Source organism: Psittacula echo (genome assembly GCF_963264785.1).
Source record: "Psittacula echo genome assembly, chromosome: 1".
Taxonomy (NCBI): Eukaryota; Metazoa; Chordata; class Aves; order Psittaciformes; family Psittacidae; genus Psittacula; species Psittacula echo.
The window spans coordinates 4,902,570-5,046,748 of NC_137735.1; positions in this window are offsets into that span (position 1 = coordinate 4,902,570).

Here is a 144,179-nt window from a genome sequence, read left to right on the forward strand (position 1 = left end):
ATGTAGCAAAGAGACCTTCAGAAGAAAATAGGGATGTTTCCATAGATAAATAATTTTTTATAGCATCTCTTAGCAAAGAGTGGAGACACTTCACATTTATGCTATAGATAGCAAAGATTTGAAGTAGTCACAAAATAGAAGTAAAACTGGAAGAGCAGCAAACTGGAGAGCTAAATAACCAGGACCATACATTAAGGAATTAAGAAAAGATGTGTTGAGTGACCTGGCTGAATTGCTTGTACAAGTTTGCAATGGTTCTCATTAGAGCCACATGACACGGTGATACTTTAAAAATGCACCAAAGAATGGAGCCTACATTCTTCATTCCTCTCTTGGAATCTCCATGGTAAGGGTTATGACAGCTTGAGGCATAAACTTTTTTTGTGATTCCATGTTAACTTTTCATTTGACATAAGTGTCCCATTCTAGCCCTTACTCTCTCTACTATGCTTTGAAAAGGACAAATATTGCGTACTATCTAAATTGAGTAACTGTATAGGAGTTTGTTATATTTAGATCACAAATATCATTACTTAGGATTCATAGAATTCCACTGAGTAGATTAGGTTGTCAACAAAAGCAGACCTCTCAGGTAGATATTGTAAATACCAGATCTTGCTGCATGTGAAGAACAGTCACAACATTTTAAGTTTCTACACGGGCTTGCTAAATGGTCTTGCACAGATTTGCCAGTGTGTTCCAGTCATCCATATAAGAAGACTGTTCCCTGCTTTAGTTTCAATATTGTCTTATACATACAGAAATACTGTTCATTTTGACAATATGGAATGAATTTCTTGTGTTGCTATCAGCTTTTCTGAAAACATGTCAGTCTTGGTGATTAGGAAATAAATATGTTGCTCTCTCTTTAGCTCCAGAGCCTTCACAGTAAAATAAGTATTGCCATTACATAAAAATGACCAAAATTCATTCTACATCTTGCCTGTGAAAGCCTCATGTTCCAGGAGATGAGAGCTTCAGAAAAGGCCCGACTAATTGTTTTCAAAATAGGTCAGTATTCTGAAAGTAGAGTTTACTTTTTCCTCACTTGGTGCTGGTTTATTTCTTGGATCACATTGTAGTGAATTCCTAGTCAGTCTTCAGTGGAGTTGCATTCTTATTTTAGCTGAAAATATGCCTCCTTCTTCCTCAATGCCATTCAAGGATCCATATTTCTTACCTCAGATAAGCATGAGGTGGAATTCCATGGCTGATCGGTTTAATCTTGTCTTTCAGTGTTTCTCTACTATAAGAGGTCATAACCATAAGAATACCTTCATAAAGATGGTTTTCTAAGGGTAAAGCAGTAATAAAACTCTCACTTCAGTTGTGCTGAGGAGACCTTATTTTTATTAATTCAATTAAAATTAGAGGACTCTTTCCAATGTGTAGCTGCAGGATACTGATGCCCATCTACAAACACTGTCAATGATGACAGAAATAAGGTGAGACAACTTCCTGGGAGGCTAGTGTGTTGGACAGTACTGCAGGGGAGTGAATGCCTGCAATAAGGAGCTTGAGGTCCAACCTTCCTCCCTGCTTCTATATTCTCAGAGTTTTCACATCAGATTTCTAGATGACTAAATTAACCTAGGCAAGATACTATGGAGTTGCACGCAGTGGTGTTCCTATGGCTTTAATAAAACTTGACACATGCAGTGACTTTTGGATACAATCAGACAGCTCAAAGGGAAAAGAAACTTTATCATTGTTAGTGCAAAATAGTCTCCTCCTCAATAAAACACAACAAGGTTCTATGCTAAAAAACTAACAAGGTTCTACGCTTTTTTTTCTAGGAAGCTGTTGCAGATGGGCAGGAAGTCTCATCATTCAGTGAGGAAGCTGAAATGAGATTGATTTCTGCGGAATGCTTAGAAACAGTGCCCTTGACAATTTTCATCTGGGATTTGGCTCACAAAACACAGCCCAGAAGTTGTTTCACATTATCTAAAGTGGATTTGTGAACTATATCTAACCTTTTCCTACCTCAGTATGAGAGGATTAAGCTGACCTATAGACCAACCCTCAGGATGAAATATCACAAAATATATACAGTTGCTGAGTACTTCATGATTTATTTGTGTGTTTGTCTACTTACTTTTGCCCTTTATTCCCAATCTTTGCCATCGGATCACAATTCCTTTGGTGGCATGCTTCATAAACAGCTTAAAAACATCCTCAGAACAATGTCCTGCATTTAATGAACACTGAATTTTTCTCTCATTTAAAAATTTATTGCACTCCTGAAGTAATTCAATACAACAAACCGCTGTTCAGAAGATAACAAGAAAGCACACATTCCTCTGTGAGGGTCATAAAAATGTGGAGAGAGTACCTTCTCTGTTTCTTTTGATTTTGTGGTGCCTGTAGCCTTTGTAAATTTGGATTTTATCAAACAGAAGAGAAAAACACACAGATGACACAAGTGTCCCAGTTTCTCAAATGCATGTTCCACCCATTCTATTTTGACATGAGTAGCTCCTGTATAGTGGAAATTTGACAGAGTGTATCTAAACATGCATGGCCAGCCTTAACAAAACCAAGCACTCAAGTTCACAGCAGAGGCTGTTCATCCCCATGATTAATAAATGTAGTGACCATCTGGAAAGTTCATTATACAATCTGCATCTTCAGCGCTGGAAAATCTCAACCTGTCTGATCCATATGTCTTACCTCAGATAAGCATGAGATTCATTGCTAATCAATTATCTTGTCTTTCTGTTGTGTTTCTTCACTATGAGAGGTCATAAGAACACCTTCTGAGGAAGAACAAGGTACTGAAAGAAAGGATCGCTCATAGTCTGCTTTTTTAAAGAAATAAAGTATTTATTTTTCCAGTCCATGTAATTTGAAGTGAAAAGAAGACCCATGCAAAATGTGTGCTCCAGTCTATAGATTACCTGAAAAAATGGTTCTGTGAAATGTGCCTGTCATTTTCCACAGTCTTTGAACTTTGCAATCAAGAAATGACTTAATTATATAAGCTTATGCTCAGGTTTCACACAATAGAGCTCTATTTTTAGATAGACTTAAGATGTCTTTGAGTTGACAGCATAGAATTGGTATACTATTCTCTAGACATTCTTCATTCCTAATACCAGTATTGGAGAAAAGATCTTCATTTTTTATTTCTAAGTCAACCATAAGCCAGAAAGTATTCACAAAGTGCTTTTTTCAAGATGGACTCTGACATAACATATGGATTTTTTCATGCTGTAATATATTTATTTGCTGATGAACAATAACACTCTCACAAACTTTCTTACAAAGTTTATTACAAATGATGCTATCATGATAGCTTTATAGACCTTGATACAGGACTTCCGCTAGCCAAGGTTTCCAATGAGAAATACCTTTCCTGACTGTGTTTTAATTTTTTGGAAGAGGAGGCTACATCTATGAAAATAACTGTCATGTTTCAGAATTTAAAGAAATTATGTTTGGCAATGTAAGAAAAACAGGAGATGCTAGAGTAGCTGTAAAAGAGTTTGGGGAAAGATCTGGAAAATTATACTTGTTATGATCACAAATTGTTCGTTGTGCTACAAATAACTCTCTAGTAATTTCATATTAATGTGTGACGGAAGTCTCAACAACTTCAGTGTACTGCAGACAACATCCCACCGATAAAAAGGTAGTAAAAGATATGAAAACCTAGGCAAAGGCTTTTCACACAAGTTCGTTGAGCTTTAATTAGTTTCTTCATTCAAATCTTTTAATGTACAGGTTAAATATTCATGCCACCTCATCAAACCCACTGTGTGGATGTCTAAGACATATCTACAGATGTTGTAGAGAAACCATGCAGATGCTCAGCTCCACTCACTCCACTCAGAAGTCACTCTTATCAAGTTTGTGGTCCTCCTCCTCATGGTGACTAATTTGGCAGAAGGTGAAATCATGAATAGTTGTCTCCTTTGAGTTCTTCAGCATTTTTGCTTCCAGCTGATAGCTACAAAATGTTGAAATTCTATCAAGAACAGGAGAATAAAAGAGTCATAGTGAATTAACTGATCTCCTAAAGTACCCGAGATGTGCAAACTGTGCAGGAATCCCATGAAAAATGCTTCATTCTTTTCTGGTAATAAATTCTATTTCTTAAAAAGCTGGAGAAGAGAAATGCAGTGAGAAACAAAATAGAACATAAGTTGTGAAATCCATTTCTTTCTTTCACTACTTCACGTCTTCAGTACTATATAGCTGACCATAGCTCAAGATGGCCAGCCATAATAGGTTTATATTACCATACACTCACTCAATGCATTAGATTCTGTCTTGGATTATGTATGACCAGAAATCAAATTCGTGAGACTAATCCGGATGTGAAATGGAATATATCTTTCTCAACCCCCTTGAACCAGTGTCAGACAAGACAATTTGGGAAGAGAAAAGCTTTATCTTCTCTTTCAATATTTGTGTCCTATAATAATATTGGATATAGCTATCTGCAGCTTCTTTTGTCGAGCCAGTGCTGTTCCTGTAGATATTACATCTGTTTTGGTGTTGGTTCCAGTCAGTCATTAGACAATAGAGACTCTTCAAGCTTAGCCATGGCTTTTCCTGGTTTGAACAAATATCTTCAATAAAGATGAAATTGATAAGACCTACATTATACAACACAGCTTATTTTATGAAGAAGGAATTTAAAAATCACAGATGTTAACAAATCATTTTTTGGTGTTGAATTGGTTACAAACTTGATTAAAAATTGCACAGTTCTTACTGAATAGAGAAGCATTATAGCACCCATGGAACATGGAATCTAGAAATGACACATTAATCTCCATAAACCCTGCACCTATGTGTGCTTGGCAATATAAGCCCAAGCTGTTCTGTTTAGGGCTTGACTGACTTTGATTTTCACAAAGACTTAGAACCATTTCAGAAGCTATCACATCTCTTTTCTGCTAGCTTGGCTAATGGAACTTTGTCCCCCTCTTCAGTTGAGTTGGGATTGGTACTATTTACCACAGGTAAACACTTGCAAAGTGTATCTTATTTCCATTTTGAACTAGAAGCCAATTGCATTGAAGAATGCTTACTTTAGTGTGAAATGTTCCTATCCTCAACTGTCATGATGGCCACGGGAACTGAGGCAGATTTTTTTCTCTTTTATTATTTTAGACTTGAGAATTCAATAGCATCTTCAGAATTAAAGAACAGGCAGCTGAGAAATACTTAAAACTAATTTATTGGTGAATGTATAAATCCACTCTTATATTACTGAAAGGAGATATGGAGGGTTTTGATTTGTTCAGGTCTAATGCTTACATTAGTATTAACTTTGAATCTATTTTGAATACAAGCTGTCTATTATATACAGGTGATATTGTGGAAGGCAATGACTAGTTGAATTGTCTCCAATATTAATAGTCGTACAATTAAAGCCAATGCTATTGATTCATCCATCTCTTCCCACTTTCTTTAAATACTTTCTATATCATGAAAGCCATGCCCTGCACCCCAACAAGCTTAGCTGAGAGAGGACTAAGACAAAAATCCCTTTGTCCAAATGCTTGCTCAGAGGGCACTGCAGAAGGCTTGGGCTAGAGAACATTGGTGCCAGTTTGCTTAGTAAGTGAAGAAAGTGAATATGTACTGAGTAAATCAGAAAGAATCTGAAGATTTTACTTAAAGCCTTGCAATCACTCAGTTCATGACAAAAAATCTTGGAGATGTAATTAGCAAGTAGTATTTATTTCTGATCCTTTCATGCAAGGGTATGATGTAGTTATAGAGGGTAATGTGATGACAAAGGACAATGACAAATCTGAACAAGGATCATTAGGTGAAAAACATTCATAATAGCTAAAAATAGAATGAGTTAAATTTCCATAGACCAGCTGTGATTCTGGTGATTTCTCACTGACATGGTCAGAGGTGGAATAGTCAAGTGTTGGCTTGACTTTTTTTATATTTGAAAGAGAAACCTTATTCATAAAGGAGTAATTGTCAAGAACAATGGATTTCTTCAAGAAATCAGTGAGAAGACTGTTACAGATGTTATGAATTGCACCTCCAAGCTCATCTAAGCCCGAATGAAAAGGCTATTGATATTGCTGTCAACTTTACCCCATCTTTGATAGAATAAGTCTCACAATTCCAGGACAAATTCATTCATTTTCTCTGTTATCTCTGCCTCTCCTGTCATCTATTCTTCCTGAGTCCAAGGGGAAATGTTTTTCCTGGCAGGTGAGAGTATGTTATTTAAACTCATCTCTGGTTGTCATAGCTGCTTCTCAAGGATCTTCTTACAGCAACCATGCATCCTTATGGATTGTCCTTAGCACCTATTATTACACTCAGAGCCACTCTTGAGTCATTCTATAACCAGTCTCACTTTTGTGCATCATACTATTTTCTCACTTAAGTTTTCTATTACTGCCATGACTTGTGAGTCTTCCCTTGACATCACACAAGTAGGTACCTTTGTTCAACTTGTCCTGAGTTTCCTGGTGACACTGCCAGTAGCTTGGTGATACTTTTGAGTCTTCTGCCTCCATAATCTGTCTTTAAAGACATTTCTACACTGCTATTCAGATAGATCTGAATCTATCAGATTTCCTGAGTATCTGAAACATAAAATAAAGTGATACCAATCACATGGCCCTGTACCCTGTGTAAGTTGCTTAGCATTTAGGAATTTTGCCTGAAGAAACTTCCAAGTTCTAGAACTGGATCTTGGAAGGAAGAATATGAAAATGTGTTTGATTGGAGGTTTGTCCGTTTCTGCTTTTTAGGTACTAAAATTTTTCAGTAGTCCAGACAGCAGCTGAATCACCATGACCCGTACAATAAATGGAAAACTAACTTTGCTTTTATATGTTTCTTTTGTAAGTGAAAGATAGCCCTACCAATTTGCCATCAACTATTAATTTGATTTGTTTTCTATGTTGTCATTTGGTAAACGACATATTGCTGGAAATAAAAGTTCAAGATGGATGTGCACATGAAACCTGCTAAACAATGAGAAGATTACCCCCAAAACCATAAAAGAGTAGAGATTTGAAATTATCCATCAGTGTGTGAAGTTCTTTGCTTTTTTCCTTGCATCTGCTTGCCTACAATGGTGTTCCTTTCACCAGGAGAGCTTGGTGGATATTCCTGAATTATAAGATTTTATTGCATTGTAATTGGCTATCTTGCTTTGGCAGCTTCTTGACACAGGTGTTTCAGTGAACCTGTGGTCTATGTATATTGGTGTAACAATTCTGAAACTACTCAGGCTTACATGAAAAATAGCAAGAAATCTTATCAGAATGTGGCCTGCCTCATAAAATTTAGTGTCGTTAAGACTGACAGGCAGAATGGGGTGTTAGAATGGTTAGAATGGGGTGTTATCTGCTGTAAATCCCTCAGTAGTTCCTGGGATAGTTGTGACTTAAATACAAACACCCCCTAAAAACGCTTTGGAAAAATCTGTTGCATTGATTTAGCTGATGTTTCCATGAGGTGTTCTTATTTCTGATTCAGTTTCACAGAGGAAAGGCTCAGGAGAATCCTTCAAATGCCTCATCTATCTTGAATACCAGTTTCTGTTTCTGGACATTTTGGAGGAAGAAGAGATGCGAGAAAAGATTGCTGCAGACAGATGGCTATAATGGAAAGGTTACTGACATCTGTCTTGTTTTCATCTTGTTTTCATCCTTGAGGAGACATGTACTACTTTTAGAACCTTTTACTTGCGGTAGAAATAGCATGGTGAAGATGTGCATCTCAAGGTGTTTGTCTAAGGAACAGGATGGGCATCTTATGGGCCAGATCTGAAAACGTTAGGAAGTGGAATTGAAGAGTAATACCCCTGAAAAGTGAATCCAGCTCCATGTGGTTGTGGCTATGCTGAATGTACACAGGTGTCCCTATCAATATTATTTTATTGAGATGTATATTGAAATCAGATTTAGTTGTATACAGTTTCCATATGATCATAGAATCATAGAATAGTTAGGGTTGGAAAGGACCTTAAGATGATCAAGTTCCAACTCCCCTGCCATGGACAAGCGACACCTCACATTAAATCATGTCACCCAAGGCTTCATCCAACCTGGCCTTGAACACCACCAGGGATGGAGCATTCACAACTTCCCTGGGCAACCCATTCCAGTGCCTCACTACCCTTGCAATAAAGAACTTCCTCCTTATATCCAATCTAAACTTCCCCTGTTTAAGTTTGAACCCGTTACCGCTTGTCCTATCACTACAGTCACTGGTGAAGAGTCCCTCCCCAGCATCCTTGTAGGCCCCCTTCAGATACTGGAAGGCTGCTATGAGGTCTCCACACAGTCTTCTCTTCTCCAGGCTGAACAGCCCCAACTTTCTCAGCCTCTCTTCATACAGTTGTTGTATCTTTCTCCTCTAGAGAATATCTACATGTTGTTGGTGATTTTAGCTGATATGTACTTATCTCATAAAGGCTTATTTGTTCTGTTTGGGGTCCAATCCTCAAAGTGTTTCAGGACAGGACCTTAGAGGTTTGAGGAGAAATAGGATGCTGTATTGCTAAGCCAGGAGCTCAGCTATGAACTTAGAGATGTATTTGTATAGTTTTAATTCAGGACAAATTAGATCAATTAGTGGTTGGATGTCTTTGCTGCTGCTTTTTTCCATTCCTTCACTAGTGCTCTATTTCTGTCAAATAAACCTATTCATTTTATTAAATATAGAATTAAATGCCATTATTCTTTTAAATAGATTGTCAGGGAATATTCTTCTCCATTGTAATAGTGAAAAGCCATGTTAGTGGCCGGGTAAGCCTCAGGCTTACACAATTGGAATCCCATTAAAAGCAAGAAGCTGCAAGGCATAAGGGATTTTCAGGAGTCCTCCACATAGACATGTTTGCTGAATGTGACAAGGAAATGTTTAATGTAATAAACCTCTGATTTCTTTCTTTTTTTTTTAGAGTATTCATGAGAGATTTTGTAGCTTTTAACTTGTTCATAGCTACTGCACACAGCATGCTCTATTAACTTGGTATGGCTGAGTGGTAGTTTAGCCATTTCCCTTGGGTTTTAGAGCCCTTCCCAGTGGGGAAACCCTCTGGAGGAAGGCTGAGACTTCCTCTTCCCAAACAAGCAACTGCCTACACTTGGAGGAGGAATTTTGGGGACTATAGAAGAGGGCACATGAACAGCAGGATATACACAACCTATAGCACAGCTGAGATCAGAAAATGGATGGAACTGACACATAACCAGGACTTTTGTAATAGAGGATATTTTTTCTCAGTGACTAGAGGTGACTTTTATTGCAGTTCAAGATTCCATTGAAAAGAGTTTGGACTGAGACGAAGCTTAACTGAAAAAAAATTTGCACCTGCAGACACAGTGCATAGGTGGAATTAATTCTTTGGTTTTGTTCCTTTCTTGAATTTCTTCCATTTCAGAAAGTCTTATACTTGTTTTTGCTCTTAAAATCTGTGCGGATTTTGTTTGCTTTAAACTCTGCTTGTGGTGTGTTTTATGCACTTTTTAAGAAGAGAACTTCTTAAAAATGCAGCTTTGCATCAGCGTCCTGGCAGTCTGAGGATCTAATAGAATAGAATATTTTGGCTGGAAAGGACCTGCAATGGTAATCTAATCCAACTGCTTGCCCACTTCAGAGATGACCAAAATTTAAAACATATTATTAAGAGCATTATCCAAGTGCCTCTTAAACACCGCGAGGCTTGGGGCTTCAATCTAATCTCTAGGAAGCATATTTGACCATCTTCTTGGTAAAGAAGTGTTTCCTAATGTCGAGTCTAAACCTCCCTTGGTGCAGCTTTGAACCATTCCTGCATGTCCTGCCACTGGATCCCAGGGAGAAGAGCTCAGCACCTCCCTCTCCACTTCCCCTACCCAACAAGCTGAAGAGAGCAATGAAGTCATCTCTCAGCATCCTTTTCCCCAGACTAGACAAACCTGAAGTCCTTAGCTGCTCTTCACAGAACATTCCTTCCAGCCCTGTCACCAGCTTTGTTGCCCTCCTCTGGACACATTCAAGGACCTTAGCATGCTTTAATGATAGGGCCCAGAACTGCCCCACAGAACTCAAGTTGAGGGTGAATACAGATAGATAATCCCCTCTCTTGACTGGCTGGTGATGCTGCTTGATGCACCCCAGGATGCAGTTTCCCTTTGGCTGCCAGGGTCCACTGCTGACTCCTGTTGACCCTCTGTCAACCAACACCCCCAGATCCCTTTCTGCAGGGCTGCTTTCCAGCCGCTCCTCTCCCAATTTATATTGTCTCGACCCTCTGTCAACCAACACCCCCAGATCCCTTTCTGCAGGGCTGCTTTCCAGCCGCTCCTCTCCCAATTTATATTGTCTCCAGTGACAGTATATATTCCATTTTGGCCTTATAGTGAATCTATAACTGATATAGATCTTTATTTTGCTAGAAAATTTTGGAAACTCTGCAGCTGTACAGGAGAAATCTGACTCTGAACTCGGTCAGATAGAATAACAGTCCATAACATCTATTCAATTACTGTTCTTCCCAGGGACAAAAATGCCCCACTTCTAGGTATCACTTTTTTTGTTGTTGTTCTCCTTTGACTTCTGTAGCATTATCTTGAGCAATTGATTACCCCTCAACTTTCTAATGTCTTCTGCCCTAAGGTTATGGATGTTCTGGAATCATACTGAGTAGTGGAGAATAAAAGAATCTGAAAACTCTTTTTCTTCCACGAAACACAGGCTTGTAAAGAAAGTCCATCACAAGAAGGATAGTTGCTTATTTTCCCTTTATTTTTCTTTTCTTATTCTATTTTGTTAGCGGGTTGTATGCAGTTTGTTATTCAGCACCTCAGCTTTTTTGACCATGCTGCAGTATAGTCTCTGCCTCCCACAGCTGAGAGTATGCTTCATTAGCTACATACAAGCTGAGAATCATCACCACACCAAGATCACATCACCAGGCAACTTCTGATCCATGTATATGTATTTTATATTACATATAGTCACGTAAATGTATGTTTCTTCCCCCCAGCGCCTTCTGCTGGCATTGCGGTGTGCTACTTGTACAATACTGTCACTGAAAGAAGGAACATGCTGTCATAAGAAGCTTCTGCTTACTATGGGCAATTTGGGAAGCCACAGACACTGCTGAGGCTTGTCTAGCAAAGTGCAACAGCACTGCACTTTGTTCATCTGCACCAGTATCAAGGGAGGCCTGGAGCAATTCAAGAGACACTCCAGAGCTCTAGGAGCAAAAGTGGAGGACACAGGAGCCTCGACTGGAATCCTAAATTGGACTTGCTATATGGGCCAGTCTTCAATGGATGCATAACAGGAGTTAGTACCTGGCTGTGTGGCTGGTCTTGCAGGCAGCCTCTTGGCTTTTGTAACCAAGTGTCCTTGTTTGGAACACAGAGCAAGAGACAGGATTTATCTAGAAATTATATAAGTACTTTCACCAACAGCTTTGTCAAGCAGATGAAGCTTTAAAGCTTCATCTTTAGTCAGGGTTTGCATTAACATCTTATGGCAAGATGAAGCAAACAATGGCAGGTAAGTGCATGAGATGGAGTAATAAAAGTCTTGGGAGGGGTAAAACTGATCAAAAGAGAGCACAGCAATATCCGTACAGAAATCCATACAGCCTGGGAAAAAAGATGGAGCTAGATCTCCTGTATGTGGATGCGGAGCTATAATGCCATTAGAATTGTCAGGATGGAGTGGGATGGCTTGCATGACTGAAGATCTGTGATGATGGATAGATAAAGGCCTCTTCAGGAAAGACAGGCAAGGAAGACAAAGAGTACCCCTCTATGAGAAATTGCTGCTCAGATGTGTGGAGCTTTTCTACAGCCTAAACAACAGGCTGATTGAGGGCTTTTAGGTCAGCATCAGAGAAGAGGCCACTGAGGGCGACATTGTGCAGGGGATGTTACCGGCTACCTGATTAGGGTTTACCTAATGAATGAATTACTCCAGATCATTGTGTTCCTATGGGACTGGAGATTCTGTCCTGCCACTTACTGAAAGGGCAATGTGGAGGGATGCAAGCAATTTAGGAGGCTTCTGGAGGGTAGCAGGGTTGGCTTTTTGACATGGATTAGCTCAGGTGCAGATGCCTGTGCAATACAGATACATGGTCAGGTGACTCCTAGTGCCTATGAATTCTCGGACTAAATGCAGTATGAGCATGATTATAACTTGCGCTGGTCATAAAGGAGATTCTAAAGTGATTGACTTCTCCTCAGAAAGATTGCTTCTTGAACCTTTGCATTATATATATAAAACATATGCTATATTTTGTAGATATTATCTTGTTGTTGCTTATATTTATTTAATTCCTTTTATTAAATATTATTAAATAAACATATCTTTTTATTTTAAGCAAATAATATTATAAAGGATTATAAACTGTCTTAAAGACAGTCTGTCATTCGGAGTAAAATCAGTGGATAGAGCTGAAGAATTAATATACTTCATTTTCTTTTCCTAACTATTGTATGAAAGATACATAATTTAAAAGAAAAAAAAAAAATACAACAAACAAAGCCAACAAAGTCAGATGCAAATGTTCACTACACCTTATCTGTGACTGTCCAATTCATGTTGCTTGTTTTTCTGAAACTTTAAATAATAACCCAGTACAAACATATAAACCATTGTGCAAGGTCAGTTGAAACAGTTCAGAAAGCACTAACAATAAGCACAGTTTATCAAACTGTATCTTTATGAATCAACAAATTATATCCAGATTAATAAAAGAATTATGCGGATGTTTTTGACATGATGATGTAGTCCATATGATTTGTGGTGTGACCAAGCACACTAAAAGGCTTCTAAAGGCAAAGCTTTGTTTTGGCTGGGGATATGATAGCAACTCTTGTATGCTACTAATTTTTAATTTTAGAAAGAAATAGTGCTCTCATGAAGTGTTCCTGTGTGACCTTTTTCTCACATTGTGGTTGTTCAAATATGGATACTTACGTTATTAGCCTGAAATACCCTCAGGAAAATGTCCTTGAGGTGAATGGAGTAGCTCATCCCTCCCCGAGAATCTCATATCTACACCTGCTATACTAAATTCATGATTCTGAGGGCCATCACTCAAATAAGCAGTGTGGAGATTGCTGTTTTAACCAAATAATTGTGACTGTAGACTACAGCATAATTCTAAGGTAGGATGAGTATTAACACCTATAATTTATTCCTGTGCCTTGATCACATGCTTTTCTTCTGTCCTTTAGCCTTGGAAAATGTGAGACAACATGCGTGTTCTCTCTCCCAGTGATTAGCAACTATAAATGTAATTCAGATATTTTGCTAGTGTTTAACATAGAAGACTATGGGTCATTATTGGTATATTTTATTAAAAGGAATAGAAAATCATATCCATCTCAACTTCTAGCCATGGCATTTGACTATGCCCACATGAAACCTCATTCAGCCATCAGCATAGCACTCCTTTCTGAAACTTATAAAATATGTGATAATTCTTATGAATGTTTATTGGTTGAATGTACATCTTTCTATTCTTTGGACATGTCTGGTGGTTAGTGTTGGAAATAAAATGAATCTTTACTGTTCTTTGCTAAAACTTTGAAAAGGAAGGAGTTGGATGGCCACTGTTGCTATCCTTCAGAAGAATACTCAGATCACTTCTCTAAAATATTTTGAACTAAAAATATGAGAAGATGGCTGTTCCTTCTACAAAATCAAGATCTTACCACTTATGCTTTAGCATCTTTGTGAAGGCTGATAAGAAGTAATCTGCCTGAAAGTATTTTTCTGTAATCTCCCTAATATGGAAAAGAAGCTGGATACGCATTTAACTAAAAAGATATTAGATTGGGAATATATGGACAACTTTGAGCAAAGAGACAGGATCACTGAGGAATGGAAAACATCCCACCTGGACCTGTAACAGAAATCACAGCACAAATAAGTGATGCTGTGACTTGCAATCTTTCTATTTAACTATTGCCTACTCACTTAAGAGAGTTTTCAGTTTTGTGAATGTATGGTGAACATCAGTGATGATGCAAAATCATATCCAAGGAAATTGCAGTCTCTACTGCTTACAGTCTTCTCTATGACTTCTCTGGAGAGTGGCTCATAATTTAACATGTCTGTAGCTGGACTCTCCCCATCAGCATCCCAAGAATTAATATTCTACCTTAATCTATAGGTTTTGCACAACATTCTCCTTCAGTTCTCCTGTTCAAGATATTTTGTATTGCAGCTGTTGTGCTTGCAGAACTTGCAGTATCATTTATTCACAATGTAGTTTGTCTTCCTGACTACAAAAATGTATTTAATCTGCATTTTCATTTGTTTTAAATTTAAAGGGAATGAAAATCAACTGTAATTATACCATAAGACCATATGGTAAAGTAAGATCCATAGATGTACATTAATTTATGTGATGTGCTTTACTTTTAGAAAGTAATGTTTGAACATGGTGAAGATGAAATACTGCCCAAATTAGGACAGCTGTGCCACATACTTAGATGTTATATCAGAATATCTTTGCTTAATCCAAATAAAAGTGCCAGAATTGGTGTTATTCTTATGAAATGTGAAGCAGGGGGACTTACAGTAAAACTTAACAATTCCCTGACTCTTCTACATGAAGTAAGAAAGAATATCTTTATGGATGATGATTAAATGAAGACATGCTTTTGGATTCAAAACAGTATAATGTTATGCTGGTCATTAAAGTGAACTGCTGTTTTCCTCTCACTTTTATGACAGAATTGAAGAGAAAAGCACTTGAAAAATACTGATCTTGTAGAATGAAAGAGTATAATATGATCCTCTGCAAGTGGCAATTTTCAGAAGTAAGTGCTGAGTTCATGGATGTTCAGGGAGAGGGATTTAATCTGATTTTAGACATCTGGAAAGAGATGTCTGCAAGTAAGCTAGCAACTTCCGTAGTCAATGGAGAAAAATAGACACTGTATGGAAATAGCCTCCGAGTTATTCTCTTCATATCTTCTATATTAGAAAATGAATGTCTTTTCAGAGAATTTGCTTTCTGCGCAAGCAAACACACAAATGGAGTCTGTGTTTGGGGGTCAGTGTGACTGTTTCAGTTTGGGAAGGGTAGCAGAATAGAACCATAGAAAGATTCAAATAAAAGAGACTTCCAATGAGCTATCTTTTTGGAGAGGGGCTAGTGAAGTTATATCGATTTGCTCATGGCTTATCCAGTCAAATTCTGACAGTTTTCAGTGCTAGAGATTTCACAACCTGTTGGGACAATTTAATCATTAACCGTCATTATAGCAAATACTTTTTTTCCTTATGTCTCACTAGAATTTCCCTTCCTGTAACTTTTCTGTTGCTAGAGTCTTCAGATTGTGGTCTCTCCTTAGCAGCAAGACTTCATCATATTTGTCCTATGCTAAATCTAGCAGGTGTCTGTCAACAAGATAGGCTTTGGCTCAACAGATATATAGGTTTGTTATTTGGTGCAGTCAGGATGCATTCATCTGTTTCCCTTTGGCCTTTTGGGAGCATGATAGCTTTCCTGTTTCCATCAGTGAGGACTGAGATTCATCTCTCGTGTGTGGTTTTTTTCCTTTCTCTCCAATTCTTATTCATAAGAAAGATACAAAAATGGAGAAAAATTAAGCACAAGTCAAATAAAGTGGGGGTACTTGTGCTTAGAAGATTTACTGTGTTCTTGTATTTTGTCTTTCAAGCTTCATTCAGGAACAGTTGTGTAGTGAGCAGATTGTAATAGTACTTGTGCTCACAGGCTTTGAAGCCAAATTACAAAGGTTCACACAAAGATGTGTGAATATTGGAGGTGAAATTTGCTTCTGTATATAGAGTTCCTTTCCAAAGCTGATGCTCCAGTGAGTTGGTCATTTGGTACTCTTGGTTTATCATTAAAAAATTACTGACCTTATGAGTAGCACTAATTTACTGAGGGCTGTATTCAGAGCTGTGGCTGAATCCTTTGATTTCTTGTTGCATTAGCTGACTTTTACCTTTGATCACTCCAAATAAGTTTTCACCTCATTATCCATGACGATGGGGTTTCTGTGATAGCCTTAATGAAAATGTGCTGTATGTGACTGAAGCAGCTGTTTACTTCAGTGTTTAAAATCCTTGTATGGTTACTGGAGGAATCTTAGTTTTCTGCTGACAGCAGATGAAATTTTCAGTGTTGAGAATATATGTTGTTATTCTCATGGCCAGAATCACAAAAAAATTATCACTTTTGCATTGAAACAGTTCCCAGCTTTAGACAATGTATCAAAACTTTCAGTTTTACAGAACCTGGGCGAAATATTGAGGGCCAGTATGAGGAGTATTCAGGCAGATGGATATTTGTTGTAGGTATAATGCATGAAAGTCTTGTGAAGATCAAATGTTTATATTCTATACAATCCATTTTCTCTAAGTGTGTGGTTGCTGTTTGACTACTTCAGTAGCAGTACTGTTTTTCCTACCCTTTTTTTTCCCCCCTGTTTTTTCTACTCTTTATTACTCTGAACCAGTAACTTTACTAAAAGAAAGTGAAATAAGTGTTACATACTTGATTATGATTCAGTTGTGATGAGTTGGCCCTTAAAATCAGATGGTACTAAAAGTTTACAAATGACATTTCCTGTGAGAGATGAGCACCAGCTGTATAGTTTGGACATGGATTTCAAGCCACAAAGATGCTCAAATCTGTGGGTTTAGTTTTCTTGTCTATCATCACTCTATATTTAGAGATGTATTTTAGAGATGCCTTTCTAAAGCATGTTTTCTCTTTTGTAAATTGCGTCCTATTTCTGTCCCCCTACGCCCCCCTCATTCTGTACAATTAACTGTATTTTAATCTAGCTGTATGATGCACTCTGTTCTGAACAGGGACCATCATTTATTATAGTCATTTTCTGCAGTGTCTGTAAATTAGATAATTATTCTCACCAAGCTTTCCAAAAGGAGAGAGTCAAGTTGGGTTTTGCTCAGCAATGTATGCATTCTGAGTAATTCAGCAGTATCCAAATAATTATCTCTCTTTAGAGTTCTGAGGCAGTAGAACAATAGCTAAAAGCAACAGTGAACTTCTTTTCCCAGGGGGAAAGAAGATGCAGTCTAAAAATCTTATGCTGTTCTCCTCCTAGATCTCACAAGCTAAGCAGGCTCTGGGTGCAAACCCAGGCTTCTAATTCTTTGAAAAACTTTGGAGTCATATATGAGGACCTGGCACTAACTCCTAAACTATTAGAAATCAGAACATAAGTTTGGGCATTTTGAACTGAATTGTTGCTGGAAATCCCACACTTTGGTTAAGAAAACATCGTTTATAACCAACAGTTATTTCTAAATTTGGTGTTAAACTTCAGTTCAGTTGATCATCTGCTCCTTAATTTTCCTGTTTTCAGTGTCAGCATCTCTATGCATGAATAATTCTAGCTAATTTTCTTTTTTAGCTAACTTCAAACTTAAACAGTGGAGATTTAGTTTAGATATTAGGAAGAAGTTCTTTACTGTGAGGGTGCTGAGGCGCTGGCATGGGGTGCCCAGGGAAGCTGTGTCTGCCCCCCCCCGGCAGTTTTCAAGGTCAGGGCTTGGATTAACCTGCTTTAGCGGAAGATGTCCCTGCACATAGCAGGGGGGTTGGAATTGGATGATCTTAAGGTCCTTTCCAACCCAAGCCATTCTATGATTCCAAGACTCCCTCACAAAAATTCATCCATACCACTTTTCCTGTGAGGAAAGAAGAATATCAGTGGGCTTTTCATTAGTTTCATTCTTATTTCTCTCTCTTTTGAATGGGTGGTATTACAATTACAGTGATTTTAATGTTGGCTAGTGACTGTGTGGCTTAGTTTAAGCATGACTTGAGATTTCATTTTCCACTGCTTGTGGTTACAAAAGGTCTACTATAGTGAAGAAGCCTGCATCTTTCTAACGTCTAACTGAATCAATTAAAAATAGCAGTCTGTTTAGGACTGTGAAGGTGTATTATATGACACATACTTAGCACAGTTATTTAGAAATAGAACTGCATTCTGGAAGCATCCATCTATTCATTTTTCTTAAACATTCTTCTTTTCCTCCCAGAATGTCTTTTCCATGTTTGTCTCAGTTGAGAAATGATGTCTTGACAAGAAGTCTGACCTTATTATTGCTCCATAGAGCTATGTCCGAGAAGGCAGGAGTTCAGAAATTAATGGCTTCATTTCTGATTGACCATTTTTTTTTCCAAGTCTTTGAAATATCAAACCACCAGCACTTTCTAACGTTGCTACTCCATATCTCAGGAAAAAACTTCAGCACTGTAGAAGGACAGGTATAAACCAGCACACTTTCATTTCTGAAGGAATCTATGCAAAAAATACTGTGGTGGAGGAATAAGCCAGTAAGACTGCTGTGTCCAACCTGACAGAAATCTCTATACTTCAATGGAAACAAAGCTGAACTCTTCTCTCACCTTGCTATTACACAGTTCATATCTGGTAGCTGACAGTAAACAAGTAGCACCTCAGATGATAAAGACATATTTCCAAGCTTACACATACTAGTATTAGTCTTTCTTTTTCCCTGCAAATATTAGACATCATGTAACAGAATAATGTATTAGTGTCCCATTCAGAAGATGCTTTCAGTCACATCTGTAGTAAAAAGCTGTCTTCAGACGTGACGTGAAGGCATATTTTCACTGGTTTCCTGAACTCTGATTAATTGGATGTCTCCACTTTGAGAATAAGGTGTACTCTGAAGATTTAAACTTGTTTACAACACACTGGTCAAAAAAAATCACGTTTTATTAACCAGAAGGCTTTTGAAGGCAAGTGCTTTTAGCTTGCATAAACCATTATGCTGTCCTGTAGACAGGGGATGATGCAACATGATGTCAAACATATCTGTTTGATTGGCTTCCAATTTACTTTTAGTACGAGTATGAAACCTTTACTCCTAAACCATAATACTTTCATGTTCCTTGCCATGAGTCCTGTTAGAACTTAGTGGCCAGTATAAATAGGTGATTTATTGTGGAGGTAGCATCCACTGAACAGCTCAGACCAATGCCTGCTGTGTTGACAAGTGTCAGTCTGCTTCTTGTACAGAAGCTTACTCCGTATACAGAAGCTTACTCCATACCTGAGTTTAACAGTCTGTGATGACTCTTGATCATCTGACTACAGTGGTGATCCCTGTCTTTTTTCTTTTAACAAAGTATGGGAAAACAACAAACCTTAACAACCCTTGATCTTTATGCCACATTAATTTTCCCTCTTATATTAAATGCCATCTATTGTTTGCTAATGCAGGTGATTTAAGATAACATGATTACATGGAAGGTTTTACAAAGTCTTTTTTTAGCCTGGAAGGATGCGATGCTATTTATGAGTCAAAATAGGCTACATTTAATTGTCACTGAGCCTATGATTCATTTGGCAGGATTACTGGATTTTACTGAGTTATCTGTTTATTTTGTTGCTGTCATACAGTGCCCTTTACTTAGTGATGGAATAATAATACATTTGGGTTTCTTTGCTTGGGTTTTTCCTCATTAGTAAACAGTTCCAGACTCTCTTCATTTGCTTAAGCCATATGTTTTCCAGAGGCTTTGGCCATTCATCTAAGATAAGAGGCATGATGCATGATGTGCTATGCATGGTTTACATTGTGCTGTCCCAGGTGTACCAAGTATAATGGAGGCCTTTTCTTTTTTCCTTCTTATTTTATAAGTGGTACTATTAATTTCTGTGTATATATTGTTGCTGCAAGTTTGCCAGCAGCTGAGTTAGAAGCTGCTTGCCAGCAATGTGGGAGTGAGGAAGCCTGTTAGAGTTATTTTAACTCTTTACTGATTGCTTTGAATTTTATGATAAGAAGTCTTTTGTGTGTTTTTAATGCAAAAAACCAAACCCCTCAGCTCTCCCAAAATTAAATGCGTTGAAAATTGGAAGCTACAAATCCTTCTGGAAAAGGATTTATTAAGAATAAACCATGAAACTTTTACAGGACTGGACATAAATTAGAGGAACACTAGGTTCCATAGAAATTACTCTAAAAACCTATAGAATTTAATAAAAAATGAAAGTCTCTATAAAATTGCTTTTTAAACCATCTTATAAATTGTTAAAATGAGGATATCATTCTCTTTTAAATTCTTTAAGGATGTTCTGAGAGTCTCTAATTCTCTATTCAGTTTTAAAGGGGTGATCCCAGTTCTACAATCTTTCTCACATGGCTGGATTCATTAGCATCAATGGATTTGTTCAGAAAATTCAAAACCTATGATGTACATCATGATAAGTTATACAAAAGTTATCCAATATAAAACATTACTTTATAACGTAAATCATTCACACTGCAGATTTTGATATTCCTGGGGCAAAATCTAGAGACTCATTTGGCACATGGTTACTGAACTAGCCTGGTAAGCTGAATTCATGTCCAGAATGAAGGAAATAGGCTTGAAGTTGACCAAATTATTTCACCAGTGGAACAAAATAGTCCCAGGAAGTGGTACATCAGCCTGGGAACACCTTCACACATCCATTTGTTTTCTAAACTGCTGGGTATATTCGTCATTGTAGGCTCCAAAATGCTACAGAGGGAGCCTTCCAGCAAGGATTGGCCTTCTGCTTGTTCATATGTAATTGTCTAAAAGGAAGATGACTGATCTAAGCCGGTTTTCTAAGTGCCCTCTGTAATAAAGAGTGGGTGAAGATCTGAAGAGAGAGCTCGGTGTGATGATTCATGATATTTTAAAGTCAGCTTCTAGGAACTTTCAGTCTCAGTCAGTTTCTGAGAAGTCTGTCTCTTTTTAGGAAAAGCTGACTCATCTTCTGAAGGTGCCAGTTTCTCTCTATGATGACAAGCTGGTTTTGAGCACAGAGGCAGATCTGTAAGTTCCGTGTATGTTACAGAAAGACGTTAAGAATTGCTGTTCAGACTTCTATCAGTTATGTCTGAGAGTTCATCAGGTGAAATCTGGACGTGTAATAGAAGAGGTATTCCTCCAAACAAGAACTTCTCTCACCCCATGCCACTGTGAATGATTGTTAGTTAAACTAGGGCTCTTTCTCATGGCAAAAGGAAAGGGCAGGCACAGCCACAATCATTCCTGTTCGTAATGATGGTCCTCACTATTCAGTATTTACAATAAAACCATCAACTACATAGAAAGAAAAACAGATTGTGCTGTTTTCCAATGTTAAGTCCTAGAGTATGGCCCTCCCCACTACTGACTACTGTGAAACTCACCATTGGCATTTTACTTTAGGGTTCTTAATGGACAACTAAATGGAGATCTTTGATTTGGTTTTCATTTTGACTTATGCTTAATTTTGAATCTGAGTGATCTCATCTGCTTAACCCATGGCAAGTACCTTGAATGCATTTGCAGAGACCAAGATCTTTATAGCTTCTTGTTTGTGAAGATGGCTTTTATTCCCCCCAAAATTCAGACCCAAATCCTTTATGCTTCAGGTCTATATTGCAGTTAGCTTGACTACTTATTTTGAAGGGAAGCTTGACAGTAATTGTGTTTGCTTTCCCGTCAGATGACTATGCTGTAATACAGTTTTGATATACCACACACGAGATTTTAAAGCACTTGTATGCTGACTGTCTCTTGCTTTCTTTTTAGTCTTTGTCAAAATAGCACTCCTGCAAACCTTCTGCTTTCCAGAAGGTGAAAAATATAGAACAGGTGTAACCAGCAATCTCTGTGTTCCAGCACAAAGAATAGAAATGGCTTTGAGATTACAATGTATTTTCAGGCTTAGAAAATGAAATCAGTTTCATCCAGGAAGAAAGGGAGAAAAAATGGAAAAGAAAAATAACTGCTATTGAAATGTTTTCTTTCTGTCACTTTGGCATTAGTTCTTTCTCCCTGTTCGGGCTTGATTGTAGAAATAAAATATATATTTAACACTGAAATGGTGAAAGCACAAATTATTTACCTGAAATAAATTGCATTTAAAGGGAAGCTGTCATCCCCGCAGCACTTCTTATCGTAATGTCTTCATACATTCTTTCGAACCCAGGATAAATCAGATGGAAGAAATTATACAGTAGAAACAGATTTACATTAATGGTGATTCTAATGATGGTAACTGGTGTTAAAAAAAAGATATTAAGAAACAAAATAACCAAGTAAAGGGCACACCTTCAAAAGCAATCAAGTTGTTACCTTTACCATTGTTACTTAACCTGTGTATGCTCTTTAGGAAAACATTAACTTAAGCAATTTAGCAAATAGATTGTGCTTTATTTGATGTTGTTTTTTCTCAGTTGTGTTCACCCTCAGCCTCTTGTGCACTCCCAGGGTCCTCACTGGCAGGGAGAGAATGAGAAGCAGAGAATGCCTGGACCCTGAGTAAGTGCTGCTCATCAATAGCTAAACCATTGCCTAAGTGAAACATCAACAATACCTTGGTCACAAATCCAAAACATAGCACAAGAGGAGCTGCTGTGAAGAAAATTAACTCTGTCCCAGCCAAACCCAGGACAGTTTCAGAGTCATCAGGGAATATAAGGCTGATTCTTTTTCTTTTCCCACCTCGTGGGGATATTTGGGATCTGTTACTTAACAATTACAGTATCATTACTGAACAATTGCTGAAAACTTTGAATCTGCAGCAGCCAAAAAAGAAGACAAAAAAGCCTCTATACCCAAACTGTCACCATCATCTGAAAGATAGAAATGTCTTTCAAATCTTTTTTTATATATTCCCACATGTTTATATGTTTATGTTTTAATTTAAGGAAAACAAAATAAAGCTTTGCTATTCAACAACCATTTAAACTGACTTTATTCTTTCCAATAAGAACGGGTAAACCATTTGAAGTCTGTCAAACTGGTGTTAATAAAATCTGTTCAGCTGAAGCGAAAAAAATCCTAGACAAAATTTATGAAAGCCTCAGAATTTAAAGGCAGTGAAAGCATTTCAAATGTATTGTCCTTCTTTTTTATGGTTTTAACAAAGTCAAAATATTTTGAATTGTGGTTGTTAACAAGAAAGTCTCCAGTTTAAAAGTGAGAAACAAGAGCAAATGAAGACCCAGTAGCAGCATTAAAATACACAGGAGGGTTGCTGTTGACCAGGAAATTAACTTTTCTGCATGATTATGGATAGGTTAAAAACCAATAAGCTTAAATTCTATCTGTGACGTTTTATGTTGAACTGGAGGAGAACTGTTCTAGTGGTTCACTGAAGTGGTTAATAGATCATGAAACAATTACAATTTCCACCACTGTAAATACTTAAGCCTAGAATAGATAAATATTACTCACAAATGGTAAATCACAAAATCATAGAATAGTTAGGGTTAGAAAGGAACTTAAGATCATCCAGTTCCAACCACCTGCCATCGGCAGGGATGACTTACACTAGACCATGTTGCCCAAGGCTCTTTCCAAAATGGCCTTGAGCACTGCCAGCTGTGGAGCATTCACAACTTCTTTGGGCAACCCGTTCCAGTGCCTCACCACCCTCACAGTAAAGAACTTCTTCCTTATATCTAACCTGAACTTTCCCTGTTTCAGTTTAAACCCATCATTCTTTGGGTATCACTGCAGTCACTTGAGAGTCCCTTGAGTCAAAGGCACAGTAAATAACCACTTGATGCTGCTTTCATCCTTTTTATATATATATTTATTGTTTAACTGTCTACAAGTGACCATGGATTTTATCAATGAATTAGGTTTTATTTGGCCTGGTAAACCACTTTATATAAAGCAAGGACCCTTTCAGAATGGAACTGAAGTAGGTTCTTTTTTTTCAGTGAAGTTAAGCAAGTGCCTGAAATTTAAGTAAATCAGATGAACTGAGCACTCAAACTTCTTACTTCTTCCCTCTGACAATGGAAAGATCCCAGGTGACTAGCTTAGAGTTAGACATTGATGCTGTCAATGTCTAAACTTAGCTGAAATGCATCTCTTACCCTGCCTGAATCCCTGAGGCTTGGCTTCAATAAACATGCTCAGAGTCTATCTAACACACATCAGAAATGTGAAGCTCTTCTCAAGATGAAATGCTAGACATTTTCTTTTCAAATAACAGAACTTGAATAGTGTAGCTGTCTGTAAATATGAATAGAAGATTTGGTTGGATTCTCACCTTTTTCTGGAAATGGTCCAAACATAGATCAGTCTCTTCTCAGAAGAGAACTCACCAGAAAGCAGAATAAATTACCTCCATAGCAGAGATTTCAATATTTAGGAAGTCGGCACATTGCAGCAATGAAGTGGATGAAGGAGAAAATTTCAGGTCAGTCTTGAGGGAACAGAAATAATTGTGAGCAGCCTTGATTTTCACACACAAGTTCTGGAAGCGAATATGACCTTCTTGCTGAAAACTTTTTGTTCTGCAGTTAAGAGAAGGGATTTTTCAAGCTATTCTTTTGTCACATGTCGCAGAAAGTCCAGTTGCCTGGGGTCAACATTCTCTATTCCATCCGTTCCATTTAAGGCATCATACCTATATGCCTGAAAACATTAGTTTCAAGCATATAAATATTTTATGAGAATTGGTGACGTCTGAAAATCCTGCATCATGTTTTTTAAGGTAAAAAACTCAACATAATAAAAGTTAAATCATTAAAAATTATCAAAAATATCTTTAAACCCCTGAAACAGCACTAAGGCAACCAACTTGTTATTTTGCTTTACTGTTTGCTTTTAGTAATGCTACATTTGTTTATTTTTAGTCTAATTTTAGGGTTTAGATTTTTTTTCTCTAATTAGCTAATAACATGCATTCATAACAATTTGTGTGATTATAATTTGACTTTAATTGTCTCTATAGTGCCCTGAGTCACTTGGCAAAAAGGAGGCTTCTAAATATAACTCTTTATATTATGACATGCTTTTGTAATTTTCCATTTTCTTTTTGGAAATGCAATATTTTAAGCAATGAGTTGTAAGGAGAATAAGGGGTGGTGGTGCATCTATTTAATTAACTTCCCAGAAAGAGAGAAATCTGCCTGAGATTTGGTCACTTTTGATTTTTGCTGTATCACAAGAATTCAGTAGAATCTTATCTATCACAGAATGATGTCACCAATATTTACCTTCACTTATTTGTCTTTTAAATCCACCTGAATACTTCTTTCTTCAGCTAAGTCCTCAAAGATATAGGGCAGTAGTTAAACAGTGTCTGTCCTGATTTCATTCTTTGTGGCTAATGAGGAATATTTGATTGTTTTCTTGTATTGATTGTCTGTTTTATTGCATTCTCTTAGGTTCCATCTGCTCTGCTGCCACTTAAACTACCTAGTTTGAAAGAGAGTAAATGTAGGTAAGACATGGGTGTAAGCCAAGATAAAACAACCCTCTGCATGTTCATGAAGCTTCTTAGGTGGGTTTTGAAATCAGAACTGATTTGCATAGAGCTCAATAGGCTGATATCTCTACCCAAGCTAGGTAAATTGCAGGGAGTCTGCTTTGAAGGCATCTGTGTGTCTCTATTCTAGGCAATGACAATTGATTTGTGTCTTCAGGCATAAGGAATTATCTTGTTTCTTGATGATATTAATAACTTGGAACTTAATTTAATTTCTTCAACCAATATCAGAATGCAAACACTAATGCACTTTGTAAACCTTAAGGTTTAATTAGAGGAAGCTGATATAAATGGGTATAGTTGTTGCTTTTGTTTCAGGACACTTTCCAAACCAAGCTGTTTTCCTATCCTGATTTTGGACCTTCCATAAAACCAGTGAGAAATTGGGATGTTACAGGAGGCAGCCAGATTTGGAGTCAGACAAGTTTTGCTTTGCCTTTCTGGATTTGGTCAAAGCCAGTCTTTGGTACTGACACAAAAAGAAATATTGAATAAAGACACCTTAAAACAACGAATACATAAAAAACCCCAAACCTTTATTTGAAAAGTTCTAGAACACACTGTAGCAGTGAACAAGATATGCATATTAATGGTTTGGATAGATGAAATACTAAATTCTTGGTTTGCTTGTTAAAATGCATCACAATAATGGAATACTCTTTTCTTTAGGTCAACATAAACCACTGTGATGTTTCCCAAGTCTGGATGCTATAAAACCACAAATTGCTCCTGGTCCAGACCAAAACCCTATTTAAACCAGAACCCTGTTTGCAGTAGTGGCTAAAACCAGATGCTTAGGGAAGCATGATATAACAGGACCAGTTTATACCAAGTTTTCTGTAAACATACTTCCAGCTCCACGTACTTACATAGACATCAGCACTGGTTTCCATTTAGTGATTTAGGGATTTTTCTTCCATGAGCTGGTCCAAACTCCCCTTGTGCTCATCTAAACCTTTACAATCCACAGAGACTTAGTTCACTAAAAATATTAAATACATACTTAAGGTGTTTTGAGCTAATTTCTCCTGCAAAATGTGTTTTGTTGCACATGTGAGGTTTTATATAGAATTATTAATTCAAAAAAACATGAAAAGCAAGAAAGAAATAGATCAGGTCTGTGTTTTTTCATGTCTTCTACAGGTAGGGCTATATCTGCTTTTTCTTCTACTATTTTAATTTTAAGGATCAACAGTTGCAATTCTTTTGGTATCTGGGAAGTGAAGATATATATATGTATATTTTAATACAAACGTGTACATGACACAGGGAACAGATAAGCTAATAAAGTTATAAGATATAATGGGGTTAAACAACAAACTTTTACTATGACCGTTATTTACATTAGATATCTGCTGAGGATTCAGCAGAGACACTTCTATGTCATCAAAAATGTCCTTTCTCTAGTAAAAGTAGCCTCTACCATTTTCTTCACTGCTGCAAGAGCTACATGTGATTCAGCAGATTTGGAGCCCCGTTACATCATCTAGCATCTCTGTCTCTATCTAGCTGGCAAGGTCAATTTGTTTCTAAAAATAGATTTCCCCCTACTACAAGAGGCAATCAGTTCATGAATTCCCAGAGGTTCGGTTTTTCTTGCTTTACCTTCCCTCTGACACAATTCCAACTGGGGATGATTTTAAGCATTATAAAGTTAACCTTCTGGTGTAAACTGGTAGTAGCACTCAATTTTTACCCATCTTTTAGGTCCTTTGGTGCTGAAGTCCTTGTTATAGTAAAATTGTCTTCATGGTATTAAACCAACTCTTGGATGAGATGCAATCTTTATTATATTTGAGTATTGAATGGAAGGCTAAATGATGTTTAAAACAGCTTGAGAATATTCATGTATAGCTATTACAGCTGTGAGTTAATCTTCTTTGCAGGTCAATTTTGCATTCCCTTGTCTTTGGAGGAGTTGAAAATTAATAACCATCTCTTCTTTGTCCTGATGCTTGCTTCTGTTTACCCTAAGTTCAGCCTGAAGCAGACTCCTGTACTCATTAACATGGTGATATATCAAAATTGCCTGCTTTCTGTCTTCTCCAACTGCTATATCTCTAAGTTGACTGCTTGAACTTTCATTTTATGAAACACCAATGTATTCAGTCAATATCATAGAATCGCAGAATGGTTTGGGTTGTAAGGGACCTTAAAACTCATCTATTTCCAACCCCCTATCGTAGGCAGGGACACCTACCACTAGTTCAAGTTGCTCCAAGAGCTGTCCAATCTGTCCTAAGAGCTATCTACCAAAGAGCCATGATGCTTCAGACAGTTATTTCTGAGCCCCACCATTGCTGCTCTTCACAGGAGCTTGTCACTGCTCTCTATTAACAGCAAACTGCCAGACATTGCTTCCTCTGTCTCAGATCTCTGTGCACAAAACATGCAACTTTGAGAAATTACAGCACTGAAAGATGGGCCTATCTTTCAGTTTATTTATTAATTCTGTACAGAATTGAAGGTGAACATCCCCAGGCTAATATCAAACGCCTCATACATTTGTTTCCTCTTTCCTTGCCCTGTTCTCAGCTACTTACTTTGCGGATAGCAGTAATTGCTTTTTTACATCTTACCCCCCCGTACTATGTAGTATGTAAATTAGTTTTTTACACTATTGATGGGTTGGGCTTTGGTAGTCCACAAAGAAACCCAGTGTTTTCCACAGACACTTACTTTGTTTTGTATTTAAATTAACTTTTTAAACTATTTTCTTAACTGTCAGTGTTGAAGGAGAACTATCAAACTGCATGCTTCAGCATATTTCTTTTCTGCAGCTAACACAAGTAATTACAAGAGGCATTAAAAAAGTTTATTTTAGTTTATTGGTTCAGTGTTTGTTCATTTTTCCATCAGCTGAAGTGTAGAGAGGATCAAAACCATTTTAGTAAAAAAGCATTAATTTAGTACTGCAGCTTTAAAAAAACAGTATAGGGCAGGCATAGGACAAAGGGATTATTTTTTTTAACAGTCTGTAGAAGTCAATACCATACCCCATTAAAACTGCAATATTTAATATTTTGTTTAGCAAGAACATTTCTTTAAAAGAGATATTTGAGGTTTAGAATGAATAAGGGATAAAACCAGTGTAGCATTAATTGAACTCAGTGCCACTTGTTTTACCCTTTGTTAAAGTTTATTCAAAATTAAATTGTATAAAATAAGCAATTTCATATATATTTATAGGGTTCATTGTCTTCTTCATTTTTTGTTCCAAGGAGATGATTGGAATACCTTTTCTTAGAGAAGCACACGTAGAAATAGGATTGTCGTGGTTTAAGCCCAGGCCTTAAATCAGAACCATGCAGTCCACTACCCCCCCTCCCCCACCTTTCTTCCCTCCGCTTCTGGAGGGATGGGAAGGAGAATCAAAAGAATTCAACTCCCACAGGTTGAGATAAGAACAGTTTAATAACTAAGGTATAACACAAATCACTACTGCTACCACTAATAGTAATAATGATAAAGGAAATAACAAGGAAGAGAATACAACCGCTCACCAACCGGTACCTCGCCCCCACCCTGCAGTGATCCAGCCCTTCTGGGAACTCTCAGTTCTACATCCTGGGCATGACGTGCTGTGGTATGGAATACCTCTTTGGCTAGTTTGGGTCAGGTGCCCTGTCCCTGCTACCTCCCGGCTTCCCCTCCTTCCTGGCAGAGCATGAGACTCACAAAGTCCTTGGTCAGGGTAAACATCGCTGTTATCAGCTCCGTTCCCAGGCCGAAAGTCAAAAACACAGTGCTGCAGCAGCTACAAAGAAGAAGAAAAACTGACTGCTACTGCTGAACCCAGGACAAGGATATAAGATGTTAACGAAAGATCAAGAGTAATATGAAATAAGTGTTTGGCATTTAATCTTCTCCCCTGTAGCTTGGTTTCCTGACATAGCTCCACTGACTTCAATGAAACTACATCAAATTACAACAGCTAGCTCCAGGCAAATGAACATAAAGTCCTTTCAGAGTGCGGCAATGGAAGTCCTCCCTTTCCAAAACATCAAACATCTAAAAAATCACAAGGAATAAATCTCCAACTGCTTAGGTTTCATAATTCATAGTGACAGCTCAGGTTAGGAAATAGTTCAGTTGCATCAATGCAACAGTAATAAATCTTTAGAGTACCAAGAGCTGGGGTAGTCAGTATGAAGAACCAGCCTCATGGACCTGTGCAAAGCCAGGGTCGGTGTATGACCATATAAGAGTATGGCATAGAGACATTCAAGTTAGGTCTGGATCCAGTAAGGCCATGTTTACATATGATCTAAGAAGCTTTGCCAGACTTCAGCTGGCTTCCATGTGTTTGCAGTGTTTTGTCAGTGCCAGCTGGATAACCCACCTGTGGCTAACAGAAAGTTGAGTACAGCTGCTCCTTCTCAGCACATACTTTAGCCTTCCTCTCTCTTGGCAATGTGCAAACCAAACAATAAAAATAAGAGCATACGGCTAGAAGGTAATGCCTTTAATTGGGAGCTTGTGTATGGCTGCAAAAATTAATTAAAATCATGCTAATTCTGTAATAAAAATCCCTGCTACAAAGTAAAACGCTGAGAAGAGCACATAAGAAAGTTAAGGTAGGATGGTTGCAGAAGTGCTTCTGTGATTCTTCACATTAGGAACTGGGCTTCAGTTTCCTCATTGGAGATTGATCTTGGGTAATTTCTGTGAAATCTCTTGAATTCCTGTCTGATCACACTATTAAACGTTTCTGTTTATTCACACTTCTTGACTGCAAATGGAATCTTTAGTGTACGTGGAATGTGGATGGTGCTGTGTCTATACAGTCCTAGCAAATGAGTAGCATGTGGAACAAGAATTAAGATACTGTTTCAGTAATATCTTCATTCTGTTTATATGCTTGTTCAAACAAACACTCACAGAGCCTTGGGACAAACTTTCACACAGTGAAAAAAATCCATTCTAAGTTATGTTGCCAATGGGTTATTCTTCTGAAAAGCCACATTTTCCCACACTTGATGAATTTCCAGAAAGCTCTGAGAAAAACACCAGTATTTGGTGGGCAATATTTCCAATGAGGACCAGATACGGTAGCTTTACATCAGTGTAAAATCTTCTGTGCAGTTCTACTACATGAAGCTCCTTGCCCTTTTTATAAGGGGGGTGTGTTTGCGACTTCAGGGCTCAAAAGTCTATCCCATGTTAAGAGAAAATTTTCAAAATAATATATGCATATATCTTTTGTTAATTTAACATGTTTACAAACAGAAATCCACTACAAATTTGATGTGCTAGACCTATGGGTTATGAGCATTTTATAGAATGGGAATAAAAGATATCAAATTGTTCTTTTCCTTCTTGTTTTCCCCTTCATCCTTATGTCAGTTGTGTTCCCTGAAATGGGTAGGGCTATGATCAGGGAAGATCTGAGCGATCTGCTTAGAGCTCCTGAAGATATTGGCTTCCCTGGCTCTCTGCTCCTCTCCTCTGTGTCAGGATGTTGCCTCCCAGCAGAGCTGACAGAACAGCCTGCATGTGTGATTACGCGCAAAGTCAAGCAGTTTATCTTAAACTCACCTTTGCTGGCCATTTAAACTAAGCCATCGGTCTTCACTAAAACAAATGACAAATACACATCTTACTAAAACAGCTTTTCTGTGAAGGTTGAAAGGAGTAACAAAAATCTGGAGGGGTAGAGGGGGAGTGCAGTAACGTTCAAATGTCTGACAACACTTTCCTCAACCTAAGACTCCTCTTTGCCCATCCTATCCGGTTCCATTTCATTAATTACATTTCATAGCTTGTACCTACTGCTCAGAGGAGAAGTGAGATCTTTTATTTCCTCCATCTTTTCCCAGTGTGTCATGATACAAGCATTACAATGCAAGCAACCTGTCGTGTCCCTATTGATCATGATCATCCCAATATAAACCTGAAGGCTTTATTTAAGGAAAACTACAAACTGCTGTGGAGTCTCACTAACAAAAATCATGGTGCTCTGAACCACGCCATGAACCACACCATTTCTCTCCATTCTGAAGCTTGATGTGCTTTTAGAGCATTCCAAAAGTGAAAGCGTATCTGACTTTCTAACCACATCTCATGGGAGATGCTTCGTTGTGGCAGTGGAGTATCACAGTGTGTGATTAGTACATATGTGGTATGGACGAGTTATTTGTCATGTGTGTGGAGTGAACTTACAAAGCTCTTCATAAATGTAACAAAACTAGAGGAGAAGGCAGTGCTGACTCAAGGGGAAGATTTAAGATATTATCATAATGGCTTTATTCTCTGCAAAAGATGTGATTCTCTATGCAAGGCAATACGTAAACTTGAAAATACAGCAGGTTGTTATTTCTTCTTGAAGATCTCCAACCAGTCAGGGTTTGCTATTAAGGAAGTAGGAAAAATTTAGTAAGAACAGAATATTCTAAGAAGGTAAAAACTTACTTGTGTCTTTCATAATTTTATCCTGGACTTTATTTCATTTTCTAAAGTTAAATTACACATTTGATTACAAAGTTCATTGACTGCTTCTCAATGAAGGGAGATTGTTAGTGTTAATGGCAGGACATATAAAATAGTTCACGAACCTTTTTCTATGAAAGAATTCCATACTTGTCTGAGATCCAAGGGCCATGCATTTTGGATCCAGCTCCTAATACAGGAGTGCCTGAATAACACAGAATACATTATTTTGCCTTTTATGCCTCACTTTCCTACCTTTGCCAGAAAACTATTCTGACAGAAGCAGAATGCAACATAGTCTAGGTTTTTAATGGAGGTGCAGGCAGCTGAAATATGGACCTCAGTCCTGATATCATCAGAGTGTGTCAGAGCATTACCTGACACGGTTATATACCCACTGATGTGCTCTATAGTGTCATTACAGGTGGTTTAGGAACTTTTAAGCATATATTGGAACGAATAGGTCAGCTGGGCTGACTAAAGGTATGCTTGTATAAGCAGGGCCCTAAATCCCATGTCACAGTGAAGGCTTCTGGATCACATCTCTAGAGATTTCTACTGGGCCACCTCAAGTCCAAATACAGAATGACAGGACTAGAAATGCCTTAGGATACGTCACAAAAGTCCATCATTAAAAAATGAGAAAATAAGAAAGTCATGAGAAGAAACAGAGATTAAATATAGAGATGAAACATATAATGAATATAATCCCTTGCCATAAGGCACTCAAGATGTCCATAAGATCCTGTATAGTTGGACAAAAATCTGGCTTAAAATTGACTTCCAATCACAACAAAATGTTGGCCAAAACCTTTGCATTTTCATGGTGTTGATGTGGCATTTCTCATTATTCTATTTCCAGAGATCTGTAATACTTTTAAAATTACCTCTTAGCCATCCATTTATTCTGCTTAGTATTTCATTTGCATTTCCTTCCATTATTGACCCTGTCGCTTTGCTTTCATTCCAGACTCCCACTGTTCTGCTCAAACTATTTATATTCTAGACCTTGGTTACACTTCAGTCCATGACTTATTTCTGAATTAGTTACAATCCCCAACACATTATTCAATCTACTCCTTTTTTTTCTCAGCATCTTATCTCTATCAAAATTCATTTCTCCCACTCAGGTTTTCATCAGCCATGTAAGCCAAGGTTGACTGATCTTTATTCACAGTTCACAAACCAAAAATATGAAATAACACTTTTTTGCCTACTTTTTAAGCTATTATTTTTAATAGTTAACATACTTTATTGTGTCCAACAATCTTTCTTAATAAGACACCATTACAGTGGTCACATGTTATTTGAGATAGTCTGGAAACTAAGCAGGAAAAATTCCTACCAGTCAGCTGTACCTTCAGCATTTCCCCTTACAGCTGATCCAGAAACATGCAGAGATGAGTTTCGTGGATACTTGTTGGGTAGTTATTCCATTGGGTTTGCACCTCACCAACGGGTGTTAGTTTTCTATTAGTTTACTGTGATTTGGAAAAATTCTTTTTCATTCATTCTTTCTCTTTTCTCTTTGCCAAGTAAGGACTAGTTGGAATAAACTATATTCTTGTAGTCCTGATAGAGGTACTTAGTGGGCCAAAATAACGTATCTTTGCATTTTTTAGGAAGTAAATTCTCAGAACAAACCTTTAAATGTTAGTGCGTACATCCAGCATCTGAGCTTTGGTAGAGTGGGGAGAACTAAGCATGACATACTGAGATTAATAAGCTTTGAAATAGCCCTTAAAAAGACAAAAGTAGGAATGGTTTAAAGCCATCCAACACCTAAAGTGGACTACAAGAAAGATGCAGAGGGACTTTTTATAAGGGAGTGATAAGCAAGGGGAAATGGCTTTAAGTGAAAGAGAGTAGATTTACATTAGATCTTAGGCAGAAGCTCTTCCCTGTGAGGGTGCTGAGGCGCTGGCACAGGGTGCCCAGAGAAGCTGTGGCTGCCCCATCCCTGGCAGTGTTCAAGGCCAGGTTGGACACAGGGGCTTGGGTTCAGCTGCTCTAGTGGAAGGTGTCCCTGCCCACAGCAGGGGGTTGGAACTGGATGGTCTTTAAGGTTCCTTCCAACCCAAACCGTTCTATCATCCTATGGTTTTGCAGCAACCTGCATGCAATCAGGTTTGTAATCAGTGTGTTTTCTTTTCCTTTAACTGACCTTTGTGTCTGTATTTCACAACATTGTTTACTCTGCCTGTATTATGCTATCTGGTTTTATAAATGGACCTGTTGTGGTAAAGTATCAAATGCTGGTTTGTTTGTTGGTTTTGGTTTTTTTTTCTGAAATCTAGACAAATTACTCCCAATGCTTTCACCTTCAATGGGTTCAACAAAATCAATTCAGTTATATTGGTAATGTACTTTCCAGCGTTCAACAGCCATCTAGGCCTGAATTTTAATGAAACCAGTGCACTGTGTACAGGCTGCTGCATGAGTAGTAATAATACCCTGCACTTATACAATAACAATTCTATTTACTAGGCAAGATACAAATGAAACACCCAGAAAGTGATACCAAAATATATTAGAAGTCATGACATTTTTTCAAGCACCATTACACCTGAAAATACAGTGCACTGTGATGCTTTGTTGTTCTTTTCTCCTTCCTAAGGCCCTCTTAAATAGACAGCTACAATAAGTTTAGCTACTTGGTACTGGTGCTAGATGTTGCGCTGAATGCATGATGACATGTAACCAAAGCAATCTCTAGGTACACTCTGTACTGTTTGATGCATTGCATAGCATATGGAAGAAAGCGAATCTGGAATTATCAGTCAGCTATCAATGAAATACGTAAATCTGGAACCTTTTCCTACCACCTGAGCTAATTCCAGAACAACACTCTGGTCCCTGATCTGTATAACTGCATTAACTCCTATGGTCTGTATTGCTGAGCCCAGAGTCCTGCAGTTATATAGGGTTCATCCAGCATCATCAGGTCTAATGTTAGAGTCTTCAGGTGCTAAATCTGAACACTTGCAGGAAACATTTTCCAAGAAAACCCCAACTACATAAGCTGCTAGATGTCTGGAAAAGATGGAGAGCATCTCCTCTGAAGCTAAGGCAGTGTTTTACTGCTGAAAATAGTAATTTGCCACCAAAAGTGGAAGCATTAGCAGGACAATGAATGTGTGTGCTAAGATGAACTAAACATCTCTGAAAAGATATTTATATGCTTATCCCATCTTCTAGTCTTAATGTAGTTATTGAAAAAAGGCCAGTTTATAAGATTTTGGTTTATTTCACATGGTTTCACAGAATCTTTCAAGTGATTAAGGGGAACTGCCACATAATATTTTAAAGGCTCTGGATTCAAGGCATTGTCAGATGGTACCATCTGCACTGTCCTGCTTTCTACTGCCATTGCTGTTGCTGTTGTGTTTATTATCCTAGATCAGTTACTTACACAAGATATTGCGCACCCTCTAGTCAGGACAAATATTCATTTTACTTGTCCTCCCCTCTCTGCCAGAGCTTTATGAACAACAATCCCTTGTCCCTTAAGTGGTCTATTAACTGTGCACTACTAAGTGCAAAACTATCATCGTTTTAGCTTGGAGTCCAAGTTACATGATCAACACAACCTAGCATGATGTCATACTGCTGTGAAATACCTTGACATGATGATACTTCATAGCAAAGGATCCACGTTTACAACTGTATCCCAAGAAATAGTATAACATAAACAGAAGTTCTACACTACATTTCATCCTAATTTAGAACACAGATTCTCCACATCACAGCTTTTCCTTTGACATAAAAGTCTAAGTTTTACCAGTTTTAATTAATCTATCTTGAAAACCCCCACCACATTTGTAATTATTATTATTTCCTCTCTGCTGGTGTTCTTAGAGCTTTGACTCTGTTCCTGTTCTTATTTCACTGGTTGTATACTATATAGAAGGGAGATTCTGTGAATTGTCATAGTTTCAGTTGAACAAAGCTATAATAATGTGTTTCTTCTGTGGTTTGGTCAAAGGCCTCTGCTAACACTGTGGGAAAGCATCAAAAATGCAAATAGGAGATGAGTTCTTAATGGGTCTATACAAAGCTCTCTTGTCAAATATACTTTCTTCTTTATTAGTACTGTAAATGCTCTATGTGTGGAAAAATCACTTTGTACATTGCTGTAAAAGAGCTTGGTTGAAAATGTATAATGAAATATGCAAACAATTTTCCAGACAAAATAGGACAAAAATGCACTTTGTAATTATTTATGTTCATTTTGTCAGCACACAAGTCAGGATCCTTGGTGCCTGAATTCAGGGAACCTGAGAACTTGCAGTTTCATTGGCAGCTGTGGCTGAATGAAGCACAGAAAATAGAAGTTTAAGAATTTCAACCATTACATACACAAATACAATGGTTACTACAGTTAAACTATGCAAATCGTATGTGAAGCATGAGCCTAATAAGAACTGGTGTTGTATTGCTTTATGTCTCTGCTGCCCAGTAAGCTTAAAATTCCAACTAAGACTTCCATTTGTTAGTCATAATGTGAAAGTCCATACTCTGTTGTCTAGCAAAGGCTGAGCTCAACTGCATCCTTACTGAAGGAATCAATAGGGTAGTTCTGCTCTAACTTCAAAGAGATGAAAATAAGAAAAGGTGAATAGTATGTTGCTTTATTTTCTAACTCTAAACTGGCCATTAGATTTGGGTGGAATGGTCAACAGGCTTTGAAGAGCCTGAAGAAATAAGCCAGACACCCAGAGATACAATCATAGAATCATAGAATAGTTAGGGTTGGAAAGGACCTTAAGACCATCTAGTTCCAACCCCCATGCCATGGGCAGGGACACCTTACGCTAAATCATGACACCCAAGGCCTCATCCAACCTGGCCTTGAACACTGCCAAGGATGGAGCACTCACAACCTCCCTGGGCAACCCATTCCAGTGCCTCACCACCCGAACAGTAAAGAATTTCCTCCTTATATCCAATCTAAACTTCCCCTGTTTCAGTTTGAACCCGTTACCCCTTGTCCTGTCACTGCAGTCCCTGATGAAGAGTCCCTCCCCAGCATCCTTGTAGGCCCCCTTCAGATACTGGAAGGCTGCTCTGAGATCTCCACGCAGCCTTCTCTTTTCCAGGCTGAACAGCCCCAACTTGCTCAGCCTCTCTTCATACGGGAGGTGCTCCAGTCCCCTGATCATCCTCGTGGCCTCCTCTGGACTTGTTCCCACAGTTCCATGTCCTTTTTATGTTGAGGACACCAGAACTGCACACAATGCTCCAAGTGAGGTCTCAGGAGAGCAGAGTAGAAGGGCAGGATCACCTCCTTCGACCTGCTGGTCACGCTCCTTTTGATGCAGCCCAGGATACGGTTGCTTTCTGGGCTGCGAGCGCACACTGAAGCCGGCTCATGTTCATTTTTTCATCGACCAACACCCCCAAGTCCTTCTCTGCAGGGCCGCTCTGAACCCCTTCTCTGCCCAACCTGTAGCTGTGCCTGGGATTGCTCTGACCCAGGTGTAGGACCTTGCACTTGGCATGCTTAAACTTCATCAGGTTGGCATCAGCCCACCTCACAAGCGTGTTGAGGTCCCTCTGGATGGCATCCCTTCCCTCCGGCGTATCAACCGAACCACACAGCTTGGTGTCATCGACAAACTTGCTGAGGGCGCACTCAATCCCACTGTCCATGTCACCAACAAAGATGTTGAACAAGACCGCTCCGAACACCGATCCCTGAGGGACACCACTCGTTACCGATCTCCAGCCGGACATCGAGCCATTGACCACAACTCTTTGCGTGCGGCCATCCAGCCATTTCTTTATCCACCGAGTGGTCCACCCATCAAATTGATGTCTCTCCAATTTAGAGACAAGGATGTCATGTGGGACAGTGTCGAACGCTTTGCACAAGTCGAGGTAGATGACATCAACTGCTCTGCCCCTGTCCATCAGTTCTGTAGCCCCATCATAGAAGGCCACCAGATTGGTCAGGCAGGATTTCCCCTTGGTGAAACCATGCTGGCTGTCACCAACCACCTCCTTGTTTTTCACATGCCTTAGAATGCCTTCCAGGAAAATGTGCTCCAAGAGTTTGCCAGGCACAGAGGTGAGACTGACTGGTCTGTAATTCCCTGGGTCATCCATTTTCACCTTCTTGAAAATGGGGGTTATATTTCCCTTCTTCCAGTCGTCGGGAATTTCACTTGACTGCCATGATTTTTCAAATATGATGGCCAGTGGCTTAGCAACTTCATTGGCCAGCTCCTTCAGGACCCGGGGATGGATTTCGTCAGGTCCCATGGACTTGTGTACATTTAAGTTTTTAAGATGGTCTCTAACCAGATCCTCTCCTACAGTGGGCCTAGGGTCCTCATTCTCACAGTTCCTGCGTTCGCCTTCCAGGACTTGGGTGGTGTGGTCAGAGCATTTGCCAGTGAAGATCGAGGCAAAGAAGTCATTAAGAACCTCAGCCTTCTCCAAATCCTGGGTAGCCAGTTCTCCCGATATCTTCTGAAGGGGGCCTACATTGTCCCTAGTCTGTCTTTTACTTGCTACGTACCTATAGAATCCCCTCCTATTATCCTTAACATCACTAGCCAAGTTCAATTCTAACTGGGCCTTAGCCTTCCTCACCTGGTCCCTAGCTTCCCGGACAGCATCCCTATATTCTTCCCAGGCTGCCTGTCCCTGCTTCTACCTTCTATAAGCCTCTTTTTTCCTTTGAATTTTCCTGTGCAGCTCCTTATCCATCCAAGGAGGTCTCCTGGCTCTCCTGCTGCACTTCCTTCTAGTTAGGATGCAACACTCCTGAGCTTGGAGCAGCTGATCCTTGAATAACAACCAGCAGTCTTGGGCTCCCCTGCCCTCTAGAGCTATAAACCATGGAACCTTACTAAGCAGGCTCCTGAAGAGGCCAAAGTCTGCTCTCTTGAAGTCCAGGGCAGTGAGCTTGCTGCACGCTCTTCTCACTGTCCCGAGGATCTCGGATTCGACCATCTCATGGTCACTGCAACCCAGGCTGCCCTGGAGCATTACATTTCCAACCAGCCCTTCCCTGTTGGTGAGCACGAGGTCAAGCATGGCACCTCTCCTTGTCGGCTCCTCTATTACTTGCAGAAGGAAGTTGCCTTCCACACAATCGAGGAACCTCCTGGATTGCTTGTGCCGGGCTGTACCTTCACTCCAACAGATGTGAGGGTGGTTCAAGTCCTCCATGAGAACAAGGGCCTGTGAGCGTGAGGCTGTTCCTATCTGCCTATAGAGCACTTCATCCACAGATTCCTCTTGATCAGGCGGTCTGTAACAGATCCCCACAACAATGTCCCCTATCACTGTTCTCCCTTTAACCCTGACCCACAAACTCTTTGTCAACTGCTCACCCGTCCCCAGACAGAGTTCCATACTCTCCAGCCTATCCCTAACATAAATAGCAACTCCCCCTCCCCGCCTGCCAGGCCTGTCTTTTCTAAAGAGCTGTAACCTTCCATTCCAACACTCCAGTCGTAGGAGCCATCCCACCATGTTTCTGTGATGCCTGCTGTATCATACTCCCGTAGTCATGCACACATCTCTAATTCCTCTTGTTTGTTTCCCATGCTATGGGCGTTTGTATAGAGGCATCTGAGCCGAGCTCCAAATGAAGCTGGCTCATTGGCTGGAGCAGCTGGAATATCTCTGCATCGCTCCGAGCATTTATTGTAGGTGCTGGCAACTGACTGGGTGTGTTGGGATGAAACGATGCCCCCCTCCCCCAACACATCTAGTTTAAAGAAACCTTGACCAGCCTGGCAAGCCTGCTACCAAAACCATTCTTCCTCTTCTTTGCCAGACTAGCTCCACCAGCCCCCAGTAGACCTGGCCTACTAACTTGGGTCCCGTATTCAAAACACCCAAACCCCTGACTATGGCACCATCCTTTTAACCATTTATTAACCTGGCCAATCCTCCTAGCTTTTTTAAGGTCTCCCCCTGTATCCTGGAGAATTGATGAAAAGACAATCTGAGCTCCAGAGCCCCTAACCACCTCTCCCAGGGCTCTGTAGTCCTTCTTTATGTTCTCCAGGCTACTGCTATCAACATCACTAGCACCCACATGGATCACCAGAAGTGGGTAATAGTCCGTGGGACTCACTAGAGCAGGCAGCCTCTCTGCAACATCCCTGATCCGTGCCCCAGGTAGGCAATACACCTCCCTCGAGACTGGGTCAGGCCGACAGATGAGCGCTTCTGTTCTTTTCAAAGTACAGTCCCCTACCACTATGACCCGCCTCTTTTTCCTGGCAGCACCAGTAGTGATCTTCTTTACCGGCGCACCAGACGGTTGTTTCTGGTGCAAGTGCCCTTCCTTCTTAGCACCCTGCAGGACAGCAAAGCGATTCTGGGTTGGGACAACAGCTTTAGGAGGAAGCCCCTTGTTTTCAATTGTCCTCTTCCTCTTTTTTTTGTTGTTTTTTGTTGTTACTATTTCCCAGTTTCCTGGGTTGACAGCCTCCTCCATGAGCTTCAGGGGATGCTTGAGGCCCCTGCCCAGTTTGGGCCTGGAGGAGGCAGTCTTGTTTCCTCTCAGCTTCCCTGATATCTTGCAGCCTATTAACAGCATCCCGCAGCTCAGCCACCTGCTGCAGAAGGACCTCCACCAGGGAGCACCAGGTGCAGACCTGCCCATTTGGCACCGTTCCCTCAGGAGACCAGTGCAGGCACTCTCTACACTCTGAGCATTGCACTGCAGTCTCCCTTTTTATCGGCTCTGGGTGCCTACGCTGGCCACTGCCGGGGCAGCCAGAGCAGAGCTCCCAGATCGAGCCCCGGTCATATGGCGAGTACTCACCATCCCGCTCGCCTGCCTGCACGAACTGCCACGCAAACTGACTCGACCCATCCTGTTTGCCCGCCCTGTTCGCCACGCTCCTGGTCCATGTCTCCAATATATTTCATTGCTAACAAACCATATGACAAACCTGGAACTGCATCTTCAGCCAGTGTAAATCTATTTATCAATACTGCTTCTGTTAAATTAAGCTGATTTTTGCCTGTTGAGATCTGAGCACTTTGATAATTTCTGTTAGAGATACCTTTTCTGTTGGCTTTGTTGCACCTTAATCAACATTCAATATTCCTTACATTCTCTAGGGCAATAATGAAAAGAAAACGAGGAAGATAAATGAAGCATAGGTTCTGCAGCTCTGCTAGAGAATTTTAAGAGAGGGTTTGGTCTGATTTATTCAATATTGTATAACTTTATAGAAAATATTCATCATCCTTCAATACAAGGTGTCAAAGTGTTCTTAGAGATCTAAAACCACAGTAACAACTGAGTATCTAAATTGAATGCAAACAAACTGTTACCTCTAAGGATCAAGGGATAAAAGGGGGGAAAACTATATGTTAAAGAGATACCAAGTAGTAGATAACATCTGTAATGTTAAACGAGCAGGTTGTGATAAAAGAATTGACTCTTAGAGAGTTATTCTTATTATTGAAAACAGTTTCAAATTTCACTTTTTGCTTGGCATTTTGAATAGAGACTCAAGTTAATTAAACATTTAAACAGTCAATGCCATTTAAATATTTAATGCCATTAACCATGTAATAGGTGATATAAACAGGCAGTGTTTACTAGAGCTAACTTTGCCAAAATTCACTAAAGGTTTTGGAGGTGGTAGAGTTAGTTTAGAAGGAGAATATGTTATTATGGAAAGCCAAGTATTAAACTTCACAGTGGATGACAAATATGGCTTTTACATTAAATGAAAGCAAAACAGAGTTTTAAAAATTATAGGAAAGAAAAGATCTGCAGTGTTGTTAGAATTTTATGTGAAGAAACAGAGGGACTATAAAGAGGGCATTGAAAATACAAATGGGAATATTGAAGCAGTACTGCTGAGGAATATTAAGATAAACAGAAGAAGTTCTTTAAATATGCTAGAAGACAGAAATGGGAAAAAATATTAAAAAATTGAAGGAGAAAACAAAGCATGGCAGTGTGAGTTGTTGAAAATGAGTAGTCAAGTGAAACACATCTTTACTAGGAGATTGTCATCAAGATGGCTGTGCAGACCTTGGATTTCTACCTGCTTTTGGAACCAAAATGAAATAGAGCAGTAGAATAAGAAAAGGACACACCTCATAAGGATCTTGTCTGTAAAAGATTGTGTTCAAGTGTGGAGAATGAGCTCAGAGCACATTTTTGAAGGGTTTTCTCAGATTAAGTTGTTGATGGCTCAAGATGGTCATCACCTCTGGAAATCACCACTTCTTGATTTTACAGATATAAAAATTGCTGCTAAAAGAAGGAAATAGAAAAGGGATGGAAAACCCATGATGTTTATAGCTTTTGGGGCTAATTAGAGGTAGATTAATATAAAGCTGAGGATTTCTTATCCATTCCTGGCAGTGTTCAAGGCCAGGCGGGACAGGGCTTGGAGCAACCTGCTCTAGTGGAAGGTGTCCCTGCCCATGGCAGGGGGTTGGAACCGGATGAGCTTTAAGATCTCTTCCAACCTAAACCATTCCATGATTCTTGTCAATGTCATTAAAGACCGTTTGCTTAATTCAGTCTCTTAAACTTGTTTTTTTCTTTCTTGCATTTCTTGTTGAAGAAGCTGCTATTGACCACTACTGGATATCCATCCTTTACTAGATTAATCATGTTTCTGTTTATCTATGTGAACTAAAATCAGAATTTAACTCCTGAGATATAAAAGCTCTTTGGTTGCAGACAGTACTTGTGAGTTTTTTCTTATATGATTTTGTGTGGTTAGCAAGCAAGATCCAGGGCATTGTTTCTTTCTTAATGTGCTGATTTTTCTGGATGATGGAAGGAGGAGGCATGACATTTGCAGTTTATAATTATGCATGCCTGGGTCCTTTTGTTCTTGTAATAGTGAGTGATAAAACCAAAGCACGTTCTTTCCTCTTGGTGCCTATTTTGTATATAATGTATCTGTATTATGTGATAATCAGCACATCTCCCACTTCATTATAATATATATAGCCAGGAGTTGCACAAGTTCACATACTCTGTTATATTCAATTTATCGTCTTGCGGAACCCTCAAGAGTGTTGCAAAGTCTGGCTACTAGAGTTCTTTGGAGTATATATTGCCAGGAGATGGAGATACGCTGACTATTCAGGAAAGAAAAAGTATATTTAAAAGCAGCAGATATCATCACAGAAGACTGCAATGGAATAACTTTTCAGCATTTGATCAGGAGAGTCTAAAGCCAAAGAATTTTAGGAAAAAGCCAACAAGGGCGGCTCATAACCTTAATTCAGTAGTATCCTGGCAAAGGTTAGCAATATACTTGATACTAAGGGAAATATGGTAAGAGGTTGCTGAGTGAGCAAGCATGCTAATGGAGATACATTAAGTACATTAAGTGATGGATTGTGGAGTGCAGGTGAGACTGACTGGTCTGTAATTCCCTGGGTCATCCATTTTCCCCTTCTTGAAAATGGGGGTTATATTTCCCTTTTCAGAGGTCAGAGATCACAGAAGAGGTGATATGGCCCAGTGCAGAGACAGTCAAAGAAATTTAGACTTTATTTTTACCTTTAAGACTAAACTTCCATGTCACTATTGGCATGGCACTTTGACTGCTCTTGCAAACAGCTCTTCTCAAAATAGACTGACAGTACTTCAGGAACGGGCTGGTTCTTATTATATATTTGTACTTCATATTGGCAGTTCTGGGTATTGCCCAGATGTGATTTTACATCTTCTGAAGTGTTTGCAAACTGCACGAGACCAACCAGTCATTATAACACCATTTTTATTGTTGTAGTTATTGCTATATTATTACTCACAATAATACTAGTCACACTAGAATATATTGTGTGATAGATGATGCTGAGAACTTGAGTAATACTGCACACTGCAAGTGGTCCCCTTGATTTAGTGGACCTATCAACATAGCTGTTGTTTATTATTAATAAAGTTATCAGCAGCTGATCTACTATCAGCATCTACTGCTATCATCATACTTACTATATGATCTACTATAATAAGTTTGTTTGACTCCCAGATAACTGTATGCCCCTTAAATTAACATTTACCCTTCCAAAGAATACCTTAAGGAGAAAAGGCAGTAACAAAGAAATTTTCACATACATTAACAGACCTGGTAGCCAAGAATGTTTCATTTTCAAACAATGTGTTAACACAAAGATTATATAAAGCAGCAGAAGAAGTGATTGTACAGGACTCATTTTTTTAGCAATTATAAAATTTTGCAGCGTAATTACAGAGAAATGGAAGAAAAAAATAGATATCACAGGTAGGTCATGAACTATATTAAGCCAAAAGATTTTAAGAAAGCAGGTATAATTCTGCCCTGAGCATGTCATTGCAAACGAAGTTGTGCAGTAGACTTACCAGGAAAGCTCTTCATTCTAACACAATAGACTGTAAAACATGAGTATTTGAGGAATGGGATTTCAGAATGAAGGAAACTTGGTGGCCTATCCAGAAACCACAGAAACTATGTGTGAGTTACAAAAGCTGTAAATATTACGTTTAATATAGTTAATGTCAAACCTTCCCAAAGTTTGAAGGAGGGGGAATACAGATCTGTCCTTCAATCTGCTTTTTGTGCTCTAAACTGGTAAGCTTGTTATTAGCGAAGAGCTGGCCCGAACAAGAGAAGCTCCTTTTCTCCCCTGACCCTCTTCTTTGGTACTTTAATGTTTGAATCCTGCCACTTCAATCTGAGAATCATAGAATCACAGAATCATAGAATCATAGAACAGTTAGGGTTGGAAAAGACCTTAAGACCATGAAGTTCCAATCCCCCTGCCATGGGCAGGGACACCCCACACTAAACCATGTCATCCAAAGCCTCATCCAACCTGGCCTTGAACACTGCCAAGGATGGAGCATTCACAACCTCCCTGGGCAACCCATTCCAGTGCCTCACCACCCTCACAGTAAAGAATTTCTTCCTTATGTCCAATCTAAACTTCCCCTGTTTAAGTTTTAACCCGTTACCCCTTGTCCTGTCACTACAGTCCCTGATGAAGAGTCCCTCCCCAGCATCCTTGTAGGCCCTCTTCAGATACTGGAAGGCTGCTCTGAGGTCTCCATGCAGCCTTCTCTTCTCCAGACTGAACAGCCTCAACTTTCTCAGCCTGTCTCCATACGGGAGGTGCTCCAGTCCCTGATCATCCTCGTGGCCTCCTCTGGACTTGTTCCAACAGTTCCATGTCCTTTTTATGATGAGGACACCAGAACTGCACACAATGCTCCAAGTGAGGTCTCAGGAGAGCAGAGTAGAAGGGCAGGATCACCTCCTTCGACCTTCAAAAGTCATCCAGAAAGTGGGATTTTCTTTTCACCAAACACTAAGGAAAGTCCCTGGCTTGGGCAAGCACAACACAAGTATACGTTATTACATACTTGTGTCCCAGCTCTAGTGTGAGGACACAGTGCAGAGCACAGGAGGAAACCTGATTGTTTATCCTGCTGATACCTCTGGCATCAGGTCTATTAGTAAAATGTGGTGTCAAAGCACAGCAGCAACTGATCAAGTTGCAAAAACATCATCAGGACCATAGACAAAGCCTCTGCCTCTTCATGTTGGCAAATAAACTATGCTGTTTCAGTTTGCTTCAGAATACAATAGATATGCAAAAACACACCCTTTGATAAAGCCAGTTTATAGTCATTGTGATGGCATCTGTAGGCTGGGGTTACATATCACATCTAAACCCTTTCAGATCACTTCCTTCTTAGTATGCAATAATGTTCCTTCAGATGCTTAAGGTCCTATCTAAAAATTAAATGCTGGGTATTCTGCACCAGTCTTGTGGGAGATGGAATATTTTTTCTTAGAATCTGTGCTTATCAGTCTCAGACATATTTTATCTTTTACGTGTGGTGTCATCTGATACATCCCAAAATTATAGGGTTGTGGAGAGAAACAGAAATTTTATTTAATCTTTTATTTCATGCGATGATGCAAGAAAGCTCTGACCAACTAAGGTGTAAAGCTTAGAAAAATAACAATTAAGGAAAAAAGCTCCAGCTCCATAAGGACAGAGAAATATTAAGCTACATCTTGCTAAGCACATAGCGAAAGCAAGATAAAAAACCAAGGTGCTGTGATGAGATGACTCATTCTGGACACAGATATTGCAAACAGTGGGGAATTTAATTGCCTTGTAATTAAAGGGTGAAGGCACAGAGAGGGCGACAGCTTCTATTAGGTAAGAAGACAGCTCCATGTCCAGTGATTCACTCCTAAACGCCAAAGATTTCTGATAATTTGTAGATGTCTGCTGGAGAATTAATATGTAAAACCAAGAAAATTAATTCAGATTATAACAATGAGCAAAGTTCCCTCAAAGGATGACTTAAATATCTACCATACCACATGAAGCAGATAATGTTTTAATATAAAAACTTCCAGTGATTTCCAAAACACAGTCATTTTACCATTGTAGTTATATAAATGAGTCTTAGAATTTAGCTTTCCTTTTTTTTTTCCGCCTTCACTCTATTGGCAAAACAGAGAATTCTCCACAGAGAACACTAACAGCAAATACTGCTAAGTGAAACGTGATATATTAGAAGCCATTTCCCCAGTAAATAACTAAGGAAGATATCCAAATAGAATCAGTGAGTTGTTAGAGATATAGCACGCTTACAGAAATGCCACTTCTGGTAAAATGTATTTTTGTTGATAAGGTGAGGTATGAAATCAGAAGCCCAAGGGGGGGTTTATAGTTAGTAGCTTGTATGGGAAAAAACAAAAACCTACTTGCAATTCACAGCAGGCACGTTTCCCAGATGACAGAGGGTATTGCCATGAGAAAAATCCCAGTGAAAACACTTTATAAAATCTTGCATTATCCCAGTATCCTCCTATAACAGGTTAATAAACAAGCTGGCTAATCTCATGTTCCTTTCCATTGTCTTTGATTATCCAGACATATTTGGTGTCACCCAAGCGGCTCTGCAGTAACTGAGATTTTGCTGTGCCAGCATCTGAACTTTATTATTGTATATAAGTAAATTGGATCCCTTGACAGCGTCTTTTAATATATCAGCAAAAAAAAGATCATTTATAGCCTAAGAAGAAGAGGGTTTGTGCTCCTCCTCCTCAGAATTTACTTTATGTTTTTGCTGCTGAAAAATCCACCCTGCACTGTGTAGCAAACTCCTGGTGTCTGATTGTCAAGAAGTGTTGGGGAATGTGGGCGTTTGTGTGAAACACAGTGATTCTCTCACTCTGTCACCCTACAAGTTATCTCCCCTCTTCTACTTTCTAGTGTGTTATTGTTCTTATGAAATAATATGGGCTCCCTCTGGTGACTAATTGAACACCTGCATATTCCCAAAGCTTTTAAGCAAGAGAAGCCTGATGGATCCATCCTTGTACATTTGCGTGTGCGTATAAACTCCATAAAAAAAACCTGTGTAAGCATCAGTTCCTGGATACAGTTACCTATTTTGTTCAGAGCTCCAGGCATGTAGTTTCTGCTTTAACATTTTCTAACCATTACAGACCACCCACTGTAAGTAACCAGTTCAAGGCTGGAATTATAGATTTCACATGAAGACAATGATTTTTGCAAACCCATTTCTATGGGAAAAAAACCTGGAAGAGGGAGCTGTCAATGCTGTTCAAAAAACATGCTGGGGTTTTCAAGATTTGTGTCAGAGGGAAAACAAGTTCAATTTCCAAGATGCACAGTGTGTTGGAAAGGAAGCAAGGTTAGGTGGAAGTTTAAGGGATTTTTGGGGCAGAATGGAGGAGTTCATAGAAATCACTACTGATTTTCATTAGGCAGTTTGAATGCAGCCCTTACATTTGTATTAATAGTGTGCAGACTGCTCCTTGTCAGATGGTCCTAGTGACTGAAAGCTCTCCTAACCATGTTTTTGATTATAGTTATTAGAAATAGCATTTCATAAGAGCTGTTACATATTGTATTCAGGTACCTTTACAAAAAGTAAATGAAAAAAATGTTAGTTTAGATGAATAGGAAATAATTGGTTTTGTTTAAAGTAATGTCCTTTTAGTGACTTAATTTTATCCTCTTTAAGCCATCCTCAAGGTCTCTTACTATTTATTCCATGTTGCAAATATTAGAATATATTAAGCCTTGTAAAGAAGAGCATCTGAGCATCTGAGATCACTGGCAGTTCTCTGTGTCTTTTGGGTTGATAAGAAGGCAACCATCAGAAAAAAAAGGATAGTGTATTATTTTGAGTCATTCCAGAAACATATAATTTTTCTTACTGTATCAGCATTGTTACAACATTTAATGCATTGTTTAAATAGTAATGGTTATCCACTGTAATATGTTTCATTCCACATTTTCTTTGTCATTTCATAAAACCTTTCCAGAGGGAGAGTCAGAGTTATCTATATTTCAGGTTTCAGCCAAAGGACTATCAACATGTAGCCTCATTCTACAATCTGGTTGGGTTTTTTATAGCATAAACATGTTTTTTCTGCTTTTGCATTTGAAATTGCAATGGTATGGTAAATTCTACAAATATCAAATCTCAGTCTCTCACACTGAATAGAGTGAATATAGCAGTCTATATTCAAGTGTTTGGTCAAGTTAGACTGCTCAAGAAGTGAATAATTTCCTGTAAAGGCAATATATTTTTCTTGAAAGTACTTGTTCAGATTACTGTAATATAATTTATAAATGGTCACATACTACATAGTCTGTCAAGTCACACACCTGAGAGTTGGGGTACTTACATCCTTTCCTCTGTGACTTACGTAATTTACCTCTGTGAGTGGATCTCTTTGTACAGGTGCATTTCAAGGTTTACGTTATTCAAGCTTTATGAATCAGTTACTATTTCAGCAAATATAAAGAATGGAAAAAAAAATTTATGTTGTCTTCAAGATCAAATGGTAATTATTTATGTTGCTTTTGAATCTTTGCTTTTATTCCACTCTTTTCTTATTTATTCTGTAGACAGAACAGTGTCTTAAAATTTGGGATTTATTAAGCTTTTTTTTTATTAAGTACATGGGGTTTTAATTTTTATTAGCTATGAATAGTTTTTTTCCTATTTTCCAAAATTTCCTTGTGTGATTTCGTTGCTGTCTTAAAACTAATGAACCAGAAAATGGCTTATTCCCACCTCAAGCATGTAGAAGTGAAAAGCTACTTGAATATGCTTTAATATTTCTGTAATTTGAGATATTAGAAACATACCTTGCAAAAACAATGTTTTCCCAGTTGAAAGAGAATTTAACATGTAAAGACCATACAAAGCATCTTTCTGCTTGCAAAGTGCAACATTTAAACAATGGGTTAATCTTGGAAAAAGACATCTCTTACATTTTTTTTTGTAATGATCAAGTGATGTACAAGCATGACTATGAACAGTGCAATGGTATATTCTTATTGCTTCTGCAGCAGCCACCTGGTTCTTTAATTTGCTTAGCAACAGAAAGCAAGCATTTTGGTTTAGAAATACTAGAACCATTTTATGATCCATTCCATTTGCATACTTTCTCACAGGGAAAAAAAAAAAAAAGAGTTTTGTTTTAGAAATACTAGAATCATTTTATTACATTCCATTTGCAGACTTTCTCACTTCTCAGAGTCCATCTCCAGCAGCTGGAAAAAATGTGCATGCATAAAATACAGGAGATTTTACAAAAATAATTGCCGTCTTTGCTATGTCAAGAAAAAACTGGCTTATTATGAAAGCTGTAACTGTCTTTTTGGAGATAATAGGTTGAAGTGCTAAAGAACTTTTACCACTGCAGTCATATTGCTGCATGAAAATGTCACTCAGTTATAGAATCATAGAATGGTTAGGGTTGGAAAGGACCTTAAGATCATCCAGTTCCAACCCCCTGCTGTGGGCAGGAACACCTCACACTAGACCTTGTTGCTCAAGGTTCTGTCTAACCTGGCCTTGAACACTGCCAGGTAAATGCCACAGTGGCATTTGCCACTTTTTTGGGCAACCTGTGCCAGTGCCTCACCACCCTCACAGTAAAGAACTTCTCCCTTTTATCTATCCTGAACTTCCCCTGTTTAAGTTTGAACCCATCACCCCTTGTCCTATCACTACAGTCCCTAATGAAGAGTCCCTCTTCAGCATCCTTGTAGGCCCCCTTCAGACACTGGAAGGCTGCTTTGAGATCTCCATGCAGCTTTCCCTTCTCCAGTCATTTAAAAGCATAAGAGATACTAAATTTAGCTGTGGACTACAAACTCTTTCACTTCTACATTTTCCTTCTGATGGTATAATAGATCCCAGACATTTCGTTCCACATAAAAAGTCTTCAGTTAAATGTCAGTGTATGTATTAAAAATTATTTTCTGAATTAAAAATCATCATTAGGTATCAAAAGAATGAGTATATAGGAGAGCATAATCTTTGGTAGGATTTTTTTTTAGGTAGATTAAAGGTTTTGCTTGTTTTCAGAAGCACATTTCAAACAGCATTTGCATTTCAAAAGATATGGATGTTGTTTCTGTATAAACTTTGCAAGAAAAGATTAATCAGTCAAGATCCTTAACAATCAATGATATTGAAGAACTGCAGCAAGCTGTAATTTAAGATTGGGTGGCTTGATTTTGTATAATAATGCAACTGTGTGGCTTGGACAAAGCTCCATCAAAAAGAGTGAAGGTTCAGTTGAAGACTCTCCAGGGACTACATATCTTTAGTACTTCTTTGTTGTTCCACTTTGGCTAAGATGCTCAGTTTAGAAGGCTCATGTCAGTGTAAAGCCTCAGAGGTTTTAAAACCTGTTTTAAGTGCAGCACTCAGGCTAAGATTTTCTCTGACAGCCTCTTGTCTGTCCTAATCTCCACTCAAGTCCCCTTTACTTTCCAGCCCCATTGTGTGAAGGAAAGCCTGGCTCCCGGCAGTATTCCAGCATCTCTGAACTTGCCAGCAGCTAAGTATAATGATGTCCTGTGTGAGCTCCTTTTTATTTTAAGAAAGCACCGAGCCTGAAGAAAGTTTCCAGTAGTAATTGGTAAGGCCAATATGTGGTAACTGTTAGACCCCTTCAGAGGAACTAGCTTGATCCTTACATCAAAGTCTATTATGCATGATACCCACACAGGGCAAGGACTATTCAGTTATCAGTAACAAATCTTTCCTTCTTATTTTATTTAATATATGCAATTTTCTCATGGGGGATTGCGAAAGCAGAAGCAAGACGTTTTGAATCATATAATTTTTTACAAGCAAAATTCCAAGTAAAATCATTGCTCTTCCTATGCAGTTCAATGTGTTTTTTAAGATAATAACAACTTTTTGGTACCTTTATGGTGAATTAGCATTGCTGGGTACTTTGAGCTGCGAAAGCAGTGCCTTGGTTGACTGAGTCAGGCTTGATGTGATAAATGATGGAACTAAAGGACAGAACAACGCTTTAAAGGTCAAATCAAAGAAACCATGGATGTTACCTTGAAAGTTTGATAAAGCAGGGCCTTTTCATGTGGCAATTGCATCACTGGAAAACATGCAAGAAGCAGTGTTTGGTATTGCCTAAAAGAATGTTCTTTCAATGGATTCTCCACCCTACTTTGAACAGCAGTGTGATGAAGGGGAAACAGAACAATCACAACATTACTAAACCTTGTCTTATTAAGGAAAGAATAAAATGAGAAAGCAAAACTGAAAATAAATATGAGAATGTTTTGCATCAGTTGCTGTATTTTCCCATCCTTCTCTCTCAAACACACTCTTCATATTTAATTTGTTACTAGTATGTTTTCTAATTAAAGCTAAAGGTGTCATATTCAAAGAGAGCCATCACAGACAACTCATACTGCATATATTTGTGGAAATGGCTAAATAGCTCATGGCTGGATATGTCATGTGTTTTAATCAAGGATAACATAAGCAGTTAAAAATGGAAAAAAGTATTTAATATGTATCATGAAATCAAAGAAAGCAGATAATTCCATTTGCTACGCAGAAGTCTTGCAAAAACTTTCTTAAGATACACAATATATTGACTATTAAGAATGTAAACGTTTCTTATTTAATCAAATTTAGTGTATTTTTTTTTCTGTGGGAATATATATGCAAAACCCTTTTTGGTATTTAACAAGACAAGTCGTTCTTTTTAAGGCTAGAAATATGTTTTTAGGATCCCATTAAAATCAAACAAAACTGAATTAATCTGGGAAGCTTTTCTGATGGGGAAAGTCTCATAACTTTGCCAGCATTGCTTTTAGTGCTGAAGTTTTAGTGATGACAACAATTTGTAAAAAAAGGCAATCTTTGACTATTTCTTTTGGTTTCCGCTATATGGATCCTTCATTCTTTGTATCTTGGTCACTGCTTCCTTCCTGAAAAGATATAAGGCGATGAATAGACTAAGAAATTATAAGAATAATACTGAAGTTTGGAGATGGAACTTTTCTTTAGAGTCTGAAGGCAAGAAAAAAGTACTACCTGCTTTCATCTTTTCACTAGTATAACTCCTTTATGGATGCTGTTGGTAGCCTCATTAGCTTGAGGAATTTGTTAATGCAGGTGCCACTGTGCAATAGCTGTCTTTATTCTTGTGAAAGGAAGCCCTGGAATGTCTTTAAAATTTAGAAGTTTTACTCTTTTTTCTGTTAGGAACATGTTCTCAGATTTCTTTAAGTATAGCAAAGCGGACAGGAGTTAAAACTGTTTTTTAGATGTCCAAATTGTGATTGCCTTTTTATACATATATTTTATTCTAAGGGTATGCTGTTAAGCTTAATTGTGAATAGCTTGGATATTGGTTTTTAGAACATTGATCTTCTTGCTTACCAGTTCTTGAAGGGATCATTTGTTTCTTTGGGGTTCCTTGTTAAGTTTTATAATCAGCTCACTATAAGTAATTTCCTTTATAATATAATTAAATATATGAATATTTTCATTATGATTACAACCTTGCTGCACTGTGCCTAAACAATCTCCTCTTTAAATTGCTGTGCTCTAAATAATTACTGTTTATCTTCAATATTTTTCTCTTCAAGCTCTGTATAAAACGGATTTGCTAGTTAAATGTTCCCAATGTCCTATCATTAACTTCAAACTGAAGTATCTTTTCCACCTTATAGGGAAAAGAAAATAGAGAAGCAGTTCCTGTTTCAGGTGAGGGGTGGCTGGTTTGGATATGCTAGTTAGGGTACCATTTATATATATTATTTTTCATAGGGATCATGGAAAATATTATCCTTGTGCTTCTTATCAAGGAGATATCAGGTTGTTTGGGGAGAAGACATAACCACTTGTCTATTTGCCCTTAAATCAAACCCTTTCTCTGAAGAATACAGCCCAAAGGAGCTCAGTGCACAGTGGTACTGGTTTTGGCTGGGACAATTTTCTTCATAGGAGTGCTATGGTTTGGATTTGTGACCAGACCAGTGTGGATAGTTCAGAGATGTTTTTGTTACTGCTGAGCAGTGCTTTTACAATGTCAAGGCCTTTTCTGCTCCTCACGCTACCAGTGACCAGGCTGGGGTGCGCAAAGAGTCAGGAGAGGACACAACTGGGACAGCTGACCCCAAATGACCCAAGGGATATTCCTTACCATATGATGTCATGCTCAGCATGTTTTATTTGGTTGTTTATTTGTTTCTTTTACTTATTAAATTGTCTTTATCTCAGCCCATGTGTTTTCTTACTTTTACCCTTCTGATTCTCTCACCCATTCTACTGGGGGGAGTGAGGAATGGCTGTGAGGTGCTTAGCTGCCTACAGGGTTAAAACACAACAGGCTGCAAGAAATCAATTCTTCTAAACACTCCACACATTATCCATATTATCAAAGCCCTGGTGTAAATGAGGAGGCTGGATGCTCATGTGACTGCAAACATGGGATCTCACAACTGAAGGCTAATGCTCTGTCACATCCTTCTTCTCTCTCCCCAGCAGATCTGCATCTACATGACAAATACAAATCCTTGTGCAATCAAGAGTTTTTATTTTGCAAACTTGTGCCCATCTCTTGTTAGTGGAAAACTCTTAGGGGTAGGTTTTATTAAACTGGACACTAGTTTCTAAAACAAGCAATAAAAAACTAAGCATAAGTTTTGCTTCAAGCATCAAATATACTAAAGTGCTAACGATTTCTTTTTCCTTTGAAATTTGGCTAGGATAAGGTGTTTTTGTGTGAGACTTGTAGAATAAGTACAGCTTTTTTCTATGTCAGCTCTTTTCTGCATTTGTACTGAGCTTTAAACTCAGCATTGTTTTAACTGTTCATGTTTGAGTTGGTATGGGTATAGAAAGAAATGGATTTAAAATGCTGTTTGGGAAGCAGCATCGGAATTTCTGTAGCCTTAGGGCTTGTTTTTCAACTGAAGGAAATACTAGTGACTCACTGTTGGGTATGGGAAATGAGGTGTCTGTAAAGAAAGAGGCTAAACACACACACACACACACACACTGCTTTCACAACTAGTTCTACTTTATCACTCAAGCATGGTAATGTATAGCATACAGATACGGGTCCGAGCCATGAAGCCAAACAGCAGCTACATAATTCCTAGTGACTGCTTTCAGTCACTATAAATTCCATTCTATAAACAATCACTCCCCAGGCTGCTTCCCAGCCCAACCTTGCACCCAAACGCTCCCTGGCTTACTCAAGACCCAGGTGCACAATCAACAATTCTTCTTCTTCTTCTTCTTCTTTAATTATCCACATAGCGGGAACAGGATGGCTTGCAGTTCCCACAGGGAAACTGGTGTTTCAATGCATGCTGCATTCTTTATTATTATTTTCAAACTATATCATGGTGAGGATTCAAGGCCAGGGACCTAAAAAGCTGTAAGAGAAGCACTGTGATAAAAGAAGGGAAAAAAAATCCTTATTTGCCTATTTTATCTTTGGTTATGAATGACTGAAATCTTGTTATGTGAGGCTTTAGAAACTGTAGCCATGCTAAGCAACTAGAGGTAGCATCTTAGGTTCATGCTGTGAACTTGTGAAATATAATAAGACTTGCATGCTAATAGCTAGCTGAGCAGTCTTGGTTTGTTTTCTTGAATACTCGCTCCTATCTCCACTTCTTATTATGGAACTGTCTCTTGATGATATGCATTCGTTCTTCATTTGTTTCAGTATGGCACATATGCCATCTATTTACGAGAGGACTGGAACATTTAGTAAGGAAGAATACTGAAGAGTGACTCCTTTGCTAATATACCCTTTTTACTTGGCAAAAGAAAAGGAACAACACTGTACCTCTGGAAATATTTAGCTTCTATTGAGGAAGTAAAATTGATAACTTGCTCTGATGTGAACAGATGGATAACCCTGACTTGTTATAGGTATTTAGGAGAAATGGGAACATTTTACGAGAAATGGGCACAGACTTTTTTAAATGTCTGTGTTAGGATGCCATGATATGAAATATGTAGTTTCTTTCCATAGGCACAAAGAGGATTCCTCTGAGATCTCAGACATATCACTTAATTTTTCCATGTCTCAGCTTAATTTGGGCATTTTATCTTTCTTGTCCCTTGTTTTCTTCTCTTGTGTAAATAGATTATAGTATTTTCAGCTGCAAGGGCTGCTTATCAACGTATTTTTCTTATGCTTAAAACAACATTTCTCCATCATACAAACAATGGAGATCAAGGTCCCTCCTTTCTGCTGAAGGTTAGAATATTTCTGAATTTCATAAAGTTTGTTTGGGTTTTTTTCCAAATATCTCTCTGATATGTATAGGGATGTCTCACAATATGATTTCAAATTGGAAGATGCTGAAGGAAGAAACAGATAAGAGAACTATTTCTATCTTTAAAAAGGGCCATATGTATACCCAGGAGCATAAAAATATTAAACATTGTGTTCCAGTGCTGTGTATGTTTAAATATGTGATTATAATTATCATTCTGAAGTAATGCCGTTTGGTAAAACTCGATGCTGTAAGGTAATGCTTTTAGATAGTACAGTGCTCCATTGGAATTTTTTCTCTTAGATGAGACTTTTAGCCAACATCCGTCATTCAAAGATTTAAGTAAAGCAGATGTGTCTGTCATCTGCTCTGTTTCCAGTAGAACGAATGAAGAGAAAACTTTTGTCAGTTGTTCCAGAAAAGCAGCTTAATTAAAAGGTAGAGGTATCCATGGTAGTTATAGAACCATAGAATCACAGATTTGGGTTGGAAGGGACCTTAAAACTCATTCAGTTCCAACACCCTGCCTTCTACTAGACCAGGTTGCTCCAAGCCCCTTCCAGCCTGGCCTTGAACACTGCCAGAGATGGGGCAGCCACAGCTTCTCTGAGCAATTTATGCCAGTGTCCCACCACTCTCATAGTCAAGAATTATCATTATTATTATTATCTGTAGCTGGAAACATGATTCATGTTTTCTAGTGAAGCTGCACTGCTTTCTACAAAACAGATTTCTGGAGAAAGGAGAGATACAGTAGGAAAAAAATAACGAGTCGTATGCAATGTCTTTAGTCGAATAGAGAGGTTTTGGATGGCTTCTTTACATGATTTGTCCTTTCTGCATAATATAACATTGGATCTGATCTAAAACAAAAAGAAATTAATCGTAAGATTTTATCACCCTCTTATCATGGCTGCCAGCCTGATATTTACATTACTTCCTTAGCAATTCCTTAAGGGTGTCTTTAGCATGCTGGTTGAACTCTCTGTCCCATCAAAGCTATCTAGTGACACCACCTCCAATATCACAGCTCTGCTGAAGGCTGTCAAACGAAACAGAACAAACGGTCGTGTTTGCCTGTCCTCAGAGGGGATTCCTGGCTTTGCATAAGCAAGGCATCCCCCTTCAATACTGACTGGTGCCTAGCAGGTAGAGGAAAGTATGTTTTCACAAGGAGATCTGTGTTTAACATTTGTATTGGCAGGGTTTTTGTGTCGCCATTCATAGGGTGCATGCTTAGACAATCCTTCAGGCATTTGGAGTCCCTGTCAGGTACCAAAAAAGTCCAGTCTCACACTTCGGGCATCCAAATGTGGACCCCAAGTCAATTCCTGGACCAACCACCCTTTGCAAAGCAGTATTAACTGAAGAGAAATTAAGGTCCTTGTTCAAAGACGCACAGCAGATTTCTGACAGAGCCAAAGCAGGAACCCTGTTGTTCTGCATTCCAGCCACCAGCTATGACTTATTGTTTCTCCTATCTGTTTATTGATCATGCATTTATGCACTAGCTGCTTGTCAGAAGAAGGCTAGTTGATAAGCTAAACATGTTAGAAGAAATCTAGCATACCCAAAAGAAAACAATGTACTCAGGAGATTTGCAGCTTTCACTTAAAAGGGGGGCAGATAAGAGAACCATATGGGTGGTGCCACCTCCTCAAACCTGCAAGTTGCTGAAGCTTTTTAGTATCCTGCTGTACAATTCCTCCTGTTATTTCTCTGTCAGCTTTAAACCTTCTAATCTACATCTTTACCCTCCAAGCCTTTCTTCTTTACAAAAGTGTTGCCTTTCATTTGAAATCTTTGGGGTTACACAGGGTGAATAAGTGCAGGATCTAGTCCTTAAAGCTGCTACCTCACATTGCCAAGTAACAGGAGAGGGAAGATGACCTTTTTTCCAGGGAGGGTAGGAGTGATTAAAGTGCTTGCGCGAAAGGATTATAGGTAAAAATTTAGATGTGCATATTTAAAGAAAAAACAGTTATCAAAAGTGAATGTTAAGAATGTGCAAGAAACTGACCTTAAGAAATTTAGTATGAAAGAGATTCTTTTGCTTCCCCTTTCTGGCTCTTAACCTTTCAGTCAAATCAGAGGTGGCCTGTGCTCATAAATGTATGCGTATGCATAGTCCCACTGAAATCCATGCCTTTGGCATCTGTCTGTCATTTAGGATATATGGATCCACCTCAACTTCAGTGACGAGAAACATCTTCCATGTGAAAAGAAATAGCAAGAGGAAATGGCTGGATCTACCAAGAACTCTGTCTCCTGACTTTGCACTTTTATTATGCATTGTTTTGCATCTCAAGTCAGTAATTTGATTATGTTTGCAGTCTTTATTACATGCTGCTGATATAAAAAAGCACACAGTTAACATTAGTGAGTTGTAGTTGAATATTTCTGTATTTATTTTTCTTGTACTTTCTTCTCCATGGAATACTTGGAACTAATTTCCATTTACAAAATAATTACAAAATAACAGATAGTCTGTTACATACATACATAGACATTTAACATAAAATTTCTCATTAATGACTTAGAAGCATTATTAGGGGCCTGTCCTTTCCATGACTGCTTCTTTTTGTTGGCTTTTCTGTTGCAGAGCCTGGGGAAATGTGCACTGTACAGTGGAGAAACTGAACCCAACACAATAGTTAGAGACGTGCTATACCTTAGGGTACTCTTTCTCATATTTGGAAGCTTCACAGTGTCTAGAGCTGTAAAAAATCCCTGATCCAGTGCGACTGACTGTGGCAGAGCATGCTATCTTCCATAGCTTCCCTTGACAATAAAGAGCATGTAGCACTTACTAAGGCTATGGAGGGTCGTCCTTTACACATAGCACTGCAGGAGGTCACCCAGAGTGCTTGCAGATACTCCAAATGCAACTGGACACACCTTGAGGTCTACTATCCCTTTGATCAGGGATGTTTAGACTAGGTAACTCCTAGAAGTCCCTTCCAACCTCATCCACCCCTGTGATGTTGTTCTGGCATCTATGAAGGATGCTGAACTTTCAGGCAGCCTCAGCATAGTATCAGGTGCTGACTGAAGAATTCAGCAAGAATATTTGAATATCAGATGTGGAAAACACTTTGGATGTCAGACTCATTCTGGAAAGTATAGACAGAGTGTCATAGGTACACACTGTGTGCTGTCAAATGCATGCAGGAAAGCAGCTGGAAGTGGACAGGAATCTCATTCTCTGCAAGCTGATTCAGTTCTATAGCAACAACAGCAGTCACATCTTTTTCCCCCAAAGCAGTGATGACCAGGTTGACACTGTCTTTTTTTGTAAATCCTTTTCTCATTTGTATAAAATATTATAATGATAAACTGTGTATAAGGCACATTTTCCTTTTGTACAAATGAGGTTTTATACTAGGCTTGAAAATCACATTGAAATTCACCCTAGCCAGTAGGATGCCCATACCATTAAATAGAATAAAACAACACCTGAGGGCAATGATTAATATGGATATACTGTCAGCCAGCAAGAGAAGGTGGCTTTTCCTACTCCTGTTCAGAGTGGTCCTTCTGTGATGCTACCCTTTGAGCCACAGGCAAAGGAAAGCACCATGTGATCCAGATGAAAATTCTTGCCAGGACCATGACAACAGTTAAAGAAATGAGTCTGATGTTCTAACCTGTGTTTTAGTGCTGCGTATTTCACAGACCTGAGGATAGATCTGATTTCAAGGTGAAGGCCAAAGAAGTTACATTCTCTGTAGTGTCTCATTTTGAAATTTTTTTGGCTGTTGAACATTAACAAGGCAAAAAAGTAATTTTAAAAACCCCACATCTCCCTTGTACTAGAAAATTCCCTTGCAAAACATCATCATGATCTGTATGGGATTTCCTATGCTCTGGGCTTATTTTGGGATGTTTCCCAACAGAACCTAATAGAGCTCCATCAAAGTCAATAGATTCGCATCAGTTTAAACCAGCTGAGTATCTACTTTTTACTTTACAAATGTAATATGATCATTACAGAGGAACAGTAGACAAGGGAAAGGCTTTCATCATGAGAAAGAATTTGAGAAGATGGTTTCTTGGGGTATTTTAGGAGGAATTTCTATTTTTGGTTTGTCCCCCATCTCCCACTCCATCCCCCTGGAATTTTCCTTGTTCGTTTCTAGAGCTTAAGCACTTTTATCAAACATTTACTTAGTACTGCATCTATTCATAATTCTTTTACATTTACTGTAATTAAGTCTTTATTGATTTAACACAAACCAGCAGCTGCATTTCACTGTGGAAGTCAACTGAAAAATATATGCTATCTACTGAACACGGACAATACACTTGAGGGTGCAGATAACATGTATTAAATTCTGTTATCATTTTTGTACCTCTTCAAGCACAGTATCAATTATATATACATACTTGCTGCCAGAGCTTCTACTTGATGGGCTGCATATTAAGTCTTTGCAACACAGTGAACTATAAACAACTAGCTACACTTAGATGCATTTTAAGTAGGATTTTGAATTAAGAGAAATCTTTGATGTAGAAATCATTTTTCATTAGAAATTTATCCTCTAAACCACATCTGAACAGCATTATATTTTATTGAAATAGGGGCCTTAATATACCCCAGAACTGCAGAGTCCAAGAACCTTCCCAAAACTGCTGCACTTCAGATACAGGATTCACTGGGCTGTCTGCATCTCCCCGGCTTTGGAGACAGGGTTGGTCACAGACTTCTTTAAGGAAGAGATCAGTGTAATAAATGGACAACTGTATCAAAGTGACCTGGAAATGTAAGGAAAAGCTGGTTTGTTGCTTAGATGCTACCAAAGATGCAAAGATTCTATGGCATTCTGTGAATAAGTGAGTTATTCCTCGTAAGTGAGTGAAAAAGTGCTTTATATCTGGATAAAATGAACCCCCTCACAAAAGGACAGGGATAGAAACAGCCAGTTCCTGAGGCTGGAGTACAAAAGGGTACTTATCAAATGACTAGGTTATGCGTCAAATAGTCAAGTATTTATCACATGACTAGAAGAGATATGTGGAAGTCTCAGATGAGGCTTAACAGACAAAAAAGTTCAGCCTCCAGTTACCTATTTAAAGTGTAATAAATCTCAAAATACATAACAGAGGTAGTGAGCATGGCTTGTGACCCATAGTCACAATGGTGAAACTGTCCATTTTTGGTCCCATAGTTTGTTGGGAGTCTGTCCACTGACTAACGTGTAGGTGATGTCCTGCTTAAGGTGTAGTTACTATAAATATGTGTAACCACGTAATGAATTTGTCTTATGATATGCATTTTTCACATTATGATGTCTTAAATACTTATCTAGGCACATGGGTTAGACATAATCATTATATCTGCCTAAGCTTTGGTCCTCCACAGAGGTACAAAATCTCATTCATTTAGTTCATACTGAATTTTGGGTACCTTGTTTTCATTTTTAAACCTGATAAAATATAATAGAACATATTCATATTATCTCTTTTTTTCCTAGCAGATTGTTTGCAAATACTGTCCTTCTTTTCCAATTATGTTCATTCTTTCTAGCAGCAAACCTACCAACATTCTAACGCAATCTAGACAGGATGCCTGCACAGTGCAACAAAAGGAAAATAGCAGTAGGCAGTAGGCAAATTGCTTTACTTGTAGAAAGAAAGACTTCTGGATTTTAAGTTATTAAACCAAACAACGCTTATCACTGTGGAAACAGTAAAAGAAATATTTCTCCCTCCTTCGTATTCTTGTCCCACCCTGATTCACAGAATGAATCTTCCCATTCAGGCCATGCACCTAAATCCTCCTGCTAATAGAATAATTAGTTTCATAGACACTGCTGATTAAGTTAAATACTCATAAATATTTATAACACTTTGCATAATATCTGGAGATAGAAAAGGAGAAAATTAATGGTGAACTCCTTTCTATAAGTTCATTTTTTTACAATATCCAATTGGTAATAGAAAGGTTTAAATGTAGTTGTCATAGTAACAGGGCAACGTAACTTTTACCAACCCAACTACTATATTCTATTAATGGAGTAATTTTCACAGCCTTTGGTTTTTCTTTTTCAGTCTGTGCTTACACTGAATCTCATGCTGGAAAAATGCAAGGTGCATTGTGTTTGTGTCCCGTCCCCCCCCCCAGTGATTCTAATAGGTTCACAGACAGATTCGGAACATGTAATTCAGATCCCTGAAACAGGCATTAGAGCTCCATAAACAATTCCCCACTTGAATGGTGTGTATGTCACCGAGGTACCAAGGCTCCCCCCACACAATCCATGCTCATCACCTCTGAAGGGTGATGTTATGCCTCTGTTGTTGACTAGGGAGCCACCTACACAGTGGGAAATGCCAAGCAAAAGGATGTATTTGAGCTCTCACCGCTCTTGAGGCCATTGATCTATACATACAAAGCTGGATCCATCCCTGTGAACTGAGGTATTTAGCAGAAGGAGCAAAGTTAAAAGCTAAGCTAGATGAGGCTCCTTGGAGAGTACCTACAAAGAATAAATTCAGCCTGTGTCTGTGCTGAGTCACCTGTAGACCTGCTGTTTCTCATCAGTGCTTACACAGAGCTCTTGTGAGAGCTTAACTGGGGCATTTCAGGTAGCTGTCTGGGTTAGGGAGAACTCTAGAGCACACTGGCTTCCCCTGAGAGCAGCTGCCTAAATCTGGAAAGCCAAGCTTTTCATATCTATGTTTATTTGGTTTTTAATCAGAAGATTTTTCGGGGAAGGCAAATCTTGAGAAATAGTAAGAGCAATAGAGATAGGGGAAGAAGTCAGGCTCTGTAAATGAGTGTTATTGGAACTCAACTAGGGGCAAAAATACTAAAGCTTTCCTGCTTGAAATCTCTCCGACTATTGGGTGTGACACAGAAGAATAGCCCCCACTTCAGTCCTGCTACCTTTAGCTGTACGCCCAACCAGCTCTTGACAGTCAGGTTTGCTGTTTGCTGTCCTCACACCATGTGGGTGGCAGTCTGCAGTGTCACCCAACAGTTACTTGCTATCCTGAACATTCTGCTTCAGTCCAACAGCTCTCCTGGCATGGGAAAAGGGGCTCAGAGTTTTGCCCCAAGAACTTTTCATATTTGTCCATAAAAAGGAGTAAAATGCTAGGACTTTGAGCTTAGAACTAGGTAGACCTGGCACACGGTGTTTTAGATTCTGTGTGCAGAATGGAGGTGAGAAGAGGAAGCCAAATCTCTGAATCACACACGAAATGCTAAATCATGGGATGCAGAGAGGACTATAGCCCAAGGCTACTGTATAGTGACATGGGTCATCTGTGGAAGGGCATCTTTCACCCTCTCCTCCAGCTTCAGCTGCCTTCTTAGGTGTCACAGGCAAACTTGATTGGACCGTGTGTTACTGCAAAACTAGGTCTGCATTGGCTGCAGAAGCCAAAGAAGTAGGTCTATTGGAACCTCATAGTTAAACTGGACAAGATTATAAAAAAACATATAGCTGAGTGGCCTGAATCAGATCACTGAAGCAGCCCTGGAACAGCACAGCCCTTTAGGAAGGATTTATTTCCTTTGAGGTCACACACTCAGTGAGATGAGCACGCCAGGAGGTATTTCAGTTGTCTTCTGAATGTCACACATGTTGTTACCTTGATGAGGACAGAAGAAAAAAGAATGAAAATTGTAAAGAAGCTTCACATTTTAACACGTCAACAGGATTATAGCGTTTTACAAAAAGTTTTATTTTTTTCCTTGATTTTAATATATGTATTTTGAAGAGTGTGCAGATCTGTACATGTATATGTACATAAATGCATATATAAGCATTTAAGTACCATCATCAATCATGAGAAAATAATATGTTTATTTTGGCTGTAGTACCTTTTGGGATTGGCATAATCCTTTTTCTTAAAAGGACAGATCCCCTGTAAGTAAACTTACACCTAAGAACTTCTCTAACTGACATATAGTTGTAATCAATCATTTATAGTCATAAAGACATAAGAAATGCTAAACACAGTAAACAAACCGCACTGTAAAAGAGACTATTGTTTAAGCCTGCTGACATTTTTGAAAATCAGTGATTTCTGCCTTTTTAATATGCTCAGCCACTCCATGAGTTGAATCCTTTTATTCTGTACACTTGGGTTCTTACTTCTAGATCTTTATTATACGATGAGTTTCCAAACTGCTGTCTGTATAGCATCTACGTCACAGGGTTGCATACAAACTCTTAAACAAGAAGTGTATATGCAAACTGTTAAATAAAAATAAATCAAAAGCACTCATTTTGGGTTAATGAAATGATAGAAAACTACTGTATCACAGCTGTAAAATAGACTGCATCTAGCTTTATGGCTGCTCTTGATATGAAAGTAAAACTGCATTAATAAGATCCCTTTGGATTCAGCTTCTTAGAGCTTTTGTAACAACCCAATTCCAAAGAATTTAGATCAGGCCAGAGTGCTAGTCACTAGAGAGGGCAACCAATAAAACAACAGATATCTTTTATTAAATTATTTGTCCACAGTGCTTATACCCAGATGTCTTCTTCATTTTTTAGTATCCTTTCTCCCTTCTTCTTTGAAGCATTGATTGCATTCTCATGCAACAGAGATGAAAATCATTTCAAACTAGCCTCCTTTCTCATACTAACACAGAGCAAAATATTAAGTATAAAGGTACAGAAGTCAACAGATCCAATACAGTTCACAAATACTAAACAGGGGCTAGCTACAAACCTGGAAACTCCTGAGGTATGCTTTGGAGTTCCTCAACTATATGCTGCATGTAGTAGCGCTTTCACCGTACCTCTCCTGAATGAGCCAAAGCATCTAAATGAGCTGCTGATAGCAAGAAGCCACAAGGGAACCTGGATCTAGTTAAAAAGAAGCAAAAATTGGTTTAATGGTAACTACGAAGCCAAATTATTCCTTGCTGCATGGGGATGTAATGAAATGTAGGCAGTATGGGGATGGAGATTACTGCAGCACTTCAACTGGCTGTAGAAACAAGGCATCTGATGAGACAATGCTGGTGGAGAGCACATGTGGGCACACACACACACACACACATATATATACATACACACACATAGCTCGAGTGGCAGTATTCAGGCACCTCAGAGATGGAACTCCTGAATAATTTAGTTCAGTTCAATGCACTGATCATAGAATCTCAGAATCATAGAATGCTTTGGGCTGGAAGGGGCCTTAAGATCATTCAGTTCCAACCCCCTGCCATGGGTAGGGACACGTCACACTAGACCATGTCACCAAAGGCTCTGTCCAACCTGGCTTTGAACACTGCCAGGGATGGAGCATTTACCGCTTCATTGGACAACCTGTTCCAGTGTCTCACAACCTTCATAGTAAAGAGCATCTTCCTTATACCTAACTTGAAAAGGACAGATCTGTGCATTCATTTAATTGTAAACACAGATGAGCTTTCCAAGAAGGTCACAGTAAGGTTATAATTATCTCATTAAGCAAATTATTCCACTATCCAACAAGGCTTTGAGTTCAGTATTTCCAATAGCTTCTTTAATATCTAAACAGAAAGGGTAAAATTATCAGCTGGTATCAACCAGGGAAGTGTTATCTACAGTCAACAAACCTACAGACTTACAAATTAGGGTCTGGCTTAATAGCTGCATTCTTTTCTTATGTTGTTACCCTCCTTGCATGTTTATTTTATTGAAGATTCACTCTATCATGAAGGAAAGTAAGTATTCATACTGTGGCTAAATAAAGTACACTTTACTAGGATTGGAGAGAAACACTATTAGAAGAGGGGAAAACACCTAGGAACAAAATAAGGATGAGAAGATCTGGATTTATGTGTTGGTTTGTGTTATACGGTGAGATAAAAGGCTTTGATTTCTACCTCTACTTTATGCTGCTCAGGAGGTGGGATGTCACTTCACTCAACTAGGTAACTCAGAACCATCAGAGAATAAGTTAGAGCTTGATTTAGAGATAAATCGAAGACTTTCTCTGACTTTGATGAATGCCAGTGCCTCCAGAGCATTTATGCTGCACCTGGTGTTCACCACTTTCCTAGCTACTTAGGTAGTGTGCCAGGAAACGTAGGTACATGGATACTCATAGGACGGATTATGCCAGGAACAGGTTCTCGTGAGATCCTCACATGCTACATGATCCTTCTGTAGCAACTTATTCTGGTTTTAGGGTGAGTTTATAAAATGAATATGACAGAATCAATAGGCAACAAAAGAGAAAGAGTCTTATAATACATTTGTATCAAACCCAATAAATCACCAGTCTCAGTCTTTAAAACAATATGTTTAACTTCTGTTTTCCCTCATAGCTAACAGGAATATTATAGAAACTAGCATTCTATTGAGATCTTAGGAAACATCTCCAACAGAATTGCTTTGTATTCCCATACTTAGTTGTATGCAATGAGATGGATTACCAGCTTTTGAGCTGAGGGTCTTGGCAAAGAGGGAATTCAACATCTAGAGTGCTAGATAAGAATATAATATGGAGTATATTCCTGATAGCTATGAGTGGGGTGCATCTACCAGGGCATTTAGGTGATTAACTCTTGCTGTTGGGAAGTTTTATACTTGTATGGATCAGGTCTTTACTGTTTATACTGCAAATTTGGACCCTAATAGCTTAAAACACAAAACCTGGGAAAATTAAATGACTGTCCAGTTTATAGCTATGAAGTGGAGACAGGGGAAAACATAGGAATGGTCATAGTGAATAAAACCAAAGGTTCATTCATTTCACTACCTTGTTTCTCACAATGACCAGCAAGATTAATTCTTAAAGACTTAAAAATAAATGTCTAAACTCAAGAAGTTCAATTCATAAGTCCTAGACAATCTGCATGGTGTTGGTGGACTTGACACAAGGTCTATTGGACACCCATGCCCTCCTAAAGGATCAACTGGAAGGGAGCCAACATTCACAGGGCATCTAAGACAGCACTAACCCATGTATAAATGACTGAATTGCACCCTCCAGAGTTTATTTAGCTCATCCAGCTGAAATGCCTATGATGTGGGAGCTGAATCCCCCTCCACATTTCAGTGAGTGCATTGACTGCATTTGTGCTGAATATAATGGAAGCATATACATGTACGTCAGCATTCACATTTTAGTGTCTTACTTTGCAAGCTCAGTCCCATTCTGAAAAATATTTAGGAAGGAAGTAAAAAAGAAGAAAGCTTATATCCATGGATATTCTTGACACTACTCCACCTCAATAAAGACTCTCAGACTTTGGCAATCTATAGACAAGGCTTTTTCTGAGACAGAAGTTGAATCCAAATATTCATGCACAATAGGCCCTGAAGGACCTTCTTTCTTTGTGTTTTGCTATATCCACTTATTTATTTTTGCCTCTTCTTATTCTGTGGCAATTATTTCTACATTTTTAGTGTTAATTTATTTAAAATTTGCTGCTTGTTAATGTCTTTGGGTGCTCATCTGTGTAAATGAGTAGGGATTTCTCTATTCACTTTCTTTCATGTTTTTCATAGTTTTATGAACTTTTTCCTCAAGTCTCTTTTTTCAGTTGAAGGCATCCTAGTCTATTTCATTTCCTACCTTGTAAAGCAACTATGTATCTCCAGCTGTTTATTAGTTATCTGTATCTAATTTGGATCACCTAGGTAAACAAATGATTTGGCCACAGTATGACGTAAATCATGCATATGTCACTGTTTGGACTCCTGAAAACAGCTTCTGAGAAGCTAAAAAGTAAAGACTCTGTGGCTTCATTTAGCACTTAGATGCCTACAAGTCAGTCACTGCAGCTGAATCCCTTGCTGTTCCTGGCCCTATGCAACTGGTTTAAGTTATGCAGAAAATGGAGCATGAATCCTTAAGTTCTTGCTGCCTCCTTGACAATGTGGCCATGGCTATTTTCCTGCTTATAATATCTGAAAACAAGCAGAAATTAAACAAAACAAAACAACCCCCCTGGACTATAAATGGCTTCTGGAGAGGCCATTCAAATGGATAAAAAGGGTTAAGGAAAATGTCCCACTTGCTCCATGTGCCAGGAGAACTGCTTAGCAAGCCAGAGAATCTCAGAGCACGTGTGCCTGCGGCACAAATGCAGGAAGAAAGTAATCAATTGACTGCTTTATCAGCACGGTATTCAATTAAATTTCAATTAAAAAAAGAAAATTAATGCAGCAAATCATTATCTAGGCTGCGGCCAGGTCCTTACATGAAATGTCAAGATAGCCTTGTCAATTTGCAGACAGTTTAGATAAGGATTAAGCTCTCCAGACCACATACTGTTTGGGAGGCTACTGTAGGCACTCCTAATGGACTCTGTGCCCTAGCCTTGGAAACAGTTCCAGTGCCTTATTTACTGAAGTAAATGCCTCTCTTTTGAAAGATAATTCAGTTTTTGAATGGAAATTAGAAAAAAATAGCAAAACCCAAGACATTATCAGGAATATGTGATTGCAAAACAAGAATAATTCTGTGTTTATCATGCTAGAAATCTAATTATTTCTCCATGGAAATTGTTTTGAAGATGACAGCTTGATAGCAAGTGCTACCAGTCCAACACCCACAGTTTATTTACCGCTCCAACAACCAAGCTCTGAAGAAGTAATTTCTCTCTGTTTCTTGGTTTACCTGCCTTTGGCACATACAGCAGAAAAAAAAGCCAAGCAATCGAATGAGTGATGTTCTTTTGTTTGATTTAGGATTAGAATTAAGCAGTTCCTGAATCCCAGGATCAAATAACTGAACTGTACCTCTCATTGTAAAGTGTTGTTCTATGCAACAACCATTTTGCCTTATGTTGTCTTCCTTGCTGACAGTAATACTCGCACCAGAGCAGTAAAAGTTAAAAACTGATTTCAATTTATAACAAACAACACAGAGAAACATGGAGATATTATATGTTATCTTATGTGTGAAAAACAAGAGAAGAAATATTCCAGTCACTGGAGAGAGAAGAAATATAGAAATAAATAGATTTTTTTCCCAGTCCTATAGATGAAGTTTATTTGGCTTTCCATCAGATAGCACAGCTTCTGGCCTTTGGCAGATTGTGACCTCTTACATCCCTGCCTTTGAAGCACTGCAGCTGGTGGCATTCCTTAGAGTGCCACAGATGTGAGCTCACATTGCCTGTGTGCTTCTTTCTCAATTGTAATGCAGTCTAAACCTATTTCATTTTACTTTTTCAAACTCATCTTGTAAAAAAATAAAGGTGTTGGGAAGGAAACCTGAGTCAAGGATGCTTTTTTTGCATGGATAGCAACATGCTATTATTCTTGTATTTAGAACCATGCCCATATACATTGTTCTGAGTTACAAGTGTTTACAGTATCACAGTATGTTAGAGATTGGAAGGGACCTCAAAAGATCATCTAGTCCAATCCCCCCGCCAGAGCAGGAACACCTAGATAAGGTTACAGAGGAATGTGTCCAGGCGGGTTTTGAATGTCTCCAGAGAAGGAGACTCCACAACCTCCCTGGGCAGCCTGTTCCAGTGTTCCGTCACCCTCACTGAGAAGAAGTTTCTTCTCAAGTTTAAGTGGAACCTCTTGTGTTCCAGTTTGTACCCATTACCCCTTGTCTTATCATTGTTAGCCATTGAGAAGAGCCTGGCTCCATCCTCATGACACTCCCCCTTTATATATTTATGTACACTAATAAGGTCCCCCTGCAGTCTCCTCTTCTCCAAACTATAGAGACCCAGCTCCCTCAGCCTTTCCTCATAAGGGAGATGCTCCACTCCCTTAATCATCTTTGTCGCCCTGCGCTGGACTCTCTCCAGCAGGTCCCTGTCCTTCTTGAACTGAGGGGCCCAGAACTGGACACAATATTCCAGATGCGGTCTCACCAGGGCAGAGTAGAGGGGAAGGAGGACCTCTCTCGACCTACTGACCACCCCCCTTCTAATACACCCCAGGATGCCATTGGCCTTCTTGACCACAAGGGCACAGTGTTGGCTCATGGTCATCCTGCCATCCACTAGGACCCCCAGGTCCCTCTCCCCTACACTACTCTCTAACAGGTCGTTCCCCAACCTATATTGGAACCTGGGGTTGTTCCTGCCCAGATGCAGGACTCTACACTTTCCCTTGTTATATTTCATCAAGTTTCTCCCTGCCCAACTCTCCAGCCTGTCCAGGTCTCGCTGGATGGCAGCACAGCCTTCTGGCGTGTCAGCCACTCCTCCCAGCTTAGTGTCATCAGCAAACTTGCTGACAGTACACTCAATTCCCTCATCTAAATCATTGATGAATATATTAAATAATACTGGTCCCAATACTGACCTTTGAGGCATGGATGACCCTTGAGATGATGGAGAGTGGTCTAGCAATGACTTCTGCCAGTTCCCTCAGCACCCGCGGGTGCATCCCATCTGGACCCATGGATTTATGGATGTCCAGATTGCTCAACTGGTCCCTAACCCATTCCTCATGGACTAAGGCAAACCGCTCCAGTGACCTGACTTCATCTGAGGTCTCAGGAGTACAGGGCTCTTCAGGACTGCCTCCGGCAGAGTAGACTGAGACAAAGAAGGCATTCAATAACTCTGCCATCTCAGTATCTTCTGTCACCAGGGCACCCATCCCACTCACCAGTGGGCCAGCCTTGCCTCTGGTGTTAGTTTTATCAGCTATGTATTTGAAAAGCTCTTTCTGTTGTCCTTGACCCCTCTGGCCAGATTTAATTCTAAGGAGGCCTTAGCCATCCTAGCTGCCTTCCTACATCCTCTAGCAGCAGCCTTATATTCCTCCCGAGTGGCCAGCCCCTCCTTCCATGACTTATAAACTCTCCTCTTCCACTTGAGCATACCCAGCAGTTCCTTATTTAGCCACGCAGGTCTCCTGGCCCTCTTCCTTGACTTCCTACGTGTCGGGATGCTCTGCTCTTGAGCTTGGAATAAGCAATTCTTGAATGTCAACCAACTATCTTGGGCCCCTTTACCTTCAAGCAGCCTTGCCCATGGGACTTCCCCTAGCAATTGCTTGAAAAGGCCAAAGTTTGCCCTGCTAAAGTCCAGGGTTGCAATTCTACTTGCTATTGTACTGGTCCTACCACACAAGATCCTGAATTCCACCATCTCGTGGTCGCTGCAACCAAGGCAGCCCTCAACCTTTGCTGCTTCGACCAGCCCCTCCTTGTTAGTGAGGATGAGATCCAGCAGCGCTCCTCTCCTGGTTGGCTGATCCACCATTTGGATGAGGAAGTTATCATCCATACACTGGAGGAACCTCCTGGACTGTGGCTGGGTTGCTGAGTAGTCCTTCCAGTAAACATCAGGGAAGTTAAAATCCCCCACGACGACCAGGGCCTGTGACTGTGAGGCCGCTCTCAGCTGCTTGTAGAAGGCCTCGTCAACTTCCTCACCCTGATCTGGTGGCCTGTAACAGACACCCACAACAGTATCGCCCCTGCCAGCCTGCCCCTTAATTCTCACCCACAGACTCTCAACTCGCTCGTCCCCTGTTCCTGGACAGAGCTCAGTACATTGCAGCTGCTCTCGCACATAAAGAGCAACCCCACCACCCCGCCTGGCTGGCCTGTCTTTCCTGAAAAGGACATAGCCCTCCATGACTGTATTCCAGTCATGTGAGCTGTCCCACCACGTCTCTGTAATTGCCACCAGATCATAATCTCCTGACTTAACACAGGTCTCCAACTCCTCCTGCTTATTTCCCATGCTGCACGCATTGGTGAACAGGCATTTCAAGGAGGGAGCTGAGCTCACCAATTTCACCCTAGGATTATAGGAGGCCTCCCAGTCTTCATCAATCCTAGAGTGCTGCCCCACTGGGGCAAGCCCAGTTACAACCCCATCCCCTTTCGAATCTAGTTTAAAGCTCTCCAAATGAGCCCTGCTAATTCATGCCCCAGCATCCTTTTGCCTCTGTGAGTTAAACCTTTCCCACGTGCCATCATCCGGACTGGAGCCTTATAAAACCAGCTGTTATCAAAGAACCCAAAGCCCTGCCTAAAGCACCAGTCTCGTAGCCAATTGTTTACGGACTGAATTTTCCCATTCAATCCCACATCATCACCGGAAGATGGAAGAACTGAGGAGAAGATCACTTGAGCCCCAGACTCTTTCACCATCTGCCCCAAGGCCCTGTAGTCTTTCTTCATCCCCCTCAGACTGCGGGAAGCAGCTTCCCCCCCACCTGTCTGGAAGACCAGCAGTTTTTCTTGACTATGATGCTTTCTGAATCGTTTTCCTGTTGAGAACTGGAAGGACACCACAGTTACTTGGATTTTTGTGTTAGCTCTTCTTCTTGCATATCCTTTTGTACCTAGACCAGGTAAGCTTTTCTCTCTTTTTCTTGTTCCCACTTTTTATGCCTGTCACTATCTTTTTACTTGCAAAGGGACATGTCTCTCCCCAGCTGTGTTTTCTTTTCTTTCATCATTGTCTTTGTGTGATTCTAATCCATTGATGCCTTTGGCATATTGTCCTGTGTCATCAAACTAGGACATATTAGAAGGTGTTGAATATACAGAATTTAAACACAAGATTACTGTGTTTTGATACGTCGTTTCTCTGTTCCAAGCAGATGATGATTATTATTAGCTTCTGTTTTTCATTCACTACACGAATCTCCTTTTATATAGCTGCAGGTAAAATCTATATGCTACCTACTGATTTTTGCCATGCCTCACTGCCAAGTTTGACTTTTTCTTCTTATTTTATGAAGTAATTGAGGAGCACCATGTCTCACTGAAGGCATGGAAGTAAATCCAGACAGACTCACATGGCTTCAGGGACAGCTACGTCCGTGATTTTGGGTAGCCCACTATTTTAAAACAAGTGCAGAGGCCAGAGCAGTGTTATTGCATCACATCTGAAAGACAAGAGACCAGCAAAATGATGGAGTAGGACTCCCACTTGATAAAGTCAGATTTTTCCCTACAGAACACAAACATCACTATTGGCAATACAGGAAGACTCCTTCCAAGGCTGCCTTTCCACCGTACAACAGGTGGGGATATATTTGGTTTAAATGATTGCTTTGCTTTAGCCTTTGTCATGCTGAAAACTGCACATTGGGGTTGACTAATACCACCTGACTGGAAAATTAAGCTGAAAGAATAGAATAGAAAAACTATCAAAACTACCAGTTCAAATCTATATATTGTAATAAAATTTGAGGCAAGATAAAGAAAAGTTCCACTATTTTTCTAACTCAGAATGACATTTTATTTCAGCATTTATTCTGTAGAACAGCTTGAAATACCTGAAGAATAGTTTGAAGATTGACTTTTTTCTTCAATCAGTTTCCCTGCATTTACAAGCAAAAGAACAAGCCCAGAGATTTGCACAGCTTATATAAATGTTTCACCCTGGTCCTGGGAAATGCCAGTGGATAGCTGTCTAGAAGAGATCACAGCTATCTGTAACATTCCTTCTTTTCTCCCTGGAAAGCATCTATTCAAACCAGTGAGATTTTCCCATAGAATAGCTGTATAGGATCAGATCACCTCTCCATTGAGCTCAGGAGCCTGTCTAATCCATTGGTTTTAGTGGATACCTAAAAAAGACTAAAAGAACAGAACAAATGTGGCACTGCTTTGCCAGAACATGTTCCCAAATTTCAAGCATCAGCATATCTAGGATTTTGTGACTCAGACAAGCTGTCACAACCAGAGAAATAAAGCTTTCTTCTATTGGGTCCATTAGCTTCTTAAGTCTATGTGATTTTTTCATATCAGCAAAATTCTGTAACAAGAAATGCCACAGGATGAACAAAACAACATTTTTTCAGCTAGCCAGTTTTTTTCTCACTGTAGTTTATCAGGGAAAAAATATGGCAATGTTTTTCCTACTTATATTCTTTTATTCTTCCATTGGCACAATAGACTGAGTCTCAGAAACAATACACAAAACCAGCAGCTCTTTCTTCATCATTGTGGACAGGTCATTTGATAAACTTATAATTTTCGAATCTCATGAGCTACAGATTAAATAACATTAGATATGAGTATGAACATGCTTGCAGATCTTAACTGGGAGAAGAGAATGTGAACTGGTGACATGGAAGGGAAGAAAGAGAAGCAGGCAGAGGAAGCAAAGAAATCCAAGAAATACATTCTGCAATTGTCTTGTTCCACACAGGGGAGAGCTAGTCCAAAAATGCAGCCCTGAACTTTGCTTTGCTATATTGTCAAATGTATGTGGCGTCAAACACAGCATGTTACTATTATCCCTTCTGTTACTATTCCCACCAACACTTGGCATAAAAATTATAGCCTTCTTCCAAAGATCCTGATGGTCTTTTCTAATGCCTATTGCTCTGGACATTGCCCCTGCAGGGTGGGTATGCCAACACCTAATTTATAATCAGTTAAGTGTCACATGCTCAACTTTGCTCAGCAAGACAACGTGGGAGCTCAGAGAAGATCCCATAAACCTTGTTCACTGTCTAGACATACAGCTTCTTGCGGCTATTACAGTGAAGAAGCAGTAGCAATAAGGAAAGTTGGTAGTGGAGGTGTGAACATCATCTTTTATCTTTCCCTTAGACAGCAATAAAAGAACTTCAGGCTATTTCAATACCTCTGACAACCATACTTTGCCAGAGTCCCACTGAGCCCCTTGCTTTGGGTCTGGTCCCACCCTTTGAAAGCTTTTCTTCTTGAGAGATATACGTAAGCCTTTTCTAACCCTTTCCAAGGTCTTTTCTGTGCTTCTACAGAAAGCTAAATCATGGGGAAGTGGGAGAGGGCACAAAAAAATGGGTATTCCCTGTGGCTATAATAAGCCAAGGACCAGAATTGCTTTGGTGCTATCTGTCCCTGTGGTCACTAACAAGAGTATGTAATAAGATGTGACTGTCACAAGCCCAGGGCAAACATCTGACATTAAAAAACAGACTGCAGAGACCAGCTGGAATGATAGTCTGAAAACTGCTATTTAGCCTTTTTCCTTTATTCCTCTTTCCTTTTTTTTCCTTTTTTCCACATAAAAATGAGGGGCTTATTTTTATCATCTTCCTTTTTTAGTGGGACAGAGTATATTGTTTTTAATTGACTTAAGTACCACAGACACAGTGACCGCAGTCTCTGGCATTAAAATGTATTTTGAGGAACATACGTTGGAAATTGAGAGGTAATCTGAAGGAAGCAAGTGAGAGAATAAAAGTCCAGATAATGGCAGTACTATGGTAAAAAACTTCATTCTTTCCTTTGTATGGGAGTTTTACTTTTTAAATACTAACAGATTCCACAGAGAGATCAAATGAAGTGTGCATTAGTAATAGGTGCTGGGTCCTGAGTGTTTTTGAATGTTAGGTGGTCACTTAATTATTTGAATATAAGCTTAGAGATACAGCTTAGTATGATACAAACATACTGAAGGATCTTGTGTTTTGCTGCTCTTTGCAATATGGAACCCTACTTAAAATCATCATGTGAAATTAATATTTATTCATATACACATACATTATTTATGCTTTCAGTATGTCTCATATCTTCTCCTTTCTGCACTCTCCATGGCTGACCTAGAAGAACAATAGCTCACTATGGCTCCCATGTGTTACCTGTTGTAGAGTACTAGAGAGCTGAAAATGCACTTCCACATTTTATGGAAAGGGAGGAAAAGATGCTAGGAATAATTGCAATTGTGTATGTAATTTGCCATGTGTACACTTTTGTTTGAAATAGCGGAAGAGCTTAGCCCCAAAGTTTCTCTGCATACTGGAGTTGTCTATGTGACTGTGACCATTCTGATCCTCCTTAACCAGTTTTAAAGTGATGTGTGCAATCTTCTTTATGTCTTACTTCCAAAGGCTGAGGAGAGAGTTTCAGGTATAAATCCAAACCATTCCTGTATTTTCTTTACTTGCACATACAATTAATTTGACGTAACTCTGGTTATATGGACTTGGTGACTGGAGGGAAAGCTTTCTTCTTAAACACAGAAATACAGGACAGAATTTAGGAAGGGATAGGCTACCATGTCTAGCTCCTAACCATCACAGGAACCTGTGTAATAGTAGTGTGTGAACCACTTGAAATTGAAGGGCTCTGCTTGGGCAAAGAGGACCAGGGAGTGTTTCTTAAAATCCAAAGACTCAGCAGAAACATTCCTCACATCATTTGTCATTCCTCTCCATCATTTTCTCCTTTGCCACACAGATTGACCATTATCTATCTGTCTCCTCAGGTGCTCTCACAAGCCAAATGCCATGAGGACAAAAGTCTTCAAACCTCAAAGCCTGAAATTTGCCTGAGGAAGACAGCATGACCAAAAAAAGGTCAAACATGTGAGTGATGTCTTGGTCCTGATGTCCCTTTGGCTTTGATGAGCTTCCAGCCAATTATAATATATTGATAAGCACAAAGGTGTTTAGGACCAAGTTCTCAGAGACTTAATGCTTAGGGCATAGACATTCCTTTTCTATTGCTTTCAAAGGTTAGCAGTGCAGCTCAGGCCAGATAGGAGAAATCTTGCTGCAGAAATGCGTCCCACCTGGATAAATCATTCGCTTCCCCTGTGTGACTTAAAAAAACCAGGGTTTGCAATGAAGCAGTCTCTCAGCATTTTACCCGTCTGTGCTATGGAAATTTCTTCTGCCCAGCTATCCATCATGTCAGAGCCAAGCTATCTCTGAGGTGAGCACTGAGGACTGTCACCTCACCTGCCTGCTCCAGTGACTGCAAAGCACAGCAGAAACCCAGCCTCAGCAATCCAAGTGACAGATGCATTCCCTTCCCTGATAGTCCTTCGGATTTTCCCTTCACCTTTTTTTCCTTTATTTATTCCTCATGGTTCACTGGAAAAATGAAAGCAAGCAAACACCCAAAATCTTACTTACCTTTATGTGAATCTCTGTAGCATCAATCTTGGTAGCAAAGAAAAACTTAATCCCATCATCTCTGTCTTTCTCCTGTTCTATTACAACATATATTCTTACTTCAGACCTAAAGAGAACCTGATCTGCTCTTTCCTACAAGCTTTGCCTCACCAGGATATTTCACATCAACTTTAAGTGTCAGAAAACAAAAAGGAACTGGTACAAGTTGATGACTCAATATAGCATCTGTTGAACTCTATAGCCACCTATCCTTTAGTTCAAGACCTAAATCCTTATTCCTTAAAGCAGCTTCCACACCTTATCCTTGGAGGAATAAAAAGAAAGGGGATAAGTCAAGTACAATAAGACTCTGGCATTTTTGTATTTGAAGTTCCCATCAACCTGACGGCAAAAGCTGTGCTTGACCTATGCAGTGGCTCTCCAAATAAATCATTGCAGCAGAGAGAAAGGAAGTAGGATGAGTTCCATCGTGTTGGAGAGTTAAACTGAGGCTGGACAGAGGTGGAAAATACATCAGGATTCAGGGAAACTGTAGCAATGGTAGAGAGGTGACATAATAGTCCCCTTTCTCCTGACATGGACGTAATAGCTGTAATGTTTTTTGGCTGCAATGAATTAGGACACTTGGTCTTAGGTCCTTATCCTATGTGTTTCAGGTAATGCTACCATGGCCATTGCCCACACAAAACTGGAAATTCAGCCTGTAGCTGCAGATGGTTTCACAGCAGTGCTTGCTGCAGGGTGTCCTCAATGCAAAAACCATTAAAAGAAAGTGTTTCACATTATGACAAATGTTATATGCAGTATTAAACCTCTTTTACAACTCATTGCTAGGACAGAAGATAGGCTGGCAGTGCTCCTCACCCATCTGACCTTCAGCTCTGTTCAGAGGGCAAGGTCAACTCCCTCTGTGCCTGCTGAGCCTCTGAGTTTGGCAGAAATTTTGCATGAATGCAGATATCTACAAAAGGGAGTTTGTTGGCAGGATCAGGACCTTTTGAGCAATTCTGAAATAGACAACACAGCTGGAATGAATAGCTTGACACATATTCTGTGTCCACGGGCAGCTCATTGATGGGCTTTGGTTTAACACAGAAAACAAAACTTCATTTTCCACATCTTTGTCATTATATACTGCAATATTATGCTTGCTCAACGTCCAGTAGATATCTTAGTATTTTTTCTTCAACTCCAGGATTCTAGAATCATGTTAATATACAAGAATCTCTGCCTTTACTCCATAACTACATCTATAAATAGCTAGATAGCTAGATGATTTCTAGATTTCAAAGCTTCTCGGAAAAATAAAAACCATGAACACTAAAACTTGAAAAACACAGAAAATATAAGAAGTTTCCTATTTTCTATAAACTACTTCGACAAGTATTGTCCTTCCCTGTTTTTACTGTCTCTTTTCAGTATTGCAATGTGTAAGGTAAGCTGATAACCTGGAAACAGCTGGGGTCAGCACTATTGGAACTTGCCTGATGCAAGAGCTCTCTGATCTCTCAAAGTTGGCACTTGAGTGAAAGTCATCTCATTCAATAAAAGTAAGATGTCCTCTCAAAGACAGTCATTTAGTTCCCATCCCAATTTTAGATTTTCAGCTCAGTCAGGATGAACTGCCTTCTGCAAATGTGTGTTGCTGTCCTTTGACTACAGCCAGTGTTTAAGCAAGCTGCTTACACTAGGCACTAACATTTGTGGGGATGGATGATTGCCATCCACAAAGTATGAGCACACTGTAGAGTAATTAAAAATAATAAGCTAGCTTCAAATAAATGGGTTCTGTGAACAACATTTTAGCTGATTACATCTACTGGAGAAGTGGTATAAATTAGCCGTGCTCTGCTATGCACGTTTTTGCTCCTGGCATTCCAGCCAGCCTCAATTCCTTTGTAGGACACTTGCAAGCGCCCTGGAGACATTTCCAGATCACTTCACCCTTGTGACTAACACTTCTTCAGATGGTGAGCACATCACGTCTACTTCCCAGATCCATGGGGAACACTGGGCTAGAGGTACCTGCTCCAGCACATCTGCACTGTGCCTGGGGCTGTGTGTAGGCTGGATACCTACAAGTCATTCCTTCACCCTTGTTCCCCAGAGAACATGGATGCCTGCAATAGTTCTACAGATGCTAAAAGTGGAAGAAAAATCTTTTAAATCAAGTATTTCAGGAGGAACTAAAAGATAAAAAAAATAGATTTTTCATGAAAGATAAAATTCATGGCTATTTTATACTAGTGTATATATTGCCCTTTAATATATGATGTTTCCCCTCAGGACAGAAAAAGAAAAAAGAAAAGACAGTTGACCTCTTCTGTGACATCTAACCAAAGTAAAGCACAGCTTGTTCAGATGAGTATTTAATGGGGATGAGAAGTCTTAGATACAGGGATCAACTTCTTGTTTTGCATTTGTGCTGTGTGTAAAACACTGGATTCTAGTCCATGACTGATTCCAGGTAGCATTACAGTAACAGTATATAGTCAGTGTGTCTTTCTACATAAAATAATTTAACATGGCTCACGGAAATGAGACACTGCCTGAATAGTCAGGTTTGCTGCCATCTCCGGTGCTGGATACATGAAATCAGGGATGTAATTTCTCTCTCCCTAGCTTTGCTTTTTATAACATTTGCTTCTGCTAGAAAGTGACTTTAGCCCTCTATTAGAAAAAATAGGATGTAAATCTGACCCTGAGAATCTTAGAAGTTGGAAGAAACATTTCATAATATGAGTTTATTAAATGTGGTTTCCGACAGTATCGCTGAGGACTTTTCTAACACAATTAAATCCAGACCCGTAGCCAAATGCCAGAAGCCTCTTTTCTGGTTGTCCGTTCTCAGAAGTGACTCATCCTCCCAGCCTAGCCCAGTAGTGTGTGCTAAAATACAGCTCCTTCATTATTCAGCTGACATTATTTGAGGACTTTATTCTTTGCTAACAAAGGAGGTGATAAATGTCTCTCCCTTTTCCTTTAAAGTCTTCACCTCTTCCAACTGCCTCAGTGTGTTTGAGTAGATACAATCAGCAGATTGCAGAAATTAATTTATTATGTGTGTTAACTTCTCACGTTTCCCTTTGATTGAACCCGTTTTGTTCCTTGGCCCTGCCTTTTGTAAAATTGAAGTTGTCTCCCGGGGTGTACGGCTTTGAATGTGACTGCAGACTGTATTTAGCCGCTGCAGCTCATCAAGCATGTGGAACATTTTAACAAGGAGTTTTTAATGAATCCCTGGGAAGAAAATACCCTCAAAAACAATACTCCAGTACATAAATACTTATATACACTGCACCAACAAAACCACAACAAATAGCAAAGATTTTCTTCACCTCTTGATGTTTTAAACAATCTTTAACCACAAACAAGGTCGCCGAGGGGCACATTTGATTAAAGGTTTCTTTCTACAAGGCTTTGAGTGAATTATTTCAGGCTGTTTGATGATTTGCTAGAAAGATGTGTTAAATTGCTGGTAATTTGAACACCAGCAAGCCGTTTGCATGCTCCTTGCATCTTTTCAATAAATGCCACCACCTATTCTGTATTGCCCTTGGCTTTTCACACTTGTGTCAGAAGGAAATGAGAGACTTTTAACACAGCCAACGGGTTCAGTATAAAGTAGAGAGGCGCAGAATTTCCCTCGGGTCCTAATCCCAGTAAAGGTTCAGGGCACTGTGCAGTTGTAATCAGTCACTTATCTTTGTGAATTACTTTATTCAAAACCATGGGCAGCTCTGTGACATCTTCTTTTCCTACCATCAAATGAATACCATATGGCAAGAAAACAAAACTGAAAAAGGGGCAATAGGGGAAATAAGGACAGGATTAATACTCAGATTTTCTGCTTGTAGGCCTTATGGCTGACTTTATTCAGTCAAATCTTTAAGTTGCCAACATTACTTTCCTACAGCCTTTCCTAGGGTGTTTTAAGAATTAGATGAGCTGATGTTTGTCAAGCAGATTCCATGTGAGAAACGTTGTAATTTTTTTATGGAGTATTGAAGGCTGCAAATGAAGTCCTGCTATGAAACTGATGTTTCTGCCCTCCCAGCCCCACAGCGCAGTTGCACAACCACCCATACCCTGGGTGATGCACCAGCTCCCTCTAGTGGTACTTGCTCACAGACAGAGATTGAAGAAGCATCTGCTACAGCTTTGGATGAGAGACTTCAAGCTTTCAGGACAAAAGAATGACGACTGATGGTTTCAGATGTAGTGGTCAAAGTCCCTTTTCTGCTGCTAATGTTCTATCTGGAAAACAGTAAGTTATGTCTGCATTTCAGACAGAGATTTTCCATGACTATTAAGGTAAAATGGAAATCCCTGGGCTAGGAATAGCTGTAATCAACAAAGCACTTCCAGGTGCATTTCAGTGATTTTCCCTGCTCATATACACATCCTCCTCTCAAGGTCTCTGCTCCTAGTTCACAGACAATTTTTAGCTACAAGGTAGGCCAGCTGGTCTTCTATCTCTATTGGTTAACTTCCAGGGTTTTTCCACTGCTGGCAACTGTACACAACTGGTGTTTTTTCTCACTTTCACAGAATCTCTGCTTAATTAAGCTCAGACATGGGAACATGACCTTTGCTTGCTAACCATACCTCCACATACACACATGCTACTGGACTTTGAGACAGTTTATAGACAACATATATTTTCTGAAGATGCCTGAAAACAATCATTCCCTATCAGGCTAAAGCTCCAATCTGTCCTTCTATCCTGTCTCTGTCAATAAAACTTAAAGAATGCCTGTATGAGAGGAAGGTAAGAAAAGCATAAAATGATGCTATCTTTCCTATTTAGAAAAGTCTAGAACCAGAAATTGTCTCTTTTATGGTCTTATCTACTATATATTTTGCTCCTGACTAAGCCAAGCAGCAATCCTGCAACCATCTGGGATTTCTCCATGCAACCAGGCTTTGTGGCAGCAGAGATAAAACCTGAAAAACAAAACCAAAATACTCAGTCTTCCCTCTTGGTCAGCAAGAAAGGGCTGATTATGAGCAGACTGCAGAGACATTGTAATAGTTGTCCCATTTAGTGTCCCATTTAGTATTTAAACATCTATACAGCATGGATATTATGGAAACTCACTAGGGTGAGCTAGAATAAAATGTGGTTTTCTTTTGGAAGATGTGCATAAAAATTATTCCAAAAAAAGTATTTAAACTCAGTTCTTCTCTATTCTGGTTTAGTTTTCCTCTGACAGTGTAGCAAACTTTTGCCTTCCCATTTTGATGTACTTAATATTTAGCTCTTTCTGGCTTAAATCACTTTGCAAATTCAGTTTCAAATTTGAAGACAGTTTTGAGTTAGTCAGAACTGCAGTTTTAGGAAGAAAATTGTTTGAATAATCTTGGCAACCACTCCAGCAGAACCTAAGGTTCAGGTGATGTTATGGACTTCAGCCTTTGAACTTTCCCCAAAGATCTTTAACACTGACAAAGTTTCTACAGCCAGAGCCATGGCAGATTTAGTACATAGCCCAGCATCTATTAAATCCATGGAAAAACTGCCTTTCATTCAGAAAGCACTGACTCAGAAACCTAATTTGCTCTGTTTGTAACTAACATCAGTGTAGATTATATGGTTTTGAACCTGTAACTGCAGATGATACAGGTTAATATACATCTATGCAAAGTATAACAGTGAAATGAAAAGAGTAATCTGAAAAGGGCATTTATGGCATATTTTTCGCAGTTTCACCTTCATTGCTGAAGGTCTGCAATTGCATGAATTAAGGTAACTTAAAGCTCCTTGTCAGGTTGCAGGCACAGGATAGCTGCACCTATCCATCAGTTTGCCTCTGTTGCTGACTGGAGCCAGATAAAGATGAAGTGAGGAAAAATGGATGTTTAACAAATTGCATTGCTTATTTCATTTATATGGCCTTGATCTTGACTGTTTCCATAACGTAGCTTCAGTTACGACCAAAGGTGCAGGTACTTCAATTTGTTTCTACAAGCAGTCTCCCTTTCAGTGCTGCAGCTACAGTACGTTCCCTATTGTAGCCACCTCAATGATATTTCCAAGAAAAGTATTTTCAACTGGATTCAAAGGCATCCTTTTTGGATGACGCTTGTTGAGTCAAGATGACATTGAACACACCCTCACTCTGTAATATAGAACAGAATATTGATGACCTCTGTACTCAGCAACACAACCACTTGCACAGCTGCAAGCGGCATAAAGAAGACTGACCTTGATGTGCTTGTAGCACAGAAGGTTTAGTACTAAATAAGGAATTAAGTTACCAACTTGTGTCTTCTTTTGTGGGAAAAGATGTAATGGGAAAAAGGGATGGGAATTAATCTTGTCCTGTGGAAATATCTGCAATTGTTTATTGCCTTTATAGTCCTTAGAGGGAAAAAGTCAATGATTTAGTGTGATTTATGCAATCTGTTTTTTTAGTGTGAGATGAAGTAATTATTTCTCTCAAGGGTTTGTAATACGGGTACACAGTGACTATCTCAGGTACAGATGTATAAACATGCAGTTTATACATCTTGATTTATCAAATATATTTGGTCAAATTAATCCTGGTGCTGGTGTTTTCCAAGGAACATTCGTAGTGCACAAGCAGGGTTTAGGTTTGTATCTAAGCCTTCTCCATGGATCTTTCAGTGTTATTCTCTGTCTCCACTGATCCCCTAGGAACAATCCTAGGCTCCTAATAAAGTAGTGCAGTGTCCTCCACTGTAAATCAATTTTGTTTTTCAATTCCAATTCTAATTCCCATATCCAAGTCATTGTAGTATATTATCCAGAAGAACGTCAATCACTTCCCAAAGATCATCATGTCTTATTATAGAAGGCTCTTACCATCATTCATTTAATTTTTATTTCCTCTGTATGCTATTTGTCATATCTTTCCATTGGGGGTAGCAACTGTTCATGAAACACAGCACAGCTCTGGTGTCTTGGATGTTGAAAAGTGCAACACAGCAAGACCAGTTTCTAAGTGAATTAAAACTAATAAGAATAAACTCACTTCTGGAACACAATTTTTCTCGTGAACGTTAAAGATGACTCTGACATTTTCAGAATATCACGTATTAACAAAGTTATCTTTAGCGGTGGAACAAAACCAAAGTTTGAGGAGAACTGACACATATAACATTAGGTGTCCTGGAGAAGTCAGGGGAGGTAGAGATGGAAGAATACTGCAGAATTTACTGTGGGTACTAAAGCCAATGGGAAAAGGGAGTTTTTTCTGTAGGAAGGTCTATTACTTTGACAACTGTTTTTATCTTAAAACTTTTTCTTTCCAGATAATAAGTTAATTTTTTTTTTTTATTATATCCCAGGTCCTGACAATGTCATAAAAGGGAGGAAAAGCAGTTTATCAGGGAAAGCATTTTGAAATATGGAAACAGAAGTCGAAGTGTGAAGTGTGAAAACTCCACACTTATAATCTTCACAAAGTATGGAAGAGCTCAGGTAGAGTAAAAGATTCAATATTGACTTGAAATGAATTCTTTGTTTTATATTTCCCATTCAGACATTTCACTAAGAAATATTTCAAATGATACTGTTTGGTTGGCCTACAGCTTTAAAGAAACATTTTTTCATCTTTCTAACTATTTCTAAAAGTTTTGTATGAGTTCTAATGTGTGTTTGGTAATGTAGGAATTTATCATTATCATTATCATACACACTTAACATGATATAAGATCTGGAATCTGCCACTGACCCAGCTTGTAGATTTATTTGTACGAAAAGCACACACCATAGGTGAGCCTGAAAAAAAAGACATAATCAAACTACTCTTCATTACATTTTTGTGAATTGGTTGGCTATTGTAATCTGCTTCACAGACATTCAGCAAAGGTTGAAGGGTCAGGTGGTGTACCTCAATTGCAAAATCTTTTGAGTAACAGGAGGTAATTACATTATTTCCTTACTTTGATAACACTTGCAGTTGAAAGAATAAGTAGTAAGGCTGAATAGAGGAAAAAGGAAAAACAGCCTTGTCTTTTACATGAAACTGGAATTTTCTTTTTCCAAGGACAAAGCCAAAGTTTGTATCATATGGACCTGGACATTCAGTGTTTCCCACAGTGCTTCATATCTGCCATTGTATGCAGAAATGGAGGCCCAAAAGGTGGTGGACAGCATCTTTGTCTTTCAGAAAGCATCAACAGAAGGTTAAGATTATTTCCTTATTTCGTGTCTGCCTTTTCCACCATAGCGAAGGGCAGCATTAAGTCCCTTCTGAAGAAAGCAGCCCTCCTACCCCTTTTGAACTTCCGAGAGGTGGATGCTACCACTGATTCTACCATGACTACTGCTGTAGTGGCATTCATCTGTCAGTTAATTAGAGATTGTAATTTTGTAACCATGCGCTTTAATATCTACAATGCAAATGCTTTGTATAAAATAAAACCAAAAACTTTTTGTTGGTTGTTCTTTCTTAATTCATTACAAATTATTTGAGTTTGGAGTTCAGCACTTAAGTGCTGCCACGGATAAAACAATTAGTTTTTTTCTGGGTTCACAAAGACATGGTCTTGAGCAGGAATTCTCTCTCTTCAAAGTGTTAATTAGACAAAACAATGGATTTTAATAAATAAGTGCATCTGCAAGTTTCTGGCCTCAGGGAAGTGTCACCACAATATTATTTGCATGAATGAGTTTCTCACATAAACACTTTTCCTTATAAAAGATACAAAGATTATGCTTCAAATTATAGCAGCTATAAAGGGGAGAAATGGTGGGGGAGAAAACAATGTTTTTTAGATGGGGTCTGAAAATAGATGGAGAGTCAGGGAAATGGAAAAAGACAAAAAGACGGATGTTGCCTGAAGAGGGTGCGCAGTGGAAGGCAAGTGTTGGTTGGAATTAGGAAAACCAAGAGGTCTGATGGAGAAGCTGACTCCACAATTATGCCTTTTACATTTGCACTGTTGTCAGTGGAATTACAGGCAATGTGAGATCAGTTAGTTACAGAAAGAAGTTCATAAAGGCATTTAGAAATGCTCTGTATCTAATTCCAATATCTTTCCTTTCTCTGAAGGTGAACCCTGTGTTTTCTAACATGAGGTTTTCTGTTTGAAACAGAATATTTGGCACATCTAAAGCCATACTATACAACATGGAAATAACAGGATAAAAACCTTTCTGTATGGAATTAGAAACTATTAAACTTAGTTTAACAAAGTTAGTCTGACTTGGTTAGTTTACTTGTTCAACTTTGTTAAACAAATCTGTATGCTTTCACATTTTAGTAAATGTACCTGATTTTCCTACATTTTACCGTGATGGAAGAAGATGATACCAAGGAACTGCATAACCAGCATTGTAAAACAAGATCCTTCATCCTGACATGACACTAAACAGAGGCATACATAGCACTGAGAACTGGAAAACAATTGCATGCTTAGTTATTTATTTACAAGTAAACATCCTGACATTGTTTGAAGAGACACTGGTGTGAAAATCAGGATTTCCCAAGGCATCATTAGCATTACATAATGCAACTGCACTCGTCTCTGAACAACAGAATTGTACATACAGCAAACCACAGACGCTAATGGCTTAGACACTGATGACTGTGTGTGATGGTGTAGCTACCTGTAAAAAAAATCAGTGTAGCCTGTGTGGTTAATTCCAAGTGATGGACAGATAGATCACTTGAAGGTATGTCCATCTGAACCTGACCTAATCAAAACTGGGTGATTTTGGTCCTACCTATGCCAGCAATGAAAAGAGTACTGCATAGTAAGAAGGAACAAAGGCTAGGCTGGACAGAGCCTTGAGTGACATGGTTTAGTGGGAGGTGTCCCTGGCCATGGCAGGAGGGTTGGAACTGAATGATCTTAAGGTCATTTCCGATCCTAACTATTCTATGATTCTATGTGTTCTGTAACATTATAGAAATCCTCATAAATGCTTTGAGTGCATGATGCTTAATAGAGACAGGCATTTTGAATCATAGATTCATAAAATACCAAGTTAGAAGGGACCTCAAGGATCATCTGGTCCAACCTTTCTTGGCAAAACCACTTTCTTCGTGGTTAGGGTGTGAAAAGGAGTACAATCAAAACCTGGAAGAATATCATAATAGAATGTAACACAGTTCGCATGAGTAATCAAACAGTTAGCATGAGTAATCAAACAGTTAGGAAAAGACACCAGGCTTATGATTTTGGGTCTTGGGTTTTTTGGTGGCTAGTAGATAATCCACTTTGTCAGTGTTTTTTCTTGCTTTCTGTTTTTCATTCTCATGCCTGAAAAAAACCCTAAATCTGGTTACAAATCAAGTTAGTGATAGGAGGTACTGAATGAAGCCTGGTGCTTGGATCATGAAATAAATAAGCACTAGACCTTCTACTGTTAATGTGACCTAATAAGTGAAGGGACAACCCTGGAAAACCTGGGTCTGGTCCCTGACTGAAGCCAGAGATGGACACAGAAGCAAAACTTAATCAATATACTTCAGTTAAGTGAAGAGAATGAAAGGCAGGCAAGGCCAATGTTCCACCTCAGTCAAGCAGAGAGAGTTTAGAAGGTTGGATATGGGATTTACCTGCAACAAGGAATTTTCTTAATTCTCTCTAAATAAAACTACTGTTTAAAGCTTATTCTGATTTTTAATTATCATTAAAACAAAATAAACCCAAAGGAAGTTTTCCAATACGAAGTTGAGCACTTAAAATATTTGTTTTAGCAAAAGTCAGAACGGAACATTTTAAGGTCTCCAAGAATTTTTTTTCTTGGTTGTTTTTGGTTTTCCCCAGCAAAAGTTGTAATATGGAGATAGATTTGTGAACATTTTTGATATTAACTTAGCATTTTTTTGCTAAATATATTCTAACTAGAAAACATACTTTATAGATAAATTTTAAAGTCTTCTTTCTCTTCCTGTGATGACTTTTGTATTAGATTTTAAAGACACAAGTTATGTTTGTGTATCAAAATGATCTGTTGAAGAGTATGACTAGATTGAGTTCAGCATGAATCTTTCTAGCCACATATGTATCAGTGCATCATGATCTCAAATAGATAACAACATCATTTGTAAGGTATTGATACTAGCTGTTGGAAGCAAGCATATAGGCATCATTTGACACTGATGCTGTTTGCCCAAAATTCAGTTACCTCCTATGCCACAGATTAGCCCCCCAAAAGGTAAGATGTACAATATAAAAATATACTGAAAAAATATTTTAATATCTCTTCCTGGAGTGGATACTTATTATTACAATATTTTTTCACTTCAAAATTAAAAGCAACTAAACCAAAACCAGATTAAGCTGAATGAAAATATACTCACAAGCAAAGGGACATAGAGAAGAGGAGGGATGCAAAATAAATTGAGGAGAAGGTGTCAAGAAAGGATAATAGAAGTGTTGGAAAGATTGGAAGATCTAATTTGACACTAAAAGTTTGGAAATATGCTTTTTTGGTCCTTTTCAAAGGGATTAAAAAGTTAAGAGCTGTAACATTTACTGATCTGAACAGTTCTCAATAATCCTTTGACTGTCAGAACTCCACTGACTCCACAGACTTTAGTGAGAGCTTATACATCTTGCACATAGCTTAATATCTCTATCTCTGCTCTTGGAGTTTTTCAGCTAGCTCTACTGACACTGTCTTTTCCAGTCAAACGCCTCAAGGGTCTCTGTGATGCTCCCAGGAACTGTCAGTGCTATAGAGTGACCAAGTACCATAGCATTGCAAAGGACTTCCTAGTGAGTCTTCCCATGCTATCACAGGCACCCAATCATAGAAATTCCTTCAAAAGAGGAATTATTAGCAGCTTAAAATGAGCTACTGCCTCTGCTTTTTGCTCGTCCCTCATAACAAGCATGATCATTTGAACTTAGAACTTTTCTATATACCTTCTATTAGTATTTGCATTGCCTTACGCTTTGTACTGATTGAAACATCAATATTTTGTTTATATACATATACGTTTAAATGGACAGCATTTAAGAGATATAGGAAAACACTGTTGATGTTATTATTTTTATTAAATTCTTTTTTCATGCCTATCCAGATCCTTTATTATCACTTTTTGATAAGACTCTACACTGTACTGTGTTAATTTACAACCATAAAGGCCTATATACAGCCATTTATACGCTATTTGTGAGAAAAGGAGGAAATATTATGAACACCATATGGTCTTTAAGGTCTCTAAGGTACAGACTTGTATTTGAGTTTCCTGGTGGCTCACAGAGTCAAGAGGGAAAATGAATATATTGGAGCACCTCTGAGTGACAAAGGACAGATTCCTCACAGCGTTGTAGAAAAATGCTGTCACCACTCTGGTAATAAATTGCCATGATTTAAACCTATCAGAATGAGAATCTCCAGGACTTAATGGAGAGTATATATGTTGATGGAGGGCTGTCACAGCCTGACCTCTCTTGTAGTGGGTTTTGATAGCAGCCTGCACACTTCAGACATATTTTTCTCCTTCTCTTGCTCCCTGCCGGATTGGAACGTCAGAGATGGTGAATGTCATTTTAACTCCTGACAGCAGGCTAAAGACAGCAATGTGAAAAGGGGATATAAAACCTGCTTTAAAATCTTTCCATGGGTGGAAAAAAGCTGTGGCTTGGTAAAAGGAAAAGAAGCCTTCTGCTTACCAGGGCTGGATGAGGTCCAGCGAGTGTCAATTGTGACTGAAGATAACTCATGACAGATGGCTGCCCAGTGACCTATTCAAAATGGCTATTGGTCTCCATCCAGAGTCTCGTGAACAGGTATCTGTATTACAGCTGGTGCTAACTGGCACCTTTTTTAACAGTTTCAGCAAAGAAACCAAGGAGTGAGTGGCCTGCAGAAATTGAACTGTCCTCTCACTCTGCCACAACCAGGTTGAAACATATTGGCAGGAAAATCTTCCCTTATGGTACCTAAATTTGAAGGTACTTTGTATTCCCAATGTCTTCCTTGAGTAATAGACACTTCAGAAAATATGATGAATTTTACATTTTTGCAAAAACTTCACAAATATTTAAACTATATATATAAGCATATTCATTAAAGAAGCAGCTTTAAGGGATCCATAGTTGCAACTGGTTGAATTTTACAATTAACTCTCAATTCCACTTTTTATTCTTGAAAAAGAAAACCTGGTTTCTCTTTCTCATTGTATTGACACAGCAAAAGAAAACTAACATAAAAACCACAACCAATCAACAAAAGAAACCCAACATGGTTTTATTTGAGTACTTAGAAAGTATTTTGCATACTTTACATTAATTCACCTGATTATGAAGGAAACTGTATTAATGGAGAAATTTTGCATTAAATGGCAGACCATTTTTGATGCAACACAGATTATTATCTGTACTCTTGTAGCAGAGTGATGAGTAGGAGATGAGTAGCAGCCAAGACAGATTTGATATGAACAAATCATGTCAATCCAGTCTTAACTCCCCCTGTGACAAGGTAGCAGGCTTTGAGGATAGAGAAAAGCAGTGAATGTCATGTATTTTGGCTTTAGAAAGGCTTTTGACATTGTCTGAGATGGAATTCTCATAGGCAAACTAGGTCTAGATAAAACTACAAGGTACTCAATAAAATAATTGAGTAACTGCACCCATGGTATAGATACTAATGGAAAGAAACACTGAAGAAGGTTTTGCAATGACCTCTTTTACCTCAGTCTTTTTTAATGTTTTTGTTATGCTTACCAATAACACAGACACAGGAAATATATTTTGGGGAGCAGGTTTAGAATTCAAAGTAATTTTTACAGATCCAAAGAAAGAAAAATGGAATTCAATAAATTTAATGGGGGAAAATGTAAGGTTTTGCATGAAAGTGGAAGTAATTAGTTCCATAAATAGAAAACAGGGAACAATCATCAGTTCTTCTAAAGAAGATCTTAGATTATGGTTGAACACAGGTGGAAAACAAGACAGTAATGGTATATAGCAGGTATATAGCTTAGAAGAAGAGAGAAATATCATTCCTTTTTACTCAACAGCATTCACTAGGTTTTAGCTGAGCTCGTCTTTGTACACCACATTCCTGGAGAAAGGAGGAGCAATAAGAGTCTTTAGGAGACTAGTGGAAAATATGAGCTGGAAAGAAAGCTGGCACAAAAGGACTTAACGCAGTTTTTTAGTGTGGAGTGATGCTTGAGAAAACAGCTTTTAATTGTGAAAGAGGTTACCTTTTAATGAATTTTTCATGGGCATAAACTGCAGCAAAATGGATTTAAACTAGATAAAAGGAATGTATTTCTAGCAGTACAGAGAAGTGGCATGCTTTTACACATTTTTTTCTGGATGGTATTATGGTAGTCATTTTGCACACTGTCTTTGGCTGACTTTCAGTTTATCAACAGCAGGATGAGAAAACTTAACTAGAGAACCTGATAAGGTATTTTACAGCTCTGTTTTTATATGTCTTTGGATGAACCAAATTTACCTACGATGGCATTTTTGCAGCAGAGTTCATATACTTTGAATACACCATTGCTGTCTACATTTGTGTTAGAGATGTGTATTTTTATATGTACTTAGAATCATAGAATCATAGAACAGTTTGGGTTGGAAAGGACCTTAAGATCATCCAGTTCCAACCCCTCTGCCATGGGCAGGGACACCTCACATTAAACCATGTCACCCAAGGCTCTGTCCAATCAGGCCTTGAACACCACCAGGGATGGAGCATTTCTAAAGTTACAGCTATTTGAATCCTTTTTATGTTAATTTCTCAAACTAATTCAACAATTTATAGAGCTAAATTAAAAATTATACCACTTCAATAGTTTTCTGTCTTAGCTCTCCCTCTTCCTTGTATATAAATTCTTTATATCAAAAAAGCTTTTTTGTATATAAGTATGTATATTTATTTATATATGTATGTTTTTCACTAAAAAGAAATACAGAAAGGTGCCATGTACCATTTGATTCTTTGTGGTTTATTCATACACCTTTTAGCACAGTGGGAAAAGCTGCGTTTGTTTCCCTATTAATTCTGCACATTGAATCCTGCAAATATTGGTACATTTTGAAACAACTGTGGTCCCATGCAATTTGCTATGTGTTGCTAGAGCACTTAGCACTTTCTATGGCCTAAAGTATCTCCAAAGGTACAAATATTTCTTATTTATGAGCTGCTGATGTGAACTGAGCACAGGTCTAAAGCATTTTTTTATAGTCTGGTATTGGTATTTATTTTAAAACTGTGTCTCCCTTTATCCCTTGCCTGTTTCAGACACAGTGTTTGCTCTTTAAATGATCACTGTAACCACAATGATGCTCAATTGTGTAGAGGTAGCAATGCTGTGACAACTTCAGCTTTGGTGCTTTCTTTTTCCCCATTTTGCAGGGGAAAGAGCAGAAAATCAATGCAAGACAGATACGGCGCGAAACCCACTGTGCATTCTTACTATGAGCCTGCATCTTCTGAGGCTTAGGAAGCAATACTGAAAGAACAGCCAGAGAGGAAATTGGTGGAAAAGTTGCTGGTTTTCGTCTAGTTCTCAGCTCTTTGCTCATTTAGAAATGAATAGCTCTGCCGCAGAACAAAGTGACTTGTATTAAAAAGGCAAAAAAAGAAAAAGAGATTGATTTTCATTCTCAAAGTTTAATAGAGAGAAACAACACATAAAAATGTTATATTATGTCCTGACTGAATATTCTTAAATAGCCATGGAGGTCTATCATCATTATTATTTGGGCCTTGAGAAGAAAAATCCATTTCTTTTTATTTTTCAGTATGCTTACATTAGCTAAAAAGCCCTTATAAACAAAAGAATTCCTTATGTGTAGTAAATAGCACCCAAGGTAAGCATAAAACCATGTATCCAAAGCTTTGTTATAATTTCTAAGGGAAAAACATTTACTTTGTAAAGACAGATACAGAATCAATGTTCTAGTCAGATATTAGCTGTTATTTAATGAATTGCTTTACAAAATAAACATTACACTACTGTTTACTTGACCATTTCTACCAGTTTTATAGATATCACATGCCACTGACTGCAGTAGTTTGCCACTCAGGTTTGCTTCTGAAAGAGCAAAGGACAATATAATGCATATTCTTCCCTCCTGTTTTGTAGTTAGTATCTTCACAACATTTATATGCTCTCAGGTAGGTCAAAAGGCTGCAGCTGCATCAAGATCAGAGATTGGGAATGATTCCTTGAACTCTTTCTTTTCTTGTTCCAGAATAACCATGGTGTGGCTTGAAAGGAGTGTAGCAACCCAAGGAAGGTGAGGGAGCTGCCTGAAAATGTGGCCAAGCTACAGGGATGCAGTACTGGCTAATTACTCAAATAGTGTTAGGAAATGGCCAAATAGCCATTTATTGAGCATGGTCCAACTGTGGCATACACAGTCACATATGTGTGTAGCAGATCTGTTTCCATGCAGATCCAGAGCTAAGATGATTTGCTGTTTGTACTCTATAATCAGTTGTCATTTATAGCCCTATCTGTTATAGCAGGTAGCACACAGCTTTTCACTATTGGCATGGAAAGGTGAATATTTTTTTTCCAGTTGGGGATATTCATATCATTTATCTTTAGGACCTAACTTAAACCCAAGATGCTTACTGCCTTAATCATTGAGGTTCTGTGAAACATCCTTCTAACCTGCAGCTCTATATTCACATGACTCTGTTCATAGAATCATAGAATCATAGAATAGTTAGGGTTGGAAAGGACCTTGAGATCATCTAGTTCTTTCTTCTTTTCTTTTTATCCAATTTTATCTCTCCTCTTTCACTTCTACTCAGGGAGCCAGTCCTTCAGTGTACTGGCTAACACTGAACCTACTTGCTTTCCAGTTCTCTCCTTCTTTGAAAGCCTAGTCACACAGACCTTTTCTTTTCCTATATTAGAAGTGCTAACTCCATCTCCTTCTGCAATTGCCTGGTGGGGGGTGATTTGGAACACAGCTATGAAGAAACATGTGCAGACAAACCTGCCCTAAAGGTTCCAGTCTGAACAGAGGCAACACACATGGGTTTGCTCTCTTTTAATGGCTTGTTTTTATTTTTCTGGCATTTTCAATACACTTGAATTTTATGACCACGTAGATTTCAAAGGGATTTCTATAGAACTTGCAAGAGGCTGAATCTGCCACTGTCCCATCCATAGCAGAAATCGCCAGGTATTCACAGATTTTAAATCTGGGATTTCTCCTCTTACTTCACCCTTCCTCCCTGAAAGAAACAAATGAGACTAGTTTTAAAATGGGCTTTCAAAGATGTTTGGATGTGATTTTTTGCACTGAACTCTTTTAGAAGTCTTTATATGCAAAGTAAGCAGGAACCAGCTTCATACCACATCTTGCAGAGAACAGGAGACATCTCAGCACAGCCTTTTTCTGCTTCTGTCCAGGCTGGTGGCACAAAGGGTGTTAGAGATCTGCTGCAAACAGCTGCAAATTTATTGCTGATATAAAAATGCAAATTAAAACCTGTTAAACAAGGAATACATCAGTTAAATAAATACAGACCATGTGCATGCTTCACATATAATATTTTTATTCTGCAGAATAAAATAAATTTGGGCTGGTCAAAGAATGTCAAGAAATAACCGTCACTGTGAGTCACTGAGAGTCACTCCTATCACTAGAACACCTTTCAGTCTTCCTGAAAGCACGGAAGACAAGGTACTTTAAGCAGAGCTTGAAAGGATTTCCTTGCTAAAAGCATCAGGATCTGGCTGTGAGTTCAGTGTAGCTATGAGTTTTTATAATTTTGTGGAAAAAATGGATGGAGAGATTACAGAATATTCGTTTCGAGAAACCTGTGTAACAGTCAGTGAGCATTTATTTGCATTCTGGTGTCTGGTGAGGATCATCTCCACAAATCTCACTTTAGCTTTCCCTTTTAAATCCTCACACTGCCAGTAAACCTTATCTGTGATATTTTTGTAAGGTAAACAAATCAACAGAGCAGATGAGGGTAGGATCATATATTGGCAGGAAGATTCTGCTTACAGAACAGCTGGGTTACGAAATGATTAGCTTGTTCCCATAATTCCCTGTGTATTCAGAGGTGAGGACAGTTTCTCCATTTTTGAAATACAGAAATTAAATTATATTTTCATTCCTTAAATATGAACCAATTAATTTATCTTTCATAGAACAAGTTCATAATAGAGTTGATAATGAAGATTCACTTGCTTTTTATATGTCTACCTGATCAGTACTACAGTTATATTTGTGCATCCTTGCTAGGAGTGCATTAAGAAATTTGCTTAAGTGATTAAAATAGCTTTAGGTTACTGCTGGTGAAAGAGAAAGTGAAAATTGCTTACAAAGGGAGATAGCAATGTCAAAGCAAAAGATTTAGATAGGAAATTAAAATCAATTAAAACAGGTTATCAAAAGGTTTTATGTAGATCCCTTCAATTGCTTAGCATTATAGGACTGATTTTTGAGGAAGAACTTCTATTCCATGAAGAATGAATCCTCACTTGCAATAGAAAAGCAATGGGGAAGTAATCAGATAGACACTGCATCCTGAGCTGCATATAATTCCTTAAACCCAGATCTTTTGCTATACCTCATATTAGTCTGAGTTCTAGTTAAAATTTTCACTTAGAGCCCATGGAACATAAATGAGGCTTGGACATTCCTTAGGTGGTCAAAACCATTCCCTCGCAATTAGTTAAATCCAGCTGATAATTTAAGAAAGAAAAGCTCTTATGCTATCTTGTCAGTTTAGATTATTAGGAACACACATTGTGTCCAAGTGCGGTGCAGCCTAGCGACCTGCATTAAGGGGTTGGATGGCTGCTGGAAAGACGTGAATGAAGCTCATGGACAGAAAGATCATGAGAAATTGCTCTGACAGTACAGCAAAGCTGAAGGAGTGTTTACTTGTCACACAGTTCTTCATCATCATGCTTACCAGTTTATTTTTGTTATGCCCTAAGGTCTTGATTTTGCATCTGATTATGATTTAAGCAGAGCAAGGAATAACATATAGACGTCTTAGGAATATCCTTAGCAATAACCCATGAATCTGTTGTGGCTCTGAGACACAATTCATTCTCTTTAATTCTTTTTGGCTAGGTGTACAGTGAACCATTAGTCTGTATAAATAATATCCACACTGACATTTAATACAGTGTCTCTGGTGGCCTGTCCCCTGACTGTTGATGCTACATTGCTATGACTTTCTTTCCTAGCCAATGATCTGAAGAATGGGAGAAACCAGTAAAGGGAGAAACTTCCTTAGGGAGTTGCAGGTGGGGGACTGTAGAAAACCAGATATTAGAACAAGTTAGCCTGCATCATCACCCTGAAGAGACAAGGATCATAGGAAACCAAGAAGTGAATAATGAAATCTGATCAAAAACTCTGGCTTCTTCATGTTGGGAAGATAGGAATAGGGATTAGGAAAGGTGGCTGAAGTAAAACCAGGGTTACCTGATGGGTTTATACCCCCAGAAAATGGAGTCCTGCTTTACTCAATAATGTGTGATGGAGGAAAGCATCTCTTCCACATATCCATATAGAGTAAAAGAAGTCTAGCAAAACCTGCAAGCAACGCATGGCATACAGCTGGGGGAACTTCAGATCCCTCTCAAGGGCATATGAATCCTAACAAGCCATTAATGATTTTAACCATTCAGCAGCCTTGCCTCACTTACAATCAAGATAAGTCCACAAGTTACAGCAGTGGTGATGTATTATCCTTCTTTGCCACACTTCTGCAATGTGAGACAATGCTGAAAATGGATTTTAAGTGGACTAAGACATAAGCATGAAAAAAGGTACACACTATGCCTGACTTATGCCTCCTTTATAATTGCAGGAGCCAGGACAGCAAAGTAGATAAGACACTTCTTGACTGGAGATTAAATTAAACTGCAAGCAACTGTTAAAAGTGAAGGATAAGCAAATATTTTTGCTTACATGAGATATCTCTCCATAAAAGGTAACAGTTGAAAACTAATTCTGTGACCTTGGATGTCTGGAGTATTTAAAGTGATCCTTGAAGGTATTAAGCAGGACCATGTCCCTTTCCCTGCTACGTAAAGTTGGTATTCAGCAGAAAGCTGGTGATTCTTGAACATACATGGTATTTGCAGCAGGAAACTGTTCTTTCAGAGTTTCTCACTGCGTTTTTCCTTTCGCAGTTGAGCAGCTGTTCCATGGGTGAAACATTCTGGTGAATGCTTGTGAGGATGAAATTCAGTGAAGCACAAGACAAAGCTGAAGTAGAACACGCTTTCATGAGTGACTAGTTACTGCTCAATTTGCAGCCCTCAATTCCAGCATGACCACCAGAGAAAATCAAGACCTTTCTTTTTACTTTTTTGACCCCCAATTTGTCCTTTAAAATAAGAAATAAATTAAAAAAAAAAAAAAAGTGAGTGAGATATACGACCAGGAGAAAATGGTTTTGCCATCAAGTCATATAATCCATTTCATCAAGCTAGTCAGGCTTTTTACTCCTTCAGTCCTAAATTCAAACTCCTTCCTTCACTTATTAGAAATTGTTTCTAGTTTCCAGCCTCCATTCCTTTAATATTCATATGTGCAATATCCATTCTGTTTAATATCCAGTACTCTATCTTCTAACATTGTGCTTTCATTTGAGCAGCTTTCACACTCCTTGTATTTTATATCCACTTTGATGCACATATAGAGACTAGTTTTCTCATTTCTCACCATCTTTTCCATTAAACTAAACAAGCCAGATTATGTAATAACTTTTAGAAGTAAATTCTACATCGCCCTCATTATCCTAATCTCTCCTCCTTTTCCTGTTTCATCTTTCTTAGGTAAGTGCAACCATAACTCTATGCAGTGTGCTTGCACTTTGTAGGTTCACATAGATACTTTACCTGTAATGAAATTATTTTACCTTCTTTATCTACTGTATTTCTTCTTATATATCACTTTTGTAGCTACTAGCAATCTGATCAGCTAACACAGACAGATGTTTCATCTTTTGTTCCTTTCAAATGCTGAGCTCCCAGTTTATCACTGACATAATTTTCTTAGTTCATAAGCTTATCATTTTGTGGAATTAAACTTTCCCTATTACTGTTAAAATTGTTTTCAAAGTTATATTAATGTCTCCACATGCTGTTCTGACTCTTTTCTGTATTAGTGAGCCTTTGAGCTTTGTGCAGATATAATTTTGTTTAGCTTTATATATTTAAAAAGCAGCGAATAGATAAGTTCCCTTGAAGTGGAATATTACAGGTACCTCTAAAGTATAAATTCACCACATTTTCAAATACGGGTCTGAGACAGCTGAGAGAAGTAAATCTCTGTATTTATTGTGGAGAGCGCATAAACAATGCATTTACACAAAATATCTTTTTTGTGTGTGTGTGTCTGCAAGTGCAGACGTGAACCTATATCTCATTTCAGTAAGGAAGACTGGGGATGAATAAACGGATTCATTTGGGTTTGAAAGCATTCATCAGAAAGGACCTCTGTAGTCAACCACCCACCCAGAGTCACAGTTTATCAGAGCGTATTATTCTTGCATATTTTTTTCCTGCAGAGATCTGAGCTCAGTTATTACTGATGAGAATTCTACCCAACAAAACATTCAAGATTCAATATTCACTAAATTCACCAAAGTGGATTTCAGATCGCATCATGGAAAATACGCAATTCCTGCTGTGTTGGTTTGGTCTATAAATCAAATTGCTAAGGAATAAAAACAATGCTCCATGCTTACAAACCTCATCAGAAAAGAGAAAAATGACAAGTATCTGCTATGAACTATTTGCAAAGCATCAGCAAAGCAAGAATTATTCACTAAAGGCATTCGTGAATAATTTCACATAATGAATAAATACTCACAGAGCTCCAACAGGAAAGATAGATAGCAAAATTCATCAAATAAAATTGTTTCTTGCAAATCATTCATACGACTCCTGTCTTTAAAACTTCGAAAGTAGTCGCTGTACTGTATATCATTCAAGCACCTTTAAAGGACTTTAATACCATTCTAGTCCAGATTTTCTTGCATGTAAAGTACCTCTTGGAAAATGCTATGCAGAATGAAGTTACTTGAAATTAAATTTCTGTTCTAACAACCTCCTTTAGTTTCTACTATTAACCAGATTACTCCTGATGCCCAGATGTTTTAAAGTTTTGTGGGTTTGTTTTGATATGCTCAAAAGGCATGAAAAGAGAACTTTGAGGTTAAAGAGAATGGCAGGAAAATCCACAGGAGAAACAAACAATAGGAACAGCAAGACTCACTGTACCTAAATTATGTACTCAACCAAGAGTATTTTCCCTTTGTCCTTTTCTCATCATTGAAGAGAACGAGAGGCTGTGCTAGAGGTTGAATGAGGTACTGAAGATCTAAGCTGTCTGCTGTGCCTTGGTCTTTACCTCAATTTACTAAACACACAAAAGAGCATCAGATAATTGGTCTGTTACGTAAAAATGGGTACCTGCCTGTGGTGAAGCCAGGTCCATGGGGGGTTTGGAGCAACGCAAACTCCTCAGTCGGGAGTCCTTAATCAACAAAGCTATTTTATCATTAAAGAGTCTCAGTATTTGGGGGTCTGCAGAGATGGAGGCTGAGTGGGATCAGGAGATAACACTTTTAATGCAAGGTGAGGTCTGAGACATGATACTAGATCTCCTACGCTTTGGTTGAGACCAGAAACTTGGCCACAACCCTTGCCAAACTATACTAGCCATGCAGAGTACGGAGGCTAAAGAGCTCATATCAAAACCTGCAGACTTCTGTATCTCACATTTATGCAAATTAAGACTTTTTTTCCCAAGAAAATGAGCTCCACATAAAGCTTAGACATATGGCCTCAGCAGCAATGCCAAGAGGATTTTGTTGCTTCTCTCAATAGACATGAGTTTTTCACTACCAGGAATTTAAATCTTTTCAGTACTGTTACCCTCCCAGAGCTGTGGTGAGCTTAAGAAGATTCCAGGAAAATATTACAGACCATAATTATATGTCTCCTTTCAAATCAAGTCTAAAAAAACTTATCTTGTTCAGAAGGTCTTAAATGGATGCAAATTTGATGAAAAATTACTGTAGTCACGTTAGTATTGATAAAAGTAAGCCAATGTACATCTCTTAAGGTATTCTGAAAGAGTTTACCTCTATTTCTCCTTTTTAGAGTGCTGTTACAATGAACAGATAGAGCTAAGTGGCGAAACCCAGAGACACGAGATACATAAAGGTTTCCTTGGAAGCAGTCTGAATACAACCTTTGATTCAGTGAAAGTGAGCTGAGAATGCATGTCAAGAAAGGTACTTGCAGATCACTAGTTCTGTCAAACTGTTCTTGCTATATTTTCACTCCTAATTTGAGCATTTTCGCTGTGATGTCTGCAAGCAACGTGACTGCCTATGGTGTACTTCACATTTGAAAGAAAGACTGAAAGAAAACAGGGATCTGTTAAACATACTTGGGGGGAAAAAAAAAAGTAAGAACATGAAAAAGGCAAAAAATAATGATGCAATCAAACAAAAACATCTGACTGATGTTGTGCTGGAATGAAGCTCAAAGAAGAAAATAGGGAAGAAATGAAGAATGGGACTAAAGAAGAAAACAGTATTTGAAAGTTTTGTATACCATGAGAAGAAAGAATACCAGCAGCACGTAGTTCATCCATTAGTGTGAATGTGCTGCCTGCTCGACTAAAGCCTTCCTTCGATAGGTCAGTCCTGCATGCTTACAGGCACAGAGATGTTGGGTTAGGTTGGGAACATTGTTCTGAGTAAGCAGATAGATAGAAAACTTTTATCTGTGTAAGTGAATGTGTGCATTATACAACAGGAACTCACACATGTATATACACACTGATGTGTCCAAAGTTCTTCTGTTTCCTAATTAAATTTCAGCTGGTTTAATGATGTTTTGTGATTGTTTCAGAGTCAATGAGCGTGCTCCTCCTGATTGAATGGTGTTAATAACAAAACTCATTTACTTTTTTTTTGTTCAGGTCTTTGGTCAGGTCAACACTTCAGTATAAGAATGCTTCTTTCTGACATTTCTTCTGAAAGTCGTAATCAGTTTCTGAACTATAGTTAAATATTCTTTGAGGGAAAAGTAAATAGTGTTAAGCAAACTCTGAAATACAATCTGTTAAGTGTTATGAGCCACAGAGAAGTGAACAGACAAATAAAACGTTGATTTTTCATGAAAAAGTCTATGAAATACTTTGATACGAAAAAGTGGCAGCAATCTTACTTTGCTAAAATGCTTCCATCCATATTTTCTAAATCATGGGTTTGTGTTGGAAGGGACCATAAAGCTCATCCAGTTCCAACCCCCTGCCACGGGCAGGGACATCTTCCACTAGAGCAGGTTGCTCCAAGCCCCTGTGTCCAACCTGGCCTTGAACACTGCCAGGGATAAGGCAACCATAGCTTCTCTGGGCACCCTGTGCCACTGCCTCACCACCCTCATAAAAAAGAGCTTATTTGTATCTAATCTAAATCTCCCATCTTTCAGTTTAAAGCCATTCCCCTTTATACTAACCCTACATGCAGCGTTCAAAAGCCCCTCTCCAGGTTTCTTGTCATCCCCTATAGGCACTGGAAGCTGCCTGAGAAGGCTCAGATTTGGATTAACAGTAACATCTACTGCATAATTATATTATGACTATACTATAATATTTAGAGCCTAACTAGGCACACCCATGGTAGCTATGAAGAGTAAGATCTGATTTTTGAGTTAACAAGACCTTTTACATGAAGGCTTTTTTTTTTTCAGTTACCTCATGGCTTGGTCACAGATGCTACGGACATATCACTCAAGGAATATGGATAGCTAACAGTATAGATTCATAGGTACTTTTAGTACTGATAGTCGTGTGTCTAGTCTCGGTTCTTGGAAGACCATTAGGTTGCTTTTGATTAACCAAAAAACTAGAGAAGTATTTCCTATCTTATGTGAAAAACAGCCATTGGAATAAATCATAAAGCCGGGAATAAAATGAAACTGTGACATATGTAACTCAAATTTGAAATATAGAGCATCATGCAAATTAAAGTCCAAATCTACAGTGATGATCAAAAAAACCCCAGATCCCTTCGAAGCAGTTCATGTTCATCAAAGCAATTCCTGAAAAAGAAAATTCCTAACCAAGAAATATATATTAGAGATGATACGTTAAAAGAAAGGGGTTTGGGAAAAAGGGGAAAAGAGGGAGAGAGGAAGAGGCTGGTCCTTATTCTATGAAAAAGAAAGGGTGAAATGAGGCCAGGAAGTAGATTGCCTATTTCCTGCCTTGCCCACAAACTGGAAAACTGTAGCCAGTGCAAGGTGAGTTATACTAAAGAAACAGTGATTAAGTGGGTATTTCTGAATCATGACATCATCACAGCTCAGCCTGCTCCCAGCCCAGCTGATTGCTCACTGCTGCAATGCACAGCCCAGTACTGTGTGACCAAATCCCTTTTGCTTTTAGCCTTTCTGGAACTCAGAGAGGCAGATTCCTTCACAAACAAGAACAGCTGTGAGTTGCTTTATTTTTTCTAATAAACTGCTCCTGCCTGACAACTATCTTACAGCTTGATGGGATATTTAATACCAAAATCATGTTTCATAATGAAATGCTATATCAGCCTTAGTTTCCCTGCAGTCTCAAACTGCAATAGTGTTTTCAAATCACTGTGTGATTGGTTTCCTTCCCCCCTCCCGTAAACAATGTGCAATTCCTGTAATATTATTTTTTCTATTACTTTGATTCCCCTAAGGTTCCAAAACTATTTCCACATTCACTGTGTTAGTGTCTTCAGCCTGTTTGTGTTTTGTAGCCTTGGAAGCATATTTCAAAATCTTATTCCTGTGTTGCCTTGGTTTGTCAGGACTGAAGGTCTGTACAGACAGAGTAGATAAAACAGGTTATTATTACTATTACTATTATTATTATTACTATTACTATTATTATTATTGCTATTACTGCTTTGGTGGCTTCTTAAACTTGTGTGCTCTTTTTACAGTAGCTAATGCAGTAAATATCCCGGGAAAGGTCCAGAAGCAGTGCTGAAATGGTTTTCCGTCTTTACTTTAATCATTTCACTACACCATCTCATAATGTCATTGCTTTGACTCTTATCCTGGAGCAGGGGCAATTTCTCCTTTCTGTCCCCAGCTTCCTCATACATACACACCTCTGTAGCATAAAGTTTAAATTAAAACAGTCTGCAGAGCTGAGTAGATGGTGAACCACTCCAGATTTTCCCTGTAGTATTAGCAAAAATCACCATGGGGATGTTTGGAGGACATGTCTGAACATCTCTCCATAGACATCTCCCAACAGAACAGTGCCTACCTAAAATACTGCAACAAACCAAAAGAGTCTTCAATTGCCTGCCATTCACTTAAATCATAGAATTCTAGAATGGTTTGGGTTGGAAAGGACCTTCAAGCTCATCCAGTTCCAACCCCTGCCACGGGCAAGGACACCTTCCACTAGACAAGGTTGCTCCAAGCTTTGTCCAACCTGGCTTTGAACACTGCCAGGGATGAGGCAGCCACAGCTTCTCTGGGCACCCTGTGCCAGGTCTCACCACCCTTACAGGGAAGAGCTTCTGCCTAATATCTAATCTAAGTCTCCTCTCTTCTAGTTTCAAGCCTTAGTCTGGTTTAAATAATGTCTTCTCTCTTCCTTATTGCATCAGACCTGTTGTTATTCCTCCTTTTTACTTACAATTTCAGGATGCCATGGACTGTTTGACACACACTTTTATAATGGAGTAGTGTGTGAAGGGTTTCATTATTTTGTCACTTTTATTATAATAAGTTTTTGCCTTCTTTTTTCAACTACTTATTTTCTTGGGAGACCGGTGCTTTTAAGAGCTTTATTGTTTTCACTTTGCAAAGTGCAGTTTAATGCCTTCTTTTTTTCTAAAGCAGTAACCACATAACTCACTTTACTGGTGCTGTCAATGATAGTGTTGTGCTGTAAGCAAATATTTCCCATATTCTCTCTTTGGACTGCAGTATGCTTATACCTCAGTGTCAATTTTGAATTATCTAAGTAATTCTCCTACATACAGACTGCTACAGAGCCTTAAGCACTCCTGTTTTTATTATTCCACACTACTGCTTAAAAAGGAGGTTGTGTTATTCCAACTAAACTCCTAGCCTTAAAGGGATTTATAAGCTAATTGCACTGTTTCTCTGTTACTTGCTTTGTTTTTGATCTGCTTTTGAGTTCAGCAAGTGTAACTTTTGCCGTTGCATTGACCAGCCTTTCTGGCTCTATGAGCCACAACCTAGAATCTTACCACAAGGAATATGATATATTTTTTGAGAGCTGAAGGGAAGAGCATCACACAAAACAGTTCAGAGATGGGAGGCAAAGAAACCTTTCCAGAATTTCTGCCATGCTGATCTGAATACACTGCTAAACATAAGGGTGATTCAACTCTATGAGTCTCAATAGTTCCTGTGGTTTTGCTTCATCTGGGTATCTGCATTATTCAGTAGTGTTTCTCTTCATGCTGTTTCCTGCAGAGATCATTGCATAGCTGGAACACAGATGATGTACTTGAACTGCCCTCAAGCTGCATGTGGTTCAAAGGCAGCAAGTTGCTCATCCTTTCTTTAGCATGTTATCCTGCTCATTGAGACATAGGGCTGTGTAACAGCAGTTATCTTCTTATCAGTAGACTCTGATTTGCCTGACTCAGTGTTATCTGTGTCTTTGCTTCCACTTATGGCAGCTACCTAGGCTGTCTCATGTGTCGCACAGTCCAGGTGCATTAACTCTTTCCACCTAGACTTGTTCTCTGCAATGCTTATACTCATAAAGCCCATCAGTGGCATATTTCTTAATTATCTTTCATGAAGGTCATATTTAGCTTTTACTTCAATCAATTGTCAGCTAGAATATGTTTTCTTAACTGAGACTGTTCACAGAATAAGACATCCACATAGATTAGACTTGTCATATTTCCATCAGGGTTTTACTAGGAATGTGCTGTAAAATTGATCTATGCACATTCAGATTCTTTGGTATCTGCAGCTCAGCTGGACCTGTTTGCCCATATGAGCTGCCAGATGCCTGGAAATCCCAGAAAACTAGCCAAAACAGATATCTAGAAAGAAAAAGATGCATGTACAGATCTTGTTGGACATATGGTAGCCCTACATGGGGCTGGATAGACAGGTCTGATACTAACAAGGCATCATCAACAAAACTGATTTCATAAAGTGTGGTCAACCAAAATACATACAGACAGAAGTATCTTAGGTTTTTAGACATACAAAATGCAGACAATATATTTTAGTTTTCAAATTAATTCTCTGTAATTTCTAAAGATTCTGTATTTTTTGTTGCATAAATATGATGGATTTCTCATGTCTTTCACATTGTAACCATAATATATTCGACCTTGTCCTTCTACTGAGCTGTGTCATGATTTGCAGCTGGATTTCTTGATCTCAAACTCCTTGATCATTCATATTGCCTTTACTTTTGACCATACCCTACTCTAAACCAAGCAACCTAGCTCAGTAAACAGGAAAACTTAAATACAAAATTTTACTTACAGCAAAGACTGTTGATTCTGTGGATGATGATTAAAACTCATGACTGTCACATAATTACCACTGCTCATGTCAAATTTAAGTAATATTGAAAGGAAGATGGAGGGTGGTTCTTCAGGAAGACAAGGTCAGATCTCTCAAAATTATCTTCTCTGCTTGAAGCTGCTTAGGCCAGTAGGAAATTTAGAGTATTATCTCTTTCCTTTCAGATTCTCATGTTGTAGCATGTACTATCTGCAGTACATCTATGTTGGTGTTACCATGGTTACTTTGAGTACAGTTTATTTTCTGATGCTAACAAATAGTTCTCTACATGATACGTATGAGGAAACACAATATGCTTTAAGGTACCCAAGTGTCTCTGTGAAATCTCACCTCCAAGGCGTCCATGGCCATGCCAAGGTCCTATTCCTTCGTAGGTATTAGACAGGTTTAGAATTGTTGGATAAGTTTAAAACCCTTTCTTCTTCAAGTATCAGACACATTACAAATCTGTAAGATTCTCTTGCACTTTAACACAGGGATGCACAGTGTCTGCTTCTTATTAGAGAGGAAAGAGAAAGAAAACACTGATAGTATAAGGCAGGTTTGGGAAGAAGAAAGGTTACTTTATCCTCAAAGCAGCCTCAAAGCAGCAACATAATCTGGTTCACAGAGTTCTGCAAAATGAGTTGTCAGAGTTCTGCACAAAATTGAGGAATATTTTTTCACTTCCACAGAAAAATGACGTAAAAAATAATAATGGAGGTCGTAAAGTGAAGATTTTAGTAGTTTAAAAATGGCAATGCTACTTTCTTGTACATCCCTAATTGCAGCTCTCTTGCATGGTTTTAGGAGCCTTTTTATTTTTTATATGATCACCTTCTGTTTCTCAAATTATATAGTATATAATATCAGAGTTGGGCTACTTTTGTATCACCTCAAGGACAAGTGTGAACTTTATACATATCACAAAGAATTAATTAGGATTCCAAACGCTAAAGAAAAGTTATTTCATATGCTTAGTAATCAGGTGTTATTTTTACATTTTACTGCTTTAAAGAATGCGTGTCATTTTTTATGATGGGAAAAGCAGAGCACAGCTCAGCACAGCCCTGTGCACACTTAATTGTGCGTGTTATTTATACACTTACCAATGCTGATGCCACCAATGCAGCAGAAGCCAGGAAAGGTGAAGGACTTGCAGGTATTTTGTGACTGGCTACAGGGTGTCAGAGTCCTGAGGCAATGAGGAGTCAGAAAGGGCAACAAGAGAGAAAAATGTAAAGGAAACTGCCCATCTGCTTATGACTTTCCCTTTAGCACAAGCATCTAATGGCTTGCTTCTCATACTTTTCACCATAAATAATTGTTTGGGGGGGCACTGCTTGCTACCGTTTCCTCCCTTCATGAGATTTAATGGACTGTTATGCCTAAAGCACTTTAACCCCTAGAATACTGAAGAATTTCAATTGAAATTCAGGACATTCCATTTCATGAAATGTCCCTGACAAACACTTTTGATGGTGCCACTAATTTTATCTGAAGGACAAAATTCAACTTGGTGAGATGAATAATGTCCTAAATGACCTATTTCTGTTAATTAACTAAATAGGCAGCCTAAGACAGCTTCCTCAGCAGGACACGTCTATGAAGTAAATGTCAGCTAGTTAGGTCAGGTTTTTTCTCACTTAGCTAAATTAAAGGTATGTAAGCACACAAAATTGTTGAAAACATCTATGCTTGACCCATGAATCAAAGCCCTCGTTACAAATTAAATCTTGTCTTCTAAATGTGGGGCCATTCTACATGATGGGTCAATTGCTGAGGTGAGTAGCTTGAGAGAGAACGTCTTCAACACCTCAGCGGGAGGAAGCTCAGCGTCCAGGAGCCTCTACTCAGAGTGGCAAGAGCCGCTGAGAGAGCCTCAAGTCCTCGGCAGGACTTGCCCAGGAGCCGACAGCTCAGCTGACGCGAGCAGGGACTCACAGGGGGTGGAGCCAGGAGGAGCGGCACCAGCCCTGACTGGTTAAAAACCTGCCCCTGGGAGCGCGAGTGCCCATGAGCCCGGAGCAGCAGTTGGACAAGGGCCCAGTCTGGGAGCTCTGCTCTGGCTGCCCCGGCAGTGGCCAGCGTAGGCACCCAGACAGAGCCAATAAAAAGGGAGGCTGCAGTGCAATGCTCAGAGTGTAGAGAGTGCCTGCACTGGTCTCCTGAGGGAATGGTACCCAATGGGCAGGGCTGCGCCCGGTGCTCCCTGGTGGAGGTCCTTCTGCAGCAGGTGGCTGAGCTGCGGGATGCTGTTAATAGGCTGCAAGATATCAGGGAAGCTGAGAGGAAACAGGACTGCCTCCTCCAGGCCCAAACTGTGCAGGGGCCTCAAGCGTCCCCTGTAGCTCATGGAGGAGTGAAGGAGGCTGTCAACCTAGGAAGCTGGGAAATAGTAACAACAAAAAACAACAAAAAAAGGAGGAAGAGGGCAATTGAAAACAAGGGGCTTCCTCCTAAAGCTGTTGTCCGCACCCAGAACCGCTTTGCAGTTCTGCAGGGGGCTAAGAAGAAAACACACTCGTACCATGAACAACCCGGCTGGGGCACTGGTAAAGAAGATCACTACTGGTGCTGCCAGGAAAAAGAGATGGGTCATAGTGGTAGGGGACTCTACTTTGAAAAGAACAGAAGCACTCATCTGTCGACCTGACCCGGTCTCGAGGAAGGTGTGCTGCCTACCAGAGGCACGGATCAGGGATGTTGCAGAGAGGCTGCCTGCTCTAGTAAGTCCCACGGACTATTACCCACTTCTGGTGATCCATGTGGGTGCTAGTGATGTTGATAGCAGTAGCCTGGAGAACATTAAGGAGGACTACAGAGCCCTGGGAGAGGTGGTTAGGGGCTCTGGAGCTCAGATGCTAAATTTGGATAGCGATGTGAAACATAACAGGAAGGGATTCTATAAGTACATTGTGAATAAAATACAGACGAGGGACAAAATGAGCCCTCTCTGGAAGCTATCAGAACTGGCTACCCTGGATTTGGAGGAGGCTGAGGTTCTTAGTGACTTCTTTGCCTCAGCTCTGACCACACTACCCAAGTCTTGGAAGGCAAACCCAGGGACTATGGGAATGAAGACCTCGGGCGCACTGTAGGAGAGGATCTGGCTCAAAACCATCTTAAGAACCTGAACGTACACAAGTCCATGGGACCTGATGAAATGCTTCCGGGGGTCCTGAAGGAGATGGAAAACCTGCCAACCTGATGAAGTTTAACCATGCCAAGTGCAAGGTCCTACACCTGGGTCAGAGCAATCCCAGGCACAGCTACAGGTTGGGCAAAGAAGAGATAGAGAGCAGCCCTGCAGAGAAGGACTTGGGGGTGTTGGTCGATGAGAAAATGAACATGAGCCGGCTTCAGTGTGCGCTCACAGCTCAGAAAGCAACCGTATCCTGGGCTGCATCAAAAGGAGCGTGACCAGCAGGTCGAAGGAGGTGATCCTGCCCCTCTACTCTGCTCTCGTGAGACCTCACTTGGAGCATTGTGTGCAGTTCTGGTGTCCTCAACATAAAAAGGACATGGAACTGTTGGAACAAGTCCAGAGGAGGCCACGAGGATGATCAGGGGACTGGAGCACCTCCCGTATGAAGATAGGCTGAGAAAGTTGGGGCTGTTCAGCCTGGAGAAGAGAAGGCTGCGTGGAGACCTCATAGGAGACTTCCAGTATTTGAAGGGGGACTCTTCATCAGGGACTGCAGTGACAGGACAAGGTGTAATGGGTTAAACCATAAACAAAGGAGGTTTAGATTGGATATAAGGAAAAAGTTCTTTACTGTTCGGGTGGTGAGGCACTGGAATGGGTTGCTCAAGGAAGTTGTTAATGCCCCATCCCTGGCAGTGTTCAAGGCCAGGTTGGAGAGAGCCTTGGGTGACATGGTTTAGTGTGAGGTGTCCCTGCCTATGGCAGGAGGGCTGGAACTTGATGATCTTAAGGTCCTTTCCAACCCTAATTATTCTATAATTTTATGATTCTATGATACAATATGTACACTATTTTTCTGAATTAATTGTTTCTCAGGAAAAAAAAATAATCACAAATTAGGAAAAAATCCAGTATGTTCCATTTATATGAAATAAAATAGTTTGATTCGTGAATATGTCAGATGGTAACATCTTTAAATGTGTTAGCAAAAAAATCAATTTATTACCATTGAGATATAAAACTTCTTTGTCTTAAGTAAAATATTAACATCCTACTTCCATAGCTTGCATTGGTTTATTTTAATTATTTACAGTAATTGCTAAAACGTTACTTTCAGTTAGCAAAATAAGACTTGTATTTTGAAGATACTGAAAACAAGTTTTTCACACTTTCTCACTCTCTTTTATTTGTTAGTGAACAATCTGTCAAGATGGAGGATCATTTACAAAATGTTTCCACCAAATCATGACAACAACAAAAACTAAAAAAGAGTGAAGTAGAGGGTACTTCATAAGGAGGACTTGAAGATATCCAGAAGTAAGTCATTCCATTACATTCACAGGTTCTCTGGGCAACCTGTGCCAGGGCCTTATCACCCTCACAGTAATGAATTTCTTCCTTATACCTAATCTGAATCTACCCTCTCTCAGCTTAACGCCATTCCCCCTTATCCTGTCCCTACAGGCCCTTGTCTAAAGCCCGTCTCCAGGTTTTCCATAGCCCCTTTTAGCACTAGGAACTGCTCTAAGGTCTCACCTTAAGAAGCCTTCTCTTCTCCAGGCTGAACAAGCCCAACTCTGTCAGCCTGGCTCCATATAGCAATTATAAAAGTGGAAGAAGAGGAGGAACAAGAGCACAAATTCAGAGAATAGCTGTCACTCCATTCACCAGTTGGAAGACTCATCCTTGTCTGCTGTCTGTGCCAGGTACCTTGGTGCTGGATTACTCTCTCTGGAGACACCTTTCATGTTTAAGGCTTCTAAAAGTACTTCCTTGGAAGAAACCCTCATTTCTTGGTTTAATTTAGGCAACTTTTTGTTTTGCAGCTTCATTTCATCCTAAAGCTTAGGAGGATCCAAATGAGGGTCTAAATGGCCTAAGATGTACTCTCCTTTGTTTCAATTAAAGATTGCATGTGTGTCACTGATGATGACTTCTCACCTGCATTTATGTTTTGAGCTCAGAAAGTCAACTGAGCTTTAACTACAAACTCATAGTCATGCAGGTTGCCAATTACATGGCATTTACCAGAAAGCATTTAGCAGAGACCTCTTTGGAAACATTAATAAACTAATGGTAAGCATTGTAAGGTTACGTGGATAAACATTCCTTTAGCTTAAGGAGAAAAATGGTAGATTTTCAATGTGCAAGCTTCAACTTTAGTGACTAAATGCAACTTTCTGATGCTAGTTTCTCCTTTCCTCTTGATTAAAATGATTATATTTTTTTTAGTATATTTTAAGTATATCTGTCTTGTAAGGTACTGTCAAGGTTTGCTTTATGTAGATCACAGAGTCATAGAATCAGAGAATAGTTAGGTTTGGAAAAGATCTGATGTTTATAAATGTTACAGTACTGATAGCAAGTAGATTTCTGACCTTCTCAAAATAACTAGCTGTCTCCCAAATAATTCCAGAAGTGCTAGTAAAAATGAAGATACTCTAAAGAGTATGGTGAACCAAAAATTTCCCGTACATGTTTATTGAAAATGAACTTGTCTTGAGTTCATACATTTAAGGATTGATTTTGATTTTGATTTTTCAAATTCTGGTCAATCATATTAATTTTGTTAATTTCTCTTGTGAAATAAGAGTCTTTTAGTGGGAAACAAATAGTGAGCTCTTTGAAATACATGTCAATTCAGAGTATTTATAAAACTACTACTGAAAATTTGAAACTGAAAAATAAGAGAGAAATTTTCAATCTATTTTTTTCCATTTTTTTATCATATCTAAAAATGATTGATTTTCTGCAAGGCACTGAGCTTTATACTGAAGATGTTTAATGATAGCTGATATATCACATGAAGCAAAAGCTACCTCTAAAGGCTATCAAAACTGCGTGCCAAAAATTCATTAGAAAAAAAAGTTAGAAGAAACCCACCTGCAGTTCTTAGAATACATTTGATAAAAGCAGGGTAAAAAGGCTGAACGAAAAAGACTATAAAGCCATAACAAAATAGATGTGTAGTAAATAGAAAATGGGCACGATCAATAATGTGACTTGTAGCTGGTTGAGTTTTGGATCAAAAGAGAGTGTCCTGTAAGTCAGTGAAAACGAAATGGGAGTGTAATAACCCTTCGGAAATCAATTGGAGGAGACCACTTCTAGTTATCAAAGCTAAAACCATGGCTTAAATCTCTATGCTGTTGCTCAGGAAAGAACATTTGAGAATAACTCAGTGTGAGAGCTGCATGAGTGAAGGTTCTAGGTTACCAGTTTGAGCACCAGAATTGCTTTAACATCAGAGGAAATGGAAAGAGGCTGGTTGGGAGAAAAGTATGAGTTTGAGTGCCTGTTTTTATTAAAATTAACAGGAATTGCAAACAGGGTGTACAAAGAGGGATGGCAATGAGAATATGGCCAAAATTACAGGGCTTAACGCAGTATATGCATGTGTTTGTGTATCATGCACTGTGATTTTTAACACGAAATATCAATATATTAATTCATACAGTAAGATTGGCTTTTTCTTTGTTATATCTTGTCAGAGTTTAAACAGACTCATTGCTCACCTGGTGAAAGCCTTGCTAATAGAATGACTCTCCTAGTAAGTAATCAGTAAATAAAATGTCTGGACTTCAGGAGAGAGTCTGAAATTTGTGTTTAACTACATGGATGTACTCAGGAGAGCTTTTCACAATTACTAGAATAAGGAGTTAATAAACTGTTGAAACTTTTATGATATTTCTAAGCCTGTTTCCTGCATTATAAAGCAATGCAAGAATCTTGCCTAACCTCCTACTTCTAAAGTGAAGTAACAAAGGCAAATCCCAGCCCAGTGAAAATACAAAATCCTGTTGCTGCGGTGAGAACTTGCCAAAGCACACATACAGGTGAACGACATGCTGTTAAATTACCTTCTTTATAAATATTGAACATAAACTTATTAATTTGCTTTATACCATTAATCTCAAGTTTAATAATCTCACTTGGTTACGTTTAGAGTTTCATCCTGATGTCAATAGAGAATTTTGCAATGAAATACACAGCAAAAGCGTTGGTCCTGTCTGTACTGCAGTGCTACAGAGGTGCTAGCAGATGTTTGAGCAATTGGGTTCAGTTTCAGGGGAAAGGATGCAAGTTTGGGGCATATTCTAAACTGTTTATATACCACAGAACAATTTTTCTAGAAGTCTTAGTTCAGTGCAGTGTTGCTCTATCTACTGCTTTTGGAAGATGGTTTTTGACCTAGGTACCAAAGCTAAAAGTCAGAGAATGATTATTCCTGTTCTGCGCTAATTTTTCTAATATGAGGACAATAAAAAACGTTTTATAAGTAAAATCATAAACCAAGATTTCTTCTAGGGCTATCATAGGAGTTGAATCAACCGTAAGCACTGCATGTGCATATTTAACAACTGAGGAGGATCTGGTTTACTGTGTATGTGGCATGTCTGGTGAATAACATAAAGATAATAGTACAATACAATTGACTCAAGACATTACTAGTATTCTTCCCAAAACTCAGGTTTTGTTTATATTCTGGAAAAGCATACTACAAATAGAAGATTATGAAAATCAGATATAAAGGCATGAGACGGGCAAGAGGGGAACAAACCTCTTCTTAAAGCTGATATTACCATTCAATTTCTCAGGAGCTGAGGCTTTAAGAAACACATCAGATATCTTGACATCTGTGATAAAATTGTTAGTTGACACAGTGAAGCGACAAAGACAGACATATCAAATCATGTTCAAACTTTATTTACTTGGTTTTGTACTTCAGAGAAGAAAGAAGTCCTTCCTATAAAGTATCAGATGCTATCAAAATTTAGCCATTATTTATGTCTGAGTTCTTCTCAATTTGTATGTTTAGGCTTACTTACCTGAAGTGTCTAAAGCCTCTGCCAACTTCTAATCAGCCTCAGTCATAACACTGGTATAAAAAAAGGAGATTAACAGGTAGTTCTTCTTATTTTATAATCTCACAGCATTTCTATGCCTCAGAGCCACACTTCTTGGGAGCTATGATTTCATCAGATCTCAAACAAAAGCCCAGCTGAGCTAGCTCTGTACTTACATAGAAGAAGGAGGAAACCTCTGAGCCTTTTCGCAGTTCATTATCCAGCAGTTTTCTCTCTGTACCACTGCTGACCCTGGTAGTATGGAGTACTGCTTCTTGCATGACAGGCAAAATTATATTTCTAATCACTTATGGCTATCAAAGGACACATGGCATGTTTTGCAGAAGGAGGATGATTAGCTTCGTTGTCCTGACTAGCTTCCAGTTTGTAAAGCTTTGTTCACTGAATACAAATCTACTGGGTAATTTCAAGTGTTGTTCCTTCTCCCCTTAAATGTCACGGAGCGTGGTACTCTGAGCAGTTGAATGTTGCCATATTCCTCTGTGGAGATGGCTGTTGAAGAATACATAGCATCATTTTAAAGCTTTGTGGAATTAAAAGAACAAAAAAGTGTGAATTTTTTTATATATTTAGATGGATAAGGAGGAGGGTAGAGAAGGACAGAAATATTTCTAATTATGATAGGAGAGTAGAAGATACATCATGTAGTGAATAAGACCATAAATACTGCCCTCATCTGATTCATAGTTTTATTAATATTTTTATCTCAAATCTTGAGAGAGAAAATGACCTATTTCTTTTGGTGTGGTGGCTTTTTTGCTTATAGCACTCAAAATCTTGTTCACACCAGGCATGTCTTCAAAAGGATGAATAAAAATTGGGAAAGAGCCAAAATCCCATAAAAAAGGATGCACGTCTGTATATAGAATCATAGAATAATAGAATCATAGAATAGTTAGGGTTGGAAAGTGCCTTAAGATCATCTAGTTCCAACCCCTCTGCCATGGGCAGGGACACCCCACACTAAACCGTGCCACCCAAGGCCTCATCCAACCTGGCTTTGAACACTGCCAAGGATGGAGCATTCACAACCTCCCTGGACAACCCATTCCAGTGCCTCACCACCCTCGCAGTAAAGAATTTCTTCCTTATATCCAATCTAAACTTCCCCTGTTTAAGTTTGAACCCGTTACCCCTTGTCCTGTCACTACAGTCCCTGATGAAGAGTCCCTCCCCAGCATCCTTGTAGGCCCCCTTCAGATACTGGAAGACTGCTATGAGGTCTCCATGCAAACAGTTACATACGAAAGGCACTGCATGAGAACAGGAGAGCTCAAGATGGATGGATAGAATACACAGCTTTGATTCTGCAAACCAAGTGGCCCTATCAGTGTGCTAGGTTGTTTGTAACTATCTCTAAAGGTGTCAATTCATGTATGTGGACCACAGATAACACTGAATTGATCTTTCCAACCTCAAGTTTCTCTGGGATGATGCATAACATTTCTGGGATGATGCATAAAATCATCCCAGTTTTTAAAGCTGTTGTAAAACTAGTTTGGATTGAATTATGGACACAGAAAGCCATGCTACTAGCAGATCTGAGGGATCTGAAAAGGTGAGATGAATTATGCTGAATAATTTGTTAGTTGCTAAGGATACTAACCTCCTTAAATGGATGGTATGTAACCATATGATCACAGTTTCATAGGAGCCTAAAAAGCAAGATACTTGCATACAAGTGGCTCAGAAATAAACCTGAACTCTTAAGTTCTTTTAATTTTACAGATGTTATTTAAAATTAAGGAAAATCCTTTTTTCTGGCTGAAATATATTTATATCAATATTTTTACTGTTTTGGTTTTTTAAATTTTACATCTTTCTGCTGGAAGTTATTTCCCCTCATAAACACCCATTATTTTTGGCTTTGAAAAGAAAATGAAGAAATTAATTTGATCTATGTGCTTACTTCATCCGCAAGTATCTTGCACAAGAAAAAGACTACAATGAGAATGTGACTTAGGCTATAACAGGCTTTGAATTATCAGGTTTGATATTTAACATAACCAGTGTGATATATAACAGCTGTCCATAGTCCTATGCTTTTGCACAAATCAGGCCATGATTAACCCCACATGGAAACTGGAACATATCTTTGCCATACTACAGAAGCCCTCTGAAATCACTGGGACAAAATAAAACACCTTGAATGAAATAAGAGTTTCTAAAATCCTCAACAAATTGACTTCATGCAACTAATGAAAAACAGATACCAGACTGCTGGCAATGATGTGAGTTTATTCTATAAATGAATAAACTTTATCAAATTCATAAAAAATGAATTTGATAAAAAGGGTGCAACATGGGAGATTTTTTGTCAGAACAATAATGGGGTTTAAAATAATTAAAGCTTTCTTTGAGACAAGTGGGTTGTTACTGAAACAATTTATTTGCCTTTCCCAAAAGCATCTACTGCATTCATTCCACAATGTCAGTGTCTGGAGATTGCTTTTGTGGATTCCCAATGTACAACCACAGTCTCCTTGGAGACAACAGTATTTATTTATTTATTTAGCTTTCTTTCAGAAAGACTTGAAGTCTAAGAGAGGTGCCAGAGATACAAAATGGTGACACCTCTTAGTGAGATTGCTTTGGAGGACTAAAGAATAAATAAAAAGCTTCATGCCTATCATTTCAACAGTGTCAGTATACTAAATGGTGTTTTATTGTAGGTATACATAGAGATAACCTTTTCCTGTTGCAGTATATGTTTATGTGTATATATGTGTATGTGTGTACATATATATACACACATATGTATATATGTGTATATGTATATATGCAATACACAATATACAATACAGTATACAGTAAAAATAAAGCACCTTGACTGAAATAAGAGTTTCTAAAATCCTCAACAAATTGACTTCGTGCAATTAATGAAAAACAGATATCAGACTCTGTATATTTATACACACACTTGGAGTATTGTGTGCAGTTCTGGTGTCCTCAACATAAAAAGGACATGGAACTGTTGGAACAAGTCCAGAGGAGGCCATGAGGATGATCAGGGGACTGGAGCACCTCCCGTATGAAGAGAGGCTGAGAAAGTTGGGGCTGTTCAGTCTGGAGAAGAGAAGGCTGCGTGGAGACCTCATAGCAGCCTTCCAGTATCTGAAGGGGGCCTATAGGGATGTTGGGGTTGGACTCTTCATCAGGGACTGCAGTGACAGGACAAGGGATAACAGGTTCAAACTGAAAAAGGGGAAGTTTAGATTGGATCTAAGGAAGAAATTCTTTACTGCGAGGGTGGTGAGGCACTGGAATGGGTTGCCCAGGGAGGTTGTGAATGCTCCATCCTTGGTGGTGTTCAAGGCCAGGTTGGATGTGGCCTTGGGTGGCATGGTTTAGTGTGGGGTGTCCCTGCCCATGGCAGGGGGATTGGAACTAGATGATCTCAAGGTCCTTTTCAACCCTAACTATTCTATGATTCTATGATTCTATGTACATAGATATGTGTACATATCTATGTACATATATATGTGTATATGTATATATATGTGGACATGTATATACATATACAAGTATATATACATATATATACACACACCTACATACAGAACACCAGTACATAATGATCATAGGAAATTACAGAGTTGATAATGTTATATTTCTAAGTAGGTAACTCAAAGAATGTACATCAGGTATCGAAGTTGTCTTATTCTTCATTTCTTTTCTAAACAAGCTATGTCAAATCCCAGCACTTCTTCCAAGGGCTAGAAAAAGTGATATGGTATGTACAATCAGTGTAGTATCTCCACTGATGATACTAAGTTAAAGGCTTTATGGTTTGATGTCAGAAGATGTACATAAAAATAACATAATGAACCTATCTCCTACATGGCTAATATCAAGTAAAGGGAATGCCTTGACTTACTAGAATAAAACACAGTTTGTGGAAATGTAGCATATTAATGGGGTTTATTATTTCATTTCCAGACAGGTTGAAGAATAGAGTGACTTAATATAGGGATTAAATTAATCACTGGAATACTTGAGGAAAACTACAAGAATAGGAGAAATTGATGAAACAACATTGCTTTAAATTTCATATCACAGATATTGCATGATATAGTCTTGCACTTCTTAGTTGTCCTGCAACCTTCTGTCTCCTCTGCCACCTTCTCTTTTTAATATATGTATGAAAAGCACTACCATTATTGAAAATAAATAGAATTATTAGGAAAATAACTTTATAGCAACTCTAGTATACCTTCCAATGCACTGATCACATTTGAGTGGCAGATGAGAAGCTGCATGGCCAATTTGTATGAACAATTAGCTTGGGCAAATCAACTAATTGCATATGCCAGTTCTGACAGAGCAATTTATTTTTTCCCCCCTCTGTGCAATCATGATGACTGTAAAAACAATTGTAGTGCCAGTTGTGATTTAAGGCAAGGGCTGCTTGCTATTTTAGGTTTGTTCTCCTCTTAAAACTAGACATCCCCATTTTGGCTGGTCACTTGCTATCGCCATGATTAACATGATGAGATGTAATAATTTCATAGCAATTCACTCAGCAGAGATAAACTACCAGTGCTTCTGCAATCGTAATGTGCAATACTGGACATCCTCAACCCCTCTACAAATCCCCAATGCTATAGTTAAATCTATTGGATCTGTATTATTTAAATAAATGTATGTTATTGAAAATTACACAGAAGACTTTAAAAATTAAAGTAAGTGAATATGGGGAGGAGAGGGATTGTTTAGATATTCTACTTCCAAATGTTGGCTTTTTAGTGTTTCTTTTGAAATGGAAATCTAAAGCTAGCAAGAGTTTTGTGGTTGGCAGTGAAATTCTCCAATTTGTTGTGTATTTGGCTTCACAGAATGTATCTATCTAGCAGGAGCAGTACTGTAATCATTACATTGCCACAGCTACACTTCACAAATCCGACTTGCAAATATGGAAAAGGTCCTCCTTTTTTAATGCCTATCTTTGACCTCTTCTGCAGAGGCAGTTTCCTAGAACTAGTTTTCAGCTAAGCCAAAAAATTTCCATAAAGATAAAGTATTTCTCTTCTGATACGAAGCAGCCAGGGATGGTACATGTTGCTCTGACCCAGGGTGAGAAGAGACATCGAATTGAATTTCCTACATAACATGGAGTTTTCATCCAGTTATTCTCCATCTCATGCACACATATCCCCTTCTGAATAAAAGTGCTCATATTTTCCACTGGAAAATAACAGTTCCATGTGTGTGAAAGCATTGGGAATGCTTCGTGTTTTGCTAGAGGTCAGCTCAAAAGCAAACAGAAACCTTGACAGTTTTTGTGAAAAAGAATTTTCATCTCGTGGTGAATGGACACTTCTTTTTGACTGCTGTCACATGTGATGGTGCACATAATGTGGGCTTTGGGGGCAGATTCTGCCACCGTGACTTGCAGCCATCTAAAAGCTAGCTGTCAGCTAATGTCAGTTATCGAAGCTTCTTCCATCATCAATAAGGGGGAATAGGTAACTTCATACACATTTACCGCATCCTGAGGCAGCCGTCTAAAATGGATGGAATACATTGCTCTCTGGATCTCTTGACCTCAAATAAGACCAGGAAAAATATTTGTTATATCTACAATTAGGTGGGATGACTCAACACATTAGAATTGTTTTATGCTTTTACAGACAGGGGTCTGAATAAGCAAACAGATAACTCAGATTTTATATTCCCCTACTGATGTGCCACACAGCTTTGGGTAATCTTGTTCCAATGTATGTTCCACTATTTCATTCCTCACTTTCTTATTCTCTTACTTTGTGCTACAAAAGGGCTGGGGAAAATAAAAGTCTTACTAAGTATAGTCAGGACTTGATCTTCACAGTCATAGATTGTAAAGTGGAAAGGACAAATGAATTAATTAAGTGTGACTTATATAACTGTTCTTTTAAAAGTTTAGCAGCTGATAATGGTAATCACCTATGACCCTTCTATTATCCATGGAAAGAGAGACATGCAGCTTATGAGAGCATTGCATGCCATCTACTGCACACACATTAAAAACTGGTGAAATGAATCCAACCTTTAAAGACAAAATCTATCAAATTGCCAGATTTTTGGTTCTAACACATTATTATTTTCATTGTGATGGCTCATTTGAACTACTGTGGTTTTAGTTTTCGTTTACTCCTCCAATAGATGGAAGTTACCTTCAGGAATCCAGAAGGTTAAAAATAATAATGAAAGTAGAAGTTACAAGAACTGGAAGGTCTCTCACTTAGAACACAAGAACAAAATTAAAGCACCTTTTGCCTACTGAGCAAGAATTTCTCTTCATTAAGTGAATAGAAGCTCTGAAGATGCATTCAAGATAGACCATATCCCTTGGGTCTGACAGAAGTAGAGGAATAACAATTAGGATTAATGTGACTAAAATGAATACGTCAGGAAGAGCAGACAACCTGCTACTGCCTCTGTCACAAGTGCACAAAGTTCCCCCATCAATAAAGTACAGTCTCAGCTATGGCACCATGAGGAATTAGAGCCCTTTGTCATCTCAGAGACTCCCAAGTCGACACAGCAGAAAAGTTCATTTGAGCATACTTTTGCTATGAGTACTTGCTGGCTCGCAGAAAGGAAAACTAACATGTTCAGAGCACAAAGATGTCCCAGTGGACTGGCAAGAAGAATGAAATTATTTCCCACTGGAACTGAAAATGAACACAAACTTCATCACTGTCTGGTCCAAATGCAAAAGTAATCTCTTCTTCCTTGCATAATAGGAATATATTAAAAGCTATATTGATAACACTGTGGAAAACTATGCAGAATGAAGGAGAGCCTTTATATAGCTCAAAATAATAATAATAAAAGGCAAAAGGCAATGCTAGCGAAGGGATTAATGCAGTCTCACCACACTTGAGGCATACAAATGAATTTGACAGGACTAAATAATACTTCAAATGTGGGGAAATGGACTTCTTGCACACAGACGTGCAAGTGCAGCTGTCCCCTGCATTGTATGGCAGACATCCACAAGATTTCTTTCTTTAATTCTGGGTGAAGAATAACTGGGGCAAATAGCATCTGCGCAAATCAACAGGGTGAAGCTCCAGTGCCAGGAAAAACTCAAATGTGTTTACTATTATTATCTTCACATTTCCTATGCAACTTTTTATTTGCGGGTAGGCGGATGAGACACCGGTTAAAATGTTCTATTTAGAAGGGTAGTTTTTTTGTAGCTATAATGGTCAAAGGCTATAAATTATCAGAAAAGATGTTGTCTTTTTTGAAAAGCTCTTGGGAATTCAGGAATTCCTGAGGTCTCCAAGAAAAGTTTTTATATAAATATGTTTGCATGGTGGCTGGCTGTTCTCCCTCCCTCTTACCTCTGAAATGGTATCAGATAGCTAAATAGAAATGTCATTTCTCCTTACATATCTTGACATTCACTTTGAGCTAAGTGATTGTGGTGTCTCTTTAGTCATTGTCTTGGCCACTGAAGGAAAAATACTTTCAGAAAGAAAATTAAATGAGAGCTGTTTTGGCCCACATGGTTAACAGAAGTGTGACTCTCAGGAACAAATGGCATGGTCTGCATCTGTCCTAGCAAAGCTGAACATGCTTGGGAAAATTCCCTGGCATGATCATTTATGCTAGTAAAGTGTTAGAAGATTTCCTGGCATGATACTGGCCCATTGAACTAGTTCTTCCCCTGAACAAATTCAGGACATGGTTTGGCATCTGGAGGAGCCCAGGAGCCATTCCAGCAGGCAGTTTGTACGCAGACATCCTGCTCTGGAGGCTGAAACACTTTGTTTGAAAAGATAAGAGATGTCCTGCATCTGTTCGCCTCACTGTTTGAAGATATTTCTGTATACATTCAATTTGCTGGTGTAGATGTAGCTGTAGTGAAACTTGTTCTCACACGTGAGCACAGGAACAAGCCAAAGTTTTGGCTGGAAAAAGATTTCATCAGAGGAAGAAAGGCTCAAGGTAACGTTACATTTCGGATGACTTTATTACACTGTTTGTTTTTAAACGTGAAAGGCTGAAAAAGTATTACATAGAGAAAAGCAATTTTCACTCAGGTGATGCAGTTTTGTCATTGTTTTTCTGAAATGGAAATTCATTTCTGGAGGACAGCAGGATTTGGAAGATATCACGGTACGCACAGATTTTACTCCCTCAGAGCTGAAGACATTCTTCTGTCCTGTTTATTGCATCAATAAAATAAAAGCAAAATAAAGCTCATACATGCTTACTGAAAGTGATTGGAAATATAAATACTCTTGCATTTCACTTAGTGAATTTAGTGGAGTTAAGTTACTAAGGTGAATATAACAGCCTGGAACAGCAAATAGACAAAGCAGACAAAAAGAGTAGATTGTAGATTGCATTCAGCAGTCCTGAGAAAATAGTCAAACAACTTTCCAAAATAAATAGCCAGTTCTGTACATCAAGGTCCCATGGGAGCAATCACTGCAGCTGACTCGTAGTCTACAATAAACTTTTACATCAAAATAATACCAGTGACTTCAGAGATAGCACCAGACATGATGGACGTGCTCGACCCCTTAAACAAGCAGCAGTTGGACGCAAGCTCCAAAGGAGGCAAAGGCCTGAGTCATAGCCCGATCAAGGACTCCTCTAGTTCCAATCTGTTCTCTGAAATCCACCAAGGAACAGAATGACATCATGCATATGCATGCATCATGCATATGAACTTGGAAGTCTGATCATCCCATTAACACACGAATAGCAGGTGGCTTTTTCAAGACTCATTTATCAAGGAACAAAGAAAGGAGCTCCAACAGCCGCTGTATTTTGAAAGTTTCTGTTTATGTCACATAAAATTGACTTTACCCCCTGCAAACTTTCCATATTGACCAGAAAGTGTTTTTTATCAAGTGAATTAAAATAATAGAAAAATACAGATTACTGAGGAGAAATGTGCCAAGGGAAACTGGACTGCCAATAGCTTTATCTTTAAAAATGCTTGAAACATCAAGATACAATAACAGAGTCAAAGATCTGGAAGAGTTATGAGACATATATTACAGGATAATGATTTTCTGAAGGAAATAGACTTGGGGTATTATTCTATTTCTGGTCATCAAATATTATATCACTTACAAGGTTGTGGTGAATGCAACAAAACTAATTTCAGGTTTTATAGAAAAGGAGGACCTTATGGCGTTTATTTCCATTGGAGTAATTTAAGAAGGAGGAAAGAGAAAGAAGGGTTAAATATAAGAATCGACTGCTTTCTGGAGCATGTGCCAGCTATAAAATAGGTATCAGTCATCATGCAGAGGAACAGTCCAGGTAACATTAGACAGGGAGAACAGGGCATGAAACAGAACCTCAGTGGGAATCGGAAACCTAAGACACAAAACCAAATTATGGATGTCAGTTTGTATTTTGACCATGTCAATGAATCTACTTGCATTAACCTTTTTAATAAATATCTCCAAGAAAGAACCTCAAGTACTTCGTTTCCCACAGTGTACTTTTCTTATTATTTATTAATATTATATGATTCACACTTTCTTCTGTATAAAGACCAGGAAATGCCATAAAATGTTTTGTAATGTGCATTCTATAGACAGAGGAGCTTGAACCACAACTTGTTGGTGGTTTAAGTGTTAGCTAAAGATTAACTCAATACACAGTCCTTTATTGGCAAGAAATTTTCAGATGTTTCTCTCCACAAGATCCATGAAAAGCCATAGGTGAAGCTATAGGTACTTTTGGTTGCTAATCTTTATAAACACTGCTGAAACAATTGAGGATTAGATGGACTGGTGTTTGTCCACTGCCCACATCAATTCACAATGAGTTTATTACTGGCAGGGTGACATTTGGAATACTTTCTTTGGGGAAAAGAAAACAAAGCCTAGGTAAAGGAACAGCTGTGACAAACACGCTCGTACAGCTGGCAATGCCAGAAGCATATTCATTTTGCAAAGACTTTAATCTGCTCCCCAGATCAGGAGAGAACTAGCAAAGACCCTCATTTACTCATTATTACTGCTTAGTATGTTAGCTGCAATTTGTGTCTTGTAAACTCTTTGTGTGAACTGTTAGGTTATGGAGGGAAAAAACAATATAGCTTGGATTCCCACCTTTCTTAGGCTAGATAAGGAAAAAGTAGGACAAATCCTCTTACTATTTTTTGTTCTTAAGAATATTTTGATCTATAGAGCTCTTGATATTACTCCTGGGATACCCTGATTAAAGACAACAAAATGCTCTCAATTATTATTTATAAATTATTTAAGAAAGAAGACAATTTAAAAAAAAATAATAAGGAAATAAAAACAACATAAAGGCTTTAATGTTCTCTTCATGAAACCTTTCTGTTGGGATTAACCCTCTGAGACATTGTCTATCGCTTCTGTCTTTTCTCAAAAGCAAATTTGAAGTATATTTTATTTTATTATTTTCTTTTTCTTTCTAAAACAGTAAGGAGTAGTAGCAATATTGTGATATCCTTGACAACTGAGCATATTACTCAAATAGAGAAAGAAATCACTTATGTTAGGGCATCTGAATACTTCTTAGTATATCATCAATATACAAGATTGGTTTAGAAAGGGCAAGCTTTATTCACCAGGTCAATAAAACTGAGAATACAGTTAACCTGCTCAGTCCAAAAAAACCTCTAGGATTTTTCATCAAAATGTCATTGTTCTCCTCTAGCTTCCAAAACCAGTATATAGAAATGAATCTACATTGCATTCATGAAGCACTATGGTGGTTTATATGGAAGGCTCTGACACAGGTTCTGTCCATATTGAAGTTTCCAGCAGGTATTTTAAAATCTTAGGTAAAATGAAAGTTGTCTCTCCATGAAATAACTGTCATCTAAACACAGTAGTGAAGGTTAAATTTTTCATCTTGAGTTTTATATAAAAAAGGACTCTCACACCTATTTTTGTTATTGTCACATCGTTATAGAATCATAGAATCGTAGAATAGTTAGGGTTGGAAAGGACCTTAAGATCATCTAGTTCCAACCCCCCTGCCATGGGCAGGGACACCTCACACTAAACCATGTCACCCAAGGCCTCATCCAACCTGGCCTTGAACACCGCCAAGGATGGAGCATTCACAACCTCCCTGGACAACCTGTTCCAGTGCCTCACCACCCTCTCAGTAAAGAACTTCTTCCTTATATCCAATCTAAACTTCCCCTGTTTAAGTTTGAACCCGTTACCCCTTGTCCTGTCACTACAGTTCCTGATGAAGAGTCCCTCCCCAGCATCCTTGTTATAGAGTGGGTCTTTTTATTATTTTGGAGGTAGCAAAGGCAGAGAAAATGAAAGGTCACAATGAGCACAGGGTCAAGATTCTGTGATTCTATGATTCTATGATTCTAAGACTGATGAGACTAGGGGCACATCAGCTACTGGAGAGTCCTCTGTGTATGGGTATATTTGTGTGAGTTTGTTAGGAATACACCCTCAGTCTCTTTTCTGGCTGCACAAAGGGTAGGGGATTGCAGCAGCCTGGCTTTAAGTGGGTAGAGAAGCAAGGTCTCCTCTAGTGCAGAATGTCCTCTGGGTTCTGTGTCAGGTGGACTGGGAAAGAAAACTTTCCTTGTCCTGAAGATTACCAGAGCTAGAGTTCCTTAAATCACAAAAGCCTAGAGAATTTGTTAAAGGAAAATTCAGTTGCTGGACTATAATCCAGTCTAAGAAAGCCATACTTACATCTAGTTCCACAAAACAAAGATGTTTTCTTAGTATTTTCATCCCTTACAGGTACACATTTTTCTTGATTTGAAATACAAGTAGTCCCTGTTGAAATATACCAATCTTTCATGAAAGATTCAAAACAAATAGATCTCATATTTCTCATTTTTCAGTCCCCGTTCCTATATTTTTTCTGTAAAACTATATGATTTAAGTGTATTCAGTGATATAAGTCAATGCCTACTTCTGTCTACTATCGCACATCTGAAACTTTCAGTGATCAATGATCTTTCTTTGGCAATTTTGTTATGTGATAGTTTTTTGCCTTGGAAATCATGTAGAGTAAATCTAAAGTCTTTCACCTTTGCATTGTCTCAACTACTCAGCCACCAAAACTGAAACCGTGCTGAGTTAGTTCTTATATTGATTTCTGCACTGATGAAGAGAAAGTTCACTGTGTTGTTCATCACACTTTGTGGGATTTCTATTCTAGGGCATTTCAGTATAAAAGTATAAAGAAGATTTTTTATAAACACATAAAGAAGCGATCAAAGAATCATAGAATCATAGAATAGTTAGTGCTGGAAAGGACCTGAAGATCATCTAGTTCAAACTCCCCCGCCATGCGCAGGGACACCTCACACTAAACCATGCCACCCAAGGCCACATCCAACCTGGCCTTGAGCACCGCCAGGGATGGAGCATTCACAACTTCCTTGGGCAACCCATTCCAGTGCCTCACCACCCTCTCAGTAAAGAACTTCCTTAGATCCAAAATAAACTTCCCCTGTTTCAGTTTGAACCCGTTACCCCTTGTTCTATCACTACAGTCCCTACTGAAGAGTCCAACCCCAGCATCCTTGTAGGCCCTCTTTAGATACTGGAAGGCTGCTAGGAGGTCTCCACTCAGCCTTCTCTTCTCCAGGCTGAACAGCCCCAACTTTCTCAGCCTGTATTCATGCGGGAGGTGCTCCAGTCCCCTGATCATCCTCGTGGCCTCCTCTGGACTTGTTCCAACAGTTCCATGTCCTTTTTATGTTGAGGACACCAGAACTGCACACAAGACTCCAAGTGAGGTCTCCCGAGAGCAGAGTAGAGGGGCAGGATCACCATCTTGGACCTGCTGGTCACGCTCCTTTTGATGCAGCCCAGGATACGGTTGCTTTCTGGGCTGTGAGCGCACACTGAAGCCGGCTCATGTTCATTTTTTCATCGACCAACACCCCCAAGTCCTTCTCTGCAGGGCTGCTCTGAATCTCTTCTCTGCCCAACCTGTAGCTGTGCCTGGGATTGCTCCAGCCCAGGTGTAGGACCTTGCACTTGGCATGGTTAAACTTCATCAGGTTGGCATCAGCCCACCTCACAAGCGTGTCGAGGTCCCTCTGGATGGCATCCCTTCCCTCTGGTGTATCAACCGAACCGCACAGCTTGGTGTCATCAGCAAACTTGCTGAGGGCGCACTCAATCCCACTGTCCATGTCACCGACAAAGATGTTGAACAAGACTGGTCCCAACACTGATCCCTGAAAGAAACCACTCATTACCGGTCTCCAGCCAGACATCGAGCCATTGACCACAACTCTTTGCATGTGGCCATCCAGCCAGTTCTTTATCCACTGAATGGTCCACCCATCAAATTGATGTCTCTCCAATTTAGAGACAAGGATGTCGTGTGGGACAGTGTTGAACGCTTTGCACAAGTCCAGGTAGATGACATCAGCTGCTCTAGCCCTGTCCATCAGTTCCGTAGCCCTATCATAGAAGGCCACCAAATTGGTCTTGAAAATGGGGGTTATATTTCCCTTCTTCCAGTCGTCGGGAATTTCACTTGACTGCCATGATTTTTCAAATATGATGGCCAGTGGCTTAGCAACTTCATTCGCCAGCTCCTTCAGGACTCGCAGATGGATTTCATCAGGTCCCATGGACTTGTGCACACTTAGCTTCTTAAGATGCTACTTAGCCAGATCCTCTCCTACAGTGGGCCTAGGGTCTTCAATCTCACGGTCCTTGCGTCTGCCTTCCACGACTTGGGTGGTGTGGTCGGAGCATTTGCAAGTGAAGATTGAAGCAAAGAAGTCATTAAGAACCTCAGCCTCCTCCAAATCCAGGGCAGCCAGTTCTCCCGATAGCTTCTGGAGAAGGCCTGCGTTGTCCCTATTCTCTCTTTTACTTGAAATGTACCTATAGAATCCCTTCCTGTTATCTTTAACATACCTAGCCAAATTTAATTCTAACTGGGCCTTTAGCCTTCCTAACCTGGTTCCTAGTTTCCTGCACAACATCCCTGTATTCTTCCCAGGCCGCCTGTCCTTGATTCCACCTTTTATAAGCCTCTTTTTTCCCTCGGAGTTTCCTCAGGAGCTCCTTATCCATCCAAGGAGGTCTCCTGGCCCTCCTGCTGCTCTTCCTTGTAGCTGGAATGCAACACTCCTGAGCTTGGAGCAGTTTATCCTTGAATAACAGCCAACAGCCTTGGGCTCCCCTGCCCTCTAGGGCTGTATCCCATGGAACCTTACTAAGCAGATTCCTGAAGAGGCCAAAGTCTGCTCTCTTGAAGTCCAGGACAGTGAGCTTGCTGCGCACTCTTCTTATTGTCCTGAGGATAAAAAATATCTCAGAAACTAATATACTTTGAGAAGTCACAGCTACTGGTTATCTAGCATGACATTCTACAGTTTCCACCTTATTAGCACTATGTAGATATTAAGATCAGGCTGGCTATTATTTAAAGCTGTCCAACAGTTATGATGATATTAGGAAATCAATTTCTTTCATATCTGTTACCCCCTTGAGTATTGTTGCTTGTCTGGCCAAACGGCGAAAGAATGTAAACCCCATGAGTTGAGATAAGAACAGTGAAATAACTAAAGTATAACATACTAATAATAATAAGGGAAATAAAAATGGGAGAGAATATAAAACTAAAAGGGGAAAGGAAAAAATACCAATAAACACAAGAAACACTCAATATAATTGCTCACTATCTGCAAACCAATACCCAGCCCAACCCAAGCAGTGATCTGGCATTTCCAGGCAGCTCCCTCCAGTTTATATACTGGGCATGATGTGCTGTAGTATGTAATACCTCTGTGGCTAGTTTAGGTCAAATGTCCTGTCTTTGCTTCCTCTCAGCTTCTTATGCCTCTGCTCACTGTCAGAGCATGAGACTGAAAAAGTCTTTGATTGGAGTAAACATTACTTAGCAACAACTAAAAACATCTGTGTGTTATCAGCATTGTTCTCAAAGTCAAGCCACAGCACTGCACCAGCTACTAGGAAGGAGAAAAATAACTGTTACAGCTAAACCCAGGACAGCATTCACCCCTTATTGCATACCATTCACATCATGCTCAGGTCCCACATTTTTCAGATAGTAACTGAAAACAAATATCCCTATATTTATTTCAACCCACAACCTTTCTCAACCTATTTTTTCCCCTGCCCCACTAAGGAGGGGGAGTGAGTAAGCAACAGGGTAAGAGTTTACCTGCAATCCAAGGCTAAATCATCATATGTGTTACACTAAGACTGTTTTTCCCCATGATACCATTTTATATTTATCTGTTTTGAATTTCATTTGACATTTTATTGCCTATATACTCTGATCTCTAAGGTCCTTCTGAAATTCTTCACAATCTGTCCTTTTCCTAAGTGCCTCATATAACATTGGATCATCATTATTCACATCATATTATGACCATATAGATCATCCCCCTTCTTTAGGTCATTTCTTAATACATTACACAGATTGAGTTCCAGGAAAGACCCTTGCACAACTGCCCTGATGACCATCCTGCATTGCGAGAAATGATCTTTTACTATTACCCTTGAATTTCTGTCTTTTAACTGAAGATTAATGCATATGAGGTTCTTCCCTCTTATCCCATGATAATTAATGTCCTTATAGCTTATGAAGAAGCTTTTGATAAAAATTTATAGGAAATTAAAATAGGCTGTATAGTTCCTACCACTTTAACCCATATGTTTCTTGACCTTTTTAAACAGCATCTGCTACTGAAGCCATGATGACCCTTCTCAAAATAAAACAAACATCAAAATCTCTACTACTTCTATAATTTCTTAGTGTTGCTATTAATTTTCCCATTGGAGATCCTGAGTTTAAAGGACTGTTAGTCCCTGAGCAGACCTGGAAACTTTTTAAGCATTGATATCTCATCCCCCATCTTTTTGTCTTCATGTACTGTAAAGTTTAAAATGATGATAGGTTATATACTACTATTAGTAATGCATTTATTGAATCTGTGAGTTCCTGTACATCTCTAGAGGTAATATAATCTGGTCCTGGTAACTTGTTAGTGTTCATTATATCTGTCTATATTATAACCTCTTCCACAGTTGATTTCACAGGTATTCAATTACAGCACTTCAACATAGCCTGGGAATCCCGTGTTGAGTTTTGGTCCAGAATCATTTTCGCTGCCTACCTGGGCACAATGCAGGAGGTTCTTCTCAAAAAACCACCACGAACTGGACAGATACCACTGTGGACAGAGACTGCGGTTCTTCCTTTAATTCAGTATATTAATGGTGTCTCTAGTTGTGGGATATCCAGTCTTTCATTCTATCTGTTGCTGGTCAGGTTTAAAACCCAAACATCAAATATTTCAAAACCTCTGGCTTAGTTATTCAAGAAGAGATTCTTTTAAGCCCCTTGCTGAAACTGCTAGACTTTACAGAACAACTAAATATTCATTGGGCAAAAGACTCTCTGATCCTGGTGATTAGGGTATTCATATGGCAGGGGAGACACGAGTTCCTGACATTCTAATGAATATTTGCATAATTCTGTATGAAGTATTCACTGGAGCAGAAACAGCAAGTTGCCTGATCACTTACCTATAGAATCATAATTTTCTCGCCTTTCAGCTCAATTAATTTTTAATTGTGCTTCACAAAGAGGAACAGCCTCAAGAGAAGGAACTGTCTTCACAGAATGGCCTAGTGTTTTGAGCGTCTATCTAATGTTAGTTTTCAAAGTCCCTCCAAAACAGAGGGGAATTAAACCTGTTGCTCACACTTTCTGAGGATACTGGACAATGAGGGAACCCTGCTATCATCTCCACCACTTTCTTTCATCATAATCTTTGGAAAAAGTTATACAATTTTTGTGAGGAGGTTCATCATTTTGAATCACAAACAGAAGAGGTCACTATAGTCTCTGAGAGGACTACAGATGATTCCTCACTTTACTTATAGTTTGGTTCCTGGCTAGATTTGGTGGTCTCCCACCTTGTTGCTTTCTAGCATTTCTGGTACAAATTCTCTGTGCTTCTGTGTACCCCTGCCCATTTTATCCAGAGGGCATTTCAGAATATTTAGGAATCTGGGGAAATGGGAGAATCTCAAGATTTTTAAATAACAATACCGCTCTAGGTGTAACATGGCAAATGTCTCTGTGCTTTGTGGTGTTCCACGTTGGCTGCTCTGCTTGCTATTGGGAGGCTACTTCTAGCAAAAGGCAGCGAGTGCAGTTGAAAGCACACAGAAAATAAATTTATGAATGGACAAAAGTGGCCTTGGAGAAGATATATTATCAAATGTGTTTCCTTCAGAAAATGTAAGCCTGTTAACATTAATCTGCAAAACTAAACTTTTCAACTGGGGTTGGGGTGGGGAGGAAATGTCAAGATTTCTTCTCAACCCAATGTAGGCTAGAACAAAGGTTAGAAAAACTGTTGTCACCATCACGGCTCACCTGTCCTTTAGATTGCAAGTCTAATATCTTGCCTAGTTAGCACAGATACCACTATGGGCAGCAACTGTGGTTCTTCCTTTAAGTATATTAATAGTGTCCCTGGTTGTGGGATATCTGTCTAATGTCTTGTCTAATTCTGTCTTTTCTGACAAAGGACAGAAATATTAAATAGAAGCTACTATGTGGCTATTAGGTCTGAAATTCTGTAGTTCAGCCCATCTGCACTACCTACATTGCAAATTTGAATCCAAATATTTGACTTAGACCTATTCTTGTCTGGTTTTGTTTGTCTTAACAAGACAAAGTGTAACTCCCTTTCATGAGGCGGTCTTTTCTCACACTGGTGGTTTACCAATGATATCAAACCCAGAGTCCTGCTATGCTGTAAACATAAGCTGGAGACTTCACTGTGATTTGAAATACTGGAATGAATTGAGTTAATGAAGCAGAGCGAATTCAGAAGCTGGCTGACTCCAGGAAAAGAGCCTGCTCATGTGACTGTTAAAGTATTTATACTCATGTATTCATTGTCTTGTCTGGCAAACACTGTTCACCTACATGAGCTGTTATCTCACACCTGTAGCTGCTTGTTGCAGAGATGTCTAGGCAGCATCCTTCTTATAGGTGTCAACATTATGAACTTGTGTTTTTATTACCATGATTTTGTATTCAGCCTTATGTTTAGTCACAGGTAAATTAATGTAACTTGCTAATAGGTCTAGTGCTTATTTCCAACGGTACCTTCTCTCTGTCGAAGCAGGGTGTCATCTGCCACAGAAGGAAAGTAATGGCACATATCCAACAGTACAGAAACAAGACAGAAACAGAAAATCTGTTTATCACTGTAGACAGCATGTATAGCTATTTTACCCCTTTGGGTAAACCACCAGCACATGCAGTTATTTCTGGTAAGGAGTAGTGAGCATACAAGATTTAGAGGGGTTTTTCTCCTTTACTGTAACAAAAATGAGAAACTTGGTCAGCCTTCCACTTTCACAGCTTCAGTGGTTAATTATCTTTAATAATGTTAAAACAAGATAAAGAAGGGGTAAAAAAACCCCAAAACACAACAAGAGGTTTCACCTGAGATTCTGGGGGAGAGAAGGGTTCAGTGGCTATAATTCAGTTGTTCTGGGATTCATCTATCCCTGTGAGGCACCGAGCAAAGCATCTGACACATGACTCGAAGGACCTCAGCCCAAAAAATGAGATTTGTACTGGTTTTTGGCCCATAATTTCAAATTTTCGATCTTGAAAAGTACTAATTCCAACACATTGTCTATTTTAAGCAAAAGTTTTCCATTTGTTCACTTACTTCTGACAGAACTGAGCAGCCCAGCACCTGATTCATGCCCAAGGCTATGCAAAGCTTCTAAAGGAGGCTTTCTTCTGCCTGAGTTTCCCAAGGAGCCCCATGCCACAACTACTGTAAGTCCATATACAAAATGTGCTTATTGGTTCCTGTGTGCACTAGAAAACATTGTGGTGGCTGCTTTTCCAGGGCAAACTCACTGACATGCTGGGGCTGCTTTCGTGCAGCAATTAACAGCCAGCAGAACTTTGGAGAATCTGTGTTTAGTTCTCCCCTCTGCTTAACGGGACTTAACTCTTGCATTTTTGGCAAGTTGGTTAGCCAACAGATTCAAGGCTGCTTGGAGGCAGAGCAGGATGTATCAGCAGAGCCAGATGAAAAGCCTTGCAGTGTGCACAGTAAGAGTTCAGAATTCATTGGGCTGGAAAGAGAACATGAAAATAAAGGAAGCTCTAGCAGCAAGGCTGGGGATGTCCTCTGGGAGGAAAGGATGGCTTCAGTTCCACTTCCAAGGGCTGTCTATATGTTTTTCCCCATTGTGATTTCATGCGAAATGTATAATGTCCAAGCAGCAGGGATTGAGTCTGTGTCCTGGGTTCACCAGTAGCAGACATTTTTCTCCTTCTTAGCAGCTGGTGCAGCACTGTGTTTTTGACTTTCAGCCTGTTAACATACTGATAAAACCGATGTTTTCAGTTGCTGGTCAGAATTCTTAGTCTGAACAAGGACCTTGTGAGTCTCATGCTCTGCCAGGGAGGAGGAGAAGCCGGGAGGAAGCAGAGACAGGACACCTGACCCAAACTAGCCAAAGAGGTATTCCATACCACAGCACGTCATGCCCAGGATGTAGAACTGAGAGTTCCCGGAAGGGCTGGATCACTGCAGGGTAGGGGTGAGGTATCAGTCAACGGGTCGTGAGGTGTTGTATTCTCTCCCCTTGTTATTTCCCTTATCGTTATTATTATTGGTGGTAGCAGTAGTGGTTTGTGTTATACCTTAGTTATTAAACTGTTCTTATCTCAACCAGTGGGAGTTACATGCTTTCAGTTCTCCTCCCCAACCCTCTTGGAGCCGGGGGAAGAAAGGTGGGGGCAGGAGTGGACTGTGTGGCTGACTTGACGACAGGTTTAAACCACTACAGTCTGTTTCTGCCCACAGTCACTGATAAGTGTTATAGGCACTAGACTGCTCCATGAAGTAGGAATTAAAATGGCCTTTGGGCAGCTAGGTCAATCCTGCTTCTTAAAAGTTGTATTAGGTCCACAGGTATTGAAACAAAGACCATTAGCACAAGTTATCTCCTTTATAGTTATTCTCCTGAAAACTCATTCTCCCTTTAATCAAGTCTTGGCAATGATATAATCCGTATCTATAATCTCCAGACTTTCTTTTCCCAAGTCAGTCTAGTAGAATCTACAGAAGGTTCACAGAGAAGGCACAGCTGGTACCTCAGCTGCCTGACTTCTGAATGGACTGAGCCAAAGGCAGGGCAGCCTGCCAGCTCTCCGGAGCCAGAACTGCCTTCCTTTTCATAATCAGATTTATGCAAATATCCTAGCACTGGTCTAAAGATACCTGGATTTAGTCAGGAGAGGCAGAGGCATGTAGAGGGCTCACAGCCTACTCTCCCTTCTCATTATAGTCACCTGCATCATGTCTGCAGGGAGTTGGAGCCACACAGTTAAACCAAGGCTATGTCATTCCTTGGGCACAGGCTTATTTTCTGACAGAAATCTCCACAAACACCAAACAATCCAACAAAAACACAGGTGCTCTGTCAGACAGAAAGAATTTCACTATTTGCTTATTGCTCACAAGCATACTCTGAGCTTGTGACTGCAGTCAGTTGAGAGGGATCAATGAAGTGATGCAGGGTAGGAAACATACTGTGCTTGTGTTTTCTGAGACATAATCAATAGTGCCAGATAGAAATACTGAGACACATACAGAAAGTAAACTGCATCTCCTAGGAGATGAATGGCTTGTTATACCTCTGGTCAGTCATAAATAATTTTAGTAAATAGACTGATAATTAGATTTAAGTTAATAACTTTGAGAGTCATAAGGGATCAGACTGAAATATTCCTGTTTTTCTTTGGATTTTTTTTGCTAACTGAGAAAAAATATGAAAGCTGTTCCATAGCATGATACAAGGGGGTTATTATTGATCTTTATATAAGCTGCAAGTTACCTACTGACTTGGACTATGTGCTTTGCATGTTGTAATTAACTTGCAAGGTTTTGGCCTTTTATTGAATTTACAGGAATGAAATTCTAACTTTGTGTCAGATAATAATGCTTGTAATATTAAATCAAATCATAATATTTCTTTTTGCTGAAGAAATTAAGTTATGTTTAGCTTTCTAAATCTCCATAAGTTAGCAAACAGGATGCAAGCTGGATATTGGGAGAAAACAAGCTTGTGTCTCAGCCACCAGTCTCTAAAAGAGGTGATCAAGACTGAGGATCGTCTGTGTCTCTTTCTTGCTGACAGGCTTTTAAGTGGAGAGCATAATGGGCAATACTACAGACAGCTGCAAATAATACATATACACTCACAATGTAACTCAGGAACCTATTAGGAACCTATTTCCATGCTTCAGGTCAAGGAGTCTCTGACCAAATGTCACAAGCTGCAGTCATCTACAATTCTACAGGTGAAATTGTTTAGTTGTACAAAGGTACATATGAAGTTCACCATCTGGGGTTCTCTGTATTAAAAATTCAGTAACAGAGCCAATCTCTTCAATCATTCAACTGATAAAAAAATCAATGAATTCTTCATAGAGCACTATCATCACACTAATCTTAAGAGGTTGTGGTGGGCATTTCTTTTACAGAGCACATAACTGGCCATTAGATCTGAAACTTGTACTAAAGACTCCCTCATCCATTATTGCTTGGATATAAATACACAATTCTGAGATCAACGTGAACATTCATTACCCATAGCAGGTAGGAGAGGAACTGTGACCAGAAAAGTGTTTCTACATTTCAGCATCTCCCAAAGCATCTCCTCAGGTGGTGAAATTTAAGGTTTGACTCAGATCTTCCTTCACACTGGCACTGAAAGCCAGCTCCATGCCACATCTTCCAGCAGATGCTATTTGGCTGCCTATCAAGAGTAAAGAAAACCCATACTTCCCATGGATTGCATCTCTGATTTTTATTGCTATCATGACAGTGTGGTGAGGGAGTCCACAAACTCTTATTTACATGGCAAATGACAGTTTTGCCTTTTTAAACCTAACAACTACCTACAGCACAACTTTAAATAAAGAGAAAGAGGGTGAATCTTTCGTGTGAGTTCACCCCAAAACTTTCACTCTTATCCTGAAGGCAGTTTTCTGTACCATCCTCAAAGTAAATAATTTTTGCACGTCAGGTTTTTGTCATTCCCCTGGAGTGGACCTGTTAAGGCAGTTTGCATAATAATTCGGATTTCTTTTGCTATATTCAACACAGAAACCAGCATACATTTCTGTAAGATATATTGAAGGGTCTCCTGCTGTTCTATGAAGTAGTACTATGAAGTACTATGAAGGCTTATTATTGCTGGAGTACCATAAGTGAATAGAAAGCCTTGCAAACACATACAGAGACATAGTGACTGCTGAGAGAAATTTACACTGTACATCAGCCAAGTGATGAGACATCAGGTATAAGAACTCACGTTCTATACATGAGGCAAAACTCAACACTTTCTTTATCTTTTCTTTTCTTTCAATGGCACATTGCAGTTCTCCTCATCTTTTTTTGTTTGCCTCGTACTATTTTTTGCCTTTAAGAAGATGATGAAATCTGATGGAGAAGAGACATATATTTGCATCATGAAATAAAATCCACTTCCCCTTTCCTCCCATATTGCAGTTTTCCTGACGTTTCCAGAAAAGAAGACTGTGAAAAGATACTTGGAAATGCTTTTTACCTGATTTCCATGCAGCAGAATTTTTGAAACTTTCATTGGAAAGCTCTACAGCATCATGCCCTGCACATTTCACATCATCCGTTCCCATTTTGTTGCATACATAAACTCTTCAGATCTGTGAGGAGATTAATACAGTTTAAGAGTAGTTGCAGAGCAATCTCCTAAATGCTCAGAGAGAAATACAAGACTTCAGTTCTGATTAGAATGGTGTGCTGGTTAGTATTTGTGATTGATTAGCTCTGCTATCAATGTATGTTTTAGCTTTAAGGAGAATCAAGCGATCCAGCTAAGCAATACATCTGGGGCACTAACTTCACAGAAAAATACAGTCTTCCTTTTTTAATCTTCCAGCTATAAAATTCTCTTACAGAGAAGTAAGCAGTTTGCTTAAAGTGAACTAAACTGCACAGGGCATAAATTATGGCTCTATTGGCTATTCCATAGGGTAGAATCAATCTTTTTTTTTTTTTTAAGTATGCTCCCTAATATATACTTACTATTATGAACTACCTGTAGACATTTATACCGAGATATCTGAAAAATGAGACCTCAGTGAGTTAAGTGTGGAAGTTTAGGTGAAGCCTGCATCTTGCACCCCAAATTCGCATCACTATTAGTCTATAATTTCAATTAATTCATTTACCTCTGACAAAAATCTTGCAGCATCATCCTACAAAAATTCATATGACACTGAGCAAGGTCTGCCGACAGGGACTGCAATGTTTGCTGTACATCCTCTATACCAGCTGGAGGAGTACATTACTGAGCTGCCTCAGGTAACACAGGCTGAACTATCTTTAAAAGTGGAAGCTGAAAGGCAAAGCTAATGAGCTCAAGTGCAATGAAGCACTATACTACGTTTCAGACCCAATCTATTACCTCCATAGAGTGTGTAGTTTCTATATAGACCCGTCAACTCTCCTGGAGTCACTTTGGGCACCTCTAAGTGACTGTACAGTGTTAGTGTGCACTGTTGGCAGGCAGGAATCATCATCCTATTTCCAGCTGGGTCAGTGTCAGCTGACAAAGAAATCTGGAACTTGGGGCAAGCACAAGAGATGTCAGTGGGATCGTGGCAGCATTATCTGCTCTACTGGAAAACTCCTTTAAAAGTCCCTTTGGCTGTCCGTATAAACCTTTACTTATGGGCAACTTAGGAAGAGTTGTTAGGACAGCTGTAATCCCCCTTGGCTCTTTGAGCCAACTTGATGTGCATAGCAGAAAGCTTATGCTTTTAAGGATAGAAGACCACATTTTCTTCTTGTAGTGTTTTTCAAATGTGTAATTATAGTTATTTCAATGAAGTAGCTCCTGGCTGATTTCTGAGTAAGTAAAAAGAGTGGAAACCTTACCAAATGGCAAGAACACTGTAAATTTTCAAGAAGTGGATTGTATTATTGCCGGATCAAAGAGACTGCTGAGCACTCTTGTACAAGTCTTTTTTCAATTTTACAGAAGGGGATATCACACCTTTTTATAATGTGCCTTGAGACTTTATGATGAAAACAGCTCTCGAAGAGCTAAGTGGCATTGCTATGATATTACAAGTGGACCACATGCAGAAAAAAGTCCCATTCTCTTGAATTTTAAAGGTTGTGTTCAATCATTTCATAGACAGATAGAAGCGGCCTTGTATACGCAAGCCCTGGTCCTCGTGGAGTAACAACCCCAACACACAGCAGGGCATAAGCAGTCCAGAAGGTTCCTGGAACACACTGATGATGAATTCCTTCTCCAATTGATAGAGGAACCAACAAGGAGGGGGGTTATGCTGGACCTTGTTCTTACCCACAGGGAGGAGCTGGTGAGGAATGTGAATTTCAGAACTGGTGAAGAACGTGAAGCTCAAGGGCAGCCTTGGCTGCAGTGAGCATGAAATGGTGGAGTTCAAGATCCTTAAGGCAGCAAGGAGGAAGGTGTGCAGCAGTCTCACTCTCCTTAAAAGCAAGTGAGCAGAGTTTGGCCTCTTCAGGGATCTGCTTGGTGAGGTACCATGAGGTAAAGCCTAGAGGGAAGAGGGGCCCAGTAAAGATGGTTAATATTCAAGGATCTCCTCCTCCAAGCCCAGGACCAATGCATCCCGACAAAGAGGGAATCAGGCAAAAACACCAGGAGGCCTTTATGGGTGGACAAGGAGATCCTGGACTGGCTCTAACACAAACCAGAAGTCTACAGAGCGTCAAGCAAGGACAGGTAACCTGGGAGGAATCCAGAGAAATTGTTCAAGCAGCCAAGGATCGGGTTAGGAAGACTAAAGTCTGGCAGAATGAAATCTCCCACTGAAAGACTATGTTTTCAGTTTTCCCCTCTTGCTTTTCTCTCTCTTTTTTCAGTTGTCATGTCATAATACTGAAACAAAATTATCTTATTCAGGGGCTGTATTAATGGTGATGCATACAATGAACAGAAACAAAGCCTTCTCCCTAAATAAACAGGAAGATCTGAAACCATCTGCACATTCAAATCCAAGGGAAGTACACCAGTAGCAAATGAAGGCTTAATCTAATAAGAACAATATTGATTTTTGGATATTATTTCTATCATTAATGGATTAAAATTTGGGAAGAGACCTCCTCTCAACATTTCCCTGAAGTACTAAAACCAATGATCACATTACACTGAAACTCAAGCTTTAGAGTTTGAAATGCAGCTACAGCTGTTCCAGTGAGACGATAAAAATCCATTTACTTCACACCCTCCCAAATCCTCTTAGTGCCTTAACAGATTAGTGTGAGAGGGGGAAGCAATAGTTTTTATTTTAATTGAGCTTGATGTTATTTCTTCAGCTGATGAAGAGGTGAGTTCACGGGATGTGAGTGACAGATTTCATTCAATTGCAGCCACTCCTCTTAATGATCCGACAAGTGCAGGGAAGGCCACTTTAGTTTTACATTTGCTACATTTTGCCACACTCCAAAAAGCAGCTCAGAGAACTATATTAACATTGGCTTTGTCATAGTGATTATTTTGGCTGGGGGAATTTGTGTATGGATTAACAGAGTGGTTCAGTTTCGTGAACGCTTGGTCTGTGGGCACCATTGGTCCACTCGCATGGGGAAAACAGAAGCATTGGAAAAAGGAAAAAACCAGGCACAATACAGAGGAAAGGTGCATCTTCATTTAAAAAGCCCCAAAGAACACAGTAAAAAGGACAGTAAAGGAAAGTAAGCCCTCCTAACTGTTCAAAGGAGCCACAAAAAAATTGTCAGCCCCCAGAAACCAGCTAATTGAAAACTGGGTGACCTTTAGATTGCCTGCAGAGTGTAAAGAGGGCTTGGCTTACTGTCCTACTTATGAGTCACTCCAGTCCTATCGGTATAATTACTGCTACCACCAGGCAAACCATCTCAAACCTTTTACTGATCTCTTGTCTGAAACAATATAATCCTCCAGTCACCCACCAGCAGCAGATTTTGAGATGTGTATCACCAGGCTCCAGCTTTCATCTAAATTGGCTCTGTAGTCTGACATCTGACTGCAGCCTTCTCACCATCCCCTAGTGAACCAGTAATGACGGGGAATTCAAACCCCAGCAAATAAATTACTTTTAACCAGATATTCGGCACTGTTGCAACTCAGAGAAATAACAACTCAGCAGTTCTGTAGGGAGATATTGGCTGTGATGCCTTTTACTCAAGGCCTTTTGTTATCCCATTTGAGTTTATGTTTCGCAAGACTGAAGGGCTAACAAAGTCTTTCTCACAGGATCACTGCGCATGTCCACCACTTTCCAACCATCCCTACCTACCATCAGAAATGCACACTATAGCTGGGTCCACTGTTGAACAAGGTATATGGGTTCTGGGAACAGTTGTTTCCAGAAATGGAAGACAACCTGTCTATACCAGTAGATTTGGAAAAGAATAAATTGTAACAGTTGGCTGGCCTCTCTAATGATTATTCAGTGGCCTAAACTGCCCCTCTGTGATCACCTTAGCTCATTTGGCTGTCCCTTTAGGATACCGTTAATGAAGGATAATTGAATAACAAAATCTAATAGTTAAACTCTAACACAAGTGTTTGTTGTAGACATAAAACTTGTCCATTGCCTCTCAAATGCATTTTGTATGAACAAAAAAAGATGGGAAGGAGAGATGTCTCATCCTTCTTCTTTACCTCTCCCAGGAAAAATCTGACCAAAGCTGAGAACGTCCAAGGTGCCAGACTGCCTTACTTATTGGCTGTTATTAACTAGGCAGTTGTTTTAGGAGAAATGAGTGGCTACATGAATAAAGCACAATTAAGACAATCAATTTTCATTCTAGTTCCACTGCACTGGCTTTATGTCTGAATTATTGCTAGTCATATCCACTGGTGAAAGGTGAGCTTAGTGGTCAAAACTAATCTGTGCCACAGAATATAAATCTACCTGTATCTCATGCAGAACAAAAGGACTGATTTTCTATCCCAAAGCTTCAAATGGAGTTTCAATGATGTCATTTCAGCATGCTTCTGGCCTTTCCAGACTAAGGACTTCGAAGGTTTCTAATTTGGAGCATGCAAAGTAATAGCAGTAATAATAAAAAAAAATCCTTCCCTTTAGGGTTTTGAGTACAAGAGGTAGAAAAAAAATCTTATTTATTGGAAACTTGGAGATAAATCTTAGTTCCCAAACAGTGAATCATTACCCCAGGTTCTGGTAAACAAATTACAAACCCAACAAAACCTGACCATTTAGATTAATGAAAATAGTTTCATATTTATTTCCAAACAGAAACAAATAAAATCAGAACAAATAAAGCTTAGGCTTTATTGTCTGTGTGCTTAGTGCCTCTTGAATTCAGATACAAATAAACCCACAGCTCTCAAGGCATGTTCAAATTATTTTGCTTCTTCAGCCACAAAGGAATCCTTTTCTGCCTTCTGGCTTGAAAATCTCCTGGTCATGAGTCTCAGAGCATCTTCTTCAGTCTGGACATTTTCTGGTTTTGCCTGAGGAACTAGGGCAGGGTGAAGTCGTTTAGGTTTTACACTAGAGAACCAGATAAACGGGTCGTTTCATTTATTTTCTTCTAAATTGACAGAGACTTCAGGCACTTCAAAGCAGAGAGCACCATTGCCTGATTGTCACTTCTGATATTCTTGTTGTACCTGCTTATTATTTATTTCTTTCCCTCCAGCAATGTCATCTACTTTATGTTGTACCTCAAATTCCCACTTGTTCACATCCTTGAAGAAAGACTCAGTAGTTGGGTTTTTTTTCAAGGGGTGGATCCCATCCTCTGAATGGAATTCTTTTATTTATATATGCACACACATTCATGTACAACCACATCCACGCATATCCACATTTAATTTAAAATAAGGACTGGAAATATAAATTGCTTTTCTTAACATAATTTAAGAGTAGACCATCTAATTATCCATGGCAAGCATTGTCTGGAAATTACACAAAGAAATAGCCTCTATCTAAAATGAAATGTCTTTATATAGCAATTTTTTCATTTTACTCAGAATAACCAAAGGAAAAAGTAACCATTCTGTGACTCTGTGTAATCCATTTTGATATAGTAGAAAATATATGCAACATCAATAAAATTGTTAAAGACTTTGACTCTCTTTATTCAGTTATTTCAGTGAAATTAGTCAAGACTAATTTCTTCTCATTCTGTTATGGCCCAAGTGTATAAACAATATATGACTAAGATCCAAAATTAGCATCTTGTACATACAGGATCTATTTTACTGTTGGGTTTCTTCTGGTAATGTGAACAATGCCATTTGCAAACACTGCCGCCAGGGATGAGCCACATTCAGCAAGTGGGTTATATGAGGATTGTGGGAGAATTCACCTGCTTCCCTACTTGGTGATGTGGTCCAGAAAGCAAAAGCTGGTGAAGCAGGTATGTGTATGAACAGAACACACAAAATTGTCTATGGTTTTTGTTCCCAAGCAGCTAACCTTAAAAAGGAAGACAACCATCAGCCAGAATATATATAAACTAAAACAGGGAATTGTGAAGTCACTTTTGAGAAAAGAAGGAGTCAACTTGAAAAGAGGAATTAAAGATGGAGCAGCCTGCCTTGGCTTGTGGGGTACAGAACGTAGGGACCTCAATTTAATGTACAGATGTGACCCCAAGGGTGTTTTCTCACTGATTAGAAATTTATAGGTATTCATTAACAATCTGTAAGTAACTAGGACTGTGGTTTATCTGATGCATTGCTGGTATTAATACCAGATATGTAATCCATGATTGCTTGCTAATTATGTATTGTTAATCAATTGATAAACCACTTTCATCCTGATTTGTTTCAATTTATATGAGTGAGCATTTTTTTTCCTATGACAATGATTCGTATAAGAAGTAGTCATCACATCAAAGCTTTAATATTTAACTGTGATGCTGAGGAAATTAGTCACCCTGCGCTCTCTCCCAGTAAACATAGGGACATTGTGCTTAGAGGTGGAGATTTGTTTCGTACTGGCTTTGTGACCCCTATGACTATGGAAGGAGTCTAACAGAAACAAAGCCTTTAGGAAAGTGCCAGAACCAGGAGGCTGAACCAGTGCTGGAGCATATGTCTTAGGCAGTCATTTTGTGAGCTGGAAGTGTTACTCTGTAATTGGGATCCATTACACTTAATCATAGAATCCTAGAATGGTTAGGAATGGAAAGAACCTTAAGCTCATCTAATTCCAACCCCCCGCCATGGGCAGAGACACCTTCCACTCGACCAGGTTGCTCTAAGCCACATCCAGCCTGGCCTTGAACACTGGCGGGGGTGGGGCATTCACAACTTCCCTGGGCAGATTGTTCCAGTGCCTCACCACTTTCACACTAAAGAATTTCTTCCTTATATCTAACCTAAATCTCCCCTGTTTAAGTTTGAACCCACTAACCCTTGTCCTATTGCTACAGTTCCTGATGAAGAGGGCTTCTGAAAGAGGAAATTAGAAAGACCATCTTTTTGAAGACAACTAGAGGCAGTCTTCATTTGTTGAATAGCTCAGTAGTCAGAGACTTTGATCAGAAGTTGAGAAAACTTGGATCCCAAATCTACTTAAGAGTATTTGGACATATTATTTTATGCAAATTACTTGATTACCAAAACTCATGAGTCTCCTATGACTGGTAGACTCTTTGTTAACATCTATACAAATGAATTAAACAAAGCTTGGGAATATTTCTGAAATCAAAACCTGACTGTACATAATTTTATATTGCTCATCTCTGGCAGAGTTTTTGCCCGTAGCAAGTTTGTGTGGAGACATGCAGTTTGGGAGGAGTAAGAGCATTTACTGACATGCCTTACTGTGAGGCAATAATCCCAGGCATACATTTAAATCACAGCATGCCCATAACATGTCTGGCCAATCTGAGCTATCACCTCATTTACAAGAAGTGATCAATTGTTGGAGTACACTAGAGGAAACTTAGGCGTTGTTTTGCATCATGGAATACTACCAACCTACGAAAGTTATGGCTTTACTGAATAGATCAGTATTATATAGCAAGTACTCAGTGTCCCAGGCTCTGCAGGTACACATTCCATTACACCAGATCACCTTCACAAGCAAGTTAATGCTTACGGAAAAAATAACAATACTAGAAAATTACACCTGTAAAGAAGTGAAGCAAATGTGATCACAGCTATCAAACCCACGTGATAGACATATCTTCTGTTAAGACTGAACAAACTGTACCTGCTAGACACATGCTGAGACTAAAGGCGAAACAGATACAGCATCATGACAGTACAAAGTAGTTAACCAAGGGCTAAATCATAGATAATTGTACTCTGGTAAAGGCAATTTGTAACTACGAGTGACGAAGAAGATTTGTGGTGGAGGGGACGGTTGCTTAAAAGTGATACTAGCATAAGCTTGGCATTTATCAGACATAGAGGTAGAGTCACGCCTGCTTACTTACCTGCAGCTTACCAAGAGACAGAAATACTTAGGAACCAGGAGAAGACAGGAAGTCAACCAGATACAAATAAGAGAATCATAGAAACATACAATAGTTAGGGTTGGAAAGGACCTTAAGATCTTCTAGTTCTAACCCCCCTGCCATGCGCAGGGACACTTCACAATAAGCCATGTCACCCAAGGCCTCATCCAACCTGGCCTTGAACACCGCCAGAGATGGAGCGTTCACAACTTCCTTGGGCAACCCATTCCAGTGCCTCACCACCCTCTCAGTAAAGAACTTCTTCCTTATATCCAACATAAACTTCCCCTGTTTAAGTTTGAACCCGTTACCCCTTGTCCTATCACTACAGTCACTAATGAAGAGTCTCTCCCCAGCATCCTTGTAGGCCCCCCTTCAGATACTGGAAGGCTGCTAGGAGGTCTCCACACAGCCTTCTGTTCTCCAGGCTGAACAGCCCCAACTTTCTCAGCCTGTATTCATGTGGGAGGTGCACCAGTCCCCTGATCATCCTCGTGGCCTCCTCTGGACTTGTTCCAACAGTTCTATGTCCTTTTTATGTTGAGGACACCAGAACTGCACACAATGCTCCAAGTGAGGTCTCACGAGAGCAGAGTAGAGGGGCAGGATCACCATCTTGGACCTGCTGATCATGCTCCTCTTGATGCAGCCCAGGATACGGTTGCTTTCTGGGCTGCGAGCGTACACTGAAGCTGGCTCATGTTCATTTTCTCATCGACCAACACCCCCAAGTCCTTCTCTGCAGGGCTGCTCTGAATCTCTTCTCTGCCCAACCTGTCGCTGTGCCTGGGATTGCTCCGACCCAGGTGTAGGACCTTGCACTTGGCATGGTTAAACTTCATCAGGTTGGCATCAGCCCACCTCACAAGCGTGTCGAGGTCCCTCTTCATGGCATTCCTTCCCTCCGGCGTATCAGCCAAACCACACAGCTTGGTGTCATCAGCAAACTTGCTGAGGGCGCACTCAATCCCTCTGTCCGTGTCACCGACAAAGATGTTGAACAAGACCGCTCCGAACACCGATCCCTGAGGGACACCACTCGTTACCGGTCTCCAGCCGGACATCAAGCCATTGACTACAACTCTTTGCATGCGGGCATCCAGCCAGTTCTTTATCCACCGAGTGGTCCACCCATCAAATTGATGTCTCTCCAATTTAGAGACAAGGATGTCATGTGGGACAGTATCGGATG